Source organism: Calonectris borealis, chromosome Z (assembly GCF_964195595.1).
Source record: "Calonectris borealis chromosome Z, bCalBor7.hap1.2, whole genome shotgun sequence".
Classification (NCBI taxonomy): Eukaryota; Metazoa; Chordata; class Aves; order Procellariiformes; family Procellariidae; genus Calonectris; species Calonectris borealis.
In genome coordinates this window covers 87156089-87279602 of record NC_134352.1, presented here as the reverse complement: position 1 = coordinate 87279602, position 123514 = coordinate 87156089, and the positions used below count along the sequence as shown (strand labels likewise).

Here is a 123514-nt window from a genome sequence, read left to right as displayed (position 1 = left end):
AGGCAGCTTGGCGGTTTTGGCTGCTACCTCTTGTGACAGGCTGCAGTTGGTAACAAGGCTTTTGTTTGCTGCGAAGCAACCTGGTGATAATGCCATCGTTACAAATTTTAATACGAAATTTCCTCCCTTTCTGTCATGGGACAGTGTATTTCACAAGCGTGCAGCATGATTTCTAGAATTTAAAGTTTCGCATGTGAATCGCTTTATTGGATCATATTAATGGCTTTAAATACTTAACACCCATCTCAAGTTTATGCTACAAGCTTGTTTTATTACAGACTGTATAGACGATAACTACATATTCTGGTTGAAATAATCTCTCATAAGCCTGTTGGTAAGGCAGCAAAGTCACAAGGCGTCACTGTTAACGCCGCTCCTCATGGGAGGATGCCCCGCCAGATGCTGTGTTTACAGGTATTGATCGGGCAGGCTCATACCCCGGCGCAGACGGGACTTTACCAGGGGCAAATTCTGACTTGTCCCAATTAACCAAAACAGCAAACTGCTCCGTTGCCAACTGTGGCAATCAGCGAGTCTGACAAGTTTATAGAATTTGAATATAATAATTTGATTTGGTAATTTATATAAAAAATAAATGGATTTGTGTTCTCCACTAGTTTTAATGTTCAAGAAGAGCCATGAAATTCAGCTCGCACAAGCCTAGGGCTCATCCTACAAATGACTTGTAGAGTTAGGCTGTAATATTTATAACACCCTATTTCTTCCCAACTAACTAGTAAACTGATTTCATGAAAAAAGTGAAAACTACAGTCTGTTTTCTTACATTGCATTTCTGTGGTCAGCTTGCATAATAGTATAAAGAAGATGGCAGCTGCTACTACTACTTTTGTATTAATATCTGAAATGTTAATTGATTTCACAGTTTATACATGGCATAAAGGTCCCTGCACATGATGTCTTTCAGACAGATTTACTTGTTTTCCTTCCAGCCAGGTGTCCTTGACATCTCCATGGCAGAAAAAGTTCTGCCACCCTAAGTATTTGACTTTCAAAAAATAAAACGAAGAGAATTTTAAGTATCGTTTACAAGTGGTGCCAGGCTGACATCTCTTCTCCAATGGCTTTTTAGTTCAAACACACAAAATAACAGGCAATTGCAATGCAAGCGTCCCGACAGTGTCACTTCTGCTTTGTGAGGCTTTGGTAGGTTTTTCAGCATGTTGACATTACACCCTAGATCTGAGATTTAGTCCTTACGTCACCTCAAGAGTTGTGACTCTGCACGTAAGCTCTTTCGGTTGGCTGCTGGGGAGGCAACGGGTGGTTTTAGGTTACTCCAGCATTTCCAGAGGTGGGAACTGGAGTCCCTTGCTTTACCCTGTCTCAGCAGCTGGGGCTGTACAGGGACATAACTTATGTAGTCAATTAGGAGAGTTTTGGTTCCCCACAGCTGCTCAATCTTCATCCTTGAAGTTTCCATCTGAAAGTACTTCCGTACCATGTTGCAAACAGCTAGAAGAAGCACCATGCCATGGCTCCTCTCTGTGGGAGAGGACCCTGAGGATGGCTCGGAAGAGGACGGTGGGCTGGAAGAGCCCGTGCCATCAGCAGTGAGGCGCTCTGGCTGCAGTCAGTCGCTGGCAGCACACGGAGTTGACAACCCAGATTAGACAAGGACTTGCTCTTCTGTATCAGATGACGAGTGACCAAAATAGAGGTCCTGTTCGCTCCCTCACAGACACTATGCCATATAATCCTTAGAATCAGTGGCGGAAAAAATTAGTTTTTTAAGATGATTCTGTTTTCTCCATTGCCTCTGCAGTGGCCAGGAGCAAAGCCTCTGACACTGCTGTCCTCGCGGTGGAGAGTCTCGGTCAAGACAAATGAAACCACCAGTGTATTCCTTCCACTTCAACTCCACCACAGCACTAAGACGGGATCGCCTGGTCACCTGCGCTGCCAGAGCAGTGAACTTGGCTATTGGGTCGCACACCATGTATTTAATTCTCCAGGAACTGTGAATCTTTAACCCCACCTTTTCTTTTTCCTGGAGAAAGACCTCCAGTACAGTCTGCTATTACTTCTCAGCCATCAGCAAGGAGTGCTGCCAATTTGAAACGTTTTCCCTTCAATGCTGCAGTGAATGCTGAACTTGTGTGCAATAATAACTTCTTAATTATTTAACTTCTTAAGGATTTTAAGACTCTTGAAATCCAGAACTCTAAAACGTGGTGTATTCATCCCACTCTTTCTGTATAGGCATCGGTTTTAACTGTATCAAATATAGCTAAAACCATAGCTTTTACACACTAAAAATGTGCTGGGGCCAAAGACGATTTTGCAGGTGGATTGACACAATGGAAAATAAGGTCAACTTACATTTAATTTTTTAATGTCAGAATAAATGATGCCTTTTTTGTCCTCTCCCAATTTTGTTTGTTGTTTTTACTCAATAACAAAACATTTCCTTCCTGGCTAGTGAAACATCCTTAGCTTAAGCAAGAAGGGTAAAATACAGATTCCATATTTCCAATCCTAAATTTCTTTTTTAGACTAATAGCTCTACAACTTTTGGCAAAAACTTAATACTATCTGTTATTTCAGTTGTTTTTTTAGGTTTTCACCTTAAAATTTCCTGTATCATATTATCCACAAAAGCAGAGCAGAAGCCTGCATTTCTTGTTTTAGAATACCTACATTTTTCTTTTTATCACTGTTTAGAATGCAATGGTACTTTTCTTTAACCGCTATATTTAAACATTCAGTATTAAAAAAAACAGTTTACAACTAAACTTCCCCTTTTCAGATGCTCCTATTACTATTTTCCAGATATTTTCCCGGTAAAAAGAACCAATTTTCTTTCCTGGTTATTAAAATAAGTCTCCTATTATATTTTGAACTAAAAGCTCTAGGATTGCTTTTAGAAAGACGAGGTTTATTAAAAGAAGGGGATCTCATACGAGTTAAGATGAAGGACTTTGGCAGGGAGAAATCTATAACCAGACTCAAAAAACATCTTAACTACTATTGACGTCAAGTAAAAATTAAAATCTAGTATGATTTTGAATGGAAAATATCTCCCATTCTGGTAAACAGACAAATATATGACAGACACACACAAACTTGCATCCACATCTGTAGACTCTAAATTGTCAATGTCTTCTGTTAAGATAGCTTCTGGCCCAATAGCACATTAAAACCTGAATTTGTCATGCGACACGTTTATCGAAGTGCTGTAGCGTTCTGGCACCTGGCCATCTGGTAGACTCCAGAGCTCTGATTCGTAGCCACGACTCGACCCGCAGGCGGTCGGAGGAGCTAAGATTCACCAAATTCTCACTCTAGATGCCTGGATCTAATCTGCAACTTGCCAAACCCACCAGCTAGCCTTTGGGAGTTGCATTAAGCCCTGTCTCATGCCTAAGCCGTGGCACTGCTCAGAAGTGGCACTGGTCTGCCCCTGGGCCGAAGGGGCCGGTCTGGCTGGCTCTCACGCAGCAGAAGCGACAGCAGCGTCAGAAGAGACCTCGCCATTGCTCAGTAGCTAGGTTATTCCCAGGATTTTGGGGAGTCAGGTTTGCTCCTTGGCAATCTCCAAACCTTCATTTCCTACCTCCTGCAACGTACTCAGCTGGAAGGATACTCTGGTAGATGGTGCTTTGCTTCTGTGCTTGTAATCTGGTGTCAAAGAGAGCAAGGAGAGAAAGAAAACAGACTCCGCCACCAGCAGTGTGAGCAAGGCGTGGGTCTGGGTCCCTCCTGCTGAGTGCTTGAGATCTGCAGTGAAACCACTGTTAATCTAGGCTGGACATCACGAGCGAGTGACCCCCTGTGCTGCAAGGAAAGGTTTGCTGCTCCATGGAGGATGGAGCCTGACCAGTCGTCCAAAAGAAAATAAATAAACTGAGGACTGATGATTTGTTTTTTGGTTTCATTTTTTAAAATCAAATAATTAAAATGTGTGCCAATTCTACTGGACTTTTGAAGCATAGTTTGGTAATCCTTGACGAGAATATTCTGCAGAAGCAATGCAGTTTCCATTTTCCACTGGGATTTGCTCAGAAAAAGAGCATAGAATTGTTGTCAGTAATAGCAAAAATACAGTGATAGAAAATGTGAGCAGATTGCGTACAGATGTATTCTAACTACAGAAGTGTAAGCTATGGTCTGATGAGAGAGGTCTTATTATTTAATAAATATGGTTTACAAGTTGTTTTTTAAATTTGGTGGGTAGTGAAATGACTTTTACTTCTCTCATTGGAGGTTAATGAAGAACAAACTTATGTAAATGTATGAATAGCTGCTTAGTTTAGGAAGCAAGAGGACTTTCAATCTGCAAATTGTCCAACTCCGACATAATTTTGTGGCAATGCCTATGTTGCAACATAAGAATTAGAGCCATTTTTCCATTGGAGAAGATAAATCACTGGATCCATTGTTGGTCTCTTCGAGGGTCTGGTTACACTATGAAAACTACCAACCATGACGGTTCCTAGTTATTGAAAAGCCATCAACTGTTTTTAGGACCAGCAAGCATTGGTCACTGCTGGCTCGGAGCAGAGGGTCGCAGAGGCGAGCAGAAGAGAGGTGCACGGCGTGGGGAGGGTCCCTCCCGCCGCTCCTATCTGCGGGGGACATTTCCCTCCCTCGGTGGTTGCCTCTTTCGAGGGTCCCTGTTGCTGCCTTTACAGGTTGGGCATACACTCCGCAGCTAGCAACCAGCTTTATACCGCCATGGCTTCTGATACAGGCACTTACCGACCAAAATAATCAGCACCTAGCTCAGAACGACGAGAGGTTTGCACACAGTTTAAACGCAAGTGCAGACCACAACAAGCTACTTGCACGGGGCAAGTATAACCCATATATATACATATATATATACCCATGTCTAGCATATACGTATTTAAAGGTGATGCTGAATTAGATTTATGATCAGAAAGTGAGAAATCTATTGAAACCCATTCTTAACTAGAGATTTTTCTTCAATGTTGAGCTGTCTTTTGTCTTGGCCCTCTCTCCCTGTTATAACTGGCTTTGAAGACTGACTGTCTTTCAGAGAAAGAAGAGGAAGAGGTGGAAAAGAAGAGCGCACAAGAAGTAGATACAACCTAAGATAAATGGACGTAGTCTCAGGGCAGGGAAGAATGTAAGAATATAATGTTAGGGCAGTCTCCATGGGGCAGACAGCGTTCAGATCATAACTGCTGTATAATCCACGCTTGTGCCTCCAGCAAACACTACCCACAGCTGTGGAACAACATCACAACAGGCAATTTCCCCCAAATTTAAAGAATGTATTGGACAAAGGCTAATGGCTACACAGAAGTTGATAACTCTTGTTATCCATCTGCAGAAGAGACTCTCTAACTACAAAACGAACATTTGCAATGCCCAAACAGCATGAAGAGTGAGAAATCCTAATAACTCTCAGGATGGTAAATGCTGGAAAAGCCAGAATACAGTGATGTCTTGAACAACAAGACACTCAGATTCTTAATCACCTGAGTAATACAAAGACAGAAGGATATGGCAGGGCTTAATAATCCTTTCTTTCTGACTGTTAACAAGCCAGAGCAAACTAACTATTATCCAGAGAAATAGTGGTTAGTTAGCAAGGATAGCGGGCTTGAAATGGTTCTGTAAGTAGGGGAGTTACAGTCAATACCTCAGCTTTTCCACGTGTGCGAGGCATCTGACAGCGCCGTGCTGGAGAGGTCACGGCTCCTGTGAACGGTGTCCGGGAACGAGCGCGGCCGCAGGCCTGGCAGCCGTGCAGGGCTTCCTGCCCCCGAGCGCGGGCCGTTAAGCCGCCTAACGCCGCGGCTGCCCGGGACAGCGCAGCCCTCGGCCTCGAGGCCTCGGGCGAGGCAGGAGCCGTGGCGGGCGGGCTGGCCGGCAGGCACCGTGCCAGCGGCAGCGGCTCTGTCCCACCGCAGGGAGCCACAGCTCCAGGCCGCAGCCGTCCCGCCGGGGTGGGCGCCGGAGTGGGCACCGGCGTCCCCCGCCTCGGCCCCTGCGCAGACACAGAGCAGCCCTCCCTTTGCATTTGCGGTAATCGAGGGGACTCTGTCGCAGAAAGGCTTCATGGCTACCCTTTATTTCTGCGTCTCAACAAACAGTCTTTTGGGCCCTAAATATCAGCTGGAAAGACGAGCGGAGGAGGCTGCAATGGCGTAACTCGTGCCGGCGCTAGCGACCCCTCCGGGAGAGCCCCCTGCGATGGGGACAGCCACCGCCCCGGGGATCGCCCAGAGCAGGTGGGAGAAGGCCCCTAAGTTGCTCCACCACCAACATCGAATGGCTGATTTTCTGAGCACATCCCTTTTCCTGATGCGCCTTGGTCCAGCCCCGGGTTCAGCCGTACCTGCCGTTCCCAGCAGCAGCTCAGATCCCGTCCCGTTGGGAGCATCCGCTGCAGCAGGGCTGAGCCGCGGCGTGGCGGGAAGGGGCGCGACGGCGTCCTGTCCCCTTCCGCAGGGCTGTGCGGGCACTGCGCTTCCTTAGGACGGCGTGCTTATGGGGGCGTTTAAGGCCCAGCAGCGTCCACTCGGGGGAATGCTCTTTTGCCTGAGTAAGAGTAAAGAGAAGAAACTGAGTATCTGAAAGTGCTGCGCCCTCACAGAGGAAGGGCAGAAAATAAAGGAGACGTATTCCTCATTGGAAAGGTACCTGATGCAGGACACCCAAACCTCCAGATCCAGGCCGTGTCCTTCCAGCAAGGTGGCCTGGGTGGCTGGGTGCCGTACTTGGCAGCACCGGTGCCTTTATGGCGAGCTTTCCACACAGCGCCAGCTTCTTGCCTGCTGCTGAGGTGGAAGCAGCCCCGGGTTATACCAGTGCTGGACACAGACCTCTGGCCAGCAGCGACCTGGTGACGGTCACGTCCTTCTGTTTTCACAAACAGCTTGTGCAGTCCGCTCTCGGGGCCGAAGGGGACGCAGGTTTTGCTCAGATCAGGCAATAGCAGTTCTCCTGCCGGAGGGAGCGCACGTGCACCCCGGGCGCTCTCACACCTGCATAAGCACTATAGGGTTAGGTCCCAAGCATATTCTCAGTCAGAAGAAAAGGGTTTTGCTCAAAATATGCACATATATAGGACTCACTATTTCACACATACAAGACGCGGTACGCAGGCCATATGCCTACACCGCTTTCTGGCTGGTCGTCCTCAAGCTGCCAAGAGGTGGCACTGGTGTTCACGGCAGATGGTTGTACCCTGTGTCTCCGGGAGGACTTGTCACGGGTTTACATCTGTTGGCAAAAGGATACATTTAAACCCAAGCATTTCTGGACGTGAAGTGGGAAGAATGAAGTAGGAAAACTTTACAATGATTGCCAAAACTTGGAGAGACATTTCTTCTGCACCAGAGTACCGTTTTTGGAGAACCTAAGATCAAGATGAATGAAGGGGAGGCACAGCCTCTGCTGGGAGCAGCCCTTGCTCTGCTTCTCTCACACCGCTCCATGGCCCCTTGCCTAAGCCCGTGACGAAGGATGTGACTTTGCTGGCACGCTGGCTTGCATTATCCATGCGTTGTGCACACCTCCAGGCTATAGTTAGAACCGCAGAATCACAGAATGGTTTGGGTCGGAAGGGACCTTCAAAGATCACCTAGGCCAACCCCCCTGCCATGGGCAGGGACATCTTTCACTAGGTCAGGTTGCTCAAAGCCCCATCCAACCTGGCCTTGAACACCTCCAGGGATGGGGCATCCACAACTTCTCTGGGCAACCTGTTCCAGTGTCTCACCACCCTCATCGTGAAACATTTCTTCCTTATGTCCAATCTAAACCTACCTGGTTTAGTTTAAAACTGTTGCCCTTTATCCTGTCGCTACAGGTCTTGGTAAAAAGTCTCTCTCTGACTTTCTTATAAGCCCCCTTTACATATTGAAAGGCTGCATGAAGGTCTCCCTGGAGCCGTGTCTTCTCCAGGCTGAACAACCCCAACTCTCTCGGCCTTTCTCCATAGAAGAGGTGTTCCAGCCCTCTGGCCATTTTCGTGGCCTCCTCTGGACAAAAGGTCCAGGTCTTTCTTGTGCTGGGGACCCCAGAGCTGGACGCAGAGTGGAGTAGAGGGGGAGAATCGCCTCCTTGGACCTGCGGGCCCCGCTGCTGGTGATGCAGCCCAGGACACGGTTGGCTTTCTGGGCTGCAAGTGCACATTGCCGGCTTATATAGTCTTGTCCTGTTCTGCACTAAGATACCCTGAAACAAAGGAAATTACTTGTGGCATCTGTACTAGCCACACAGAGGCCCCGCCAAACAATCATCTGGTTGGTCCGCGTTGCGAACGCACCACACCACGTACTCCAGCAAAACAAGTCGTGTAAGGGTAGACCACTCCAGCGGAAGGTGTGTGGTGTGCGGGCAGGAGCTGCGTGAGGGACAGCACACGCCTGATCAAAGCGATTTGCCAGCAGCACGGAAGAGCGCTGCAGCAGGCAGACCTGGACCTGGGTTTTCCCAGCCATCACCTCACAAACTCAATCCTCCACGTGTGTCACCAGCAAGTTACACAACAGAACCACACGCGTATTGCAAAATGTAAGGCTAATGGATTTTCCCATGAGCACTGTGGTCTTTTCCGCTTACTAACACCTTCCAAATGCTGGGCCAGAAACCCCTCAGTCAGCTTTCTCATCAAGCATTAGCCACCTGCGCGATTAACATCCAGTATAACAAAGCTCATCAGCCTAGGACATTGAAAAATGTCTGTTTTGTTCCCTTAACGTGCCATATGTATGGGTTTTTTTCCTTCCTTCTCCTGATATTTATTCAAGTATACGAGGATTATTTCTGAATTATTCATCATACAATATCTGATTAGACTGTGGCTGTGCTGGCTCCCACTGCTTAATGAATGAGCCATTAGCCTTTTGCAGATGGTGCTATCGACAGCGATTTGAATGCTGTACGTTCACCTGCATTTACACAGCGCTGGGAGCAAAAGGGTAGAGCTGAACCTAAACGCAGGGTTGGGGGATGATTTTTTACTGTAATACCTGTTAGGTATTATGTCATGTATAGTACTCCCTGGGTCCCTCACTCTCAGAGTCCACGGGATGGCCTCATGAGGCACGCCCTATAGGAGCTATAGGTGGAGTTTCCACAGGGCACCTTCTGATGCTGGATGCACCTCCTCTTACGGCTGGAATCCTACAAACGGGACAAGGAGAGGAAGTATTTTTGCAACACTTAGATTTTGGTTTAGACAGTATCTAATACAATTTTCTCAGAATATGAAATCTTTGTAGTTGAGTATATATCCTACCAAACTGCTCATTACATCACTTCAAGCAATGAAGGAAAGTACATAAAAAGAAATTGCTAGCAGTTATGATTATTTACGTATACACTGTCTTTCTACACCAACGTGTCCTACAAGATTTGGTCACTGCTGCCATTTCAGAGCCACGGCTCATCTGCACGAGCACAGGCAGACGCCGTCTGTGTGCTCCAGATACTTCCTTCTCCTAAAGTTAGAAGCTGAGAAGTGAAAGAAGACCCTGTACTGGATAACCCAAGCAGTGGAGTGACAAGAGGCGTGACAGGCACAGGCGCACCCTTGCTTTGGCAAGGTCTTTGGCAGATGTTGGAAGACTTTATTGAACTGGGGAACACTGTGTAGCTCGCTCATGGTGCCAATGGGCTTGCGAAATTCAACCCAGACTACAGAGTGCCCGTATGCACCTGCTTGGCGGGGTTCCTGCTGGTGCCCTTAAGGCCCGCCCGGCAGTCTGGCACCGAAACGGCTGGAGAAGGGGGCACCAGGAGGCGATGCCTCATGGCACGCAGCCACCCGCCGTCACCAGCAGCAAGGTGTGCCGGCCCCTCTGGAGGCGAGGTCAGCCGGGCATTCCGTACCGGCAGCAGCAGTGCCTTTACTTCCGCCTTGCCACAGCTACCCCGTAAAATGGAACGAGCACGTCATAAAATAAGGATAAAGGGGAATCCAAAACATCCAGAGCTGCACTCTGAGCAAGTCATCAGAAGAAGTATGCAAAAGCTGCTAGCAGCCACTTAAGAAACCTTTGCAGCTGGAAGAAGCTCAATTAGGTGCAGCATTGTTTCCAGCAAGAGCGATTTTTGTGCTACTTTTCTTCTGTTTACTTCAGGAAACGCTATCCTGGCGGATGAGGATGTCATCAGCAGCTTAGCCTGTCTGTGGTTGCTGATTTCGAGCTGCCCGTGATGTCTTCCTACAACTGAAGCAAAAATACAGTAGAGGCGGCTTGCTGATCTGCAGCCGGCACAGCCTGGGAGTCTTTCAAGCGATCTCAGTCTCTCAGTGCTGGTACTTGGTATCTGCTGCTGGAGGAAGGACATCTGATTCATCACCACCAAAGGCTATAGAAGATAAGGCAGGATTATACAAATTCCATTTAGTTTGTGCAACACCACTACTTTCTGTATTGAAAACTTCCTTTTCTGCTGCCATGAAGATCTCTACTGAACGAAACCCTAAATATGCAGCAATTAGCAAACCATCACCCAAACTGGGGCTGTTTTTCGGTATTGGTGGGGTCTCGGCTGCGAGGGAGCCGCAGGGCTGCGCAGCCAGCGTGGCGGTGGAGGGGAAGGGGCCAGCAGGAGGGGGCTGATGTTGAGGAAAGCAATCTGAAACGCTAGTGACAGAAAAGCTGCTTGAGAGAGAAGTGTATCAGGTTGTGTGAAAAGCCTTCCAAAAGCAGTAATAGACACCCAAACCCTGTGATGAGCCAAATCAAAAGCAGAAATAACTTTGATCAAAAATTTTGAGAAGGTATGGGAGAAATGCAAGTATAGTTTGCATTTGAGTATTAAACTCTGTATATATTGATTTAAAACCCTGGATTAAATCCAGAATATTTAAAATATTGGCAAGCTCATATTTATGTTAAATAGTTAATAATAAAAAAAATAATCCCCCAAGCCCCTTACAAGCTTTGCTCTTATACACATCATTTTCCGTAGTGATCGTTTTAAGAAAATACGTTTTTACAAATGGCTAAGAGACATCTAAATTCCTCAAAATGCTGTACTGACTGTTGAGAGCTCCACTTAATTCACCGCCTGTGGCACAAGGGGGGAAAGAAAGACAGGTGCCATTATCATCATTTCCATTTCTTTCAAATTGCAAATATTGCTGCCTCTACTGTGATTCTTGCACCTATTGGTATTTAATAACAACTGAGCCAGCTCCTGAGCTAACAGTTGCCCGGGAAATAAGTCAAGAACGAGTGCGAGTCGGCGAGTTTCAGCAATGTCTGCTTTTACCCTGGGAATTATTGACAGCAGGAGATTATAGTGAAAAACTGACAGTCTCTCTATACAGTTGCCACTTATGTCAATGGTGAACTCGCTATTGAAAATAATTCACAGGTGTCTGTGTTACACATTGTTTGGTGGATCTGTCACAGCGTAAGTTGGGAGTTGATGAACGTAACTTCCCAGTTACGAAGTGCCATGGAGCGATGCTACGCCTGGCTTGTGTAACCGAACAGCAAAGCGTGCAAAGCTGAGGTGTGCGCATTTAGCAGCACGGTACAATCGCTTGCTTGGATGATCCCTGGCCAGGGCAGACGAGGTCGGCGTTCCTTGTCGTCAGTGCATCCTCAGAGGGTGCCCGCACTGGAGACCTGCCCTGCTGAGCACCCCGCAGGTGCCCCCAGACCCGGCTGGAGGGAGGACCTTGCCCAGCTCTGCCGAAACCTGCCAGCCCAGACGCGCTGCTGAGCTCACGCAGCCCTCAGCTTCCCCGTGCGCAGAGGACTCCCAGCGCCAGCGAGCGCAGCTCCTCCTGGCAGCTCCCCAGCAGCCACCACGCAGCCAGGCCTGCACCGCCTGGGGTCTGGTGGGTCACCCGCACCCTCGAACGCCGGCAGCAGGGAGCCAAAGCAACCCGTTGCCTCTGCCCTACTCACCGGCTGAAGCAGCACGGCAGGACCCGGTGTTAAGGACACTTAAAACTACAGAGGTGCGTAACCTGTATATATGCACAGATAGGCACACATACACACACCCCCCTTCCTTATGTAGCACGTTTTAGGTTGCATGCTTACAAATAGGAAGTACAGAAACATCTAAAAGCTCAGGTTTGCTAACCCTTACCCGTACCTGGACGTACCCATGGCGGGTTCTCACGCCTTCTCCTGAAGAGTTTGCTGCAACAGGAAGACGGGCCAGGGATCAGCCCTGACCCCACACAGCGACCTGTGGGAGGTTTCGGAAGTCCACGTAAGAGTTAAGCGGACAATTATGAATAAAACAAGGCAAGTCTCTTTTTGTAAATGTTTCTGAGGAAAATGAAATGTCTGCAGCCATCACCCAGAGGGACGTCACGGAAGGTTGCAGGTTTGCAGACTTAAACAACAGGAACCAGTAGCATTAATAGTTTGTTGGCTTCCTTCCACCCCCAACTTGAACCTGAGGTCTACTGCAAACTGCCCGCTGAATCGCCGCTGGGCTTTGGCACTCCCCGCACTGCACACTCTATCCCAGCTAACGTGACACCTATCAGCATGTCGAGAGGGAGGGAAATCGCTCTGCACCGGAAACGCCTGCTCCCTGCCCGGCGAGTGCTCTACTGCCCTACAAGTCTTAAAAATACCCAACAACCTAAACCACCAAAAACGTTTTAAAACACATCCGGGTTAGGGAAACACGTCTGCTTGCATAGCGCATCACCCCGTGGCAGGCCACGCTGCTGGTCGGGTGTGCCCAGCCCTGGGAACACCCCTCTCCCGTTTGACAAAGGGAGGCAGAAGATGCAGGAGGATCAGGGGCGACAGCAGAGGGAGGGGAGGAACCAGGGGAGCATCCGGCCCGAGCCAGAGCCAGCCCCGAGGGTTTCAGTGTTCAGCGGCAGCCCATGCTCACAGTTTTAGCAGCCTTCTTTGAGACAGATTAGCAGTCTCGGGTGGCTTTCCCCTCTTTTGTACAGAAGGGCAGGTGGTGAGGCCCTTTTGGTTTGTTTCACATAAAAGCAGCAGACACAGGATAGTCATCTCGCTGGAAGGGGGCCCCAGGTGACAGAGCATTCCCTGTGGGACGCGGGGCGGGGCGGCAGCACGCCCCCACCCCCAGCTGCTCTGGCCTGCCTACCTCCCCGTAAAATTAGCGCGTTTTTCCTGTGCAGCGTGATGGCTAACCGTTGTCCAGGTAAGACATCCGTCGCTGTCACTGGTGACAATACTTGGGCCTGACTGCACCTGCTGCGGCCCTGATTAGATTGTGTTCAACGGCAGCCTGCTCGGCGAGATTACGGGCACGTCGTGGGCATCGGCTCCTCCAGCATCTGCACACATTGTCTGCGGGGGCTAATCCACCATTCCAGACCTGGGGTATCTCGCCTCTTTGTCCCTTCACCTCTCAGAAGCCTCTGTCTCAGAAATTATGCTCCCACGCACCCGCCGCTCCCTCACCAATGCCTGCCTACACCACAGGTTCAGCATCTGCCTCTCCGTTCCACCCTGGACCTCGCCGAGCTGCCGCCGTCCCTCCGCATTGCCTCCCCGCCCCTGCCAGCACGTCCCGAGGCGGCGGGTGTGCCCGGGGCCGGCAGGGCATGCTGTCGCCCTTGGGGCAGCAACCCCGAGGAAACCCTCGGAGGTCTGGGTTGCACAGAAAGACCTCCTGTTCACACTATTGTGGTGGAATGGAAGTTCTCAAAAACTCCTTACATAGCACGGCCTTAATAACCCAGTACTGGAAGTTCACGTCGACACCCAGGTTCTTGCCAGGAAAAGGAAGTCAGCACCTCGCCGAGGAGAAGGTGCCCGGCGGACGGCGAGGCCGCGGCGCGTCTCTGCAGAAGCACGTTGACACCCGGTGGCTGCTCCGGCGGCGGCCGCAGCCCTGGCCAGGGTTTCCAGCCTTCGCGTCAAAGGAATTTAACAGTGGAACTGAATAACTAGAGAAAGAATTACAGCTTTACTGGCACTAACCGTGTGTTATCCTGTATGTGTCTGTGTCAGAGAGGGGGGTGTGTACACGCTTGGAACCGGAGTTTCTGTTGACGAGCCTGCATGGAGCTGTCCCCAGCCCCAACAGGCACAGCGTGTTCAACAACGTGCATGCACACCGGGCCTCGGTCCTACAAAGCCTCCTCTAGGACTGACTAACCAACCACTGGGGATATTACTGTAGGCTTCCTTTGTGACAAAAAGTATCATTTATTCCTTGTGAGCCACTGTGTGACATTTCCCACGAATGATCTCACCCGTAGTGTTTCTACACCCGTAGCAGAAACAACGCGGGCCACAAACTACATCAGTTAACTGAAGAGGCCAGGGCCACTGCTAGTCCTGAGCCCAGCTGAACAGGCTGGCCATGTTCATACCATTCAATCAGCTTCACTTCCAAAACGGGGTGGCTGCGATGGTCTCTGGGGGGGCAAAACCCACGCTTGGTTAGACAGGATCTTACTAGCACATTAAAAGCAAAGCAAAGAAAGTTAGAGTCGTACGACTCCTTGGGCTTTGTTTGCAGGTATCCATCTGTCTCCACATCCACCTAGGGACAGCAGGAAATTTCAGGGTCCGTTTGTAGAAAAAAATCTCTTACATGAGAAGCGATTTGAACTTGTTTATTATTATTACTTGTACCACGCCCCCCTCCTTCAAAGGCTCCAATGTGAACTTGGCTTGTTTCATCAGCAGGCGCTCCAGATAAAGGCTGGAGGAGAACACAGTGTGGCCAGGATTAGAAGTAGACAAGGTGAAGGGCATTGCTATTATTACTATTAGAGCTTGGAGAATCTGTGTAACTTGGTGGCAAAACGAAAAAAACAACCTGTTTTTTCTCTGGGTTGTTTCAAACCATCTTTTCACTAATGAAGAAATACATCTAAGACAATCTCAAAGCACAGACATTATGCCAACAACAGTCTAAAAGCAAAATATCTTGATTTTATTGGAATGTTTCATGCCTTCTTTTTTTCCTGTCAAAACTATTCCCTAAACATCAGTCACGTTTTTGCATGTTGCTCATTCTCCTCCCCCTCAACTGCATGATGGATGGGAGGAAGGAAAGAATAAATTTCTGACAGCAAAACTGATGCCCGAGTTACAGCAACAGTTATAACAACACTGAGAAACCCAGACCAAGACTGAAGATCTCAGGAACTGGAGATCTGAAGCTCACGCATTAAAAGCAGCCCCACAGGCCACAGCAGAGCAAGAGCTTCCCGGGGTCCCATCACTTAGGTGAGCCCTGCACCTCTGCGTTCCGTTCACACGCGCGCAGGAGCGCCCGCACCAAGCCACAGACCTTTGCTCGCCTCCTCCCAGATCCGGTCCGCGGGGTCTGAGGGAGGAGGAGGTTTCACCACAACGTCCCCGGCGTCAGGGAGAGGGGCAAAGCGGCAGGCAGGAGCTGGCACCAGGCAGGAGCTGGCACCAGGCTACAGCAACCTCTCCAGAGCATCGCGTCGGTCCGTGGCAGAGGTCGGAGCTTCCTCCGGCACAGCCCTCACCTTGGGTCCCGCTCTTGCAGCTGGTGGCACATTGCAATTGCTGTGAGCCTGGCGAATACTTTGAAAGAAGTATAAAGCCAAAAACCCCTCCTGTTGAAATCGTACTGAAAATTAAATAGTTGAATAAAAATTTAAGTTTGATATGAAAGCACACAGTACGAGATGGTCTACTGAGTTCCCACCCTAAAGGTTCAACTGTTTGTTAGGCATCCAGTGTTCACTCTCACAGTAAATCAAGGCTTTAAAAAAATCAGCAGGAGGTTTTAGAGGTCGCTGTCAGGGTGCAGCAGGCTCGGGGCTGGCCACACTGGGGGTCCGAGCCTGAGGGGACCCGTGGGGGACCCCAGCGTGGGCAGTGCCCTCACAGGCACAGTCCCACGTCTGACCCTGGCAGGCAGAGCCGGGGCTGGCAGCAGGGCCCACTTCAGAGCCCCTTATAATTTTGGAAGAGAAAATAACCTCACAGCCTTATTTTTATCATTTTGTCCATTAAAGATGGGTAAAAATTATTCAGTGAGTGAGTTACGGACTTGTGATAACAACGGAATGATAAACAGCAAAACCTGATCTGAACCCTGCTTAGTCTGTCGTACCTACGAGCCAGGTTCAAATGCCATGATACAATCTTTGCAGGCAGAGAAATTGGATTGACCCATTCCGAAAGCCTTTCTCCACCTCCCTTCCGTGGGAAGAATACAAACAATTATACAAGCCCAACACGCAAGAAATGGCTTGGCTTCAGATAAGGCAAAATTTTACATTTGCACTGCATGCATGCAAATAATAATCTAGGTAGCAAAGTCAACTGCTGAGCATCATCTCCCTGCTCACTACATTTTTTTATTACTACTTCTTAGAGCTGTCCAAAAATGTCCGTCTTACGTAATTAAAACCAACTCCAGTTTGTGGTACAAAAGGTATAACTAGAATTTTGATGTATCTTATACATACCATAGTTTGAACACCTTCAGATCTGGCAGGCAGATGGAGTTGAACAGGAAATATTACATCAACAGATGCTACTACCTAGTTATCTTTGCTCAGTCTGGGAATAAATTGAGGGGTAAGGCAAGAACATGTTTTCTTATAGGGCCGCCATCTGCTAATTTGTGAAGCTGTTGTCACTGATGACTCAGTATCACTTGTATACACAAAAATATTACTAACATCATTCTCAAGACAGCTATTGTTATTTATGAACTTTATTATAACAATTGACTAGCACCAAGATGATAGCAATAAGAAAATATTGTAACTAATGAGCCTAACAGGAAAATAACTTTAAATAGAATTAGTTGAGAAAGGGCAGTTATTTCTCTTGGGAACCTTTAGATAACAAACCTGTTTTTTATCCTTCTTTTCTGTCATATTCTGTTAAGAAAGGGAAATGTTCGTTGCTTGACATCAGACAGAGCTTTTCCAGTTGTGGAAACTTATCGTCTTCACAAAAAAAAAAAAAAAAGAAAAAAGAAAAAAAAGGGGGTTGTTTATCAGAGTTTATAAAGAAAATAACCGATTATTGGATTGCCAGCAGCAGAGATGAGGAGTTAGAATTACTTGTTTTATAAGACAAGATGATGGGAGACCACGAGGCGTAAAGGTGTTCCAGCACACACGGGGCACCAGGCGCCTGCTGAGTACGTCGCTCGTCTCATCGGGATTAGAAAAGGAAAAAAGAAGCTGATGGAAAGATGACAACTGAGCAGAGGGTAAAAAACCCTCATTCTTCACAGCCACTAAACAAGTAAAAATGACTCCACAGACCAGGAAGGCTTGCATGATTTGAGTTCTGTAGTGAATATACATATAACCGAACCACAAGTCAACCCCCCATTTTGACCTGGCAGACAGATAACGAATTAGCTTTAAACGACCACTTTTCCTTCCCGTTGCCCAGTGCACTGCACCTCTGCACACCAAGGACATGCACTGGTCTTCCCGTCTTACTGGCTGGATTTGATATTGTTCCCTTGCTCCAGCAAAGAACCAGCAGCCTGGCGCTGCTTTACAACCAAACGGAAAGATAAATTTATGTCCCAGGCAGTTACTACTCCACCATCCACAAGGAACCAGATACGCTCAAACAGCATGCTTGTGCACCCTTCAACTTTCCCAAAGAATACGAATATTTTCATATATGTGAAAATTAGATGCAGCCCTTAGACCCCTCAGAAGTTGTCAGATCAGCCTCTGTGTCAAGCTGCATCGGCCGGTATGACGAGAGACAGCCAAGCCCTCTGCTCTGCAGATCTTCAGTTCCGCCGTTTCTCCCAAGCAGGCTTCCTCTGGCGGGAGCGCCTGCTGCCTCCCCTCGCGCCTCCCGAAGGGGATCGCCGGCGTTCCACGCGGCACGCCTACGGCACTGCTAGGCCCAGCATTTCTTTTTCACCTCTTTTCTATTTTCACCTTTTCTGTTCACCGCCCACTCCATCCCCTCCCTCTGGTGCCCTTCACCCCATTCCCCACATCCTGAACCGCAGCAGGGTCAGCAAGCCCAGCCTGGCTCATAAATGTACCCTATAGAGAAAGGCAGGTTTTGGGAGGGGCCGAGTCCCCTCGCAGCCTGCTAAGGGCAGCGGGTGCTGAAAAATGTGGATTTACCGTCACGGCTGGTGACGGGAAGCCCCTTACAGCGCTGTGCCCGCGGTCGGCAGCTGTACGCTGCCGTTCACCCACTAGAGAGCGTGTGACTGCACAAAACCAACACAGCAACGAATTCAGGCGAATAAAGGATCGCATTTTTCCAGACATACACCACCATGTATTCTATGAAAAGAAAGGGACTGTTACAACCTGACACATCAAAAGCACCTCGTTTTAGAGGGCTCCACCATTACCTGGGACATCTGGTCCTCTCTCGAGCGGGCGCAGGTACCCTGACTCCCAGCCCTGGGCTCTTCCACCAGGACCTTGCTGACGTTCTTGGAGACAGTGACAGACCTCTGCCCGACGACACTTAACACAGCAAAGCTGGAAAGAAAATTCTTGCTTTTGATGTACAAGGACACTATCACAGTAATTTCACAATTGGCTCTATGAGGCAAATTTTATTACACGACTCAATTTTGGGGACCAAAATCTGCAAGTGTAGTCTTGCAATACAGTGAAATGGAGAGTGATATTTTCAGCTAACGTGTAGCAGCATGTACTTTATATACCATGTAGGGTATCTGTATCTGTTTGCATTTCTTTTGTAGACATGTTTAAATGGCAAATACTCTTAAGAATGATGGGCTGTTAAATTATACATTCACAGACACAATATGAAAGAAGTCTTTTTAGAAGCTTATTTAAGAGAAGTGTATCAGGCAAAAGGAAAAACGTTCAGGTTAATTTCTCTGCAGCAGCATTAATTGCCTCGTGCTGGCCACGCTCAATGTTTCCGGCCTCTGACCCCCAGGGTTGAGGGAGCAGGGGCAGATGCTTTTTGATCCTGCCTGCTGGAATGCTGCTTGTAGACTTTGTGCTGCAGGTTGTTGTGCTTTAACCCCAGCCGGCAACTAAACCCCACCCAGCCACTCGCTCACTCCCCCCCCGGTGGCTTGGGGGAGAGAATGGGAAGGGTAAAAGTGAGAAAACTCGTGGGCTGAGGTAAAGACAGTTTAACAGGTAAAGCAAAAGCCGCGCACGCAAGCAAAGCACAACAAGGAATCCATTCACTCCTTCCCATCGGCAGGTGGGTGTTCAGCCATCCCCAGGACAGCAGGGCTCCATCACGCGTAACGGTGACTTGGGAAGACAATGCCATCACGCTGAACGTCCCCCCCTTCCTCCTTCTCCCCCAGCTTTATATGCTGAGCATGACGTCCTATGGTATGGGATATCCCTTGGGTCAGTTGGGTTCAGCTGTCCCAGCCCTGTCCCCTCCCAACTCCTTGTGCCCCCCCAGCCTGCTCGCTGGTGGGGTGAGGAGCAGAAAAGGCCTTGGCTGTGTGTAAGCCCTGCTCAGCAGGAACTAAAACATCCCTGTGTTATCAGCACTGTTTCCAGCACAAATCCAAAACACAGCCCCATACCAGCTCCTATGGAGAAAATTAACTCTGTCCCAGCCAAAACCAGCACACAGGTCAATTAGGATTAACAGTTAGTCACTTCAAATGACTAAGAGCAACATGAACGGGCAACACAGAAGTGAGAAGCTCTCCAAAAAGACACAATTTCCTGGTCTCTGCCATGCAAGCTGTAGAAGAGAGCAGAGCTGTAGGCCACTGCAGACCAGCGTCCAAAAGCTTTCTTTTGTAAAGTGCTGCGGTTTCAAAATTTTTGTTACGATGGGAACAAAGGCATCTTTTTACTTTACATCTCCAGACAGAGAGAAGGACACTACAGAACACGGTATCATTACTTAACATAGCAGTAAGCAAGTCAAACGCCCATGCGAGTCCCTTCTACAGCCCAGGTATCCTGGGCACTGGGCTAAACCCAGCACATGAACTCACTGGCCGGTGCAACCTCAGTGGGCAGCTCCTCAGGCTGCATGAGCCTCCTTGCAGGCAGGAGGTCTTCTCAGAGAACTGGAATCAGATTTTTTGTTCAACCTGAACTATTCTCTCCCCTTCCAGAAATTTGCTTTTGGGTTGAAGATATTAGTGACAATTTTTCATCACAAGCAATATGTTTTTTGGCAGAACATAGCTGTAGGCAGAAACGTCTTCTTGATAGAAAAGCTTCTTGCTAAATGTTTTTTTTATACTAGCTCTTGTCTTCATCATAAATAACTTCAGAATGAGCAAAGTAACCAGCCTCAACCTCAGTAATACAGTCTGAATCTGACCAATTTATTGGTATTGCTTCAGGGAGTGTTTTAATAGTAATAACTTTCTCACATGAGAATTGAAATAAAAACTGCTGCATGCTAAGTAGAATCTGCACTTTAGAAATATCTTTTTGCATCCCAGAGAATGAATGACCTCACAACCAGTTGTCAAGCTGCATGGAAGCCAAAAACCCAAGAAATTCAGCTTAGAAACATCAGTCCAAAGCTAGAGGCCAAGTTTGGAGGACCACCAGTGAATGGAAACTTACAGATCCACACAAATTTCAGAGTTGAATTTATTGTAGATTATCAAGTGCTGAAGATCTGAGCTGAATATGCCCAAATCAAAAGGAATGGACATCTGATTATCTATTACCTTTATGTAAAGCAGTGCTAGAGTTGAGAGAGGATGCCAAAGAATAAGGTGCAGATGAGCTGTGACCTCTTCCATCCATCCACAATCCAAAGTTTAGTGAATATACCTACTTCAGTCAAGTGCTCCCTTTCCACAGGAAGAGGATAAACCAACAAACTTCTTCAGCCAAAGCTTATACAGACAAGTCTTGTGGAAAAAGGAGTGTTCTAAGTGCCATTTATTGTGAAATTAAATGGCAAAGTTTAATATTAACATTAAACACCAGACTAGGAAGTTTTTTAACTATTCATCAACTGCAGAGCAGCGTAGATAAAACAGTGTCCAGGTCAGCCTTAGAACAAGGGGTTGCACTGCCGAACTGTCGCACATCCACCAGAAACAGAGGATGACACGCAAATTCTCAAGCAGGAATTTGGAGGTAGTCCCTGCAATGTGAGCCCAGTGTGCCGGACTCAAAGAGTTACGGCTGGAGAAAGAACGTCAAAAAGAACTTGGAAATTCAGCGGATAAACAGATCACCCAAAGGCGTCCTGGGCTTCTCAAAAGGAATGGTGCTGGTGCTTGCCAAATGAGTGCTCAGGCAGCGGTGACAAACTTAGGTGCACAGATGTGGATTCTGTAAAAGGATATCAATTAAAAACCAGACCACGGTGGAAATGAGAGTTCGGTGGTTGTTTGCAATACACTTCTAATACTCTACACTCATATTACATCTCCCATGCTTTCATTAAGAGAAAATATTGCACTGTGTTAAGGCCCATTTAAAACAATGAAAATCATATATATATATGTGCACATAAGCTTCGTATTTTTAAACAAACACGGTATGCAGTAACTAAGAGTTATAATGCAAAAATATTTCCGTCATTTTTAAATTAAACTTATTAACAATCTACAGAGTTCTTCAAAAAGCATCCTTAGAATTTATGGCTTTAGGTGGTACCAGGAGATTTAATTTATCACTTTGGCTCATCAGGTAAAAGAGTTCATGACTTAATTGGCTCTGTGCACTCGATCGAGTATTTATTTCACTCATGTTTCTCTGTTAATCATGCAATTCTGCATGAATTTTCTCCTGCTGTGTTTGACAAAAGCCAGCTCCCAGCAAGCGGGCGAGTTCTAGCACTTGCAATTTTTGTGCCTCCGAAGTCCTTCACTACACGACAGCAGTTGAGGCGGGACGGTATTAAGCAGCTCTTTCTCCACCGCTCTGGGGGCCGCCCCAGCAAAGGCCAGGAGGGGCGCGGGGAGCTGGCGGTGGCTCGCTGGCCTCAGCCTAGGGCAGAGCAGCTTCCAGCGGAGAGGCCGTGACAGAGAGGCCACGGGGGGCAGCGGCACAGGTCCGAGTCCAGCGCCGGTTTTATGCAGCTGGGTGTTGCCACTCTTTCTGAAGGGCTACAGAAACAGAGTTTTCTCTCTCTTTTCTATACTTCCTACAGTATAGAAACGGAATAGTTTAACGGGGGTTTCGCTGACATTTATGAACTACTTCTGTTGGGCTCACAGTTGTCTCACCTGACCCCCCAGGAATAAGAGACACTCCTCAAAAAAGAAGAGCCAAACAAAATACATTGCACACAGGTAGGAAATGGTTTGCTCCCATACATCCCATCAGAGGAAAGTGTGTTTTAACACATGAGGGAGCTGCTGTGTCATAACCAGGATTATGCCAGGGAAGATAGTATGACAGAAATTAGCGGGGAGTCTCCCACTGTAATTTGTAACAAGTCCTACCTCCGATTTCTGTGCTGCAAAACCCACTCCACCTTCAACCAGCAAATCATTTCAGTGATTGCAATGCAGTGTGCAAGCAGCTGCAGTTCTCTGCCTGCCAGGACAGGTAAATGGCTTGGCACGAAGCACAGCTATTTTCTGATTAAAATGAACCCATTATTTCCACTAAAAGCAGAGCTGATAATCTAATGGGTGTTTCAAATAAAATGTTTTCTTTGCAACTGCAACATTGAAAGAGAGTCTGTGGCAGTTTTCTGCATATCACTAAGACAGGCATAAAGCAAAACCTACAAAACTTTGACAATCAGCAAATCAATATTTTATAGCTACTCTGTACCTTCCTTGAAAGACTGTAATGCTTCTTATAGACAAAGAAAAAAATCAAATTTGGTACATTCTGACAATCTCAAAGCAGTTCTTAAAAATTTCTGGACCAATCCTCAGCTGGTCCTGTGAGGCAGGTATCATGGGTACTACTGGCATTCAACAGAAGGGAAAAGAAAGGAGGAAAGCTGATGGGCATGAAGACGGCAGGATATGAACAGAGAAGAATCCTGGGAACACTTTAAATACCTACCGCACTGAAAACCAGCACATTCAGAGGGGAATTAATTTGAGCAGTTTCAGCTCTGTCGAGGCTAGACAGATAGGCTTCTCCAGGTCTCTAGGCTGCCTGATGGTCATCAATAGGAGAGAGGCACCTCCCTCCACAGGGTAACTTGTGCCGTCCTACCATATATGCCAACACACATCCTCTTACAGGATGTCAGAAAGTAGAGCTGCCTCATCTTTAGAGAGGTGAAATACATCCTAACCACCACGTTAAGTCATAAGAGAGCCCAGGAAACGTCTGAGAGCTGTTTGATCTTATGTGTAGTAAAGTAATTTGCATAACAGGTTGAAGACTTTCCATACTAATGTCAATTGACTTTGAAAAATGAAAGCAGGGTGCTAGCAAATGACAGAAATGATTCTGTCTAAAGAACGGATGGGGAAGTCCTAGCCACTTCCTCCTGCATCCGCTGCAGATGCGGGTGCGGAGGCTGGTCGCTGTGGCCGCACACCCCCACATGGGTCCTGGTCTCACGCTCACCGTGCGTGGCAACAAAAAAGGATGGGAGACGGCATTTTTTCTTATTAGCTCTTAAAATAAGCCTGGTATGACTAAACTGCAGCAGTGGTACTTTAGAAATTAAGTAACTGCTTGATTTCCATAGCATGGAGGTGTTCTTACTCCACTCCTGTACTACCTGTACTATTGTAATTACTAAACTAAAAGGATGATCAAACTTCACAAAAAAAAAATCCAAACGCCCAAAATTCCCAACCCCTTCTCCCACAGCTGATACTCTAAACCTATCTCCAATTCATAGCAAACACCTCAGATCTCAAAATGCCACGCTCCAAAAAGCGAGCAGATCTTCCTCTGTCTGAATTAAAATTCTGTGCAAGGAAGGCGTAATACTGAGATGCATTATACTTACAGTAGTCAGGAATATATGTCAAAGTGAACATAGCCCTGAAGCTTAATGTATGTGAGAGCTGCCAGAGCTATTAATTAGCTGACAGAATGAGGAAAAGTAGTTGATGCATGAACAAAAGCAACAACTAGAGACAGCAAAAGCAGCAGTGAAATCTCTTAGTGAAGATACACAGTGTGGATGGTCTTCTGTAGCCAGAGACAGTTTAAGGACTCTCAAGATAAAAGGTTGTTTCACCGAGGACGTAGCTTGCAGAGCTTTATGTAGATACAGAAGGTAAATTTGCTTATACCATTTCTGTGGAAGATATTTCTCCAATCCGGTATCAACAGTGCTTTGATTGGACTGCAAGAGGAAATGACTTGAGCAAGTCAAAAGATGGAACTATTCAAATACCTCCTGCTGTTCAAATAGTTGCATTTTGAGAGAAATAACAATGTCTCATACTGGGCAAAGAAAACTCGAAAAACTCCATTAGGTCAATGCACTACGTGAACTAAACTGAGGATAAAACTTTACCCATGGTATTTGGCTATTGTCTTCCCACAATCTCAATATTAGGTACAAAGTTCACTGGTTTCCGTGACCTCTGGTGTCAAATGGTGCAATCCAGGAACACCAGCTGATCGTCTCTACCGCAAGAAGGTTTCAGATCCTAGCTGTGCCAAAAATCAGGTCAGAGAATTACTGCAGTTAATATTTCTAGCCAGGGTCAACCTGAGTTCCAAAATGATATTCTGACCACTTGATGCCTTCACGATGTAATAACTGTTCTGACGTTCTCACAGTGTGTGACAAATGGTGAACGGTGCGCTAGGACAGACTTATATGCAGACCTGTAAAATCCTTCCTACTAAACCTACCAACAGCATTATGATTTTAGAGTGCTATTCAAGAAACACCTCAAGAGAGAAATCTTCTGCCCTACAGAACTTGGACAAAGTGGAGAAGACAGAAAACGAAGTGGACTAGCAGAGAAAGATGCTCATATAGGACAACACAAATGTCTTACTGCTTATAACGGTACGGATCTCCTTTGGCGGGTTGCCACGACGCAGAACGACACAAGAGGATGCTTACCCAAAGCCACTGGCAGCTGGTGCCGTGTTAAATCCCAGCACTGACTTCTATAGATCGGCGAAGAGCATGGCCAGCATAGTCAGCAAAAGCCAAGGATGTGAAATTCAAAACGCAGACCAAGGACCAAATGAATCCCAAACCATTAACTTTGGAGAACTCTTTCTTTATAAGCCTCTCACACTCCTCTATTCCTATCGCTCGCTAGAAATAGGATCACTCTCAGAAGTTTAATGCTGCATTAACAGCTTCTTGCGTTTAAATTACTCCACCTTACTGCAGTGTAGGGAGGGAAAATGGAAGAAGTGTATTGGCCTTTCTGAAGCATATGAACTCTTCCTTTGCCAGAGAAGCCTGAGCTTATCTGGATCACCTTAAAACCTTTCTTCCAAACCTATTCAACATCCAAAACCAAATAACAAACACGTAAGTAACTTACCCTAGCAGATACTTCAAGTAAAAAATAAGTATTATCCCCAAACAATTGCACTTCAGGGAAAAAACCCCAAGGCTTCAGTTCAGAAAGGGCATCACAAGCCACAGAGAGCTTTAACAAATGCCTAGGTTTAGTCATGTATTTTAATCCCACTGATTTCACAGGGATTTAAATGTTGGCTTAATTTATGCATGCTGCACTTTTAAAGTGCTTTACTGGATATGGGCCAAAGGAAAGTATGTGTCTTGCAGCTTGTCCTTAAGAACCGGAATATTTCACCCTTAACATCAATGATTAAAACAGTCAAAGCAGCTCCTAAAGGCAGTGATACAGTAAGAAAATGCCTTTCCATCCCCACTCCCTTTCTAAGTAGGACTCAGAACGGCAGTTTTCCTCCACAGGCCCTACTGCCACAGGTAGAGTTTTGTCAGACGATTTGCACAGGTCCCTCTCCAATCTCTACAGTTCTGTGATGTTCTCTTCACCATGTTCAAATATAGCTACAGTGCAAGCATCTTAGGTATAGATCCTCAAAGTTAACCAGTTCCTACCTAGGCTGACAAGGACTGCGTGCCATCGGAGCACGTACTAAACCTGAGAACTAATCGACGCGCGTTGGAGCTCTCTAGTAGCAAGAAGCTCCCCGCGCGCCGACCAGCTGTGCCACCGCCAGGCACCAGCTGACTGCCCGCAGCTGGCTTGAGACCACGCCAGGGACACTACTCGCACATCAGCACTGCTGCTCCTGCAAGCCCTTCCCGTGCCACGAAGGAGCGCGCCTGCAAACAGACAAGCAAATACAGTCAGCGAGCTCCCCGGCCTTTCCCTGGACAACTTTTAAGGTTTAATAATTGGCTTCTTTCTCTATCCACATTTCTCAAGGAAATTGTCCAAATATTACTGCAACTCATTTGGATACCTTTGTGAAGTGATGGAGAAGGATCATTTAGGTTTAGCCAGCAGTACAGTTGGGATATCAGAAGCTAGAAGGCACATAAACTTGCAAAAAAAAATCTTTTAAGGTCATAGTTTGAGAAACCTGTACAGGCCCAGGGGGCAGATATGTTAACTTGAGCTGAAGCTCATGATTCAGATTTCCCCTTCCTTTTTGTTAAGGAAACTCTTTTATTATACGCATTGTTTTAACACAGTTTGAGGGTTTTTAAACTGGGAGGAGTAGAAGAGTATAGCAACTACGTATGCACAGATATATCGTTTTGTGGACAACAGTTTATTACACAGTAAGAAACAGAAAAAGCTTTTATACAAATTAGAAAACTGTGACAAAGTATCAGCTAAATATTACAGTACTAGACCATGTCTCAAACTATAATTTTTCATTTATAAGTCAATTACACAGAATAATTAATGCACAGGTACATCCCATTCATCAATAAATATTTCACTATTTAATACCCTCCAAAGGAGAAAGTCAGAAACTCAAGCTCATTTGCAGATTAGTTTTTATTTGAATGAATATAAATTCATTTGGCCTGGAAAACAACTGAGTAGGGTTTTTTGTTTGTTTGTTTTTTAAAATCACCACAGAAAAGCAACGGCTGGTGTCCAGGAACACCATCCCGGGACCTTTGAAGAACCCCAGAGTTTTCACTCATCTCACCCATTCATTTTTAGCCTTCAGCATGTCTTACTGCCTGACTAACTATACAATTTGCTTGCTAACAATACTTTGCTTGCTATGAACAGGCACTTTTTCCTCACGTTTCCATTTAGTGTTCTTGCAGAACATGAAAAGACAGCTTTCCAGAATCAGATCAGTAAAAGTCCTAAGTGTGTAACATAAGAGAAAGTTTATCATAAGAACAATCCACCACAGTACGAATCTGTGACTTTGCTCCCTCTGATGATTTATAAACTAGTTCTCTTACAAAACCAAAAAACCAACAAAACAAAAAAAAGCGGTAATGTTAGTTTACTAGCTCAGTTCAGGTTTCGTCTTCCTTGCACAGCTCTTCATCCATCTGTCACTTGCTGCCAGACATTGGACAACTGACCATGACAGAGGAGAACACGGGCAAAGCTGATTACTAGCTACATCCAAGGGACTGGAATGTCAGTGACTGATCCTAATACATACAGGAGGAAGGAAAGAAACTGAGGCTTGAAGGAAACATATTCTTAACACTGGAATGTTAAAACACGGTATCTTCACTTCTGTAAAAGCTCCCTCTTTGCCCAGTTCATTTATGTTATGTGTCATTTTATATACTCAATAGGAGGCTGTTACAACATATATAAACACATAAAACCTTATTTTAATGCAGTATGTAAAAAGAAACCCCTGGATATTGAACAACTGAAAGATGGAAGAGAGAAAGGTGTATTTATCATTTTGGGGCTAATGGATTTTTTAAAATCATGTTAAATCATAGAGGACATGGAAATTAATTTTCCTCCTTAATTCTGTCAACATTTTTTCCTCTGACAGCTATACATGTTTATCTTGTTTTTGTATAGGATAAGCAATTCCCCTCTGAAAACATTAGATTTACGAAACATACATTTACAGTAAATCTTACAACTCCAGCTGGTACTGGAGAAGCAGCTGGGAAGATCCAAGGCTTTACTATCTCAAGAGAAACTCTGAAACCACAGCCAGGCTTTTATGCATTCATCCCCTAACAGAGATTGGCAGCTTCCTCGCAGAAATGCATGATTGCCTCTGTTCGTTAGCTGCCTGACTGCCAGAGAATGGAATAGGAAACTCTGAGGAGTTCAGGTTTTTCCCTGAATCAAATGTCAAACGGTAGGAGAAGGAAAAAAAAAAAGCCTTTTTCATTCCTAAATCTATCAGTTCAGTTTTGTCTCTTTGGATCTGAAAAATTTTCATCACAACCTCGTTCCCAGTACCACCTCTAGGTTCTCCAATCCTTTGTCCTGAAGCCCCAAACTCCAGGAGACAGATAAGCAGAGTGGAAGGTTCCTTATTCAAGGATGATACTGTGGTCTATTCTGAACACATCACAGCTACTGCTGTTTAGAGAATCTGAGGTTGTCAGAGAGAAGGAATTCCAGATCAACAGTATCATCAGTGGTTTCTACTGGTACATTACTCTTTTCCACAGGGGGTGAGTAATTCCGTACTTCATGTCTTGAAGCTAATATCCTTGAAGTCCCATTGCAAGAACACGCCTCTGGTTGTCTGATGCTGTCTGAGAAAATACGGTTTGGATGGTAAACACCTGGACAGGAATTTGGCTGGCAATGACTAGGGACGTAGTATTTAGTTGCCACTGGACTTGATTGTATTTGATTATGAAAAGGATTATTAGCCATGCAACAGGTCTGGAGACAGTTGTTATTTTTGAATCCATGATGAAGGCCTAATTTAGCAATAAGGGGCTTCCCAACATTAACTTCCTTTCTTTCATCCATTGTATCTTCTATTCCTGGATACTCATAGTGCAAGCAAACAGTGAAAATCAACTGTTCCTGCAAAAGAGGAAAGAGAGGAGGGCGGGGAAAAAAAAAAAGAAAAAAAATGTTACACTTCTTCCCCAAATAAACTACATAGGAAACACTTAAAGAGGCATAGTCTGCTGGAGAAGGAGACTAACCTTTTTAGGAGCTAAAGACACATATTAGGCAAGACTTGTTTACTGCTCACCTGATAGTCTTTACTTCTAGAAGCACTTATATTACACTAGCTGCCAAAAGCACTGAAGAAGAGATACCAAGTGATGTCCAGCACAAATGTTCATGACACAAAGATACAGAGATAAACTTAACAGTGCCTTCAACTTATGTTGAAGTGAGAACCTTTCAAAAACCGCATGCCCAAGAGCACAGGTTGGACTGGAAGGAGACGATACGTAACTTTTGATGATGATACATAATTTTCACCTCCTACTAACGACTTTGTAAGATGCAGCTCTGCTTCAGGTCATGTTTTTCTTGTACTACAGGGCATAGGAACATCCCCACAGTGTGCAATAGCTGATCTTCACAAAAATAATCATCTTGTCAAAGTTCAGTACGGGCCTAGAAAATACAAAGTGCCTTGCACGATGGTATCAGATTGCATATGCATTGCTTCCCTGGCTTTTATTTTTCAGCTAAGAAACTAAAGTCACTAAATTGTGCTATTGGCCATTTTTTCCCTCCAAGGAGCATGTTGCTTATTAGGCAGACAATATACAGCTACCTCAACAGAACTGCAAAGCAACATGGTTAATCTAAATTATCTGAACAAACTTGTGAGGAATAATATATATTAACCCTTAGTTTTTGCAGTGAACTTAGCCTGGTGTAGAGACAGTGTTTGGGAAGGTCCTTTGATACCAAATAGCTTCCGGTTTCCTCAGGAGTTCCTTTATTGGCCTCTTTAGGATCCACATCCAGGTCCTGTTGCAAGAAAAAAAAGAAAACTTAAATTAAGGTACGGAATTTGTAGATCATAAAATAGTTAGCAGTATTTCTTTTTATAAAGTCAGCATTTTCTTCTTCTTAAAAAGAAGGAAAACATCAATCTTGGATTACTTGCAAAAACTGCTGAAATCACTGTTAGTCACAGGCACAAGGGGTTACATTTGAGTAGGTTACCCTCTCGCTTCAGGGTTGCTCTTTTTTACGTAACTTCTACTATGAAGTACAGTACTACAACACTAATTCTGTGGGCTAAAAATACATGTATTTATTATGCACATTAACTCAAATATTTTATTCATAAAGTATCAGAAGTCTCCTGTTTGTTCTATCTAAGAAGGTTTTCTGCCCCATGTCCTCTTCCACAAACACCAGAAAAGAAGGGTTTTTTGCCTCAAGGAGCTTTCCGTTTTACTCGTATCCTTCACTTACTGTGATCAGCTGAGTAATATCAATGGAACTGGACAGGACCACCCAAGTGCAAAGAACTGTAAAACTAAAGTCTAAGAAACCTTGTCCTGCAAGGCAGATGTGTCCTCAGCTCACATAGGAGCTACTGACATTTAACTTCTTTAATTAAATACAACAAATACTTGATATTAGACATTGAAAAACAAAGGAGACTTTGAAAAAGATGACCCCAAATTAATTTTAATGTATTTTTATATATATTAAAAATATGCATTAAAAAAGAGACACACACATGTAAGCACTTATTTCAACAGTTTAGACCCATTTTATTACAAAAGATGCAGTTCGACATGGACAGACCAGACAGTTTGCAATTTCAGTGGAGGGAGATCACTGAGACATCAACAGGAAGCACTTACGAGTGCAAAGTCTGTAACGTAGGCTCTGCAAACTACTATTTCAGGGGGCTTCTTTACTATTCGCGTGTAGATTATCATGACATTGGAAAACTCGGCTGCAAACCCCAACTGAATCTGAACACCGCATCTGAATTCAAGATACATACTTTCTGGAAGCTCTGCAAATAAATAACACATCATTACATTCTAAATAAAACTTAGCATATGTATTTTCTATTTTTTTATTTTGTTTTTAAATACAAAAGTTTTAAAAGACCTTTTCTTTCTGCCCTCCCGCTGCCTATCACTTGCATATCCACGCTGAAGCAAACCAGCTCAGAAGCTAACCAGGCAGCAACAGTGTTCGCCGGTATCACACGGTAACTGGCAGACACTGCCAGAGCGCGCTGACTCAGCTCCTGCTTCGCAGGTTTCTTTCCAATCTCTGGGCAACTAGCAAGGCAACATTTACTGTAACTCGGATATAGCTTACTGACCCAATAATTGGTTTACGTTTCTGTAATCAAACCAGTAAGGTTAATATGGTATATATCCAATATACAGGAGACACAGCCATAGCATTAGAAGAACTTTTGAATTTGACAGCAGAACAAGTTTCAGGTTAATTTTTTTCCTCTCACAGCCTATGCACATATTCACAAAGCCTAGCCCGCAGCATTTTTCTTCTTTATGTTTTGGATCTTTCTCAATCCATAGGAATGTACCTGAAAGTGCTCAAGGGTCAATGACATCACTCTGTGTCTATATGCTTTGTATGGATTTTTCTACTCCCACTGGAGGTGGATTATTTAACATTATCATAGACATACCTTTATACAAATATAAAGGTTATTCTCTTCCCAAATTCCAAACACATTCTCTTCTATACATGGCTTAAAACAAATAAACCATAAGATAACATTATATCTTTACAACTTTTGTTTTGCATGTCAATCATTTAACAACCAAGAATTAAGGGCTTGATTCCACAAATAAAAATTTACACGTGTGAAAGAGTCTGCCTACATGACTAGTTGTCTTAAAAATGCCACCCCTGACCCTCTGCCCAATCTCTCAAAGAAATTTTAAAATGTTCTCCAACATATTTAGGTGAAAAAGATAGAAAGGTCTTAAACCCCACTGCCCTTCTTAAAAGAAGTCTAGAAAGCCTGGAACTGATCTCACCCTTATTTTAGTTTTCTTAGTTGTATACATTAAAAACTCCTTTTCATCATGCGCTTTTACCATACAGTTCACCCGGCTATTTTAGGTGACGACTTTAGAATGAGATTAATGATGTCTTAAAAGTGTCATTGTTAGACACAAACAGATTACTGGGAGATTATCCCAGGAGGTAGACATCATACAAGTCTCCCCTACAGTTTTTGAGTGGTCTTAAAATATACTTACTCAGGATGAGTTCTGCATGTCACCTTGTTCATTATAATCTCATGTAGAGGTAAACCCCAACACAAAAACTTCCAAGATCTGAACATACCAATGAAAATTCAGCTATGAACTTGAATTTCTTCCATTTCCGTTCAATATCACAACCCACAGACTAGAGATTATTAAGGAAGGACATCCCCTTATTTTTCCCATCGTGCCAGTAGGATCTTCTAAAAGTAGACTGTACTATACCATGAGCTTTGGCCCACTGTAGGTTCCGTGCCAGAGACTCTGCAGAAGATATGGTTTGTTGAATGGGATCAGTTAATGCCCTTTTCTCAGACAAACTGCTGCGGATCTCCAAAGCTTGCTTGCCTTTGGTAAGGTGACACTTGCCCATATCTAAAAACAAGATGCATATAGTTTCTTTCAAAATCAATGCTGCTGAAATTCGAACTGAATTAGGTACATCGCTGCAATGTGGTCTGGTTGCTATGGTTATGCCAGTATCAGCACTTCCATAAAAACCTGTCGTTTCAGAAGTATTCATTGCTCAGCTATTCATTCACTTAAGGCTAAAACAGCATGCCAGATGCCTGCAGAGAATCCCGAGGGTTTTGCGTGTGTCCTGGTCAACATGCTTACAGGTTTTTCAAAACCAGTTCAAGCAATATCACAGCTCTGATTCAGTAAGTCCTAATTAAAGTGACTAATTTGAAGAATGTGAATAAAACCATTGGAGGGGATTTCTAAAGAATTGGAGGCAAGTGGAGTATTTTAGGGGTCGATAAAGGGGCCAATACTGTTTATTTAACACCATCGCTAATGACCTGGATGACAGGAATAGCGTTTCCAGCAGGCCAAGGGAGGTGATCCTTCCTCTCTGGTCAGCACTGGTGAGGCCACATCTGGAGTGCTGGGTCCAGTGCTGGGCTCACCAGTACAAGAATGACATGTACCTACTGGAGAGTGCAGTGAAGGGTCACAGAGATGAGGGGCCTGGAACACCTCTCATATGAGAGAAGTATGAGAGAACTGGAGCATCTTTTGTATGAGAAGATGCTGAGAGAGCTGAGACTGTTTAGACTGGAGAGAACATGGCTCAGGGGACTTCTTATCAGTATGTATAAATACTTGACGAGGAAAAGTAAAATAGACAGAGCCAGGCTCTTCTCAGTCAAGACCGGTGACAGTACAAGAGGAAGCAGATGCAAACTGGAATAGAGAAAATTCCACTTAACCATAAGAAACAACTTTTTACTCTAAGGGTGATCAAACACTGAGACAGGTCGTGCAGGGAGAGTGTGGAGTCTCCATCCTTGGAGACATTCAAAACTCACATGGACAAGGTCCTAAGCAACCGGCTCTAGTTTACTCTGCTTTGAGCAACAGGGTTGGACTTGACAATCTCCACAGGTCCTCTCCGACTTTAACCAGCCTGCGATTCAAATTTACTCCAATTTATTAGGGTCTCCCTATGTTTAGTTCAATTACATTTAAAGGTGACATTTTCAGATAGTTTTGCTGCATGCAGAAAGTCAAAACCTATGGCCTCAAAGTGAATTAAAAAAAATCCTGGAAAATTTCCATTTACGAGTTCATAAAAAAACGAAGGCTATTTACATGGAACACTTTTAACGTGAACACTCCTTTGGAACATCTTCAAGTGTCACAAGTGCACCAATGTCCTCACTAACACCCAATATCTGGTAATGCTGACAACAATGGTTCTCATGTTGCCTGACAAATCAATCTTTCTCTCCATTCTGAGTTCAAGAATGAGATAAGTAACAGGTCACACATCAGAACATCTACAACATGTGACATTTACCTGGCAGTACAGACGAAGCAGTAAGAGTCGGTCATATTTTACGGGACATTTGGGGAACTGTAGGGAAAATGGGTGCTGGCAGAATTGTGACGTGTTCTTATGGGGAACCACGAAGGTGGGGGGAAGAGGAGAGTGACATCTCAGAGAATACTAACCCACTTAACACCCAAAAGCAATGACAAAAAGGATGAGGGGAGGAAGAGGGTGAGAATATTTTTGGGTGTTTGTTCATTATAAAATTTGTAAACTCATGCAAGTTGAAAGATTGATTGAAGTTGAAAGACCATTGCAGCATACAAGCGGGTGTCTGTTCTACTCCTACTCCTGCCTTGAACAGGCTGACAATGGGAGAATGCGGGATAAAAACTAAAGACGTAGTATATACATATACTACAGATACAGTATTGATGCTAGGATAAGTGGATTACAGGGTTCTCTTTTCACAAAACAGTAAGTCAGAACGTCCCAGAAGGCAAGAAAGATGAAGGAAAGGGAAGATATTGGGGCCTGCTTCAAAACAGAGTTTCAGGAATGATGGCTTAATGAATTTGGGCCTAAATAGAGCAGCTGGTGAGCATCCAGCAGGAGGAACTTTATCAGAGCTTCTGCCAGGCTTTCAGGAAACACAGCTACAGCTAGCTGCAAATGAGAGGACAGCAAGTCCTCAAATTCCTCCTTTGTATTTAGATAATGGCAAAATTGGGTAGTACCATAAGCAAATAAAAAATACAAATCTTAATGCAAAAAGCACTTTGCTTGACTGCACCTGGCAACATCGCCCCATGGAGGGGGTGTTGGGAAATCAACTTCAGCCGTAGGCTTTGGAATAATCATTTTAGTTTTACCATCTACAGATCCTATTTCTTCAGGATAATTCTGAGATGTTCTGAAATTTTGTTTAACTTTTCACAGAAACTTCATGGAAAGTTTAACAGATAAGACTGAAAATACAGAATGGTAAGTTTGTTTTATGGGATCTAGTCAAGCAGCACACCAACTATAAGCAAAAAGACAGAGAATATATGTGAGAATATATACCAGACAAACAAGCAAATGGTAACGAAGAACCATCACATTTCAATTTACATCCTGGGGGTATGCTGGATTCCTATTGCTATCAATTTGACATAAATTCCATGCTCATATTTCAGCTAGCCAATCAATGATCTCTTCCCTTTCCTCAGTAGAGCACTGACAGAAGCTCTGTCGGTTTAATCTTTGCATTTCATTTTCAACAGTCTGACCTGTTGACAGCAGAACTTTACCATGCATTCACGATCCTCTTGGATTTTTTTTCTGCTTTTTTGGATCCTTGTCAAAGGACAGACTGAGCACAATTCTGACACCTGCAGTTGCACCAAGTACACTGGAAACCACAGCAGAACTTTGCTGATTACGTACATTACCTACAAATAACAGAATCTTATACAGACAGCTCTTTGTTAATGGCCATATCTGTTCTTCTATGTTTTCAGCAGATGTTTGCACAGAAGCAATACATTTTCCCTCAGCAGTTTTCACTTTAGCACTTTTCCCATCAATTATAAAAGACAATTACTGAACCAGGATATTAAAACAGTGGATTGCCCTTTATAGTGCACTTATACCCTTTGATAGAGAGCAAATAATTATCATCACTCTAGCACTCTTTGAGGTAGGTAGGAGGCAGTTAATTGTTTAAACGAACGGGGAAATGACTGGACTACCACTAGCAGCTGACGCCACAAGACAGAAGAGTAATTTCTGTGGATGGACAATTCAAAGCTCCGTGCAGAAAGACACTCAACACAAATAAGGTTCACTAAAAAGGAGAGTATAAAATTGATCGCTATTAAAGAAGCTCAAATCCCTTCATAGTATCACGATCTTTGTTAATGTGCTGCCCAGTAGCACCTGCTTCTTGATAAAAGCTGCTATTTTAACAAAATGCAACAAGAAAGAGCTTAAAGTAGTGTAACACATTCACCACGAGAAGAACGACATTTAAGCAAAGAAGTTTCTAATAATGCAGGCTGAGAAGACTGTTAGTGCAGTAAGCTGGAGTTTACCTTCTGCAACCTCATCAAGCAGTACAGTAATCTTCTTGTCTTCTAACAAACGGTCCTTCAAGAACTTCATGAAGATTCCATTGGCCAGCCCCGACTGCTGAATTTCAAAAGCTTCTGCTCCTTGGCACCTATGAGATCACCAATATCAGATAAGATAAAAACACTGAAACATCTGCATGATTAAGATCAACATGAGGACAAAAGGAGTAAAGGTATATTGGGAATGGGGGAAAGAAAACCTACAATTTGAAAACCAGGCGTCAAAGGCCAACCTGCTCTTCATGTTCTTTTGCAAGCAACTCATTCTGGGAAGATTTCACTTACAATCAAGCCACAGACCAGAGCTGATGTCAAACTGTTTATATGAGGAGCTTAAATTTCTCATAGACGACTTCATTAAAGCTTTTGACTACTTCTATTCAACAGCTTTTGCACTTGATTTGAAAACCGATAGAGAGAAGTTATTTAGCTTTCTGCTTAAGTAACCTCTTCCAATAGTTTCAGTTGCAGTTGTAACTTTATTCTTTACACCTAGAATAAGAAGCACAGGGGCCAATCTATATGCTACTCCTCCAATAATTCATCCATTTATATTTTTAACACATTTTTTTCTAGAAATTTAACTTGCATTAACAGAGGACACACATGACCAAAGAGGGTACAGCACGTAGGTTATAGTTCATCAACTGTTCCACAGTACTTGACCTTCTGTACAAGCTCACAGTGCAGTAAGTATCGTTAGGAACACAGAGGACCTAACTCCCCCTTCCCCATCAGCACAAAGAGGGGTCTGAGGGCAAAATTTGCTTTTTTCTTCTCTGCATTTTTTTCATCTCTAATAAATAATACTTAGAGGAGTAGAGCACTCCCACAAGTAACCATTAGAAAAAGATCAGGAACACTGTCCAGCAGTTTCTGGTTGCTGAATGCAGTTCTCTCACTGGAGTTACCCTGTATCTGAATGGGAATGTTAAATACTGGGAATCATTATGCATCTCCACAGTCAGACTATGGAACGATTCAAAGAACGACGTAAAAAAGATAGTATAAGGACACAGATATGGATATAAATTACTGGTCCTTTAATGCCACAGTTAGTATTTTTCAGGAAAGATTAGCTATACAATCTCAGTGGTCACTTCTGGCTTCAAAACCTCTATGGCATAGCAGGAGAAAAATTTCCTTACGTTGCATATCCAAAAACAATGTTGGCCGTAACCTTCAGAGCATCTAAGATAAGAATTGTGTCATCATATTCATTTCTGCAATAAATGGAAACACAAAAAAGTAAAATAATAATTTGAGAACTAATAATGGTAACAAACTCTACAGTTGTTCAAAATACCAAAACAGCATAGTTCAGAAACAGTAATTTTTTTCTCTCCTACAATTCTAGAACGAATCCTGACTGCTAAAAGACAAAAATCAGCATAGTCAACATTGAAGTCAATGTATTGAAGACAATGTAAAGACACAGTCAGATATCACGCACTACCCAGATGAGAGCATGCTATATTAACCAGTACAGAGTTTGGCAACAATCTCTTCAAAAATGATTTCTGATAACTAGTCATTTTAGGTTATAACAAAAAACTGTATGGATTTTTTTTTTTTTTCTTCTTCAAAACATGGTTTCTGCATAGTTAACATGAGGCTTATGTAGCAGTATTTCCTATTTGGACAGCAGATTGTGAAGCTGAATTGGGTCACTGGCATTTCATTAGCAGTGAAGTTTAGAGGCTCTACAAACACTACAGCACTAGCAATTTTCTATTATGAAACATTCCTTAGAGACCAATTTTCAGAAGTGCTGACTGAAGAGCTGATTTCAAGTGCAAGTTTAATCAGGCATAGTCGTCTCTTAACACTGAAAGAAAAGAGTACTTTGTTCAGAAAAATCCGACAAACCAGTTGATTTTTAAGCTCTAAATAAAGATACAACATCCCTAGCATAAAAACGTCCACAAAATCCATGCCTCTGAAGAGTTCTAAAATAAGCACTTCACTTCGCCCTTCTGTCAAATTAACATGCCTTTGATCATACGGATTCTCTTTCCTCCCTGTAATGATGATGGTTAATGATGCAAGGGGAAAGGGTAATTTTTCTTCTTTAAGATGCCTAATTTCACTTTTATCTAATAAGACTGACGCTTTATAATTTTTAAACAACAACAAAAAAAGAAGAAATGAATGTCATTCAAATCAAGAGGCAAGTATCTGCCCATGGAAACAGAAAGTCTAATCACCAGCTTCACATTTCCATCCAAGGCCAAGGGCAAAATAAGTCTATGAATGAATCCCATTGACTTTAAAAGCACTCAGATGCAGGCTGTGAATTCTCAGAACCATGAACTTTCAAGTACAGTGAATTCTCAGCCTAGACTAAAGATGTCTCTCAGTGTGAAGTCCAGCTTTCTCTCAAGATCCCTTCCTATTCTCTCAAAGTGGCTGTTCAGTTTTATTTGTTCATTTTTAAAATAGGCTCAGTTTTAATCTGTTGCTTCAGTGAATAAACTGAACTTCACAGTTGGTTCCCAAAACTACAGTAATTATACCCTCTCCCTCTATCATGAAGTAAAAACATCCCTCAAACATCTAATGTCAGTTCTCACTATTCATGAATGATGAGATTATACCTTTTCCGACACATATCCAGTAGGAATACATTAAGTCCTGTCTCTTTTTCCTGCATTAGTTTGAGGATATTCTGCACACACAGACAGTTTGCAGATCGGTAGGGATTTGGAGCATCAACAGGAACCATGAAACTGTTTCCATAGTTTTCGTAGCCATGGCCAGCATAGTATAACAAACCTAAGAGTTCAAAATACATGTGACTGAAAACACAGCTCAAGAGTACATTGGAACATTTCCATAAATTTTAGCATGGTCAAAACCTTCATGCACTATGTTCACACTACGTGTCTGTGGGAGCTTAAGATGATTCAAGCTACTCCAAGCAGTTTTTTTAATATCGATATGCCTTTGTTAATACAGGAAGGAAGGGGAGGCGGGGCAGGGTGAACTATGTTAACATCAGCTGCACAATACACAGACAACAAATTAAAAAAAAAAATCACTCATGCAATAGAAACAATTAGGTATTTGCATCAAACACACAAAGTTAAATACTCTTAAAACGCTTTAAGTAGAATTATGACCTCTAACAGAAATAATCTGTTATGTATGACATATAACTCACAGATATGAACAAGGAAATGTGCCAACTATAAAACATCTTCTCCACATGTGCAATTACAAAGCTTTGAGTAGCACGGGTCAGTGCAGATCTTATAGATAGAAAAAAAGTAGCACTGAAGAGTTTGAATGGATTTTTTTTTTTTTTACTTACCATTAGTCATTGGCAATTCTTAAAAGTACTTTAACTAGAAAAAAAATCAGAGAAAAACCTTGCTTGCACTATGAGAACATTTTGCAAGTTTTTAGTTTTGCTGTTTCCTCTGTACAGTCAGTTTCTCCATTTGTTTTTGTCTTTTTTATAGGGAGGGATAAGAAATATTTTTACATTTTTGGGGGGGCGAAGGGGGGAAGATTATTCCGTGATCATGTTTGGTAGGACTCCAGAGCACACTCCCATTACCAAACTACCAATAACTCATTTTTAGTTGATTGCATTTACATCTCTTTACAGATTCATGACTCTTGTGGGTCTACTAAACAAACAAATTCTTTGCATGCTTACCTAGACACAAAAGATTATCCTACAATCATCTCCCTCGTGTCAATACACAACAATATTTTGTCTACAATATTTTAAGATTTAAAATCTTCAATAAAACATGCAATAGTTTTGCATAAAGAAAACTTACAATGGAATGAAAAAAAGCTTTTCTTAACCCTGAAAAAGGGAACTGCAACCTAGGGCTTAGATTTTACTTATACGAATAAAAATGTCAAATATTAAAGTCATATCAATCTGCAGTAAGATGAGATGATTTTAGCATTAATAATCTCCACTGCCATAAAATGCAGTAACCAGAAGCTTGTATGATTGAATGGAATTTTCCTATTGTCTGTTCCCAGTTCTGGTTTTGCTTATCTATGGCAAGTTCCATCTTCCAAAAAGAATTTTTATTTATCTATACAAAGCAGGCTATGGGTCAGATCTTCACTTAGTACATAGTGCTGCAGCTGAGTAAAAGTCAACAGAGATATGACACTTTACGCTAACTGGAGATATGGTCATCTTATGTCATTATTCTTACTAAAAATAGCTGTGAAATTTATGTCACTACAAAATTTGAATATTCAGAAAAAACAAAACAAGCCTTACCCTAACATACTAAAATGACCCACATTTAAATCAGCTTGCGTAGGTAGGTATGCTAGATATTTTTACCTTTTCATTACAAATAGCTACAACAAATGAAAATACTTCTCTCACACAGCCCTGCACTTTTTGTAAAGGAATACCAAGATACAACTATAGCCCTTCAAACTAAGCCTTCAGTGCTCTTTTACTTGCAAGCTCTCAAGTCATTAACAACTATGCCAAGACCTTGCAAACTGCTCCATTCAATCAACAGTGCTCAATTTCTTTTTATGGGAAACATGCACAGCCAAGATAAGCAGCCAGCAAGTGCATACAAGGTAAACTCTAGGATGCAAGGCTTCACCTCAACAAAGAGCCTAATGGTTATTCATCTGTCAGAGTCTTGGAAAATGACAACAGCTTTATTCAGTTAAAGGTTAGATTTCTAAAGGGCACAGAATTTAAAGTGTATGATTAAAAACCTAAACAAATAAAGGTACTATTGGGCTATTTATAAGATTCCAATAGTTACCTGAGACCGGGTAGTTTCAAGAGAGTTAAAAACGAAGTTAAGCGCCAAGTGCATGACTCCGTGTCAGGTCCTAAGTTAAAAGAAAACTGTTAAATTTGATTTCCACAGAGTTTGGATCTGGACCTGGATGAAGGTTATATTTGAGATTATATATATCTGACCGTATGTTAGATATGTAATTGGACTGACTGAAGGAAACAAGTCTCTTTAATGTAAAGCATGATTTATCAGAGTATTTCCTCAATGAATAGAAATATTTCAGAAATAACAACTACATTTCTTTTATAACCTTGGCATATGACTGTGCTATGCTGTACCTGCAACAGTTAATATGTTGAGCTCAAGATCAGAAATAAATCTCTGCATACCCAGAGTAAGTAAACATGTTTGGAGGGCCTCATTAGACACTTTGACACAACAATTTTAAGTAGGCTCAAGTTCCTCATAGACGTCAGCATTTAAGTGATATCTGCCCCTCTCTCTCTCCCTCTTTTTTTTTTTTAAAAAGAAAGCAGCCTAACTATTTTTAGCCTTTAAAACATATGGGTCTATGCTTTTACCCTTTGTGGAATACCATATTAATTGCAGCCTCCATTTAGAACAACATAAACCAAGACATTAGAGGAGACAATCATCATCACTTTGTATACTACTCCTGCTCTTAAAGAACACCATCTGAAATGCCACTTTCCTGGCAGTAAGCAAGAATTACACAATGTCGTATTAGGCATCATGAATATGTGTAACAAGGACTAAACAGAAGTAGCCACGATGCCTCTTCTATTTGGAGCTATGCCCACTAAAAATGCAATAAATCATTATCTATTTGTGCACTAACAGCATCTTTTATATGCTTTAAGCCATTAATAGCCACTATCGAGAAAGAACAAAGTAACCATTTAAATTGAAGTAGCTATTGCCAAACACTACTGAAAGAATGTTCCGCTTACCTTTCAGAAATATCAACTGGAAAAATACAACTGCAAAAATGTGCCTATGAGAGCTTTCATATGGTGCTGGCGAGAAACTCACTACAGCCTTTCAGTGTTTTATTTTCTAAATTCATGCCAACAATTACAGAAAAAAAATTGAGAAGGTGCAAGAATCTAAAAGCTCACTCAAATGTATAAGCACATCTATTTCCCAGGGAACAAAAAAAGAAAACTGCTATCACAAAGTCTACTAAACTTTACTGCCATAATTAGTCTTCATGTCATGCAAGTTTTGGCTCTGACATAAATGCCCAAATGTCAGATCAGCCAGTTCTGCACAGACAGAGCATCAGGTAACACACCATTAAAAAAGTCATACTAAGAAATAATGTGACCTTGTGTTCCAAAAAAGAATCAAATAATGTTTTCTTGGGTAGGCGTTACTACAGGAATTCTGCTATTTAAGTAGGACAACTGGCAGAACTTTTTGGTTTCTGTTCTAAATCATTTCTGGAGTCGTTTATGCAATCTTAGCTTTTAGAAAAATGACAAAAATAGTGGCAATCAGCAGCAAACTCCTCAAAGCCCACAGAAGAACTTTTCTTACGCTCCAAGCCAGGTCATTCTAGGCCTTTTCCATGCAAGACATGAAGGTTTTTGTTCTGTGCATCAATCCCACCGTGCCCTCCCCCAGCTAGCACAGCCACCAGTTCTGTCTTGTGCTTTGTCCCTCAGAATCAAGTTTATGCAAGACAAGGAATCCCAATATATGAGTAATCATCTAAGAGTCAATGCATATCAGTAGTAGCAATAATAACAAGTAGCAAGTAATAACAAAGAGTCAGTAAATAAGATTACAATGCCTGTTCTCCATCTGTACAGTAATTTTATTTTAGATTATAAATCTAAACCAGACCCAATTGGTTAGTCATTATCCCAGCAGAAGGCACCTCACGTGCAGTATGTGGAGGAGAGCTTAAAATTCTTATTAATACTCTATTACAGGTATCTTATAAATGGATGTGTGACTCAAATAACAAAAACTTCCAGAAAAAAAGAGAAATGTGTTGAACACATCTTCCGGTATGCATACTTTGCTTAATTTGTCCTCTTATAACTTAAACCAATATTGATGAGATGCTGCAGTACAATCATTAAAGTGATGCTGCAATTTAGAGGTGAGAGTCTTGGATTTTTATGGGGTGTTATTTTTAAGTCTCAAGAGTTTAAGAAAAAGGAAAAAAAAAAAAAGAGGGCTGCTGCCTGCTTAAGCAGCATACCCACTATTAAGCTTTCCATCTAACGTGCAAAGACACATAGAAAGAATAAATTTTATACTTTATATTCAGACTTTCCACAGAGCTGTGAAACAATAGTTGTACGTGAGTTGTGCCCAAACAGGAATCTTAGTATTCAACTCAGTAAAAAGTCCTTTATTATTAACTGCAGAAAGTCAGAACCTGAAGTCAATAGCTCACTGAGTTCTCGGTTAATGCCTTTCCTTATGCAAAGTATATTCTGCAAAGAACAATGTGAATTCTTCTCTGTTTTATTTTACTTCTTTAAAGTGCATAGACATAACTTAAGAGAACTACATTTTCATTTTACATAAACAAACATCTTTTCCATTTGCTTTTTGAAGGAGAAATCCAGGTTTGCACAACTCTCACTCCCTGTCAAGGACATTATGAAAAACTCTGTGCTTGCCAGGCCAGTATCACAATAACTGAAAGGAACCAGCAATTCAAAATCAGGATTTCTACTTAACCTGAAAACTTGGCAAAAAAGAAGAGGGCAAAAAAGATTGCATCCAATCCGTTAAGTGTTACCCCCTAACTCTAAAGCACGATGTTTTTCTCTTATTTCTGTACTGCATATTTTAGTCTGTAACATCTTCATGAGAGAGATGCTTTGCTACCAAGTCCCACTCTCCTGCCCTCCCCACCCAACACACCTGGTATCAGAGTGCAGCTCACTGTCAAGGCAAAGACAAGCACCCCTCTTCCTCTGTTCTTTACAGAGCTGGCGAGCGAGGACTGAGAGAGCAGAGCAGCCCCTCCCAACGAGCGCCAGAAGGACGGAAATCCAGAAGGAAAGAGCATTCTGCAGACATCCAGTAGAAAGACAGGGGATGAATGGAAGGGTCCCACCAGCAAGCCCAGAACATATTCCATGCTTACTTAGGGCTGTTCCCCACCTCCCCACAGAAATGTAACCTAGCAGTCTAAGTATGCCAAGGGATTGGCCAGCCCTAACCAAATCATTAACTTGCAGGCACGGGGAAGGGAGGAGGACAGCAGAATAGAAGTTTACGAAGAAGGTGTTTAAGAGGTCTCCTAAAAGCAGCGAGGACTGCTGCCCAAGACTACGTGTATACTGCAGTTACAGTTTTCAAGTAGTCTCGTACTCTCGTTTCCATTAATACACTAATACAGGTGACACAACAGACTATTCTTGCTCTTGCTAAAAGACTACTACAAACTAGTACTAATGACTTCTTAGTACAAATGTGCATCTTCTGCAGAGCATGTTGTCAAAGATGCTATACAGATGCAGCAGCTTTTAGCAGACAAACACATCAGTGCTATCAAACAAAAAAGTGCATTGCAGTTTGAGGTGCGGTTAAAGAAAAAAGTTCAAACATTTTATCCGTTCTAAGAATAAAGAAACAACAACATTTTAACCAAAGTCAAAGGATATGCTGGTGGGTGTTTTTAACTTACTTTTCCCATTCTACCTACATGCTATTTACCATAAAGTTTGTTTTGCTATCACATATATAGTGAGCTGGCAGAGGTACATACCAGATGTTTGTGTACTTGAAACATCATAAAATTGACCTACTTCAGAAGGGGTATCACATGTTCTTACCATATACTCCTTTGTCCAGGAGAAGTAAAAATTCATCCACTGCATTTCGCATCTCGGACTCAGTAAGATCCAGCAAAGAAACAACTTTGAAATCCAGCTGTCTTAGCAAATTGGTCAATTCATAGACATCTACCATCGGAGCCTTGAGCTGGGGGTGATTCCAGTAGCTCATATTTCCTATTAACAGAGCTACCTTGTCTGTTGCTGCAAAGACAAAGGAAAAACAAAACCACAGCATGCTTATATATTCCATGGGTTCAATACCTTTAAATTTAATTTCTTCTAAAGTGAAAATAGTATCCAATCTCACTTCAGGCACAATATTTTATATGATTTTAGAAGTCATCCTACGTCAACAATACAGCTCAACTCTCTTCTCATCCAAAAAAACCAAAAAAACCATTTCAGCATGATCTGACAGTCAACATATCTGAACTGTGATGCATCTCAGACTGGATAATCTGTCAAGAAGTGAGTCACTAGGGCTATCTCCCATTTCTTTCATTTTTCTGAAAGCACAGACTACTACTGAATTCCTCCATGCAAGAAGAAATTTAATAAACATGGAAATTCTTATGTCAAGTTGCGAAAGCTACGGCCAGTATGCTTTCCCAAAAAACTCAAATTTTCTTATCCTTCTTAAAAAACAAACAAAAAGCCACCACACACAAAAGACCATTTTCACATCTTCATCTCCCATGTCCCGTCTCTCTAAAACACAGTACATTTAGGTGGAAACTCTTAGAGGTCAGAAGTAAAAAAGTTTGTTAACATTTCTTTTCACTGTTGCTCTGGTTAAAAACAATTATACAGAGATACTAGAAATTTACAAAATTCGGAGGGAAGTCTACTGATATACTTTGAGATACATTCACATTGATTTTAATACAGTCAGAAGTAATTCTGTCATAAGTAAACAAAGCAGCAATGAAAAGGGAAAAAAGTCACATTGACAGAAATGCTTTAGAGACCACTAGCCTGATTTTTATCCAAAAATTGCACACTACAGAAAGGCACTTATTCAAAGCAAGGCATTTCCTCTCTGGTTTGTTACTTCTCCTCTCCAATAGGAATTATTGTCCCACAGCTCCGGTGGCAAATGAGATCGCATCTATGCCCCAAACCTGCTTCAGAGTCAGTACGCCCACACAGCTAGATCCAGAAGAGAATCTCTGTCCGTAGCCTCAACGTCTGACATTTCACCTCCTTCAAACAAGATGTTTTTAACATTTTTGCAGCTGGAAAACCTCCAAGGTCTTGAACAGTGTAAACTATTTTAAACAGCAGAGACTGAGTGACAGTGGCATACCGTCATTGAAAAACATTTTTAAAAGTACAAGCCTTCTAATTAACTTAGAAAAGGTGAATCAGGACTGGGGAGCACTTACACTCCCTCTCACACTGATGAACCTGAAAGAGCGGTAAAATTTTGGGAGAGGCCAGCAGCCTTTCCACCTCGTTTAGCATCGACAAGACAACATGCCTGACCACAGTCAAGTCTACCACGCAAATTTAAGAATGTGATTGAAAAACCCCAGCAACTATTCGTCATAACACAACACACATATGCTATCCATCTATCTTTATGAGCCTCAGCTCAGGATCAAAGCACCTACACACTGTGCATAGGAAGAGCTGAGCTCGCCGGGCAGCATACCCTTAGCAGACAGAGTACCAAGCTTTTTTATCACATCATCCTAATACCACTATCTCCAACTGTTGAAGTATTCAAAGTAATGGAGTAACACACTGGCTAAGGTCGTGGCCACAGGAATTTGAAACAGTAAACTGAAACAGATGAGAAGTTGTAGACGCCCCACCGAGTCACTAAAAATACTGGTGCCCTCACCACAGTTTACTACTGAAAGGGCATGCAGGCATTATAAAGGACTATAAAAATACACAGAAGTCTCCCTCCCTGCAGCTATTTACACGCACTACAGTTATTTCACTAGCAGTGGCAGAAGAAGCAATATTCAGAAGTAAAATCCATTTCCTAGATATGAAATACATACATTCATCACAGCTACAAAACTACTTACCAACAGGTCTGTGATTCGATTGTTCTTGTAGGTCTGCTTGAAATAAATTAAAAGAGCAGATTGTCAGTAACTACAGTCATAGTTGCCAATGTCAGAAAATGAACCCCATGTTCCATACAGCCAGTCTATTGGTACTGCTTTGCCTAGTAAGTTACTAGTTTAAGACAAAAAAAGTACTCTTTTTTTTTGTTTTGGTGGGGTTTCGGGGTGTTGTGTTGTTGTTGTTTACCTGATTTCCTCCACCCTCTTCCAGCAAACATAGCCTAATAGGATATGAATAGCTAGTTCTACAAATTAAGAAATAATAGATGCTTACAGTATAATTTTGAATCTCACAAACGGCACATCAGCATTTTCAGTAACACCCGAAACAGTTCATCCTCTCCAAATGAAATGCAGACATGCAAGAGAGGGGATGCTTAGCAGGAATGACCATCTGTGAAAATTCATTTATTTTGTACTTCACAGAGGGATGGTAGAGCCAATGCTCTGCCAAGAGGAACAGGTAAGCGATATGCCAAAGGGGTACACTTTGGATAATATGTTCTGTATCATGACAGCACCACTTCAGTGACTAAAACTAAGTCTTGGCAAAAGTAAACATATCTTTGTTGTCTAACCCAGGAAATTATATGACTTGTGATTTGAGATTTTGGGAACACTGTATCAGGGATAATCCATTATAGAGTACTATTCCATAGTAACAAACATCAAACAGGCTTCAAATCACATTAGCTCACTCCAACATGAATTTAAGAAATATACCAATTCAACATATCATGCGTGACAGCCCGACACCCCACATCTTTTTCTCCTTAATCATCTGAAAAAGCAGCAACATACTAAAACTTAGAGTCCAAAGAAGCCACAGACATGAAAGCAAAAGATAATTCCTTCTGTATTTGTATAAGTATAATGCAGTGTAAAAGAGCAGTTTTGTGTGATTTTACAAAGATAACAGCAACCCTATAATTCACTATATTCTTCAAGTTAATTTATTGGAACCAGATGGTTGTGCTGCTCTTAACGTGAGATCCGCCCCTATTAAATCCCCAGTTATAAATGCATCCAAATAATGTAAACTATATACTGTAACCCAGCTGGGCTTCAGTGATTTGTAACATAAAATGAAGATGCGAAATTAAAGTTTTTCAAAACTTATCACTTACCTGGTTTTTGAAGATCACTTAGATCTTCTGTGAAGAAGTACACCAATAAAATCATAGTTTAAACAAGAAGCAAAAAGTACATTTTTTATTAAGAAAAATATAATAAGTGTCATGCCATTATTAATAGAAGCCGAATGTTAGAAAACAAACCACCTTTCTAAAAGGTTGCATTTCTGTATATCTAACCTTTCATATGTTTATTCCACACACAGAGAAGAGAAAATCCTACATCAATATACTAAGCTATGATAGACACAGCATTAAAATATAGTAGATCTCAAAACAAAGGGAGAAACACGTACCATGCCTCAATCCCACAAGCATGCAAGCAGTTTGAATGAATAAGGAGCAAGATGTCAGAATCAGAAAAATAGATGTTTGAAGGGCTGCTGAATAAGCAACATCCTGAGCAAGAAATCTTACTTTGTAAAGCCATGTGTATTCAGAAAGATTTCAGATACAATTTTCAAACATTCTAAGCTACCACAGGTTTCACCTGATTATTCTGAGAACACTGGAAACTATGGAAAAGAAAAATAATTTATCTGAAGCAGCAGAGGTCTCTTAGAGCAGGCTTCCTCCATGCAGTGGAGCCCCAGGCAGATCTCTTAAGCCACAAAAGCAGGCTCATATATCCACGTGGGAGACTGTAGCGACCTGAGGTGATACCACTGTAGGTGTTAACGTGGCTTAGTAGCAGAATGATGTTGCATCCAAGCAAACTGTAGTTTGGGTATAGACCCCCACAGATAATACAGTGGTTATCTTCTGCTTCAAAGGGTAGTTGAATTACAGGTAAGTAGGAGGCTTCTGCATAGCACTCCGTCAGGTAATGCAGACACCTCCAAGCCAGAAAAGATGTGAAGGCTCAAAGAGATGATCAGTCTCGGAAGCTATGCCATGGACGTAGCTGACACCAGAATGTGTGTCACTTGTATGTTCCAGCGAGTGACAATACACAATCCCCTCACAATGTTAAACCTTTAACAAAAGGGCTAAAAGGGAACATCAGCGCTGGTTAAACAAGAAATGCTGCAGAGCAGTTTAATTCCAAGATAATTCTATGATTCTATGAAAAAACAGGGTAGAGAGCCATTTATTGTAGTTTGCAAATACATTTGTTTTTTTCATTGTTGGTAGGTAAGCTGGGCAGTGGCTGCTGTAAGCAGCCCTACATCTTTATATATGATCCCCTATGACGTAGAGATTACAGCCTTTGAGATGCTCAGTAATCAAGGAATGGTATCAACATTAAAGGTCACAATACGCTTCTTCCTCCCCATTGCAGCAATGCAGAGGAGAACAGAAATCATGCTAATAAGGTTGCTGGAAACCCCTCTTGCATACACAGAGCTGAAAGTGGAACTAGCTCTATCCAGCTCTCCAAGGTCACCCAGGTTCCCGAACATCTTCAGCTTTTCTTGCAAGGATGTTACCTCCTGAGCCCAGTCAAAGAAATCTCAAGATCTTTACATTTCACTAGAAACTGTAAGTGCAGGACACAAAACCAATGCAAAAATCCAACAACTTTGAATACTACAGAAGAAAGTAGCTTGGTTTTTCTCCTGTGTGCTCTAGATCACGGTATCAAGGCAAAGAAGAGAGAAGCGTGTGCAGAAGGAACGGTGCATCACACATCAGTGCTTTAAAGTAGACTGAAGCTCTTAACTCACACATGCTTTTCAGCAACACACTCAACAATCTGTCATCCCCATCATTAATTTTTAAAAATTGATTCACAACTAAAGATTTACTTTACCTTCTGTGCACTCCACTGCCGTAGCTTTCTTTCCTTGTGCTTTAAGGGTGGGGGGGGAATTGGAAGACAATTGCTCTCAGTTATGAGAGTTGGCACACAAAGTGGAAGACAAAGGTCACTTCCAAGCTTCTCTGCAATCTGGCTCATTTTACAGCAGTATAAATCAGCACTGACCACAACACTGTATAGTAATTATTACTAAAACTCAGGAGTACTAAACTAGAATATTTCTTAGGATAGGAAAGAACTTTTCATACAAATTACACAATAGTATTCCCAGATAGGTCTGGAGGCTATTCAAACAGATCTTCTCCTCTTTAGTTTACTCCAAATACATGCACACACACTAAACCGTGTCATATTCATTTATTCTGCTTGCTATGAATAATCTAACTGAAGGACTCAATGTAACATAGTTCATATCACCAACAAGGGTTAAACTGTTTTTAGTTGTCAAAAAACATGAAGAAATGAGCTTGCAATCTGCTGACAAGCCATGTACATGCTAGTAATGCCAAAAAATGGTAGCATTTCTATGCTGGTTACCATAAAACCCCAAAGCACTTTATAACTGATAAAGCTCTAAAATTCCATTTGCTGCAAGCAAGCACAGCTATTTTAACAAATGGATAACTAAAAATACAGAAGGCATGTGCCTGGCTTAATACTACAAGCTTCAAAAATAAATTCTAATGATAGGGAAGAAATTGATAAATCAGCTGACCTATATCAAACAGAAAAACTTCTTACCTATAACGACTTCTATCTTCTTGCTGTCTTGATCTTCCCGGTCATTGAATACGTGACACCAATATGTCCCTTGATGTTCCACATCCACATAAGTTACCTATGCAAGCATCATCACAGTCATCCAGCCAGACCCCAAAAGAATACTGGTATCAGTTTCATTTAAGCCCACATGCAAGAAAGAGTGAAAACTAAAAGCAAAGCCTAATCAAATCCAAAAGCTGCCGATACCCTCATTCATGGACAACATGCATGTTCTAGAAATGCTTTCAAGAATTGAAGAAAGAATGCAAATCTACCTCACAGGCTTGAGATGCGTTAAGCACTGAATGCAACAGCTCGTACAAATCAGATGCTTTCAAGTGCAAGATAGAAAGAGAAGCTTTCACTTTTACTGATACTTAATCTTTGTTATGTCAATGTGTCACACTGATCCAAAATACACTATAGCCTTACATCCCATGACTACGACTTGAAACATGTTCAGGGTTAAAATTATGCACCCAAGAGCCTCAGAACAGTACGGGCCAGTTACACAACAGGAGAAAAACTTATAGCGAGTACTTCCATAAGAGGTTATCAAGGCTATGAAGAAGTTATTTTCTTCAAGGAAGCTTTATGTGGTAAGTTAAAGGTGGTTACACATTACTCCCCCTAAGGCTGGCACTTCACAGTAACTTACCATGTAGACATTTTTGCTCCCATTTGCCAAGGGAAATCCATTTCTGAACCATTGGTAACGAGGAATTGGGTTTCCAACAGCTCCACATTCTAGTACCAAAGCATCCCCCACTGTCAGGTTTTGTGACTGAGGCTGAATACAAATGCGCAACTTGTTTTCAGGCAAACCAATTAAGCTCCCTTAAAAAAAAAAAAAAGGAAGAAAAAAGAAAAGAAAGGGTGAGACAATCTAACCGCATGTAGACTAACAAGAATTGACAACATATGGCCACATCTTCCTGTAACTACAACAGACTGTTTTAATAGCAATGAAATTAAGTTACTTGTCCTTTAAGAGTAGCAATGGCTTTCCAGTTCTTCAGTTGAAAAATAAAAAGGAATGCACATTAAATATACCCCAGAAGTAAAAAAAAAATAAAAGCCCTCTTTGCATTATTTATTCCTGCCTGTAGGATTACAAAGGCTCTACAGAAAGGTGCCAAGTACAAAGAAGAGTGGCTACTAAAGGATGGACTGAGGATCCATCTTGTGTGCAAGTGTGGACACAGGAGTAAGAATTTAAAACTGAAAATCAGTTAGTTTTAGCATATCCCTATTCTTCTCATTCTAAACTGAGCATCAAACCTTATGGTAAATATTTTAAAAAAGCCCAAAGCTAAAAACACTTAACAAACATCAGCCACTGACATGTGCCCATATAGAAATGTCTGTTTTTCTCAGATTTTTTTTTTTTAAAGTAGTCATTACAAGCTTATTCATCTCAGCTTCCTGGTGTAATCTTTAGAAAGATCTAAAACTGCAGGTTTCTAACTGAATAGAACCTGAAGTAGGAGCAAAGGAAAAGCAGAAGAAATGATCGCTTAGATAAGGGACTGAGAATATGTTCAAGATTAAGATGTAAAAAGGTCACCTCAAATGACATTGCAATAGCTTTTGATCTTTTACTGGAAGATCAGTTCTCTCCATCTCTTTTCCTGACACGAATAATTTTTATACATGGGATGCAAGTGGAAAACACCTTTGACTCATGACATAAGACAAAATAAATACTCTTCACAGTCTGAAAACAGTGCAGTTGATTTCTATCTCACTCATCTTTAGGCCAATAGCAAGCAAGTCCAGTCTATTTAGTTAGAAAGTTTATAAAGGGTAGACTTAGTGCATAAGTCAATGCCTAGTTAATGCAACTGACTATTCTGTTAAAAAAAAAAAAAACCAAAACACAAAAAAAACAACCCCAGAAAAACCTACCCACACCAGAAACCAAAAAGACACCACTCCAGCAACCTCAGAAACTAGAAATAAATGCGCAGTATTAATATACTAGATCCAAGAAATTTCCAAGATTTTCTTTATGCTCTACGAACAAATTCCAGTACTAGCTGGATACTGTTGAGTAGACAGTTATTTAATCTTATTTGCTTTCTGCTATTTTTCCATTCTCCTCACGCTTCTTCCACTTCCATATTTCGTCACGTATGCTGCAGATAGGAGATTAACCCATCACTGAAGCAGAGGTATCTTCAAGCCAGTGCCATAAATTCATACGGACTTACATTGGTACAGGTGAATTACTATGGGTTTTATTATGCAGGTAACACACATTTGACTGTTAGCTGACCACTTACAAAACCCATGAAGACGCAATTCACACCAAAAAGACTCAGTTTAACTCATGTGTTTCTTCCTCTCATAGTTTATTTCAGTAAATTGTTGGCATGTCTTCACTATTTTCTGGGTTGGTTATATGAAGTTGAAAAGACTGCATTAGCAGACATACATTCTGCAACAGACATATCCACGGAGCCCCAGCCTCTCTCTCGTTTCCCCAGGTGTTCTGGCAAAGAAAGAATGTGCTGGCCTTTGACCAATTTATCTTTCCTGGCTGGTACATGTCTAAGATTGTGATAGCCTATTATGATCTGAAAAAGTGACTGGAAGGGAGATCTGTCACTTTGCTACCTGCCAAACCTTATTCCAGACCTCAGTCCTGTTTCCTCAGAGTGCAGCTAACACTCTTTCCATTCCACGGTATCTAGGTTTTCTAAAGCGTCCAGGCCTCCAGCATGCATGTGCTCTTCTGTAGTTTACTGTTCTGACCTTCCAGGTAAGGCAGAGGACCTTCTTCCTAGGAAGGCAGAGAATCTCATTAGATTCTCCTTTACCCAAGTACCTTTCTTCTCAGACTGGCAGCACACAGATGAAGAGGGAACAAACAGTCCTGACTATTAGGCCAGAGCCCCTGCGGCAGACATTCAGAATAGACTGTGTGTGTCCAGTCACTAGCGAGTTACAAGAAGAGGTACACAGGTAAACAACAAGAGAGTTAAAGAATTGCTTTTCTGGTCCAAGGATCCTCTAAGAATTAAAAGGATCTGAGACGTGTATGTTTTCCATCTATCTATTCTTACCCACCGCTGTGGAACTTCATTTCTCTTCTGCTTTTGTGACCAGCACAAGAGCCCAATAATCAGATACCGCATTTTTAATCAGCCCTCTTTCACATCTGTGCAAGGCAGCAACAGGGACCCAAGTTCCTCTAACAAGTGGAAAGACAGACTTTCAGAGGACCATGTTTTTGCCACTCACCATGAGATGTACCCTGGAGATCACAAACTTCAAGTCGTGCCCACCGACTGAACACAAAGGAAGATTCACTGTTCACTCGACAGATGTAAAAGCCAGAATCGTTTACATTCACTGGATTCAAAACCAGCTCTGGAGAATTACCATGGGGAACCTGAATTACAGATGAACCAAGAAGTATTTAAATTTAGATTGATTTAATCTAAGCCAGGATCTAACATTAGAATATTTATTTCAATGTCCATAACACCAGCCTCAACCCCTTCATTTACTTGAAACTTCTGGATGAGAAAGTCTTGTTCTATGTATTTAGTAGCTCAGAGACAGACTTTCTTCCAAGAATAATTCATATGCCTCTATTTAAGACAATTCTGAGCTTTTAAGCCAGTTGAAAAGCTCTTCCTGAAATTAATAATTTTTACCTTTCTCCACAAATAACTCAGAATAATTTCTTAAGCACTACTCCAATGCACATGTGTGTTACATTCAGCTCTAATCTTAAGATATATTCAACTATGACCACGAAACCGTAACATTTGTTCACAGAAAAATAATTTTTTACTACATCTATATTTTAACTGTAATGAGCAGGAAATGACTGTAATCATATTTTTTAAGCCATATTTTGGATGATCTAGATAAACTTTTAGAAAGGTGTAGAAAATGAGTTAAAAATTTCAGTCCTAACAGCAATTTAAAATAACATAAACTTACTGCATTTTAAAAAATAGTACTTACAATACAATAACATTAAGAAAAAAAAGTGCATTCATCTTCTAGAAAGATAACCTGGACCAGAAATATGGGCATAAGTGCTGCCATTCAAATTCCAGAGACACCAGCTCACATGCATGCCAGTATTTTGTTGAAGAAGTCTGTGGCACCACTGAATTCAGGCCTTCAACTGTTCATTCTTAGGAAACCAGTTTCGATCTGCCCAAGACCATCAGTGATTAGCATTTGTTCCAGTGTGGCAGTTTCTCAGTAGCCCACGTTAAACTTCTTGGTAGGCCAAGAGACAACTAAACTTAGAGCTTCCTTACTGTCACATTCCAAGATTAGCCTCCAAGGATGAAGTGGTCTGAATATAAGGAACCACTTTATTATTTTAGCACATTGGTAGGGTAATTATGCAGCATTTCTTAAACTTCTGTTTTTATTAGTATATATACCAATCTTCTCTCCTTGTAAATAACAGTAACAGTCTTTTAAAAAAGAAAAAATATCAGCCAAAATCATTACCTATTATTTTCACCACTTAAAAAGCCCTATATTCTGTATCAACTATTACCTCTTTTTCCTGTTTGAACCACTGGTAATGCACAAATGGGTGTCCTGTTGCCCAACAACACAGCTTGACGACCTGACCAGAGAGCACTGCTTGAGAGTCTGGCTGTACAACAATCTTTATACCTTTAAAAAAGAATTTACACTTAGGAAAGTTATTAAGAAATACAATTCCACAATTTAAATTAGCATTTAAATTGTCCTTTGAGCAAAGAAAGTTTCTGTCATTAAATATACTTGAAAATAATTTTTGTACTGTATATACATGCAGTTCCAATTAGTTATATGACTTTAAAACATTCAAAATTGTCTTCCATTACACAAAATCCATGCTTAAATTGATCAGTACTCTACAGAGTTTATTGAAGATTTAAAGTAGATAATTCAGAGATTTTAATTTTAGGATACTTCAATCCCTCTTGCTCTCTACTCACTAAAGCAAATACTACTTCCAATGGCATCACAGATCCCTCTGGGAAAGGTATTCTCAGTTTTACAAGTTTCTTACTCCCAACAACTTCTTTGAGTTGTTAATCTTCAGATTAAGATTAAGCACAGCCTGAGGGATGGATCAAAACAGTAAGAGTTAGTTTAACTACAACAGAGTGCGTTTTTCTACTATTCCTCATGCAACCTTATCAGCTGAAACATTGGTTTCAGCTTTATGCCTTTGACTCCTGTAGAACACAGGGCTGGGGTTTTCTTTTGCCAGTCTGCAAGGTAAAATTTTCCACTTCAAATTTTAACTGCCAGGAAATAGCATAAGTGAAATTCTGACACCGGTCTGATATGATCCAGTTGTTTTCTTAACCTAGACCATTCCAGGGATCTAGTTACAGCATGACCCCAAACACAGATCCACTGGTATAACCAAGGTCATCGGGGGGGGCAGGTCAACTGCAGAACAGAAAGTTTAACCTCACATTGCTGTCAAAAAACACATGGACCTATGACCAAGGTGTTCAGCAACACTGAGCTGATAAGCCACCAAAAGTCATTAGTTTAAAGCATTATTTGCTATGGATGGTAAAATGCATTTAACAACCCCAGTGGGACCACAAGCAATGCTACACATTAATGACTAGCTGCTGCAATACTAGTGCTGTGGGTTAACCCCGTGGGCAGATAAGCACCACACAGTCCCCCACCGCCAGTGGGATGGGGGAAGAGGGAAAGGAAGAATAAAACCAAGAAAACTTGGAGGTCAAAATAAAATGAACAAACAAACAAAAATTGTTTAATAAGTAAAGGATGAGTGGAAGAATAGGGAAGAAAACAAAACAAGTGATGCAAAGGCAACAGCTCACCACCTCCCGTGGGTAGACCGATGCCCAGCCAGTTCCCAAGCAAAAGATGGCTAGCTTCTCCAAGACTCTGTCTTTTCCCTTTTATTGCTGAGCGTGATGTTATATGGTATGGAGTATCTCTTTGTTTAGTTTGGGTCGTGTACCCGATCGTGTCCCCTCCCAGCCTATTGCACACCCCCAATCTATTCACTGGGGGGGCAGAGGGAGAAACAGAGAAGGCTTTGATGCTGTGCAAACACTGTTCAGCAAAAGTTAGAACATTGGTATTATCAGTACTGATTTGGTCAAAAATTTAAAACACAGCACCATATGAGCTGCTATGAAGAAAATTAACTCAATCCTAGCTAGGCCCCGTACAACTAGTTACAGCAAAAGCACAGAAACAGTGAATGGTACAGGGCCACTTCATCACCATTTCATTACTCGCAGAAATGAACAATCAGATACAAAATAGGTATACATACTAAAAATTTCATTTTTTTTAGCGTCAGTCTTATTTCCCTGTTTTGGGAGAAAGTAGTTCCTTCTTTATAGTTTAATGAAAACACATTGCAGCTGGACGTCATCTACCAGGACTTGTGCAAAGCATTTGACACTGTCCCGCACGACATCCTTGTCTCTAAATCGGAGAGACATGGATTTGACAGATGGACCACACGGTGGATAAGGAATTGGCTGGATGGTCGCACTCAAAGAGTTGTGGTCAACGGCTCGATGTCCAAGTGGAGACCAGTGACGAGTGGCGTTCCTCAGGGATCGATATTGGGACTAGCACTGTTTAACATCTTTGTCGGTGACACGGACAATGGGATTGAGTGCACCCTCAGCAAGTTTGCCGACAACACCAAGCTGTGTAGTGCGGTCGACACGCTGGAGGGAAGGGAAGCCATCCAGAGGGATCTTGACAGGCTTGAGAGGTGGGCCCATGCGAACCTCTAAGTTCAACAAGGCCAAGTGCAAGGTCCTGCACATGGGTCGGGGCAATCCCAAGCACAAATACGGGCTGGGCAGAGAATGGATTGAGAGCAGGCCTGAGGAGAAGGACTTGGGGGTATCGGTTGATGTGCGCTTGCAGCCCAGGAAGCCAACGATATCCTGGGCTGTGTCAAAAGAAGCGTGGCCAGCAGGTCGAGGGAGGTGATTCTCCCCCTCTACTCTGCTCTCGTGACATCCCACCTGGAGTACTGCATCCAGCTCTGGGGCCCCCAACATAAGAAGGGCATGGACCTGTTGGAGCGAGTCCAGAGGAGGGCCACAAAGACGATCAGATGGCTGGAGCACCTCTCCTATGAAGACAGGCTGAGAGAGTTGGGGTTGTTCAGCCTGGAAGAGAGACAGCTCCGGGGAGACCTTAGAGCAGCCTTCCAGTACCTGAAGGGGGCCTACAAGAAAGCTGGAGAGGGACTTTCTACAAGGGCATGTAGCAACAGGACAAGGGGTAATGGCTTTAAACTGAAAGAGGGTAGATTTAGATTAGATATAAGGAAGAAATTCTTCATGATGAGGGTGGTGAGGCACTGGAACAGGTTGCCCAGAGAAGTTGTGGATGCCCCACAACTGGAAGTGTTCAAGGCCAGGTTGGACGGGGCTTCGAGCAATGTGGTCTACTGGAAGGTGTCCCTGCCCATGGCAGGGGGGTTGGAATTAGCTGATCTTTAAGATCCCTTCCAACAGAAACCATTCTATGATTCTAGGAAAGTGCAGTACAGAAGCAGTATTCCAGATTGCTAGGAGAATAACCTTATATAATAGTATAGGGCAAACCAGAAGCTGTGTAAAAAAAAAAAAAAAAGCTGCAAAGAGATCGCAAATATCCTGGTACAAGACTCAAGATTATAATTTCCTCCAAGCCTTCTTATTACACTCTGTCAGGAGCTTTCTTTTTGTCTGCTTTTTTTCCCCTCATGTGTTTAACGGCTTAGCCGCACATCAGAACTTTTTCCTAACAGAGAATGTTTGAGGAAAGAAACCATAATAATTTGATCAACAGGCTGAAACCTGAGCAGAAACCCATGTGGTCAACAGACTGAAACAGAGATTATACCACATTTGGAAATCATATAATCTTTGCCTAGCAGGGAAGTGGGTTATATTAACTTCCTCCACACACAGTCTTATTCTGCTAGCTGATCACACAGGCAGCTACTCCAAAGTAGCTGCAGGACTTGAAAATTCCCTGCCTTTCTTTCTCTAAAATAACTTGCCTCTATATCCTAGCCCTGAAGATCGCTACCTCAGTTCCTCATTTAACACTTCCTCCGCTGTTTTTCACAGTTAAAGGGAGTGTGTTAAGTACAATTTTTAAGCATCACAATCACGTAACATTAACCAAGACAAAGAGGAATTATATTTTTTTCAATTTAAAGGACAGAAAAATTAAGACAACTTGCTCTTTCCAAAGACTTTGACTTTTTTGTTTAAATCTCTCCTGATTTGCATCACTAACATCTCTTAAGAAAGCAGTTGAGAAAAACAAATTCTCTGAAAGATTAGTGTTTTGCAATACTAAAGTATTTTCCTTGGAAGTATTACAAACAAGTTCTAAGAAATCTGATTCATAATTTCTTCACAGTTTCATTTATTTTCCTGCAATTCATTCAGCACTATACAGCTACTTCCCGCAAGCATCACAGAATTTAATGGGTCAAAAAGAAAACCTTTTGGCTCAATTTTCTGAATTATTACAAAGATACACAAATACTTCTTTGATTTTCCTTGGAAAATTGAGGATGGCAAACTGACATTTATGTTTACCAGACTTTGAAACATGCAGTGCGAATTAAGTACTCATGATCTTAATTATAACCTACTGTTACATCCTTAACTTACACACTGGTAAAGATTTTCAGTCACTTCTGGAAACTTGGCCTCAATTACTCACATTCAGATTGAAGTGCCTAAACTGCTGCAGTAAGAGACCTGCCAGCAGAGGGAAAACACCTCTTTGCTCTTGGTTCAATCACCACAACTCAATGAGGTTGCACAAGGACTAGACTGTCACAAATTGAGTTTTAAGCCTTCTTTCCTCCTTAGCCTGGAAGAAAGTTCTTCGCATTCCATTCATTTCCAACAAGTTCACAACATGACAAGATTAAAAAAGGGAAGAAAAGGGACAGAGAAGTGACCCAAGGAACAAGATGCCTAGGCTTTCTCACTACCAAAAAGAAGCAGCTTTAAAGTTATTATCACTACTATTTTGTGTCTTTATGGGACGAAGATTTTCTATGGACTTAATGCAATGTGACAGGCAAGTCTCTAAGCTCTGAGAAACAAGTTCTGGAACTTGGTTTTGGGAGTCTATGATTCTCCAAGAGATCCTTTATATTGCTGCAAACAAAGCGATGTCCCAGCTGGTAACAATACATCTCTGTTGTAAAGGTACTGAGGTAGTATCACTGCCAAAACAGACCACTATGCAGCATCAAAATTGTATACTCATTTACCAGTACGCTCATAGGCTCACAAAGGTTTGTGTCTTTTTAACTGCATCAACTAAGCTGGTAGAAAACAGTTTAACAAACCAGTATGACAGCTATAGAGGTCTTACATTAAACAATCCCATTCCTAAAGGAACTTGAGCAACACTTAAACTCTTTTTGGTGTATTAGAAGAAATGGGCAGTTACGAATTTGTGCTTTGACTTCAGGCATCAACCACCTCAGAACATTTAAATAAACTCACCGCAAATATCAAGGCCTACCACTTCTTTTTAAATAGTTTAAAATTCTTTTTGACCTAAACTTTCTTCAAATACCCTTTGCTTTGGTTTATCTTCGTTCCAGTTTCTCAGTCTCTACAAAGCTACCCAGTCCTTCTTAGAGGAGGCTGAATCCATTCTGTCACAGATCATACTGTTCTGCAAGAGATTCATTTATAACAAGACCATCTCTGCACTTCCAAGGGGTCTTGACAAAAGTCTACTTATTGGCTTGTTCTCCTCAATACAAGGATATCTTAGCTGTCTATGCAGTTCCCTAATTGATACCACTATCTCACAATTCTGCTATGTAGCAAGTTTCTGTTTTACCCAGGATTTAGTCTTTATTACGTATTTCAAAATGTAACTTGACTTGACAGCCACACAAAAATCCTCAATTCAACAGTGGTGATACTTGAGATGATCACAGATGAAGGAAGCACAACATTTTGGCTCCGTGCAGGCAGTCTGCAGTACAAATATGAATCAGGACCATTCTTGTTTCCAGTACTCCCCCAGTAACCACCATATGGAGTACAATAAAAAGGAGCAAACTTTCATAGTGCAGGACAGCATACTACCGTCTATGCCTCCACCTCAACTCTTGCCCCTATGAGCACAACCCACTCACACTGATATAACACCAATTCCCATCTCTCTGCCAAGCCTACAGTGGCATACTTCCTCTAGACTAAGCTATCATGTAACTCAATCACACCTCATTCAACACACCACGGTCCTAGTACAGTAAGCAGCCGCCTTAACTAGATGAAACGACTGCAAAGCATTACTATAATTTACTTGAAAAATTCCAAGGTTGTCTTAACAATGGTTCTCAGCCCCATTCTTTTCTCACACTGTCCAAAGAACAGGACAGCTATCACTATGGCAAGGAGCTTGCTAGTCTCATTTCCACTCCCTGCTCTGAAGAGAAGCTTTTGCAACTTCCTAGTAGGTTGAATTTCACCACCTCCTGAAGGAGGAGGACATGAAAAAGGGCCCTGGTTTTGTACTGTAGCAAGAAGCATTTGGTCTACATGGTCTTACCGGTGCATTCCCTTGCGTTGCCCCACTTCCTAGACTTTTTGTGAAGAAGCAAGCTGAATGTGTTAGCAGAAAATAATCTAGTTCTATCCTAAGTTAGTCTTGTTTTTCTGTCCAGTTAGCAAGTTGGGCTGGATCCAATATGCACCAAAACTGGCAGTAATTGGACCCTTCCCCTTCAATTTGGATAAGCTATGAAATGCAGTTAACGAAACCTGTAGCCCGACCAGAGGGCTGGCAACACTACTTGTCTTTCTAACTCAGCCATTTCAGTTCCATAAGCATCTCTGAAGGGCATAGTTTGATACAGAACCCAAGTCAGCAGAGGGAATGACAGCACCTGTCATATCCATGCAGCCAAGTCCAATCTACAACAATACTGCATTAAGCCTGCTTATCTACTTGGCTTACTTTTCATCTCAGAACCATATGAGCCAACTACTATGGTAATCATATGAATACCAATTACTAGAATTCAAACACTAAAGATGTTTTTACTTACTGTAGAAAACAATTACTTCAGTGTTTCCAGTGTAAAAACAAGAAACACTTGTTGCCGTGAAAGCACAAACCAGAACTGACCTGAACGGCTGAGACACTGGAGAGCCTCTGTATGCTCCAGGGCCTGCAAGAACTCCACAAGCTCCACCACAGTGCAACCCCGATCTCCCAGTAGTTTCAGGAGGCTCCAGCTGGGACTTCCTTCTGGCTCCAGCACTTTGAGGGAACACTGCTCTAAATCCAGAGGACTACAAAGTAATATGAGAAAGTCAGGGCATAGACCTTCTTACTACTTTTTCCTCAGAAAGGAGCAGAGTTAAAAATCACTTTTAGACAAAAAAAAAGATTAAAAAAAAAAAAAAAGATGGGAAATTCCTAGCTGATTTGGACATATTTACAGTATTTCCTTCAAGTTTCAGGAGTTCAGAGGTTATACAGTGACACCTCCACAGACAGAAAGTGGTATTAGTGAGCTGCATACAAAACAAGAGATGCTTGTACCTAACAATTCTGACCAAATGCATTAAGAAATCTTCTAATTTTCACTTTTTAAAGTCTCAGCAGAAAAACAAGTACAGCACCTTTCATCTTCATGTGCCTAATTCAGAAGCGGTAAAGAGTGAGTCAGAATCTAACTTGAAAGTCCAGGAAGACTTTGATTTTCAGAGTAGTTGTTAGAACAAGTGACTGCTGCAGCTTAACTGATGCACACATCTACTGCTGCAGTGCAGTTAATTGCTCCAACGAATTCATCTCCAGGTATACACCTGAATTGTTTTAAATTCTAGTGTTAAGTCTTCATGCACTTCACAGCAGATTAAAATAACCCAGATAATAAGAAAATGAATACAGCTATGGAAAGGGAATGCAAGTTTATGTATTCTCACTAAAAAGACTCATCGATGTTTCTTTCATTAAATCAGAGCCATGCAAACCTGGAGCTGAGATATTTTCACTTACCAAATAGACTTTATAGTATTTTACTGGATAATACAGAGAAACAAACTTAGCCACAGGCCCTACAGAGGGGTCATATTGTAGTCCTTGGATCCTATTTCCCTATATTAATAAATATAGTCATAATAGAGAAAGGACACGTCTTCATAATGTACATTCAGTACTGCGCTTGAAATGCCTCATATTTTTTTGAGATACTACCCTCTAAACAAAATCTTAAAAGCCACAGGAAGTAAAACGATCAGGAAGCAATCTACAGAACGTGACCTAGGAAGAAAGAGTTGAAGAAAATGAGTATTTACGCTAATACAGGCAAGAGGAGCTACAGGGAACAGTCAACAAACATTCTCCATGTTCCCTGTCTAGGGCAAGCAGTTGGCCGCCTTCGCGCTGAGGAAGGTCAGGTGAGGCACAAGGGGATGCTTTCCAGCTACAAAGGTGGCAAAGCAAGAAACCACACTGCTTGCGCGCTGTTACTTCTCCACTGGAAGCCCTCACGTGGGACGAAGCAAACACCTCCAAGAGGTGGGCTACGAGTCCTCGATGCTATCTGCCCCAGCACAGGGCTTCGGTCAGGGGAGCGCCCTTCCTTTCACAATGACGTCACGCTCCCGTGTGCTTTCAGCAACGGGTGAGCTCGAGCGCGGCCTCGGGAAGGCTCCGGGAGGGACCCTGGCGACGGCGCGTCCCCCACCCTCCACCCCGCGGTGGCACCGCGGCCTCAGCCTTCGCTCCGCCACGACGCCCGGCCCCTCCGCCGGGGGCTGCGCCACCTGAGCCCCGCGGCTTCCCCGCCGCAGGAGCCCGCCCCCGCCGGCCGGCCGGCCGCCCCGCCGAGGCCCCTCCCGTCCCCCGCGCAGCCGAGGGCCGCGGGCCAGCCCGCCGCCTCCGCCGCCGGCTGCCGCGCTCCCCGCCCGCTCCCACAGGCCGCCCTCACCTCAGCCGGACCCTGCCGCGGCTCCCCGCTCGCTGCGCCAGGTCCCGCCAGCCCTTGCCTGGCGCTGCCCGGTCCAGCAGCTCGCTGAGCCTCCGGAGCAGCGGCTCCGCCAGGCGGCTGAGGGGCAGGGACCCCGGCGCGCTGCGCACCGGCTCCGACATCGCCCCGCTCCTGCCTCCCCAGCGGCTGCGAGCCACGGCCCACCTGGGGCGGTGCTCCCGCCCGGAAGAACGCGCCGGGCGCAGCCGCATGGTGCGGCGCGCCTCGGGCACGGCGCGGCTGCGGCCCCGCGCGCGGCGCGGCTTCCCGCCTCGCCTGGGAGGACCCTCGCCATGTCCGTGCTGGGGAGGCCTGTGGCCCTTTCGCAGCGGAAAGTCTTCCCTCGGCCCAGGAGTGCGCGCTCCGGCGCTGCTGACAGCGTGAGGGAGCCGGTCAGGGTTTGGTTTTACCCGTTTTGAAATGGGCGAGTTAAGTGTCTGACTTTGAGGCCGAGACCTGCTGCCAGCGCGGGCAGCTGGCGCTGAGAAGGCCACACAGGGCTGGAGAGCCAGGAGCAGCTCTCCTGTGAGAGGGAGAGGAGTCGGGCGGGGGGATAAACCAGGCAAAAAATCATACAACACTGGGGGCAGGGGTCTTGCTTTGAGGAGAAACAGCTGTATCTAACCGCAGCCAACACAGCCACGGACTCTTCTCCATGACACACACTCTCCCTCCAGTGTGCGCTGTCAGTTCCCAGACAAGGGGTCAGGTGCTTAAGTGTCTTTTAGTGAGGGAGAGGAGGTATTGCTCGGGAAGAGTCTTCCAAGGAGAGATGTTTCCATGACTGCTCTCCATCACTGCTAATGGGCAGATGAGTGTGGCTATGATCTAAGGGGAATTCTTATCTCTCTGGAATTACAACTTGCTCAAAGTGGACTGAAGGTGCCTTAAAAAGTAATTTTACTAACATTTTTAATCAGCGCTCAAGCATTCAAAGGTGGCTGCCTGTCTTTCTGCAGTATTTTTTCATGTGACTGCAAGCCTCCCTTGCCTTCCCAGCGAGCAAGCTGGAAGTCAAGTGGCTGCGGTAGCACAGCGTTGAGACCAAACTAATGAGCATTGCTGTTCAGTAGAGTCTGTTGTCTCATGGGATGCATTGCACTAGTCAAAACAGGCTTACATCTGCTTGGAGATACACATCTGCCTGCAGAGCAGATGACAGTATAGCATCTCTCCTTACTTCTGTGGGGTCCAGAGTCTCTGAAAAACAAGCCACTTAATTAGGCTTAACTTGAAGAATTTGCGTTGAGTGCCTTTTTCCTACATCATTAACCACTAGTTTATTTCTCCTAATTTAGGTGCAAAGCCAATCTACATGGCAAAATGGATACAGGTAAGACGGTGAAATTGACTTCCTGATGATATGTAGTTATCCACAGCTGTGTATGACTTAGCTACTGGAAGATCAGGCAGGTGCCTATCACCCACCTCAGCCTATGGTCTGTGCTTGTTGGGTGTCTTCCTACAATGTCAAACTGTTAAATTACCTCAGGTTGAATATGGTGTTGAATCCTGGTCTTTCATTTCTTTGGGGATTATTTTGACTATTAGGCTATTATATAAAACATAGATATCCCTGCTGCTATTCCTGAATGAGGGTGGTTGTAGGTGCTATATTTATTGCTGAACACACCAGTTTCCTATCTGGGTCTAGATAACACTGGGAGCAAGAAATGTTTAGCAGCGTAGTATCTCATAACCAGTTTTAGCTGCACTTTCAGCAAAATGCTTAAGAAAAAACTTGGCACAAAACTTGCTTTTCAGCCTTTTCTAGATCCCTTGAACTCAGAGCAGTTTGCGTGCAATTCATTCAAGTTCCTCCTGTGTGAGACTTGGCTTCTTGGGTAACAGGAGTGGGAATACTTTCTTACTGCAGGGTTCACTTGTTTGCCTTTGAGGAATGTGAATTGTTAGGTGAATTTTTATGTAGTGATTGTTAGAAGTTCACTATCCACCTTTGGTTCCTCAATCTACTTGTTAGGGATTGCAGATTTTCTCATGTTCAGCAGAACTTTTTTGTGCTTAACTTCGAGCGAGTAAGAAATTCCCAACGTGCCTAGTAAAGCAATTAAGCACACTTAAGCAGATGCTTTAAAAAACAACCCACTGCTTTATTATGAAAAGCTAAGGCCAACACTTCCTCTCTCTCAAGGCCATGAGGAAATTCCTGTGGACTTCTATGGAAGTAGGATGTACCCTGTCATCACTGCCAACTCTCTCTCTCGCTCTGTCTGGCTGAGGTTTTCCCAGGAAGAGCCATCTGCTCATGTAATGAAATAGTCTCTCTTAAAAGTCAAACTGTTCTGTGATCAGACTCACTATACTAAGGTCACACTAGCAAAGCAACACTGAAGCTTTCAGCTAGCTTCTCAGCTCTGAAACAACATGCATAAATTAAATGTCTTTTGTCTTGTAACACAGAGTTGTACCACAGGCCTGGCCCACTTCTAGAACTTAAAGAAGGAGCACTCAAGGGTAAGTGCACATTTATGGTTTGAGAGGTCAAAATTGTTTATACTTTTAAAATTACCTGTCTACTTTTTTCTCCTGTGTGCAAATAGAATGCGTATCATAAAAGATAAATAAATGAAGAAGAGCAAGTTATTTTATTCTTAATGCACTACATGAATATGGTGATTTATACTGTTATTGAACAGGAAATATGATTTGTTATTTGCTTCTGCTAAGGTGTAGTAATTTTTGCTAATTTTGATAGATTTTTTTTTTTTAAAAACATGTTGCATTTAGAATTCTGCTAAATGTTTCTGAAATTACATTCTGGTACTTTTTCCACTGAGTTTCAGCAAGACAAAATTACAAAAATCGTACAAAAGCAAGCTTCCTTCTTTAAAGAATGTGTAAGTGATACTAGCTATCCTGAAATGTGCATTTTATTCTTTCTAAATATATATTGCATGGCCTGATACTCATTAGGTAAAAATTTCCTCCATTCCTGAGAAAAAATCTGGTCACTTGGTAGCATTTAGATGATTATCAGGTTAGATGCAAGAATTGCTTGTGCTGACAGTGCCAGATGCTTGACAAATGTTAAAAATAGATTAAGACAGATCAGTGTTAAGAGTTGTGCTGTGATTGCTTACTTTAATTACTCTATATTAAGGTCTTTGTTAGAGAGATCTAGAGCCAGTCATTTATTCTTCTTACTTTTAGCTAACGAATTATAGCTGTGGTGTTTTCTTTATACTGTGGTGCTGCTTACAATGGGTAGTACGTTAATATAAAAGTTGTCAAAAAGCCTTGGATGTTGGAAGTTGAAGAAAGACAACATATCACAGTATATTTGGCAAGGACGTGTTTTCCAGACATCTGCTTTTTGAACAGCCAAAACTTCACTGATGTTTTTCTTATCCAAACCTTGTTAATACAATAGATATACGATAATTGGTTTAGATAATACAGTATTTTGCTAGTTTGATTTCTGACATTACATGCTCTTTGACAAGTATGCTGCTTTAAATGTTTGATCTGATTGCAGTGTCTTGAAAGATTTATAGAATAATAATAATACGGGTTTAGTTATTGTTTGTGTTCCGGCATTAGGGATTGCAGACAGAACTGAGTCAGGCAGAACTACCGTGAGATACAGAAACAAATAGAAAATGCAGTCATTGTAAATCCTTGCGTGCATGGGTTCTCACTACTCTTACCTCATCAAATGTTAGACTCTATAGTAAGCAAACTGCTGTATAAATACTTACTACAACCCGATTGTGAATAGAGTTCACAAAGTTATAATTGAATTCTAGAATTCCAGTTTCTGTTGTCTTGGAGGTTTTAACTTTTACAAGGTAACAACATTTAAGAATGTAGGCACGATCACAACACTTTTGGAAAATGTCTTTATGGCTGTCCAGCGCAATCACTTTGGAAAGCTTGTATAGACTAGGAGTGGAGGAAAGCGGGTCAGAAATTTCATGTGGAATTTGATTCCATCAGTACTGATGGATGCACGAAAGAAAAACCACAGAAACATGCCAACGTTGATGAAACTTTTAAAGGAAAACTTTCAGTAAAAGCTTTGATTTCTGTTAAAGGAAAAGTTTAAAAAGAGAACATGAAAATAAGCATTTAAATATGGCAAAACATGCATGGCAACCTTTTTGGAAAAAAAAAGTTGTACGTTTCCAATCGTAAATATAAATATATTGTATGTATTTCCATACAGAGAATATAATACCTCATTTAAGAAATCTAAATTGGTGTGTAATGTCTGTGTTTATTGTGTAACAGGAAAGGTCTATGTTTTGTTTTGTTTTGGAAGAAGAAAAATGCTAAACTTATGGAATTTGCTACAAAATAAAAAATCTCTGTTGAGAGATGCCCTGGATGAGGAAGTGAAAAAATGCGTGTATTCCCAAATGCAAAACAGTTGGCAGGCTGGGAATGGGGAGCAGATGGAATTATGGCTATTATTTTCTTAGAGGAACATTGCAGCTATACAAACCATATGCAAACTCTCTGCAAGAAAGTTAAGACATATTTGAGAAATGTTTCCAGGGAGAATGGAAGGGGAATTAGCATTAACCTTGGAACATAACTGCATTTAAGCAGGACACTAAGATTTCACAGATGACTGGATGACAGGATGTGTATTATACATATGGTGTCATAGTTGGTCATTCTGGAAAGCATTTGTAAGGTTATTTGAGTGATTAGGCCTATGACGTCTTTGTATCTCTGCAAACCAAGAGTCAGAGTCATAAAAACGCAAGCAGCCCAAGAGCGAGGGTCATAAAAACACAAGCTTTGTTAGCAGTAATATTTCATTTTAAGCTACATTTGCTATTTCAAGTTACTTGCTATGCAAGCTATTGCAGTAAATGTTACTCTTTCAGTTCTCATATACATATGCTAGGAATCGCTATGACTTTCTGTCTGTGGTATGTGGCTTTTCATGCCTAATCTTAAACAGTACAGTCATATTTATTGACAGAAAAGCATATAAAGTCCTGTTTCCCTGAGCACCGTAGAAATCAGTAATTACATATAGAAGCCTTTTTGTGGCCAGCACTTCATCCCAAACTTTCCTGTTTATATCTAGACTAAATCACCTTGCGTTCCTCAGTACTGCCTCAGTACTTGATCATGCAGAGTGAGAACCTGGCTAGGCTGTGGCAGGACTCCGTTATATTCCACGTGCTTGTGTTTTCTGTATGTGCCAAATATAGGGTAAGGGAAGAACACTGTGTATGCAGTGCTTATTCCAACATGATGCCAGCGTGAGGCAGGGGCATGGATACAGACCCAGGCGGTGGAAGTTCCGCCTAGTCCCACTTTTTAGACACTGCCCCTTTTAGAGTTTTCTTGGGATCATGTGGTTAGTGGAGATTCCTTTCTGGTTTTTTTTGTTGTTTCTGTTCTGCTTTTGCTGCTTTCTCTCCCTTTAATCAATATAATATTTATATCCTGCTGTCCGTACCAGCTAGCTTTCTGGTTGGATCTGCATAGTATGTGACCATTTCTGCTCATCATAAAGAAAAGTTTTGTGGTTATTAGCATTTTGGTTTGGAGATTTTTCATGTTTATCTTAACTGAAGTCTAATTATATCCACCATCTCTCTTCGTGGTTAAGCTACTTGCCAATATAACATCTCTAAAAAGGGATGTATGAAAATGTATATAATATGCCCAGGCAAATGGAGAAGGAGCTATTGATAAATCCAAATTTAGTAGGATAGTTTAGAGGGTAATAATTGTTTTTCAAAGGGACAAATCCAGATCCCAAAGTTTGGCCTATGGAGTGGAGGCGATAGTAGGAAACTCTGCTGGCATTTGGGGAATTTGTTGTCTCAGACCAAGTATCTCAGAATAAACAGTGAAGCACATAAGCAAATACTCCACTGACTTTCTACAAGATCAGTCTGATAGAGAAGTGTTAAAAGTGTGGGTGAGCAGACTATTATGCATGCATCCACATCCTCCTCATATACACATATGTATACAGGAGAAAGATTGTGCTTTCTGTATGCTCAAGTCTTCCTCCAAGCTCATTTAAAGTAGTGTAGTTCTATTTTCTTATCACAGTGATGACATTCAGCACAGCTCTCTCTTTCCCACCAAAAAAAGCCAGCCAGACAAAACCAAAAATCAGTGATGACAAAGAAATAAAGAACTTTGTAAGAAAGAGCTTGATCCTGATATAGGAGAAGTTCCCTCTGCCCCATTGAAACAGTTTCTCATTCATAACTATTTCCCACATCTTTTGTCAGTCCTGGTTTTAAAACATACTTCTTTTACCAGGTCAATCAGATTTAAAATAGTCTTTGCAATATGGTCTTTAAAGGTCCCTTCCAACCCAGAGCATTCTATGATTTTATATTAAGAGAAATAAGAACATCCAACAGGTCTATAGGGGCTAATCTGCTCAAATTCCCATGCTTTGCAGGATAGTTTTTAATCCAGAACCTATACTGTAACTGACTTTACCATGAAGGACTTTTACCTATTTCTGTAAAATGTGCAAATCTGAATGGCTTCTTTGAAGCCAGGAGAATTCCACACAGGGGTTAAAACACCTGCCTTAGGACCTGGCCCTAAAACCAGGTTACTCGGAAGAGAGACTTTGGATCAAACTGGTGCTGTACTGTCATGTGCTGGGGTTTTTTTGTTTGTTTTGTTTTGGGTTTTGTTTTTGGTTTTTTTTTCCATAAAAAACTGCTGATGTTTATACTAGCAATTGGCATCTAGTCTGTTATTAGAAAAATAACTGCAATTCTTGGCGTTTAATTAAGTAAATATACAAAAAAGGCAGCAAACACTTTGAACCAAGTAATATGATTGCCATCAAGAGGAAACCTGTTTACTCCAGTTTGTAAGTTGAACTTTTGACCCAGAGATAGAGTGTGTGATAAGTCATATATTTTTATTTGATATAATTATAAATGTAGTTATCTAAATATAATGTAATTACACTCAGCTATACCCAAATAAATATAATTGTCTAAATAATACTTTTTCCTAGGTAATATGAGATAAATTATTGAGACGTTATTCACATGCGTAATTTTAATTAGTACGTGTTCAGTGATACTAAAAGAATAATTTATTTGAAATATTACAGAGCTAAGGTTGGACTCTGCAACAGTTTTGTGTACAACTTAAATACTTTTTCATGGCATACAATATAAAAGCACCTTGCCTGTGACATTTTATTTAATGTTCACGTTACTTAATTTTGCATTCACGTTCATTTCATAAAATTTCAGTAGAAGCTGTATGAAATGAATTTTTCTGCAAATTGTGACATTCACCAATTTTTTGTCTATACTGTGTATCCTCAAGAGGATGAGAGATTTATTGAGAAGCTATGTAGAAGTCCTCCTTTGAAAGCTGCACAGGAAGTCTCTAAGCACAAATCTGCTCTGAACTGCAGTGCTTGAATTGTTGAATTGCTGGACTAATACTCATGTGTCTGAGAGAGCTACCACTTCACCTGTCATCAAGCAGTGTTCAAAAAACACATCAGGACTCAAGAAATTAATGAGCTTTGGCTTGAAAATCATGAAGCTTAAAGAATACAAATAGATATGCCTCTTTCTGTTTTTCTTTTTATTTTAGGAAATTTATTTTTCATGTTTTCAAGGTTTCTTCTTTGTTGTAGTGGCTGGTGGTTTGGAGATTTAATTTTCTGGAAACTGAAAATGGAGATTTTCATATTCTTACCTGATGCACAGAACCTTCAAAAATACATCCTTGGATTTTTGATTAACACAGAGAATTAATGGGGAGTAGACTATCGGTTATAATCCTTTTGCAGAAACAACAGCAGGAAATACTCAATGATTTAACCACAAACTTTACATTATTCATAGGAATGGACTATAAAAAGCTGTATCTGCATTGCAGATGGACTTACACATTTGTAGGTTTGTGTGTAGAAGTTCAGTGAAAGTTAATCCTTGACCAGTTAAGCAAAAGGGATCTGCCAGATTTTGTGTGGCCCCGCAAGTGTGGACAATGGCAGATAAGTTACTGAAGACATGGTCTGTGTGATCTAAGGCTATTACAGACACACATTATTTATGTAGCTATCCATTTTTCTTGTGTTTTCAGGTATCCCAGATCCAGTGTCAACTTGGTATAAAGAGACCAAAATATTAGTTGGTGGAAGGATATTTCTTAATATGAAACATAGGAGGATTATCAGTTTCATTCCTCCTGTGTGTTTGGCTAAGATAACCGTTTGTGTGGGCTAACGCAGGTTCTTCTTTCCCACTCCTTTGCGCTCACGTGGGTGTGACATGGGGCATTTGCAGAACACATACAGCCATACAGGGGTATTTATGGATTGATGTGGCGCTTTTAACATACCTAGACAATGCTTTGGTTGTCAAAGCACGTTTACATACATTAATTGTACTACAGTACTAAACAAGGTTTAGGCATAGATCAGGTGCCCATTGTACCAGGCAGCATGTGAATACACAGAATGGTCCCTGACCCAAAAAGCTGGTGCTGTAATGATAAGGAGAGAGACAATACATGGGTATAGACTGACAGGTCCTGTGAAAGAGGGGGAGGAGCAAGTGCATCTGAAAGATAGGAATAAATCCTATTGAATAACGGTGTGGGCTGAGCAGGACTGTACAGAGAACAGAGATTACATGGTGAATAGATAGTAAATAAGAGAAAAAAACTTCAGAGAGGTAGAAAAGGTAATTTTTTCCACTGACTCTAGGTGAAATGAACCCAACAGAAAGACACAAATTCCCCCCTGGACTTGTAAAATTCATAAGCTTTCTGTAGAAATAACTTCTGTGAATGTAAAATTGCTTACAAAGGAAGATTTCCATTTTGGTTATAACTAAATAAAGTAGGAAAAAAAAATGTGATGCAAGAGAGGGAAATTATTGGCCACTTTTTAAGTTTAATCAAATTTGTATATTTTTGTCAGTTAAAAATTTTTTTGCTGACATTAGGGTTAAGCCCACAGTTTCTTCTGAAACCATTAGAAGCGACTTTGGGTCCAAAACAACTTGCAAAATGTCTATTACTAAAAATTAAACTCATTTAAACATTGTTCCTTCCATGTTAAAGTGTAATTTTTAAAAATGTTTTGGTCTCAGTTGGAATAAATAATCAAGTATTGAACATTTTTTATTTTAAAAGTATGTTTCAAATTGGGAAAAATGTTGGCTTTTTAATGAAAATAAGTTTGAACAATCAAAATTTTTATTTAGAATTGGAAGTTCAGACAATTTTTTCACTACGAGTAAGTTTTTCAAAACCAATATGGAATTACGGCAAAGTATGAATTTTAAATAAAAAAGCATTTTTTTTCTGAAAATTTACTTGAATTTGGTTTATTATATATTTTCCTTAGAGAAATGTTGAGTGATTATTTTAGCCATTTTGATGCTTTTTCTAGCCATTCTTTTGCATAATAATATTTGAAACTGATTGTTTTTCACACTGATTATTTCCTGCCATAAAAGGATTTTGGTGAAGCATCTACAAACGTCTTTATTGCCTGTTGCTGCCTTGTTAATCTGACCATTCCAGGTTTTCATCGATTCTATATCTCTCCTAAATCCATAGCCAAGCACAGTTCTCAGGTTACCGTTTTCATGCTGCTGCCAGCTTTGTTTTCCCTTATCCTTAGTTCCTAGGGCATGAAGCTTAGGGAATATCAGACCCTGGTGATACGCGTGCGGTTTTCTTCGTGGGAGTGAAGACAGACCTGAGAGATGGGTGAGGAAGGGGAAAGGGGAAGCTGACGTATACAGGGATAGTGAAGGGGAACTTCAAATTGTACTGCTCAGCAGTGGTAATTTGTGACTGAGGGATGATCTGTCATGGAGGGCAAGAAAGCCCAACTGCAGGAGGGGGTAAGCTGGCTGGAAGCAGGGATGCCAGAGACGGAACTACTCCCAGTAAGGGAGTGAGATTTCCCTTGGTGATGAGATAAGAAACAGCCACAGTATTGTCTTGTAGCCATCCTGCAACGTGAGCCCTCAGGGGCCACCTTCGAGCAGCAGAGCTGGGCTGGGGGATGGACCCACGGCCGGGCTGAGGCGGCCATGCAACCGCTGAGGGATTGGTGCTGGTGCCAGTGTATGTAAGGAATGGGCTCCTGGCGATCTTTGCAGACACCTTGTAGAACCGCTTATGGCGGTAGGACTCTGCCCAGTGCGTTGTTCATTAAATATGTTTTTATTTTATTTAAGCACAAATGCATGTTTAATTCGCCTCAAGGTGTACCATAGAAATTCCCCAACAATCACCACTGTTCTGATCGGTAAGAGATGGAAAATATGTTTACAGTTCATTAGAAAACCAAAATAGGCATCTTTCTTACCATTGCTTGCTCAAACCTGGTGGTGTTAAGCTCTCCTCCATGGCTTTGCTTCACTGTCCTCCTGTCATTGGCTAGTACCTGGTTCAGCAGCTAGCATCATTGGTTTCCAGAGCAAGACTTGAGCCAAGCAGCCAGAACACTCTTTTACATTTAAATGTTCTCTTGTCTTCTTTTCACCAAATGTTCAAAACTCAGTTTATTAGGAATTGAGCTTATTTTCAGGTTACTAGTCAATAGCTGATGGTCACTTGTGATCTCCCATTCACCTTTCCTCGGTGAATTTCATTGTGCATCTTCTATCACAAGTTTTCTTGAGGAGCTGGGAGGGTATTATACTAACTGTTCTTTTTCCAGTTTCTGTCTAAATTCAATAATTGAAATTATGGTTTAATCTAATATCTTGTATTTTCTCCCCAGATTTAAAAAAAAAATGTCTCTTTATCTTGGGTGGAAAACCAGCATTTATTGCCATTTTCCTCATGGAACATTATTTTGCTTTAATTTCCATTGTTGGATCTGACAAAATGCACAGCAATCTAATCTAATTTTCATATCGAGAAATCTGACAGCTCTTTTCCGCTCGATGTCAAAATGCAGCTGAACTAAGATAATGATAACTGTGTAGTACAATTGCTTTATAAGGAGTATTCATGAGTCAATCTGCATTAAAAAAAAAGTGTTCCCAAGGCTCTTTTCAGCTGGGAAAATTACCATGCTTTTAAAATAACTTATACCCTCCAAAAAAGAGGGAAGAGGCATCTGGTCTTATGAAAGCAAAGATGAAAGCAGATTTGAAAGAATGCAGCAGGGAACATTAGGCAAATACATATTTAAGAGGAGATGGGTGAATGCTGGGTTGTAATTCCATGGCACTGTAATAAAATGGATGAGGAAAAGATTAATCTCTACTGCTCCATTTTTTTTCCTGTTAAATATTTATATTTTTCAGAGTTGAAATGGAAAGCAAAATGTGATCAGAGATCTGAAAGGCTGAACATAATGGGATCCGATGCCTTTTTTCTCCAGGCTCCCGTTGGATGCATGGTCTAGATTGTAGTTCAAAGGCCTCCATGAAGCAAGTGTAGAGTATTGGCCCAGGGCCAGTTGACAGGTGTCTGGATTATTTAAAAACACTACAATATGCACTAATATCCTCTCAATATCCTCTTCTTGTCATCTTCAGCAGGGAAGCCCATATTACGAGGGATTTTGAACAAATTGCTTCTCAGGCTCAAAGGTGGTAGTCTGAGGAAGCCTGCATACCAGCTTCCTGCCCTGTATCTCCGGTGTGGATAACCTGAAACCTTCTGTATGTCAGCAACACAGTGTACAGCAGTGCATATTTCCCCCTCTTAGTTTCATGCTGCAAAGCATCTCTAGCCAAGCCTCAATGGGAGAAGCAGAGGGAAGGAAAAGGAGAATGAATAGAGGTGTCTTTAAATTGCTTCATCAGATTAGCAGGATGGCAGGAAAGTTTTTCCTGCTGTTCTTCATGTCATACCAGTTCTGTGAATAAAAATAGGTCACTGTTTTTCAAAGCTTTTAGTCTGGCATCCTTCATGAGTTCAAATTTACTTGAAACTCAGTTCTGCTACACTGCTTTCCCTGATGAGTGGATCCCTGATCATGGAAGAGTCCTGCTGTAATTAGCATGGGTACCCTGTGGTGAAGATTGACCCAGAGTGCCTCTAGTAGTATACAAAAACATCTCAAGTATCTAAAATCCCAAGATCTGGGAATGCTTAGGAGAAAAGGGTTTTTTACGAGAAGAGGGAGATGATTCCATAGTTCTTTGGATTCAGCTAATGGAAGCCTTTTGGTATATTTCACTTTGTTTTTATGTAAATCCTGCATTGCCACACCATTTTGCTACTGCACAGCTGTTTGAAAGTAAGACTCAATGTGAACAGGAAATTGAAGCTAACCAGCCTCATTTCATTGTTCTCTCACCACAGAAATTACAAATATCAAGCCAAAATACAATAGAATTGCTTTAAACAGAAATAGCCCTATAAAATCCAAACAGACTGATTGTTCCAGTATTTCTACAAACAGATTTTGGAATTTATGTCCCTATGATGCCAATTCAAAGAATAGCCTACTGTTGTGTCAATGTGACTACCAAAATAGCAGCTACTTGGTACCTGTAGAAATCATGCACATGTGAAAATTTACATTGTCTGCAGATTACTATTTGCATTTAGCAATGTCTAAACAACATGTGCTAAAGCCTATTTTGTGCTGCTATGTGTATCTGCATGCTCAATAATTTGTTTTCCTAGCAGAAATCGCTCCAGACAGTTAACCATGTGTTTCCATCAAGTGTCATTGCATAGATAGCTGGGTTATAGTTACTGATAGCTGGGTTATAGTTACTACTTATAGTTAATGTTTGATCTTGATTTTAAAATAATGATTTCTCTTTTTTGAAAATGCTTGCAACTATGTGTCAATTGACCACCTTTTAGAAAATATGTATACCCATTTTAGAAGTAGTTTTAAACTTCAGGTTTCTTTTATTTGCAGGTGCACAGAGCAGGACCTGCACTTTATTGAACAGTACCTGGAAGCAGTTTGACAGCTAGAATGACCTGCTGTTCAACTTTTGTTGAACTGAAATCAGATACAAAACCCAAAACTTCCCCAGAATTTGTTGTTGACCTAAATGACAATGCGGGAGACTTCAGGGTAAAATGAGCAGAATGAGAAACATTTTGCACAACACAAGAGTTACCCCTATGAGGGTGAGCCCATGTTAATTTCACCAGATTCTAACTCTTCAATTCAAATCAGTGGTTTACTGCTTGAGAAGCTCAGAAAAGCAGAATTATTGTCCCCATTTGAGAAATCCCACAGACACTTGCCTAACCGGGAAGACAACATGGATGTAAAAAATTCATTTAAAACTCAGGAAAATATTTCCTGCCTGAGGGATTTTTCAGAAAATGGTGATGACCTAATTCATTTTAACAGTATGGTCAGTGCCACTGCTGGAAAAGCAGAGCAATACTGCAGCAGACAGGTGCATTCCCGCCCTTCAAATGTAATCACTTATCACACAGACAACTGCTGCCTTAACACGGAAGACTCTGTCTCTGGTCAGTCTCTGGCAGATGTCCAGGCATGTAAAAAGACTGGGCTTGGTAGACCTCTAAACATGAATACCCTGTGCAGTGAGCAGGCAGATACTCCCACAGTAAGTCACAATTATTGTGTAAAAGATGATTCTGAAAATTCTGCCACTATTCTGGAGATTTATGCAGAGAAAATTCCAAGTGTGAGTGCTGACTTTTCTGATGATGATCTGGAGTATTTCGAATGTTCGGATGTGCTGACAGTGCATGAAAATGAAATCTGGAAAAAGAAATTACAGTTTTTATTAGAAAGTGATGATGAAGATGATTTAAAACTGGGTAAGGATTGTGATGGGTGTGCTTACTTCCTCAGTGAAATGCCTTGTCTGTTCCAAGTGTCAGATAACACTACGCCTATGGATACCACCATTGGCTTCTGTGGTCATCACTCAAAATTCAAAGGAGTAAATGTAAGGAGAGACCCCTCTATGTACAGCCAGTCAACTTTGCAGACAGAGATGACTCTCACTGTTGGACACCACCGAGATAAAAGTACCAGTTTGAAAGACAAAGAAAAGTATAAAGTGCCTGTTGCATCTGCAGGCATTGAAAATGACCATCCCAGAACTGAAGAAGAAAATAATGGAAGTGGCCACTCAGCTGCAGATTTCTCAACTGACAAATCAAAGAACAAGGATAATGTACGTGCCAAGGCGGACTCCTCTACTAGTGGCATAGGTGCTTCTTCGACAAATCAGGCTTCCGAGACAATGACAGAAAACATTACGGACAAGGACTTGCTGGGCGAAAGCTCATTGCTGCTAGAGGAGGGGGGAAGAAATTTGCCGGAGGAAAATGCAAGGCATGCTGTCTGTACCTTAACAGAAAGTTTACGAAGAAACCTTTTAAAGTTGTTAAACCCTAAAGAGCTTTGCAGATACGTAAGTAATTTAGGACAATCTTTCCAGACTGCAGCAGAGGTTAGGGAATCTAGCGCTCTGTTTCCCAGTCAGGAAGGTGTCATTTCAACACAAATCCCCGAGGAGCCGGAAAGCTTGCAAATGCAGGCTGGTTTGTGTCGTACAGAAGAGGCAGATAAAGACTGTCATTGGGAAAGGAAAAGGGCTTGGGGCCTGTCTGAGCAAAATCAGATGCCAAATGAAAACACCTCACCCAAGGTAAGCAAAGTGTTTATCATTTAACAGAAAGAGCTGCTGTACTGATTTGAATGCATTTGATTCTTGTTTGTCGCAAAATAATGTAAAATCTAAATTACTTTGAAAGATACTATTCATGTACTTCTGAATGACAGCTACGCCTGGGAAGGAAATCTGGTTTTGAAAAAGGCCCAAATAAACCATAAGCTGTTCTAATTATAGGGTGAGACTGATAATAGTAAGAGGCACTAATGGGACTCTGGACAGCTGGATAGGGAAATCCGATATGTAGGCTATTGCACAGGTCTTATCAAAGTAATGTTTCTTTCAAGCCAGACAGTTTCTCAAATACCTCTTGTGAGCAGAGAATGTTTTGATTTACTTTCTTTTCAGTTTATACTCAAAGAACAAAATTGTCATCCATTTGTGGTGCTGGAAATCTAAAACAAATCAACAGGGTTTGGTCTGAATTTATAACAAGGAGGGGAATTTAATCCAGAGAGTTCATGTTACGGAGGTGAATGGAGCTTTGCTTTTTAAAAATAAAACAATGAAAGAGTCAGATATTCCAGTTGAAATGTAAAAAATAGCTAAAAATAAAAAACCCAAAGTGGTACTCTCTGTGTACCTGCATATTTTATGTCTGTTGGTAGGAAATCAACTAGGGAAATCAGTATAGTTGTGCACACTGATATGATGCTCCACCAGTTTTCATAAGTGGGAGAATTGGATCATGCTTTTTATTTTACATAGTAAAGACTGATGATATATAAATATATATATGAGAGTATTAAATCATGAATAATCTTATTATCACTAACTTTACTTATTTGAAGGTGCATAGCTAATTGCACAGAAAAAAAAATTTATGATAAATAAAGACAAGCTTTTTCCAGTTCCACATGCTTTTCTTCATCTATATTATTTAAGCAAAAATGTCTCCCAGTTCTGGGTAGTAGACTGACTTTAATCTCACCACTGGGGTGTCTTAAGCAGTCAAAAATCACTGAACTTCTGCTTGAAAAACATCCATAGGTTTCTCTGTTTTTATAGTACATAAAATTCCTATCACATTTTAGCAGCACATAATGTTCCTATTATGGGGAATACCCCCCTATTGAAATTAACCTACCGAGAATTTCTTGACAGTATGGTATTACCATGGTTTGCAAGAGGTATTGTTTCTTTCTTTTCCAAGTGCAGTACAATAATTTAAATCTCAGAACCCTCTTAGCAAAGAGCAGCTGTTACGTTACTGGAAGTGCCAAGGCCAAATTTCAGATTGGCTAGTTAGACTCTTGCTACCTGCAGTCAGTATGTATTTCTTCTGTTTGTGTGTCCATGACCAAAATTTTACATTAGATAAAAATTAAGTAGGAAAGAAGTATCAGTGTACACAAAAGGGCTAGATATGAGCACAAACCAAACCCCTGGTTTTAAACATGCATGAATGAAGATGAAATTTAGTTGTAGGTTCAAAATTATGTGGTCTTGAAAATGAGCCAAACAAAAGCATCCCATCTGGAAACTACTCTTTATAGCAAAAGGAAAATGTGGACAGCTGCTCACAGCTCCCATATAGTAAGCCAGAAACTCTTCAGCAATCTGCTTGTGTAACCTAAGAAAGGCAAGAAAGAATCAACCTCCTATTGCTGCACACAGGTTTGTGTAAAAGTACAGTGTGGTATTAGCTAGAGCCCGGCGTTTGAGACAGCTCTGCTAGGAGCAAAGTGAGGGACTCGTAGCAAAAAACGCAGCTGACCGCTTCTGAAGAGTGTTGTATTTTCCCTCTCCATGTGGTGAATCAGGTCTGCTGAGAGGTACATAGCAGCCAGAGAACCACAGCACTAATTACCCAAGGATTTACACTTCCCCTTAGTGCCAAGTTGCCTCTAACTGGAACAACCTTTGCAGTCTGTCTTGTGCAGCAACTGCTGTTCTGGGTGACTTCTCCTTCCATTAGGTAGTCAAGGTGGGAAGCTCTTGACTCCTCTCATGACCTCATGGTCTAGCCCCAGGTGAAATTCTTTATTTATCTAATGCTTCAAAGCAGCTTAATTAATAGTAGGTCCCAAAAGCCAACTGTGCCAGCTGTATGATATTACATACTGTGCAGAGAGCCAGGAGGCTTCATATTTGCAGTGTGTCATTCAAGAGCTGGTCTCTGTTTAGTATTCAGCCAGCACCCTCAGCACAAGGTACTGATGTCACTCCTGAATTACAGAGCCCATGTCTATGGCCTGCTGTATGCCAGCGACATTGGTGAAGTCCTGCTGGAACTGACAGGTTCAGAGGGATTCCAGGGCATAAGCAAAATACTTAATGTTTACCCTGATGCCCCAGGAAGAATGGCATGTGGTGTTTGTATATTTCTAGAGCATTTTTTTTTTCTGCTGATTAGATCTACTGTTCATCCTGCCGTTTTTTTATTTTCGCTCATGTCAGAGCAGCCTGTTCTCAAAAAATTTGAGAGATACTTGGTTTGATCTTCCTGACATGAATTTATGTCACTTCTAGATAATTTTAAATTTTATTGTACAAAAGGGAGAGAAGCAGAACTGACCCAGAACTTCCAAGTAATCGGATAATCTGGTAGTGCACAAAAGGTATTTTGTCTAGCGTGTCATAACTCTGCTTTGTTAGGTTCCAGGGTAGCCAAAATTGCCAGGACTGCATAGGCCAATGAGGCTGTTCATCTGTTGGGCTACTGGCCCTGTTCAATATGTTAAGATGGCTAGCTATCTGCTGTTGTGTGTGATGTCCTAGAAGCTGCCATGTGTAATGGAGAACTGTGATTTAGAGTGTTTCATTGCTGGGACACTCTTAAGTTTAGAGCTCCCTGCTCTGCAGTTAGTACAGAAATGCAGGTGCTGGTCATGTGCACTCACTCCAACACTGTCATGAAGGAGAGGGTGTGTGCTGGGAGCAACATGAGAAAGATGTGGGAAAAGGGTGGAAAGGTGAGAGGAGAGGAAGGAGTTGGGTTACACAACAAAGGAAGAGCAAAAGGAAACCGTTTGAAAGGGTGTCAGAGCAGTTATGATGGGTTAACTCTGCCCATGAGGAGTTAGATTGAAACCCAGCAAATGGTTTCAGCCAATAAGCAGCTGTTGGATGGGAACTGGTTTAATGGCTGGCTTTGAATACAAAATGGGTGAGGACTTCTGTTCCAAAACAGTAAGGAGTAAGAATTACTGTGCATGCCCAACACATCATTTTCAATCAGCTTATAGTTGTTTCATTTTTCATTCAAATGTTTTTAAAGTACATCTCTGCCTCTTGTCTCATTTGAGTGAATAGTTGCTGGAAAAAATGAAGGCTTTTTGGTTATCTGAGTTCAAAACCTCGTCAGTTATAATTTTTGAGACACGTATTCTTGCTCCCTCTTGGTGCAACTTGCCCCACTCACAGATCTTTTGCTGGAATTTTGAAAAAACAGTTTGCCTAAATCTGTTTCCTATGACAGAGGAAGCTGGGATCCAAATTGCCTCCAACGTTGAATTTTAGCAGAAATTAGGTCTCTCATGTCTCAAAGTTTTTCACTTCATTGGAAAGTTTTGCACTCTGTATAAAATACTTCAGTAGTCTTTGGGTGCACAGTAACTCTCCGTCAAGTGGTTAGCATGCTTTGTTTCTGAATATTACATTCATACTATGTGCCACAGATCCAAAAAGAGAGTTCGAGAGGCTACACCTCATCCTTTCTGATAGGCTAGAGTGGTTGGTACATTTGCTTGAAAAGGTGGTCTTGTCTCAGACTTTTGCTCTGAGTCTGGCTGAGACGGGAGCTGAATGTTCCCAGGGAACGGTCTGAGCCTGCGCAGTGTGCTAAGGGGCAGGAGCTCTGCATCAGAGCAGAGGAATCCTAGTCTGAGTAACTAGATCTCATGCAGGCTGTGATGCCAACCCTGCTCGTTCAATAGGATCCATCCTAGGGCTGGCAGATAACATCCCATTTTGTCACCTGTGTTATAGCTGGTTCCAGTCTTTCCTGGGAGACACACAAAAAAACCCATCCATTGGAAAATCCTCACCACTTCAGAGCATGGACCCATGACAGCTGTGCATGGTCAGCCTATTGCTCTATGTTGTTGTCAAAGGCAGAGAACTCGCTTTCTGTTCTTTGAAATACTGCAGTTCTTAGTTAACTTCCTCTTTTTCTGCCTCTTCAGCAGGAACAGCAGGATGCTAGCAGGATGTGCCTGTCAGTAAGCATCTGCAGGATAAAATACACCTCATGTTTTTTGTTTCACCTGTCTAAAGCAGTTGAAATAACTACAGGTATTGAGTTATTTAAGCTAATCCAAGGCAGGTGTGCCATTTAAAGCGGAGTGTTATTTTAGGAAAGAGGAATTTGAGTGGCATTGCATGAAATGGGGAAATAGAAAGAGCCACTAAGCTTCTGCTGGAGAACAGTGTAAACCAAAAGCAGTTCCAAACATGGTGGATTTGAGGGAGCTCTCATCCAGAGGCAGTGATATGCTTATTGTCTATATTCTAGGGATGATTTGTTAAAAGTCCATTTGTATAAACAGAGCGATATAAATGTAACATGGAGACTTTATTTACAGTGAAGAATTACCTTGCTAAACTATTTCCTCTTAAAAACCAGTGAGAAATCATGAGGTAAAATTAATCATCTCATTTCAGAGATGAACCTCTTGCTTTCATTAACAGAAATGGTTCAGCTCATCAGGTAAGAGACTGATGTATAAATTATCCCTACATTTTGTAGGGGAAAGAGGACCAGAATAGCCTTAACAGATGCCTACTGAGTTTATTTGCACGTGAATGTGACAATTTGTCACTCAGTCCAGACACAAATTTTGTCACATTGGGTGAAGATGTTCCATTTCTCAGGTATGGCAAAGGGAGCAGAGAACAGCAGCAAACTCAGATTATACTGCGAAGACTCTTGTGGTGCTCTGAGGTGCCTTTAAAAAAATCATGTGGAAAAGGGTCATTTTAACTCCAACTTTATTCATACCTTTTTATCACACAGCAGTAAGGTGATTTAGTGGCCTTTCTGTTTGTTGCTTTATCACAATCTAATGTATTTGTCTTTCTTTAGTGTTCTGTCATATTCTGAACATCCCAGCTTTATATATTTATTTAGGAGACAATTATGATCTACCTGTCAATTTTGTTGTCAGGAAATACTGATAAGTAAAGATAGTGCCAATATTACTATTGACTCTAGCTAACAACAGAGTTTCTGCAGAGCAGAAGTATATTTTTTTAATTTTGCCTTAATTCCAAAGCAAAGCACTTGTACTGATGTTTCTGTTTAACCTTCACTCTATCAAAATATTTTGTCTGGAATTATATGATTTATTCTTTTAATAAGTCTCTGAACATTATTTGTTGTGACATGTGAGACACCAAGAGAGGAAATTGTAGCTCTGCTCCTGTATCATACTACAACATCTATTGACCTTATTATTACCTGCCATATTTAATTTTTTCCCTCTATTATCTATATGCCTTGGTCAGCAGTGTAGTTTACCCCTGATATCTTTCCCCTTGCCATGTAGGTATGGTATTCCCAAGTGCATTACTTTGCTTTTTTCTAAATCTAATTTTGTTTTATTTCCTGCTCAGATTCATGATTTTTTGGGTTTGTCTGTATATGAGGTATGTGTGGATCACCTGTTGAGATGCAATGGCTCCTCTGGCTTCCTTCTTTGAATGGAAACCAGGGTGAAAAAAGGACCGGCAAGAGCGCAGACCTTCTCTTGAAATGGGACTGGAATGTGGCTGCAGGGCACACTGGGTCCCAGGAACTGGGAGCACTCCCAGGCCACTGGGGTCTGTGTAGTCTTTGAGTTCCTTTATGCTGTTCCAGAAGCTAGCACTTGCTGTTTTCAAAGTGTGCTGACTCTTTCTTCTTCCAGATCAGTAACGAAATTAAATAACACAGCTTGCTCATGTGCTATATTCCCATTGCCTAGTACATTAAAAACTCTCCTTAAGAATAAAGTATTTATTTAATGAAACCCTCCCAGATATGGTACTAATTGTATTTTGTTCAAGTTCTTGAAATGCCCCAGTCTCCTTAGTATCTGATATCATTTGGCCTCTCTGCAGATGGTTTTATTAGAAGGTCTGAACAATGATTGGTGGAGGTAATTACCTAAACTTCCCTCTGAACACCAACAATAATCCTTCCCAGTCAGGCTTCCTGTGCTGTTTTTCCTGTTGGTAATTGTGGATCTCAGAGTATCAATTCATCAACTTCCACAGGCTGAATTATTTTATCTTAAAAATCATAAAACAAGCTAAAAATTAAAAACAACCACACTACAGGCTGCACCAGATTGAAGTTTACTTTTATGTAACAATTAACTGCTGTCTTTGAGTTTGGGTCAGTTTCAACCCAGGCACAAGTCTGGAACCAGAGTACCTGTAGGATAGCATCCCGTTGATGCAGTTATATATGTTGAAGCACAGCCAATCTATACAACATTTCTTAGAATGCCCCGCAAGTATTTGCTATTGCTTGTTAATTCAGTGTTATTTAAAGCCAATCACTGAAGAGCACACAGCCTGCCAAGCTTAAGAGCCAGTCAGATCCAGAAGGGATCTCTTTTAACTTCAGGGAAGCTGTCATTCCCACCAATATGGGATCCACTGCAACTCATAAAAACAAGAGTGAATATGGGATACTGAGTGCAAATACCAAAACAAGATGTAGGGTGCAAGGCAACTAGACAACATAAATGGATCTCTCTTTATTGCCACATTTTCAGAGCCAGAACTTTGTTTTCAGAAAATGCTTTTTGATCCAGTCCTGATTTAAACTTATGCATAGCTTGCGTATAACTTAGCAGTCTACAAACATAGTATGGCAGTAAAAGCATTAAAAGAAGGGTAAAAAATGTAATGTGTAGACCACTAAGTTGGATGATACAGTGGATTGAATAGAAGATCTCCAGATATGAAAATGAACCAACCCAGCTTGAGCTGAAGGGACAGATCAGTTTTACTGATTTACTGTTTGAGGCCACAGATTGGGTGCTGTTCCTCTGTTCCTGGTGACTTGAAACATTCAAGGGATGTTTCAAGAGGTGACTTGAAACATTCTGGGAGGAGGTCTGTAGGTCATCAGTTTGGTCATCCATGTCTTCTAGATCTCCACAGAGACTGTCAGATGAAAATGTTCCTGATACCAGATTGCCATGAAGAAGTAGAATCCTTTTAAATTTCTTCTTCTTTTCTTTATGTTCTCCTCTATTTCCTTCCATAACTCAGAGGTGACCTAAGTGCTCACTTACTCCCTATGGTCCTTCTTTGCTTTTCATTTAATTGTTCCTGTCAGGCTTTGGAACACAATGCGTCTTCTTAGCAGAGCAAAAAAATGAAGGAAGGGTCCTCCTTACATTGTGATTTTACAATAGATTAAAAAGAAAGCTCTCGTTTTGAAGTGGCTGTTTCCGTTTTCCTTTTACGTAGCTATTATGTAACTGACTTACCTGTTTATCCCTCCTTTATTCAAAGTAACAATGGCTTTATAATGAAGGTACATGGACTGTATATTTCATGTATGAGTTTAAATACAGAACTGTGATTCCATCTTTCTGTCCTCACGCACCAGACAGTTTGTTACACACGCACAAATTAAAATTGCTTGTTTTACTGCATTCACATAATAAAATTTTCTAGTTGTTACCATTCTTTTGTCACCCCTGGAGTCAAGCAGACTGTCCAGTAATTGAAGCAATTGTTAAAATGTATGGCATTAAACCCTAGAAATCTTCTCTGAGAACAGGGAACAAAAAACCAAATCAAAATGAATAGTTCTAGAACTGTGTTAGCTGAAATAAATCTAATCTAAGAAAATACCAAAGTTAAAGCCAGCAAGGTTTCCTAAAACATGTATAAAGGATTTGGATATAAGTACTTTCAAATGAAAGTAACGTGGAGCTGATTACCACGTACTCTAGGAGCACATATCCCTGTTAAATATCAATTAAAAAATTAATAAATGTGCCACTATGAGATTTCAAATTGCATTCTGCTTTCAGACCTACTTTTGTCAAGTGCAAGGCAAGGCATTCCATTACAAGCCCTCTTTTGTCATTGTATTTGTTTTCCAGCCATCAAAACATGTGTCTAGACTCTACAGTGCTGCATGTCTATAAATGCTTGAGACAGACAGACTGTCCAAACATGGACAGTCACACAGATCAGATAAATAAAAGGGTTCTTGGGATAATAAGCCCACTTTTCAGTGGGCATGAGAGAGCTGTCTATTTTCAGTTTCATACCAACAGCAGGTAGGGACTGACTGATCATATGTCTAACGTATTAACAAGAATTCCACAGGTTTTAGTAAAAGCTGTGGTTGAGGCTGCTGTGGCTGTAAGGAACAGAAAAATAAACTCTGCTTTCCAGAGGTTTGCAGGGGAAGTGGAAATGGCAGAAGGAGCACTAGGCTCAGACCAAATGCTCAGAACTGACTGAGAAGAGAACTGGAACTGGCTGTAGAGACACGTCCAGGCCCACATTCCCCTTGACTTAAGAGAAGGTGTGCATCTAAGCTCAAACAGCTAGAGACAGGCATCTTCTCCTGCAGAGCAGACTTGAGCAGGAGACTAAGGCATTGGGAATCAGAGGGGATTGCACTTCTGGAGCTGAGGTTCCTAGGCTCAGGGTTTCTAGGTAAGTATGCACTGGCCAAGGAGTTTTGAAGACAGTGTGATGGCAACTGCATGGTGCTTGGGGTGGGAACAGCAGTTAAAGTAATTGACAAAAATTTTCTATATCTCTTCCTTCCCAATTGTCCACAGCATGTAGTCAGCTCCACATCCTACTCAAGCTGAATGGAGAAACAGAAAGGATGAAAGGAATTGCAGCTGAAGTGGGTGGCTTTTGCAGCAAAGGAAAGCAATATTTACTACAGCCGGTAATCCTTTTACCATGAACTTATGGAAACTAAGAACCTAGTGTCTGAGCAGCCCCTGCCTCTACCTGAGCACACAGCAACTCATGGGGAATCCTTCATTACATATCCTTCACTAAGAGCAACACTTGCTTCTTTTCAGAACCGCTTCTCTGAATTATGTGTCTGCCAGCACTCATTACACATTTACAGCTTTGCTGTAGCCAGAGGACTCACCCATTATATATTACAATTGTTCATTTCATTACAACTATGGATGGAACTGGGACTCATGAGCAAAAAAGTAACCCAAAACAGTTATGAAGTTGAGTTTGTGGCTGGATAAAAGCTAAAAAATGTAAAATGTCTACAAATACTGGTGTTTTTTAAACTCAATCTGATGGTTTTTAGCGTTTCTTAATTTCTGCTGGGAGTAGGTGCAAAGCTTCGGGCAACCACTAGAAAGATATGTGGTCAAATGTACAAACTAATTCATGAGGTATATGTTGTTATAGCCTGTTAATGGCTACTTGAAAGTAAATTTTTTTTTCAAAGGTTCAACTGCTAAATTGCTCTCTACTTTTACAGATTGTTCTGGCAAATGAATGGTAACCAAAAGCATAAAGCATAATCTCTTTAGGAAACAATGCATTTTTGTCTAGGAAAAAATTATAGGCTTCTCCGTCTATGATTTGCTATGGGTGAAACATGCTCACCACCTCCATGGAATTGATTTAGAGCTGAAGAGAACTAGAGAAAATCATGGAGAACAAAAGCTTGGCAGGGACTCTGGAACAAGAATTTAAGAGTGAAAGCTCAGTTCTGTGGGGAATGGTGAACAGTTTTAACAGATTTTGTATGCCAGGCAGATGGCAGCACTTTCTTCATCCCGTGCAAGCCCAAACATCAGCCAGTTGTTCTCTTTGATAAGGTCTGCACTCCTTGCATAAATTAAGTTCAGTTTGGCTTAGTTTAATTGAGGAATGGATTGTTTCTACATAAAGTGACAATTTGGAATATTTTGATATAGAAGAATGAAGGAGATGCAGGAGGAATATGGATTTTTATTTCCTGCCCCAGTTTCCCCAGCAGTGCTCCTAAGGTTGCAATGCACGTCTCATTGCTAGTGGAGGGCTGAATGTGCCTTTTATTGAGCAATTCATTACCACTTGAACAGAGGCAAGATCTGGAATGATCTCTGGCACTCCCTTTTGAAGCGGGACTTGTCACCTCAAGGGGTCAGAGGTGACCAAAGACAAATTTCGAAGACGGCTTAAAACTGACCCAGAGATGTTCATTTCTTGGTAGGAGTCTCGTTCTGAAGTGCATAGCATGGCAGACGTGGGGTGCATTCTCTGAAACTTTTCAAGACTGATATATATTAAGAAAGCATCTTTGTGAAACTTAAGATGACAATGCCCGTGATGGAAGCAAAGGGGAAGGCAAGCTCCCAAAAAACTAGTCTGGGTAGTTCCAGAAACTCATCAGTCTGGATTATGTAATAATTACATAAGTGTGGTGGGACACTCCGACTGTTAGCAAAAGGCATAGACATGACTATTTTATTTTATTTTGTCCGTTTTTAACTAGCTGGACTATATCAGCCATTGATCTTCATCTTGATCAAATTTTATATTTCTTAGCATTTGGATCCAGATCTGAAACTTACCAGGGTTCAAGGCTGCTAAGAGCCAGGAGTTTGATTTCAATCCATTAGGTTGATAGCTACAAGTCAGAAACTTGACTATTGACAAATATTTAAAAAAAAAAAAAAATTAGGGGCGTTTCAAGCCAGGACTCTAGTTCAGGCCTGTGTCAAGCAGCAATTCTAATTTTTAATTGCATTTCTGTTTTTTTCTTCTTTGTAGAATCAAGGTGCTAATCTTAAAATCTTTACCCAGAATTGTGAGAGACTATGTATGGAGCCTGAAATAGAAAAGAAAGGCATCTTCATGTCTTGTGAGAGTGCAGGAACCATCCATCCAGCTTCAGAAATGCTCTGTACTGAAAAGACATTACAAGCAAAAAATGCAAATTTACAAACCTATTCTCAACACCACGCTCCTTGTGATAAGAGAGAAAGTTGTCACCAACAAGTCTTTTGTGAACAAGGAATTAATATTATTAGTAATGGCAACAAACCAAAGAATGATATTTCACCTTTTCCTTTATGGGATACAGACTCCGTTCCTGATAAACAAGAATGTTTATGTGCTGTTCTCTCTTCTGCAAAGCTATGTGATGAGCCAAGGAAGGGAGAGCAGAGGTATAGTTTTGACTCACATGATAGCAATGACACAGATATTCTCTGCAGTCTGTCATGTGATGAACCTCTGTTTGAAGCTAATCCCAAGTCAGTCTTGGAATCTGGAGAACCTGAGTGTAAAGGAGATGATGATATATCTGCAGTGCATGACAAGCTGTGGAAACTTCTTCGTGAAGATGACTCAGACTATCAAATCCCGTTTGAAAACTGGGGGATCACAAGTTTAGAAATTAGGCCGACAGATACCAAAGTCACAGAATCGAACGTTGTACAGGAGACTTGTTCTGATCATCCTTTGCCAATAAATTTAATAGAAGAGCAGGAACCTAGTACACAGCCAGCTAGTAGACCAAGAACAGAGAAAGAAGACTGCAATGTTTCTAATATCCTACTTAAAACAGATGAAGCATGTAACAGTGCATCCATAGGAAACATTTGTCTTGCACAAGTGGTAGAAACAGATGGTATATGTCTAGATTCTAGCACTGGAAATAAAATGGAAGCACCATCCATCTGTGTTTCAGGAAATAGTATCGTCTTAAATACAGGGGAGTGCTTGGAGCAGAAGCCAAATCAAATGTTAACTGACAGTAATGGATCCATTCAAATGACTGTTGCTTGGGAAGGAAAGCTTACCATTAATAATGCTTCCCAAACATGTGATGCAGATTCTCCTCAAAGACTGAAAAATGCTCAGAGTAGTAATTTAGCATATGACAAAGAAAACCCAGCTTACATGTCAGATAAGTCGCATGGGACAATTGGACAATTACTTCATACTGAGTACAACATATCCTTGGTAAATGAGTCTGTAGCTGGTAAAGGGTGTCATTTTAGACACTGTTATCCAGCAAGAAAAGAACTGCCTTATTTCCCTGAAGAGAAAGACATTTTCCCCAGTCAGTTTACACACGAAGAACACCCTTCTGTTAACACCATACACAAAAGTTACGAAGAGAATTTACAAGAAAAATGGAATCAATCAGACTTGAATGCACAAAATGACACTAATTCTGACAGTTATCATCTTTCAAAAAATGGTGACTGTCAAGATTTTCAAGTTGTTTCTAATGCACAGAAATACAATTACCTAATGCAATTGCGTAATTTAATTAAGACTCCTGAAACCATAACACATAAGAAGCTACACCAAAATGTAGACCAACTGAGAGAAATAGAAAAACAAGAAGTGGCATTCACTCCCTCTTCTGAGGATCCATTTTTAAGAGATTTTTATGTAGAAGTGCCCAGATATGAACCATGTGAAACAGGGGAAGATCAGAGAGAGATTTGCATAGGTGGTGAACAAAGGGCTGAAACTTCCTGTGACTCAGGAGTTAGTCATGTTTCAGAGAGTCAGACTGCAGTTTCCCCTCATAATACATCAGAACAACATGTATTTTTTGTTGACAGCACCTTTAAGTCTGATGAAGAGTTAAAAACATATTCTTCAAAAAATCACACATATGCAGCTGAAAGTGTAACATCAGTTAGAACCCCACTGCCTAGAAAGGCTCAAAATGAATGCCACAGCACAGCAAATGAGGATTACAGAGATACCAGTAATCAGTTAGATATCCAACAACTGACTGTGAGAGAAACATTGCCATTCTTCACACCTGTAAGCCAGTCAGAGGGCCTTCTTACCAGAATATCAGCAATGGGGTGTCCTGGCACAGGAAGTCAAGGAAAAACTGAATCCACACAAACTGCAGTCAAAGTAGATGAAAATTGGAGTACACTGGAAACTTTCTGCAAAGCGTTGCAGGATCAGTTCCATAGGGTACCTGAAGAAAACAAGGAGGAAGCAGTCTTGTGTGAAAATAAACAAGAGATTCCAAGGGCTATTGAATATAACCCGGATGAAGCTGAAACGAAGTCTCCTTTGCACACTTTAATTGGCTCCAAGGCTCAGAGACAGATTATGAATATTAGCAGTAAGCAGTCCTGTCCTGACTTGATCTCTTCCAGCAAGCTAACTGAAGTTGATAATTCAGTTAAGTCTACTGAGTATGATAAAGATGAAGAAGTCATGACATCAGAGAGCAGAGTAAATGGTTTAGTTAATTTGCCACCGGTTGATTCAGGGAGCAGCCAGTATTTTCAAGAGCAGCCACCCTATTTTACTCAGCCATTCTCCATAGCGTTGACCACATATGATCCGTTCCCAGTCAATGTGGAAAGGCTAAGAAATCAAGAAAGGTCAAAATCCTACCAGACATCACCAGCTGTTGCTGAGCTTGAGCCCACCAAATGTAAACAAGACACAGCAAAGAGTGGGCATTTAGCTACTGGCGCTAAGAAGAAATTACCACCAGCAACACTGTCAAAAAAACCCCGACTGGAGGAGAGAGGAAATGTCAGCAAGGATCCTAGCTGTGTTAAAAGGTCTGTGAAGAGTGAGGCAGGCATGGTTTATAAAGAAGATAGAAAAGAGCAAAGGAAACTGATTTTGAAAAAGGATAGCAAAGGTAAGAGAAAACTGATTTTCGTTTCTGTCCTTTCCCATCGTTCTGGCTACAGTATGAAATTAAAATTCGTTAAACACACTGCAAGCCTCCTTCAGTCTAAATCATACCAGCTAAAGGTGTCCTGCCCTCACTGATGTTAATTTCCAGTTCTGTGAACTTAGTAACTAGTCTGGCTGTCCCCATGCCACAGAGCTGAACCCTCCATAACATCCTTTTCCTAGCTGGCAAATATATTAAATTTATGAACTTTTTAACCTGTTTGAAATAGTTACTTCTTCATTTGTTTCTTCGAGTAACTTTTCAGGGATGTATAGTGTAATGGTACCACATAACCACATACAATATAGCAACTGCAAACCCAGTACTTGCATGTTGTTATGTTCCTGCTGTGGCTCCCAAATGCAATTACCCTCTCTTGGTTACCAAATGGTTTTATTACTAGCAAAGTATTATTTTTATTAGTAGGGTACCACTGATAAACATTTTGCAGTCCTGTCTGATGACTGATGGCTGATTCTGCATTCCTTTTCACCACTGTTGGTCATAAATGACACTAATGAAATTAGCAGTATTAAACTGGCATGGAAAACATATAACTGAAATGAGAATCAGGTTGCTTGAAAGAGTCTCTGGGAGGGTGCTAACAGGTAAAACAAAATGGAGACAGGAGTAGCAACAGTGTAACAGCTAGAGAGTTGAGGTATTTGTGATTTCTGTGGGTGCTTTGCAAGGACCAAGGTCTTATTTTTACCTTTTGACATTACGTTTCATGTTCACCTCATAAAATAATTTAATAGATCAGAGCAAGACTGAACAATGACTAAAGGTAAGCTACAAAACTGTGAAGCTCTTCAGAGATTCTAATTACGGTGCGATCTGGTGAGAGTTCTACTTTTCCAATCACATTTAAAAAAACCCCAACCTTTTCTCTGTTTGAAGAGACAGAGACCCAAATGTGTGGGAGGAGAGACACATTCCTTCAAAGCAGAGCAAGCAAACTGCAATTACTGAGAAATGCCTGATGTTTTTCCATGTACCTGAGGCTATGCTTGAAAAATGTTTTAAACTTTCAGGCTTGCATCAGATAAGACTGAATTTTCTTAACCTGCTTCTGATCTGTTTCAGTCTAGATTGAAATGAATGTGTGTTTGTACTTTAGAGAATTGTGTGGAGCTTTGCCCAGCATTATGGGAAGGTTGGTATGGTTAGTCTGGTATATACTCAGTGTTCTCTTTTGTATTATTTTCAGCTGCAGGAGGGACGACTTTGTGATTAGGGCAGGGAATCTGGAGCTGTTAGTTCTATTTACAGTTCTGTCACATACTGTCTGCGTCATTTTAGCCCTGATTCAGCAAGATTCTTGGGCCTAAGGACTTAAGTGACTGCAAGTTAAACATAGCAGTGAATTCCAGGTGCCTGACCCTTTGAGATGGATCCAGCATTCCTTCGGCATTAGACGGGGAAAGTTAGACTGCTGGAATGGGATCCCCGAGGGAGATGTGTCATACCAGCTCATTCAGAGTATAGCAGCTCAGAATTAACACAGTAGGAAACATAACATCTTGCATTTTACATCCTTTACATCTAGCAGGGGTGTCTCACTTGAGCGCAGGGATGTGTCAGATCCCAAAGTATATGTTGATTCCCTTTCTTTCCATCCTCCTGCTCACACCATGCCCACGTGCACAAGACACTGGAGCGTTCTGAGTGCCAGAAAACAAGTCTTAGCAGAGAACCAGGTTATCAGGACCTTCCCCAGACTGGGCAGATTGCTCTCTTTCTGTAACCTGAGTGATTCTTGGATTTGTTCTCCACGGTGGTCAATATTTAGCAAAAGAACCGTGCCCTGTGGCTGGAAAGATAGGGACTTTCTTTAGAGGTGGGAAATTAATCCTTTGAAACTGAAGAGGGAAGCAAAGGCCACTGCCATTAGCAAATGCAAATATCTAACCACTAAGTGTGGGTTCCTCCCTCCAGCTGTGTTTTAAAGGAGATGGTGCCATCACTGCATCTTGCAAAAAGTCTCAACCTGGCAGTGTGCATTAGGTATGTTCCAAGAACACCTTGGAGACTGAGCATCTCCTGGGACTTGAAGTCTTTTCTCTCAAAGGCTGTGATCGGTTAAAAAAATCTACTAGTTACAAGTATTCAGTTAATATGAATTCTTACTATGTAACCATATGGTATTCTGTACCTTTGTGGTGTCTTTTTTTACTGATAAAACCAGCTGGTCCTTTAATCAGAGAGAATGTGTTTTGATTAAGAAATTATTTTATGTCAATGCCTTTTCAGGCTGGAACTTCCCTTGGGTCCTATTCCATAAATTCAAAATGTCTTTGCATTGAAAACATTTCCATTGACCGTGTTGGGGCACTGACTCAGTCTTTTAAAACCTCCGTATTTTAAAGCCTTGGTTTCTGCATCATAAGAAATCATAATTATTTACCAGTGTTGTCAGATTCATATTCTTAACATCTGCAAATCATTCTAGGATTCGTTTAAAATGCCAAAACAATATTATTATCTTCTAATCCTAAACTGTGGCTCTTCTGTTTCAAGCTCCCAAGCTGATGAAGAAGATCCAAGCAGAGTTGTTCCCTGACTGCTCTGGAAATATTAAGCTATGCTGTCAATTTGGTGACATTCATGGTGACTCCACCATTACATGGACTAAAGATTCCAAGTTATTAGCACGACTGCAGAGAAGGTGAGTGAATGTTTCTGAAGGACTGGTAGTCCATCACAATCAAAATCCAACTAATTGTTTTGTGTGTACCCAAGCACTGTTTCTTCTTTTGGAAATATACATCAATCTACAGAAATACATAATCTGGACTGTTTGGTACATCTTAGCTTTTACTTTCAATAGGGGGCATTTACAGGAAATTAGGCAACAAATCTTTAGATTTTTATTACCTGTCAACACATGGAAACGTGTATTGAAAAATACGCATTGCTAGTAATATTAATACATGCTAAGTAATTTAATTTAAAAACTATTGTTGGATAAATATGTTCTCCAGTGTGCCAAAATACCATGAAACTTCATGCTGCCAGCAAAACTGTGCATACCTTCAATAATTCACTTCACAAAAGCTTTAAAGCACAATAGCCAGGTCTCCATAATCCCTGCATAGATTATCCCGTTTGCTGATAAATACTTCCATGGACATCCACTGTGGTACATGTGAAAACCTTCATGGTCTAAGAGGACTTTTCACTCAGGTATAGCATGTTTCAGTGTGGTTTTATTGCTGCCAGAGCCATCTTGGGTCTGCAAGTACTGTAACTGCATTCACATGTCATTGCACCCCTGCTAATATCCGTGTTGATCCATTTGTGAAATTGCATACACAGACATCAGAGAGTAAATCTCTAGCTTGAAAAAAGCAAAGGAACAGAGGAAGTTGAGTGAGGAGTCAATATTGAGGAACAGCATACAACATTTTGGGCTTTTATATGTTCATACTTTATATATTTCGCCATGATATTCATAGGAATATTAGAATGCCTTTTGGTCTGATTAAATTATTTTTAGATTTGATTGAGGTACTTTTCTCTCAGAACGTAGTAGGATCATCTATTGTGAAACACATAATACACTGAATGCTTCTAAGTAGGGTGAAATAAAATATTTTATCTACTTGCATCATATTTGAATCAGTGAGGGACAGAAATTCCAGGGACAGGAGGAGAGATACATGGAATAATCAAGAAAGATCTTTTTAAAATATTAATGTGGAAAATTAACATATTCTGTTCCAGTGCCCAGGATGACTCTCCCGTTTCTTTGGCAATAGCTAAAGTCGGTAACAAAGACCAGGGAATGTATTATTGCTGCTTGAATAATGTGTATGGAAAGGTGACTGCTGAGTTTAATCTGACTTCTGAAGGTAAATCCCAGTTTATAATTTTGATTAATAATAACGACAATGGCAGTTTCCATTCAAATTTTTTTTTGCTACAAAATCTGTTTCTTTGTTTCCTTGTAGTATTGGAACATCTCTCAAGTTTTCAGAATTGTGAAGGTAAGTACACACATCTGCTTGAATGTGTGCTCAAATCTTTGTTCCTTCTGATTTCCAAATAAAACGAAGGATGGAAAAATATAACCAGACTGAGACATTTTGACAGTTATCCCATGGGAAGCTATGGGAATCCCTTGAAGCCATTGAATCAGTATTGTGTTTTTTCTAGCTGTCTTTCCCTTTTTGCACTCACCTTTGCTGTACCATCAAAGATAAAATTCGCTTTAATTCATGGGAGTTTTGTAGGTGAAATACCCTCTTGTAGGATGCAATGGTTTGTGCAGAGTGATGTAGTACCCACTGTGACAAACTATTGATTTGAACTTGACTCTGTAACTTCTTGTTAGCTTGATGCGCTAGCACTTCACATACAGTAAACAGTGAAAAAGCATTGCATCGCATCATACACAGAGAGCCCCAGACACACACAGAGTAATGAAAGCTCTTTTGGCAGAAAAACTTGCCAGTGGTGTTTGAACACATGGTCTTTGCAAGTCACCTGCTATGTAACTTTACTCCAAGAGAAAGATGGGCATGAAGATTTGGAGTGCTTTCCCCATATGTTAACTTGTGTTTAATCACACTCGGCATATGTCTTGCTGTGCTGCAGCTAAAGATAGACAGTGCATTGCAAATTGGTTTATTGTTTCTGAACACACTGTACTAATCAAGTACTTCATTTGGCCAATTGATTCTTCTTTCTTCTAAATTAAACATTTAGTTCCTTGTTAAAATGAAGACGACTTTTCATGTAAGAGCACTGTATAACTTTTGATCAACAGAGAATTTTAGGTGGAGTTAAGGAGCCTTCCAATTCTAGCTTTATATGTGCACTATTTCCTCTGTGCTTCAAAGAGAGGCAATAGTGTACAAAGTCTAAACCAGAGATAACTACAAAGGGGAGCTGGAAGGACTTCATTGCTGCATAGTGTACACCTTTTGTTCTCCTATTTATCTTTTCCACTGATGTTCCTTGAAATGTTGTGATTAGAGAGACTTGAAGTGCAGTTAGAATTTTTTAATTTCTCTCAGTGCTTAACATTAACCACTACTTTTTCCCCCTATATTTTTTTTTCCATTTGTATTCCAGTGATCATTTAAAAGGGTGAAATCCATAATCCTGCTTGATTTCAGCTGTAACAAACTTAGGCACACATTCTTGTGCTACTGGTACCTTCAAAATCCACAGGTGGGGGCATAAGAGAAATATTATTGTACCAATTTCTCCTGGGTATAAAGATCACTGAAATTGATATATTTGCTTTTTGATTGAAACAAACATGGTCATTTATAGAAATGTGGCTCTTATTCAAAATGAATAAAAAAATTCAAAAAACTTATGAAATGAAAATCTTGTTATTTTCTTCTGCCTTTGCTAATGAACCTGTTTTTAAGCTGGTGCTTGCCAGATTGAAAAGAAATAAACACTTTAACATGCCAGTCTGCACCACTGGAGCTGATGTAGTGAATGTGGTTGGTACTAGGAAAGGCATGTTTCCATCATGGTCGTATTGGATAAGGACTGAGACCTCTTTCAGCTGACTGCCTCTACAAACACGTTGGTAGAATCTTTCCCTGAAAAGATTCGAAGCTGAAAGCTAAAACAAGCTCTGGTTGTACCAGTAACTTCTGGCTTTTCTGAAAAGACAGGCTAGCTTCAGAAGAATGTGCTCTGAGCACATTGGGCACAGAACTGTGTTAAATTCATATCTACATACACTGCTGCACATTAGCTTTGTTACTGTCTCTGTCTTCCCAAAAAAGCAGAGTTGGCAGGATCTCTGCATTCCCTCAATGCCTCTTTAGTTCTCAGTCAGCTTGACTTACTTCACATTTATTTGAAGCTCCAGTTTACAATTCCCCCAATAGTTTTAAAAACAGCTTTTGTGGTCTTTACCTCTCTTTTTTGTTTGCTACACTCTGTATTCTCTCCTTTTGAACCTGAACTGCCACCTTTCTCCATGCTGGCTTTAGATGGTACCGGCAACAAGCTACATTTAGAGGAGCAGGGTCCCAACTCCATATTAACACAAGTGAGGCTATGTATTCTGTGTCCATTGAGCATCTTCTTTAATACTCTATGGAGAGATGCATTTGGTCTCCCATGTCCACCTCTTCCCATGTGACTGCGGAAGGATGTCATGCAGAACAAAGTGGCATTTTGTTTTAGGTGTGGAAGAAATTGAATTCATGCAGCTCATGTTCAGAGAAGATTTCATCAGTGACAGCTACTTTGGTGGTAACCTGCATGGAATAATAGCTACAGAAGAGCTTCACTTTGGTGAAGGCATGCACCGGAAAGCCTTCCGAAGTAAAGTGATGCAAGGCCTCGTGCCAGTGTTCAGTCCTGGCCACCCCTGTGTTCTAAAAGTGCACAATGCTATCACATATGGGACCAAGAGTAAGGATGATCTAGTTCAAAAGAACTACAAACTAGCACTGCAGGTAAGCTTCCCCTGTCCTTTGTAAGCAAGAATTGTGGGGAAAAGCTGTCTTGCAAATATTCAAACAGATGATCTGTTAAATGTTTTGAGTAATAGTCCATAGGCATATCTGTTTGTAATATAGGAATGCTATGTCCAAAATACTGCAAGAGAGTATGCGAAGATATATGCAGCTGAAGCTGAACCCTTGGAAGGCTTTGGGGAGGTACCAGAGTGAGTATATATATATTTTTATATACATATATATGTATGTGTATATATATTGTCCTGTACCACAGCTGCCCACTGACTGCTAGGAGTAATTACTAAAGAAGGAGAAAGAGGAATCCTGACAACAGTGTTACAGCTGGAATCATGACCTAAATAATACTGAGTATCAAGGTGATGAGAGAGATTCCATTCCCGTTAGAGAAGGATAACAAGGAGCAAAGACAGTAAATAGCAGGTAAAAGGCATGATTTTGACATAAATTTAGAGGAAATTATTCATGTTAGTGAAGTAACACCAATAGGTGATGCTATTAGTATCATCTACTAACAGCAGTAGGGGATAAGTCAGGGGATAATTCCAACTTTCCGTTAAAAATGAAATCTTGAGAGAAATTACGATCATTCTGAAGCTTTTATGAAGTCACTCCTTAGACAAGTTTTCTATGTAAAGAGAGGCTTAAGCCGGAAAGCTCAACTCTGATGCTAGGTTTTCCCAAAGACTGGTTTATTTCATATCAGTTTCCCATTTCGCGAATATGTGTACATCAGACCAATAGCTCAATACAGGTTCACCTCTGCCTCTGAGGCTGGGAAGTGGCACCCTGAGGATTTGGTAATAGATCTTTTTCAAAGGATTTGCTGTTCCAGTGTCAGGCTACTGTGTAGAGTTGAATTTGCAATGGATGGTTGAAATTCCATCTGCCTTGCTTCAAGGATAAGCCCTACATGCTTGACAGCAGGCTAAATCTCCATCTCCATTTAGATGACACAAGATCTGCTCAGCTGCACTAATTCCCTGAAAAAAAGGACCATGTAAAACGCAGCCTCTGGAATGATTCCTTAAAGCAACCTTTTCAGGATTAGAAATAGTGATGGAGATGGCAGTGAAATCTTTTATGGAAAACATTTGTGCAAGTCAGCTTCTTTTCTGGAAATATATTACTCTTGGTAAAATTCAATGTTTGAGAGATTTCTCCAGGCACAGGATATAACCTCTAGTTTTGATATGAGAGAGAGAGCATGTACCCTATGAAAACTAGAAATCTGGTGCAAATAACAGGCACATGGAAGGTTCAGATCTGGTGCTTTGTTCTAAACAATTGGCTGGAAGACAGCTAGGACCAAAAAGAGACGATGTGCATATGCTTTTGGTTTGCTTTTTAATTTCAAAATTTTAAGGCTAGATTCCTTTCTTCTAGCCAGCCCTTGTCAGATCAAACTTGTATTTAAAAGAGGATATATTCCTTGCAACATTTTATAAGAGGAATAGAGCAAGAGAAAAGTCATTCATGTTCTCCACAGTTAGCTTTAAAGCTACAGCCTTAGCCTATCTGTGCACATTTGACTGTAAGAGAAACCTGGGGAAAGGAAAAAGAAAGCACTGCCCTATAATAGTCAGTGGCCTGGCAGCTAGACATTTATAAAAGGGCAGGAGGGGGAGAGAGAGAGAGAGATTCTGTGGTCTTGAGGTTACTTACGATACTTTCACAACGGAGTAGTACTAACATTTCTATTAAGCAGTGATCCATTTATTTTCTTTCGGTGTGCAGTAATACAAAACCATATGGAGCCTTATATACTAATAAAAGTTGTTCACTTTAATGATACTGGTAGAGTTAAGCTGATATCATGCCTTGAATGAGCAGGTTAGAACTAGACAAGTGCCTACAGTTACAGCGATTGTTCCTTAGAAAGATAATAACTACTGGTATAAAGGCCATTTGTACCAGTTTAACTGCATGTGCTATAACAATAAGAGTAAAATATTACAACAAATAAATTAATGGTGTCAGTAAAGCTTGATTGTGGACTAGGACTGGAAGACTTACACGGAAGTGCTGTGGTTATATGTGGTTCTCTGTCCCATGACTAATTCTTCTAGACCTTCTTTCAGTGTATATAGAGCACATACATTCACAATTCTGCCATTTCCAGAATCCAGTACAATTATGTCTGGAAGCGACTATACTACCCCTTTGGCAGTGTTGCTCTAAGAGATAAGACTGTTTGTAAGAAAGCAAGTAACTAGAAACCTGTTTTGTGGTGACAGTCATTTCCCCCGTGTGTTCTGAGATACTGCTAGGAGCTGTTGTGAGCTAGCTGATAAAAGACAGTTATGTTCTGTTTCCAGCTCCAGCTGAACAGCTTTCCAAAATGACCTTATCTCAGAGCAGTATTAAATTCCACTGTAATATACACTGATGTCACTTTTTTCCTTACTCTAAGGTTTTAATTTTGGAGATTTATACTGTAGTATCAGAGTGCTGCCTAACAAGAATGCTGAGTTTTTTCAGTGTAAGTACAAACAGAAGATGACTATCCATGAGGTAAAACACTGCTTTCCAGACAGCAGGAACTTTGGTAACCAAGAAGTTCATGTTGCCAGTGAGACAGATACTTCCTTCCAGGCTATTGTCATTATCACTCCACATTCAATCTTTCTCTCTGGGAAGACGGTGAAACCCCAAGCAAAATTTTATTTGATATTGGATGTGAGTTTTTGGCATGGTGTATCTTTAGACATAAATGGACCTAGCCTGTATGCCTACAAAACTTTATAAGTCTTTCTGGCTAAAGTAGCTCAATTTCTAAATGAATAAAATGAGACAAATTTTGTCAGGTTTGCAATTTCCTGAAAACTTCATACAGAACTAGCTGAAGTTTTCTGACCTGGATCCAAACTTTGCCAAAGCCCAAGAATCTTTAGATTCTAGATTTTCACTTAGGCCAACTTGTTTTGAGAATCCGATGATCTTTTCAGAGACTTTCTTGTTTCCTCTTACTTTTTGGTAAAGTAGTTGCTTTGTATTTTCATTATCAAAAGTGTTTGCTAATTTTGGATGTGTCAGATTTTAGAAGTCTAGTCTGAGAAATCGTCCACTGACACTGGACTTGGGCAAAGCACTTTCTGGAGTGGCTTTGCAGGTGCTTAACACCTCAGAAAGACTGAATCATATATCAGGCAGACTGAGCAGCTAAAGCAGCGATACCCCAAAATAAGCAAGCACCCTTTATTGTGCAGAGTTTAGGTTTTGGGATGTAGTAGGACAACATTAGAAAGTACGCTTTGAAAAAATTTACATCTGAGTAAATAATACAAAGAAATAAGCACATAGAGGATAATGCGATTGTGTTCTAGAGCTACCTAGAAATCTGAATCTTATCCAGATGTCTCCTGGCTTGGATTAGACTTGGTAGCTGTTCATTCACTCTCTGAGATCACTAGCCACTTTGTCTGTTTCTTACCCCTTCATTGACAGAACTCTCTGGATTTTATTAGTTTTTATCCCTTGATTTCAGGATCATTCCTATTTTTCTTGTTCATCGCCCTGCTAATAACATCCCCTATGCGACAGTGGAGGAGGAGCTGGTTGGGGAATTTGTGAAATACTCTGTCAGGGATGGCAAGGAAGTAAATTTCCTGAGAAGAGACTCAGAGGCTGGCCAGAAGTGTTGCACCTTCCAGCACTGGGTGTATGAGAAGACCAATGGGAGCTTGCTTGTCACTGACCTGCAAGGTGAGTTGCCTGAGTGGGGGCAATAAAATGGCTTTCCCATGATACAGGCTGGTGACCGCTCACAGTCAATCCCCGTAACTGCAGAACTTCCAGAGACTTATTTCTGAGCAATGTTATTATTCACTTTCTGTGTCCTATTGGTAATGCTGAATGTGCTCCTTCCATAACCTTGTAATGGGCAGAGTCTTCTGCAGATGCGGACAGTACCCTGGCCCTGTGCCTGTTTTATACAGCATCTCATGCAGATCAGAATAAAAGAGAGGAGAGAGAGTTAGGATATTTTGTTTTCCAGCCTCTTTCAGGTGCACTATGTTTATTTGTGTGTGTGTACCCTAGGGAACAGAAGACCCTGATGTTTATCTAATCAACAGAGAAAGGGAATTTTTACCTATCTTATGTTCTTGTAAGAAGACAGTTTGGAAAAGAAAAAACAAATCTTGCACTCTTAACAGGAGAGTTGTTCTTCCACATGTCCCCTTAGTAAATCAGGGTACTCAATATGAGTCAAGTCTGGCTTACTGTCTCACCTCCCAGAGCTTAATGAAATGCCTTGTGAATTAAAGAGTTCAGTTGTTAATAACATCCTAGTCCTTATTTTTTCTTATATTTAAATACTTACCAACAATCTCTGAACAGTGGAATTTTCCACATTCAGGTCCTGGCTAGGTTTGAAGAAACATGTTCCTTCAAAAAAAGAATGGTGAAGAAATGCCCTCCTTGCATTTACTAAATGAGCCCTTATGCTCCTGTGCGTGTGACTCCTCCTAACTGCTGAAATGCTGGGCCTGTACCCATCACAGTATACGTAGATGTATTTGAAAAAGAGAAAGAAAGAAAACCAAAGAAAGGTGGAATCTTAGACAATATCCCATATTCTTTAACAAGAGAAGGCAGGAAAATTAGCAACAAGACATCTCAGCAAGACCCCTGAAGTAATTTAAAGGGAGAAGAAAGAACAAAATCCTAGCCTGAGGGAAGCAGAACAGCAGAAATGGTATCCAAGCCTCTATAATGATTGCTGCCACAAAGGGCAATATACCTGCTGCTGTTGAAGAGAAACATCTTCCTCTCTGATAATCTTCTCATTTGAGTATCTAGGCTGCATTTTTCAGGCATACCAGTTGAGATTTCTGAGGGTGTTCTCCAAGGAAAATGGTCTTGAGACCGTCACTTTCCTGTGCAGAAGAAATTGCACACTACAGGACTGGATTTTGCCTATAAACAAGTCAACAAAGGGACAAGTTAAAAAAACCAAGATTTTGGAAATACTGAGTAAGAAAGGGATTTTGGATCTCTCACCCAAAAAGTAAAAATAAGGTTGACTGACCTATTGATGTTTGATTAGCAAAGCAAATACGCAATTCCTACTGATAAACATTTTAGTCCAAGTTTGCAAAGCATCAAAACCCATAAATAAATAGACACATCTCAGGGCAGGTGCATAAGCGAAGATTTTGCATGTTTCCTAAAATGCAGACATCAAAGTGTAACTCCTCCTTCCCCCCACTGACTGTCTAGCACGGGAAACAAGTTATGCTCTGTCACCTTGCTGTCTGTAAACTACTGGTATCAGACTGACTTCTAGAAATTGCTAGTGATGCAGAGCATAAACATCCTATTTTTAATTGGGGTACTTTAAAACATTTTGAAAAAATGGTGACAAATAATTAAAATTAAAAACATTAATAAATAATATTTAATGCCTCTATGTATGGTGCTCTTGAATCTGAAGATATTCCTAGAAATTCTAGTGTAACATAAGCTCTATGTTTCCTTGATGCCTTGTAGGTGTAGGAATGAAGTTAACTGACGTTGGCATAGCAACATTGGCCAAAGGGTGAGTGAAAAATTATTTCTCAACAGCATGGTTTTGCTTTACACATCAGTTTCTTCACAGTGTAAATATGTTGGGGGAGGGTGCACTGGAAATTCATTCTTGCTCTAACTCTGGAAGAAAACAATCCTCATCTGACTCTTTTAACTTCTTTTTTTTCATATTTATGGGAACCCGCCTATAAGGGAAGCACATTTATTTTGTTCTAAAAGGATGGGGCTATAATGTAGATTGGGCTTTGCTTTTCTGTCATGCCTCCCTTAAAATAGGCTTATTCAAAGGGCATTTCAAGAGTGAAATCAAGGTCTCTGGTGACTTACAAGCAAGTAAGGCGCTTTACTTGGTGGTACATCAGCTGGAGGAAGGTAGGGCTGAAAATGCAGAGCCAACACTGCTTCCAGCCTGGGATACAATGAAAGATCTAATGTTTGTGCTTCTGACCATGGAGGAAATGTATCAAACCCCTGCATGCTGTTGGAGCCAGAGCTCCAGCTGGGCTTGCACTCGTTAGCACTTCCCCAGCAAATGCAAATACAAGCGCTTATACCTCTCCAGCCCTATTACTAGATCCTGCTGGCAGTAGCCAAAGTGACCCTTCTCCCCTCCTACCCTTCCACTGGAAGAAGAGATGCTATCTACCACAGTACTGTGGGAACTAGGGAAGGAGATGCCCTGAAAGGGGCCAAAATTTGTATTGCCCTTTTTGCAAGGAATTTGCAGGGACTGCATGAGAGAACACAGCTGAAATCCCTCTTGCAGCCAGCAAAAGTGCCAAAGCTTTAGAATATGTATTTATGACACAAGCTTTTATAAAGACTTTTCTCAGTTTAGAACTCTGAGTTAGTTTGTCTTCCTATAGCAGGCAGTGACCCGTAAGCTTTTCCTGAGCCTGTGTTCTTGTCAGCTGCCTGGGGGAGGGAAAATGTCTGTTTAGCTTTCTATAGGCCACTTATGTGATGAAAAAGGAAATGTGTTACGGGATTTGATGGTATCTCTTTCCCTTCTCTCTCATAAGCAGTAATTCTGAGCTATAACAAAAGATCTGTGCATCAGAGAGGCCTGTTTCCTAGTAGTTTTGCAATGGCTTCAGGTCTTTTTGGGAGACTTAAGCATGTGTGTAAAGATACAGGCCTTTAATGTCGTAACTTTCTTCCACTTCTCTTAAGTTTCTGTTAATTAAAGTGTCTAGTTATACCACAGGCCAAAAGAGCCATTGATAGAAATAGGCAGTGTAGGCAGTCATTCAAATCAGCTGGCTGCTGGAAAGGGAAAGGGATGGCGGTAAATGCCTGTGACCAATGCTTTAAATTCATATTCTTTTTTGAGAAACTGATAGAAAAATGCAGATCCAAATACATGTATTCAGTCTTTATACTAAATTGGAGCTTGTCTATATGCCTGTGGTACAGGAAAAAACCTCACAATATATTTTAAATTATTAAAAATTTGACCCCAGAGTATTCTGGGAAAATCCTTAACATTTGCAGGCTGGCATCCATTCAAAACTTACATTGATTTACTCTTTTAGCTGTGGATCCAAAGTGAAATCAGTTGAAATGAAGTTGCATCATCCTGTTATAAAACAAAGAAGTCATAAAAATTTTATTGAGGCAACACTGTTCTCTGGAATCAAAAGATTTATAGAAATGCTTTAATGGGTGTTCTTGCCAGCTCACTATGGGAAATTACTCCTATAAAAACACACGTTGGACTAGGGAAGAGGAAGGTGAAGTGAGAAAATGAATGTGCAATGCAAGCTGTAGTAAGGATCACCTCAGTCATATATAAGGGAATATAATTTCCCTTCATGAACAACCTCTTAAAAATGTTGAGTATCATTTGATTTGTCATTTAGCTAATGATATTGCTACAAGACAACAGATTTTTCCTGGTCCTGTATTTTTCTTTCATGCTCCTTTCCCAGAAAGGATACTTCTGCATTAATATCTGCAGTTTGATTTTTAATTCCACGAGCATGGATGCGACAAACAAACAAGTACACAGAATTCATCTGTATTACTGGCTACTGCTGCTTTTGGCCGTGTGCAGCCATGCCAATGAGAGATTGTTTATCTCTGTCACATGTTGGGGAGAACATACATAGTGCTACTTAACTAAAAAATACAGTATGATACTGTTATGATTTTAACTGTATTATTAGAGAAGATACAAAGCTGATTTTTTTGTGTAATTGCCTATAGAAATTCCCATAGTTTCCTCAACCACTCTTTGCAGAGGTAATGACCTTACTGATCACAGACAGGTCCTCTGCCTCCAATTCTTCTAAGCCTGGGCCAAACACATCAAGGCAAACCAAAAATATCCTTGGGAAATGCTTCTGTGATCCTTGATAAATGGAAAAACATTCATATTGTTCCTGGTTGGAATATAAATTAAATACAATTCTAATTTCACTCTAAGATTAAACTTGCGATCAGGGGAAAAAAAACCTGAAAAAAGAATCCATCTCCCCCACCCCACCCCTGCCATGCTCATAGTATAATCAAGCTTTCAAATAATCTAATGTCATAGTACAAACTGTTAGTGATGAATTTGCAAAAGCCAATATGGCAACTGTCATGAATTATTCATGGCCATTATTTATCCCCCAGTGTTTCTTGTAAACCAAGCACAATAAATAGCATATATTAGAATTTTGTGCCTGCATTCAGCATTGCTCATTGCTGTTAATGATTTTTTTGGGGGTCCAGACTCATATTCCAAGTCTGAACAAACATTTCTGGATGAGCATTTATGTATCCTTTGTCTTTATCTTTCCCCTCCCTCCTATAGAGGCTGTGGAGAGATTGATGTTTTCAGCAATTAACACTCTTCAAAGTAATTCTGATCTTTGGTCCTTTCTATGTCTGTTTTACCAGTGAATTGGAAACCAAGCGAACCCAAACCAATGCGTTGAAGTAGCTGCAATACAGTTTCTGTCAGTAGAGGGCGAAGCCTAACTAGAAACGAAAAGCCTGGGAAGTATTTCTAATGTAGCCACTGGGGCGCACCAGAGTCAGGCAATCCACCCTCTGAATAAGCTCCCTAGTAGATTCGTTGGCGAACGTAAACAAAAATAATACAACACAGTGATTGGCTTCTAAGTGCAGACAGTGAGCCAGTTTAGAAGCTGTGCAGAAGTGCCCAGGTATTTATCCAAGAATGGTAAACACAAAGACGAAGGAATCCGGAACACAGTGACCCACAGTCATGATGATTAACGGGAGTGCTGTTTGCCAGATGTGGATCTGAAAGTCTGTCTGGTTTCAGGGCATTGACAAATTTAGTTTTACTCAACGTGGCAACAAGAGGCATTGGGGAGTTTAAGCCTGGGGACAAATCCAGCATTCCCCCTTCAGATTTAAGGAAGATTTGATTTGGGCCAACGCTCAACTGTCAAGTTTGAGAAATGGAATTCTGTCCAGGTTTTATTTATCATCTAGTCAGTGAATTAGTAGTGCATGCTGTGCAAAATAACAGCTTCATATTTTTCAAGGCTTGGAATGGTCAATAGATCGGTATTATTGAACACAAAACATATGAGCGCAATACGGACTGTACAATTTAGAAGCCGTTCACTAATGGAGGCCTTCCCCCGATTACACATACCGCAAACTATAACAACACAGAATGGTTTGAATTAAGCTCACAAGTCCTGCCAGATTACAACAGAGCTATGGTCATTAGGTCTGTCCAGAACAAATGATGCAGTCTGGAAGCACACAAGGGGGGCTCTGTGAAAGCAATGACTAACAAACAGCAAACAGCTGGGAGAACTTAGATGCAAAAATTTGGTCTCACATCTGTAGATTAGTTTTTCTGTGGCCCGCTATAAGACCTGGGGCTGTCTGCGCACTGCAGAGCCAAACTAGGCTCATTCATGCCTCTCAACTTCCAAAATGGACAAGGAATGTTACCTAGGCCACATCTGTAGCCACAAGATCGAATGCAAACCTGTTATTTTAAGAGAAGGGAAATGAGGATGGCTTGATTTAGGCGCAAAGCTAGTAAAATAAAAATAATCATGTGTTTTTAATATAAATGTTCTGTCTCTTGTTCACAAGATATTTATGCTCTTACTTTTACTGCAAATATTTCTGGCATTTGTTGAATTCTAAAACTAAAGTTAGTTAGCAGAGCACTCAGTTTTTCATTTAAAGTGTCTGTTACTCATAGCATCGTCTGAGCAAATGCTGCTGGTTTTGCTCTTTGTTTAGATGTTCCTTCAAAAACATACAGGAAGTGACAAATACCAAATACAGATAGGAAAGCCATTTAGACAGGCTTCTATTTACTTCAAGAGAAAAGTGGATTTTTTTAGATCAACTTTTTCTTTCCAAGATTATTCCCACAAAGAAATGAGTATTATCAGAATCTTATAGCATGACAAAAACACGTGAAAAAATTTTCTTTAGCTGCAACAAAATGGCTACCTAGGAAAAAAAAGAAAGCGAGAGCAAGAGAAAGAGTGCGCGGTCATTTTGCAGCCACAAATTAAAATAGCCAGCATTCAGTGCAGTGAAACTTCTCACCTAATTGATAGCTCTGGAAGTCACGCCTACACAGAGTGCAGGAGAAATGAAACCTCTCAATCAGTCTTGCAGCAGAAATGGAGAATTTCAAATACCAGAGTAGGCAGATGCCACCCAAAGGCTGTCTGCACAGAGCCTCATTATGTCCTCAGACATTAGCAGCTGCATCTCTGTTACACACAGTGCTGCAGCATCCAGCAGTGACACTCCATGACAGTGGAAGGTGCTGTAACAGCTGTTGTTGCCACTGGCAGTCACTGGAAAGGCCCAATGGTTAATTGAATATTCACAATAAATTAATCAAAATATTTTGGTCTAAGTTATTACTCTTCGCTGGCAGTATATTGCTCTGCTTTAACTAGTTTCTGGAGTCAGGATCAATGCTTGTTATATAGAGATTTTCTTGCTGAGCACAGGCACGTTTGCCTGTGGACCTTATGTTCCGCTGATGTGTCTGGAGCATACACCTGATGGCTCTAGTAAAGGAGCTCAAGTATAAAGTCTCAAGTCTATTATTTCTCCAAAGGAGTGAGAGAACAGTTCATTCTCTTGCTGAGCTCCAGGATACAGTCCTGAAGTAACAATGGCACTCATCTTAAACTTCCTTTGGGTAAACAAGCACATAACTTACTTGGAGAGGAGAGGAAAAAAAATTCTTAACCCTTTGAGGGTTAACCCTTTTCCCTCCTCTGTCACTATTTATTGCCTGGTTTCCTTCACCTCCCAGTGACTCAGTTTGATTTTCTGTGACAGTTAGTGCTTCTCAAAACAGCATGGGTGGAAGAGACTTGCTTAATGTTTTCAAGTTGCTTATGAATCAACAGTCATACTCTGCCTCCCTGTGCTGAAAATGAATCTTGAAATCCCATTTGGCTTTTTTTTCTTTGTTGCTACAGATACAAAGGTTTTAAAGGCAACTGCTCGATTTCCTTCATTGAGCAGTTCAGAGCCCTCCACCAGTGCAATAAGTACTGTGAGATGCTGGGGCTGAAATCTCTCCGAACCACTCATCAAAAACAGAGGAAAGCAACATCCATGAAAAGCAAAAATCTACCAAACTCATCAACTATAAAGAACACAGTGCCCAAGAAAGCAAGAGAACCTAGAGACTTCATTTCTTCAGAGCACTGAGTTGCACTGTCTCATCTTGTGAAAACTCCTCTAGAGGATATGTAGTAGTGATAGGCACCAGTGACCTTGTGGGGGCATAATTTTAGTCTTTTGCCTTATGACATTATTTTGAAGTCATCCTGATGCTGATGCCAGCAACAAAGAAAGGAGCTGATTCTATGATCTTGGTACCTGAGATTTAACACTGGGGCAAGGTTTTGAAGACAAACTAAGCCATCTGCCTGGATTATCTTACAACCCTTCTATGTATTGGTATCTGCGTATTTTGAGTCTTGGACATTGAGTGCACCACAGGTCACTGGAGAACATCTTCCCTTCTATGTGTCTGTGCCTGTGACCCTGTAGGTTCATCTGCCACCTAAAGATCAGTATATTTAAGATGCCACTTAGTAAAAGTTTTGTACAGTATTGTTGCTCAGGCTGCTATAGAAAAATTGTTTGCTTTCCCAGATTTTTGCATGTTGTAATCCTGCTATAATCCTATTCTTGTAGTGGGTTTTTTTGGTCTTCTAATACAAGACAAAGCCATTCATGATTGGACATTGCCCCCCACAAAATTAGCTAGCATCTTTAAGGTCCTCACAAAGTGATGTCATCAGCTTAAAGATGAGTGCCTTGGGTGATTCTCCCTAGAATTCCTTGCTTTCCATGCAAGCTTCCTTGAATCTACGGTGAACCCTATGGCACAGTACTGTTGTACGTGCACCGATCCTATTGTCGGATGCAGGGTTGGAGTCTGCATGTTGCCAAACAGCTACCGTCTGAAATAAACCATTACATATGGAGGGTGTTTCAGTACCTTGCAGCACTTTCAACTAGAATAAGTACAATGACTTTTCTGTGTAGCATAGAGTTGTTTTTTGAAGGAACATGACAACTGCCCTGGGCCAGTACCTGTCTGCTGAAGAGTCGTGATTTATCCAAAATGCCTAGGCAGGGCCAGAACTGAAAAAAGATACTGTGCTCCATTAAACTTAAGTGTAGCTTTTGTGGAGATTTGCAGCCAGAGGAGGGAACTATGCATGTCAGAGCACTGCAACAAGTTTACTGGAGGTGGCAGTTGAAAACCCAACCTGCAGTGCCTAACACAGAATACAAACACTGAACATTGTCAGACTTCTTATCCCTGTGTGATTACTAAATAACAGGTCATGCCAGAAAACCAATACCTGTGTGTAGAAGTCCCATCAGTACTGAGGAAGATAAAAGGATTTCAGACTAGGTTCTGCTTTGTATTGATAAGCAGTGGGTGCCAAGTAAGAGATTAACTGTTGGGGACTAGCTGACGCTAGGGACAGAAACTCATTCTGACTGCAATGTCGATGTAACATCTAGGCTTGTCATCCTGGGCTCCCTTTACGGTTAATGGAGAGGTCTTCTCAATGGAATTTAGAGCAAAGTGCAGGTCATCTGAAAAGCAAACACTTGGAATAGGTTAGATTAACTGTGCCAAAAAAGTGCCTGTGTCTCTCCATTGAGGGAAAAAGAAGCAAAGTGTCAGACAGACATCTGCATTTTAAATTCCTACTGTTACGCGGGATGAAGTTCTCCAGAATTGCTCTGAAGCATTTGAGTTTTTAATAGTTTTCTGCTAACTTAGGTGCAGGAGACCAACTACAAAATGGTATTGCAGAAATGAGGATGGTATTATAGTCCACATAAAATTAAATGTATGAAAGACTATTTGAAAGATGAGTTTTTAAATAGAAAATGCCAAAGGAAGGTGAAAACTTTGACTGTGACTGAAAGCTGGGTCAAAACATTGAGAATGAAACCTTGACAAAACAATTACAGTGTACTGAGGATGGGAAGCCATTCATTTCAAAATAAAGGCGAATGACAATGCTGTGCTACTGCAGAGAATCTGAAGTATCACAAGAGAACGGAGGTAGAAAAGTATACAGAGCAGAAGTTTTGAAGGAGTTATCAAACACAGCAGACAGAGGGAGATGTGACACAGATGAGGCAGATGGTCCTATTGATAGCGGCTGTGCTGTAGGGAAGAGGTTTTCCCAGGGAAGTCCCACTGTTCTGGTGTCTCAGTTCTTCAAACCAGGAACCAGTCTGAGTTTGCCACGTATCTTTCTCAACCTAAAGGAAGTCGGTGCGTGTGAGAGAACGAGACACCGCGCAGGGCCAGACAGCGCACCTCGCGATGGGGATGGCAGCAAGCCGCTTCCTGCTGCCACCTGGCAATCAGCAGTGCATCATTTATTTGAACCTGGAATTCTGTACTCTGTGATGCTTATTGCTGCTTGCGGTTCTGGCTAGGTTTGGTGGGGAAGAGAAGATGTTGGGAATGGGGCATACGGGGCGCTCTGTCATGTTGCAGCTGGAACCGTTGGGTCAGTCAGGGGCAAGAATGTCAGTGCCAGGCAGTTAGCGTGAAGCTGGCCAGCCAGCCTGGGGACCATGCTGTTAGACCAACACCGTGTGTTGTGTGTGTCCGTGGGCCCAGCTGAGTAGCTGAGTAGCCCTTTCCCCTTCTGTGGTGATCGGAGAGGGTCTCAGCCACCTCCTGACAGCTTTCCATCAATGGAGAATGCCAATATGGGAAGGAGAGTTTACCACAGGTCTTTCCAGTTCTTCTGTAGCCATGCTGGACGATGTAACACAGTTATGAGGCTGCTTGCTCATCAACGCCAAGGGACATTTTAAGAAGCCTGCATAAAAAAAGTGAGGCCTGGTATAGCCATTGAACTTGAACTCGCTCATGCGCTGCTGTAACTAGAGAAGGCTCACTCGGGGGTTATTGCCTGATCCAGATGCTGCATGTGTGCACGTGTGTATGTTTGCAGCCACCCTTACTTTACCTAAGGTACTCTTGTCTGTCTGTCATGTAGGAGCTGAAAAATGGTTCCCTAGGTTTCTAAAGCAGACAGTTTCTGGTCGTTCAAGAAACACCAAGTATGATAGTGGCATGAAGCATCTTTGGGAAGGAAGTTTGCCCCTGTTTCCCCTCTTAAGTGTTCAGCTTCCTGATATTTCTGATCTCTAAGAGACAGGGTATTGGGAAAACAACACTCTCCCACCCCCACCACTTCAGAGAATTAGTTTCATTGATATTTCATGCCTGTGTAAAAATATCACCTTACTGCATTTACCTGGTGTGTTCAATACTGATGACAGCACAGAGACAATGAATATTATCCTTGTCTGGAAAGGTGGAGGTCTTGATCCTGCAAGGGACTAAGCTCAGATGGATTCTTGGAGCACCCATCTGTGACCATAGTTCCATCCCTGCAGTTGTTTGCAGGACTGAGTCATAACTTTCTTCCCTATTCATTAATCAAAAACTTGGAGAAAATGTTGTTTACACCTGTTGGCCAAAATAAGCATGGCAGAAATCATAGACGTGAATGAGGATGTTTATGCTCCACATGTCCATGGAACACAATACAATGAAAGGCGCTGTGCTCTGTGTTGCCTTCTAAAGAAAAGATGATGACATTCTTGTCCCTTGAAAGTGAGGACACATGAATCTTTTAGAATGTTTTCCTCTGTGGGGAACTGTCCTCCAAGCCCACTGATGGAGCATTAATTAAGGACTCAGGCCACATTCTGGATGTATTTCTCTTTTGATGGATTTGATGTTTTTCATTCATCTTTCAACTAGACTTGACATCTCTACTCAAAAGCTGATTTTAATTTTCTTATTATTGATCTTGCAGAGTAAATGTGTACATGGAGCATTATATAATAACAAGCCATCATATTTGGATTAAATAGACATACACCCAGCTAAAATGGATGCTTTTCCACTGCTCAGGAGTTTATTGAATGTATTTTGTTTGTAAATAGACATATTACATTGCTGATGTATTACAACACTGTGTGAGTCATAATTCCTGAATTTCTGTCAGTGGAAAGTCTAACTGATTATAATAGGAAAACCTGGCAATACCCTGGTTTAAAGCAGTAATTTTTCTGTAACAGAACAAAAGCTTCATTTATAATAATGTCACATGATCCTGTTAAAATTCAGTCATTGCCCTTGAGTTCAGCTATATGCAATTTCATTGAAATAATTATACATTAATAGCTACCAAAAGTAGAAAATGCTTGACTGATTACCTCAGGTTAAAGCCATCTTGACAAGTTTTAAAACCTTGCTCTGTCATGATACTCAGATGATTGCTGTTTGGCATATCTAAGGGAAGTAGAGGATTGAGTCCTTGCCTTTTATTTGTTTCCTTGTTGCCCCATCCTCTTTCACATTTGCTGAGCTGTCTGTTCTGCCCTCCTGTCTGTCTTGTTTGACAGGTAGGAACTCTGTGGCAGGAATACCTTGTCTATGCAGGCGCCTCTCAAAAACACCCTCAGTTCCTTACTGACGTTTCTGGGTCATGATATAAAGAGTTTAAAATTTAGATAATCTGACAGTGACACAGAGAGAGCTCCAGTGTGCATGTCAAAAACTGATGGGAAATGATGATGATTAACAGACTGTTTGTCTGCCCATGTCTTAATTTTCATGCCAGATTTTTTTTAAAATTACTTTGCTAATAATTGTTGTTCTTTGTAGACTGATAACTAGCCACTCTACCCACCTTAGCCTTGCTGTTACAGAAAATACATATATACCCTGTATCAGGAAGTATTTCCTCGCTATCTGAAAAAGAATGAAAGCTCAGTGCATCTAAACTCAACTTCATACAAAGGTCTAGACCAAGAAATCAGACCGCGAAAAGGAAGTTTGGTCCTATTTATGTCGGTTTACTTCAATGGCAGAAGAAAGATTCACCTAGTAGAACCATGGTTTTACCTTGGTGTACCTGTGTTACCAATGTGCATCAGGTGGATGTCTGCAAAATCATAAGCAGTGAAATAATAATAATCAGTAGGGTAAACAGTATTCTCATTGGTCTCTAGATTTAATGGCCCATTGAGATGAATGGGAGAAACAGCTACCTATTTTACAGACTGTTTTAATCTGAGCCAAAGTTTGCTTTTTGCCTTTTACATAAGGGAACCAAAGCATGGGTTTTGTGAGCAAGTCAAATAAATACGTATTCTAATCTCAGCAGAGACATCAGCAAAGCAGAAACTGGAACCCATTTTTTTAAAGGAGCACTTAGAAGTTAATTCTTGCTGCTAGCAGTTGTATTATTATGTTAATAAATATTCTTAAGCACACACAGAATGAATGAATTGCACTGTCCTGATAGCAATTTTAAAATGTTATGCTTTTCATAGGGCACCACTGTAGTTTAGGCTGAAGCACTAATGCTTTGTGATTTAAATTCTATTATACAGACTATGATAAAACACTCAAGAACGGAGTCAATAAAGCTTCTACAGGATGTTTCTTCTTTTTCAAAAGTAGTTAATCACATGAATGGCCTATAGGTACTGAATTTTTAGATGTATGTGTCCCTATAGATAAACTGATATTTCTACCTGTTCTTTCGCAGTTTTTAAGTGCTTTAAAAAACATCTGAGCTCCAGTGGTAATGTTTTTCAAAAACACCTAAGGGATTTCAGTGTATAGGTCCATATCCACAAAATATGAGGCACATAACTCTTAAGTTGATCTGTTTTCCAAAAAGTGTCTGTGATCCTTAAAACTTTATTGCTCAGTGGAAACTGGCCTCCTCAGTCCCTTTTGAAATAGAACCTTGAGTACATTTGAAAATGTCACCTGAATGTTCAGAAGTGTTCAATGGTAGCAATGAATGAATTCTGATTCAGTACATCAGTCCTCCACAGCTTCAAGATGACAGCTTGCACTTTTGAAGAGCAGTGCACAGTTGCTGGGAATCAGCTGCAGACTCTGGTTCCAGCTTTAGATCTTAAATAATGATCTCACCCACAAGGAGAAAGTCAGTGGGTATAGAAAACAGTCAGCCTCATCCTGAAATATGGGGAGATATGTCTGGGGTGCCGAAGAATTTTCTCTAAAATTGGAAAATTGAGAAACTTTTAACCAAAATGTCTGCAGCATTTTTTAACCTGTGCGGGAAGATAGATCCTTGCCATAGAAGTTAGATTATTCTTCATTTCAAGTTTCCAAATGAAAAAAGCCAGAATCTATGACTGACTAGTCTTGGATGAATAGATCATTGCAGCGCTGCGATACGTATTCCCAGTCCTTACGCATACACCTGCTTTATAAATTGCTTGGCCCCAGGTCTCCAGAGGATGCAACTTCAGAAGGCAGCTGATGTATTTCGAATGCTGTGCCTTGAATATTTATCCACTTCAAGGAGATGTAAGATGGAGGACCCGATTAGAAAACAGGCAGTATGTTTCCCATATTCCCTATACCACATAGCAGGAGAAATTTGTATGCAATTCTTATTGGAGGAACTTTTCAGTATAACTCCTGCAGCTTAACCTCATGTAACCTATCAGTGAACTGCAGGGATGCAGCTCCTTATGCGTTAATTACTTTTTTTTCCTTCAAAAAACTTCAGTGTATCTAATACTTGTGTGGGTGTTGTAAAGATCGTGTTGCTCTACAATAAAAGCCTCCATAAATAAGTTCATTTTTGAGTTTTAAGAGCACAGCAGTAAGAAAGTAATAGGGAGAGAGAATTAATCTACACTGCTATCCTGCCACAGAGCACCAGGGGAAGGTTAGGAACTGTTTGCCCACATGGATGTTTGAATATTTTAAATGGGTTTTCTTTAATAACATTACAAGTAGAAGCTGGCGAGCCCGTACTGCCATTCCACCACTGGAGGACCAGCAGTGGTGATTCATGTTTTGCATCTCCAAAAGAATGAATGACGTGGAATAAGCTGTGACGACATTGCAAATCGTGGAGCTAGTTCAAAATGACAGACCTAATCGCCAGCTCTTTCTGGTGACATGATAGGGATATTGTGCTCAGGCAAGCAGCACATGATGCTTACTGAGTGGGAGGAGAGAAACAGCGTAAGATGTTCTTCAAATAGGAAAAATTGCAGTGCCAGTAATCAGGAGAAGGGCAAGCAAGACTGTTCAGGCTCCCTAGAAAGCACTGCAGGTGTGGTGAGGAAAGGAAGGGACTTTCTCCATTTCTCTCTCAATCAAAGGTTGAGAAGAAAAGTAGCTGCTGCAAAAACATTATACAGCGGGCCTTGCAGACAAGGTCACTTTTGCTTTCCTCCTGCAAAGCCAGAGAAAAGGGAAAGGAGTTCCAGCTCTCTTGCCCACCCCAGCCCCCCAACTTACCTCCACAAAGATTCCCTCAGCTAGAAGCTCCTTCTCAGCAAAGACCTTTTGAAAAATAAGCCATAATTATCTGCAGCTCTGCTGATTTCACTGTGAGTCTGCCATAAGATATTGTGGCTGTGAAATTACTGTGATTTACTGAGTCTTGGACAGCAGGAGAATACGGGCTTTGGGAGCCTTTCTGTTGCTGCTGGATTCTGGCTGTGTTTATGGATAACTGAGGTTGCTTGTTCTGCAGCGGTGGCAGAACAACGTCCCTTGTTAGTATTAATGCTTAGTGGTTTTATAGATGCCCAGTCTGTGCCAGATGTTTTGGATCTGGCCCACGACATCAGTCTTTCCAATTCATTATCTGCTCCTTTCAGACAAAAGATAGGACCCAGCCTTATGTTATGGGGCAGCCCAGCCCTCACCTTTCCCTTTCTACCCTTTTCACAGAGGACCTGCAGCCTTTTTCTTTTTATACAACTAAAAGCTCACTTACCACATGAACCATGTTCATGTTGCCCCAAATATACAGTAGATACGCATTTGGTCTTGTGATAGGGGTGCACAGGGGATCAGGTGATGAGAGCTGCTTGTTTGCTGTGGCTAGATTTGTGCCATGTACATGGCAGCACAGTGTATCACCGCTGCAGTGATGTGACAGGTCCATACCAAGTGACATAACAGGGATGGACTTGTCATCAGGACCCAGCAGAAAGCCTTCGTGGCACACACCAAAAGGCTGGTACTGCTGCTACAGAAATGTGTTTGAATGAGCTTCCTGTGTAATGTAGGAAACGTCAGAAGGGAGGAATAACATCAGGATATTTCTGTCCATCCATTCATGCTTTATCTGGTAGTAAAGATTAAGATTCATTGTTCCTGAGAGAAAATCTGGACCAGGGAAGAGAAGGCCAACGGGTGCAATATATACTGGAAGGATGACGTCAGGGAAGTGGGACAGCAGCGGATAAGCATCTGGCACAAGTCTCTCAAAAGAGACTTTATGTCCCTCAGAGCGGTGTTAAAGGGATCAGGAGCACAGGTGGTGTTCTCCTCTATCCTCCCGGTTGGAGAAGGGGGTTCGAGGAAAAGGAGGCCAATTGAATAGATGAATGACTGGCTGCGTAGCTGGTGCCATGCTTAAGGTCTCGGCTTCCCATACCACTTGCTTTGTCCCTGTGCTCACATGTCCACTGTTGCTCTCCCATCTCTCCTCCCACCTCCTCTACCATTGCCTCTGCTCCTTCCCCTTCCCTGTCACTGTGCCTCATGTTTATTTCGGACAGCAGGGTTGGAAGAGGAAAAAAAGCACCAAAAAGTCTTTCTTCTTCATGTAGGTAGTAAGCTTTATCTTCTTCCTTTTGCAAGAGCTGTTCTGCACTGATTTATCAGGAGGCTACTGGATTACTCTCCATTCAGTCACCTTTTATTGCTGTATCAGATACCTGCACAGAGGTATCTGATACAGCAGGTTTTCAGAACAGATGGTCACAAAAGAAAATTGTGAATGCAAAGAGTGATTAGGATACATATAAGGTTTAGGAAAACTATTCTGGGTTCCTCTGTGAAGATCTGTTGTATTATTATAACTTGAAGTGCTGAGAATTCTTTTAAAAATATCTAGACTGGAACTTAATTTTAATATACAACATTGTGGTTCTTCCATAAATTTTCAGCAGTACGCATTGCTAATGACTGTTCCATGGCAATAACTCATGGAAGAAAACAAGGTTTAGGGAATAAAATTAAGTAACTCATTGAAGATGTTCTGTTGGGAAACACTGTGTAATAAAATTGGTTGCAAATGGAAACAGAGTATAATCTATAAATGATAAATTTCACATATCCATCTATGCTTTCTTCCAGCAGCACTCTACACATCACAGCCATAGGGACGTCCTATTCATTATGCATGCCTGGTTACTTAGCACTAGAAGTCAGAGGAAAGGTGGAGTTTGGGACATGCTGATGAATATTAAGGTTACCACTCTCATTGCAAATCAGAGTGCAACATTCTGTGAGCCTAAATCTTGGATTATTCAGTGGGATTTAAACTTCTCAGTGCAGTGTTGGTGCCTGGCTTTCATTAAGCCCTTTGGAAGTTCCTACAGATGATTCCTATTCTTTAAAATAGCTTTCAGAAGAATTTCTCTGAGGAAACTGTGACTCTTTCCAAAACAGTAGGTTTAGAATATAAGACAATGGACTTGTGAGTGGTGCTGAAATCATACATACAGTTGTGACATGGAAGGGAACAAAGCTGAAAGCATTTGAAACCTGAATAAATGATGTTTCAAATTAGAGGTAGTAGCTTTTTATCAGAATTTTGGAAAGTGTTCTGTCTGAAAAATGTCATGAGCATCTCAGTCAATTAATGTTCCAAACGTATGTTTTAATTTGGTGCCAAAATAAGAGCCAGAGTTTGACTACATCAGCTAATTGGCTTCAGTATTCTATTGTCATGGTCAATCCAACAGGAAAAAGAAAATCCCAAGCTGGCCTTGTTTTTCAGAGGTAATCACAACCCCATTGATTCCAATGAAATCCACATTCCTAATGATGACATTATAATGATGATTCCTTAAGATGACTTGTGTGCTTTACAATGGGAATCTGGAAGTGCATGTAGCAGAGTAGAGATGGATTTCCCACATATTCTGGTGGGTTTGCTTATAAAAGAAAGAGCAGTGTCATCCTGACATAGATGTAAAAGGTTACTTATTCCTCAGCACGGTGGGAAAATGTATTGCTACAGTTCACGTACCTTTCTGAATTGATGTCTTGTCTACCAGTAGCTATTTAGTGTGATAATGGCGTTTGATAGACTGGACACAAACACCATTGTCACACTCCACAGCTCTGGTAGTAGTAGATCATTAGTTCATGGAAGAAGTAATATGCACGCATTGCAGACTTCAGCCTGGGGGCTTCAAAGATCTGCAAAACACAGAGAAAAGACCATGTTTATGCTTATTTATACGTGGTACATCGGGATTCTCACCAAGGAAGTGGGAGACAGGATTTAGAATTTCTTTGAGGTGAATATTTTTTCTCAGCTAGCTGTAGTCATCTAAAAGCTAAGTAGCTTTAAGTGTGCCTTTACAGGCAAAGGAGATGGACAGGCATCTTGAGAAAGTAATTGGTCCTGTCCTAAGAGACAAATTTAAGAAGGGAGGGATGAATCATTCTCTGCAAGGACCTGTGTCTTCCTCTTATTGATGGAGACAGCTCAGAATAAGCACCTGACTTTTATAGAGCTATGTTAAATCTGAGGAATCACGATGCTAAAGATTATATTTGTTTTCCATATACTTGCTTTTACCAGCATTTTAGAGCTAGCCCACTTACAAGACAGCAAGTTGGTCTGTACTCCTAGTCTCACTTCACCTGTTTTATTCAATGCAAGTTCTTATATGACACGTCAACACCTATGCAACAGTGAATTAAGCAATGTAACTAACATACACGTGACTGTGGTGTTTCATTTCTTCCCAGGACAGGTTTTTTGGTTTAATAGGACAGAGTGTGTTTCTGTGTTTGTTTAGCCTGCAAGTCTAATAACATTTCTGCACATCCTCAGTGAGTATAAAAAAACCTGTAAAAGATCCTGTTAGTCAGGAGTGGACTAAGAGCACACAAACGGTAACCGAGGGTCACATGATGCACAGTGATTTGTAAAGCCATGGAAATTCAGTTATGTGTCATCATCACATCTGAATCCTGCAGAGAAGTAGAGAAAACAGAGAAGGGAGCACAGGGAAGGGAGGAGATTAGAAACCAGAGCTTGGGTGAATAGTAGTAGCCTTTGTATCTTACTCTTCCATGTATCCGCTTTTTCCTCAGTCTATAAAGACTGTCAACTAGTGTGATCATCTATGCAAGATCATATTGGATATTAACTGGAAGAAACACTGACCTGTGCAGATAGAATGTAGTTTTGTGAAAGTGTAAGCCAGCTAGTGAATGTTCATTAATAGGAATAACAAAATAATACTAGTAACTAATCGACAACTGTAATAAAATCTGCTAACTTAAAGAAAGGAAAAAAAAAGAAAAAAGAAGAGACAGACCACAGAGTGGAATTCCTTTATTCCCCTGGAATTGGTAAAAATCTTCCAAGGAGAGCAGAGTACATTAAATATTAATGTTCCATTTTGCGTAAATTTGGGTAGATTTTGTATGTGCTGCGTACCGAAATGTTTTTTGTAGCTACTGAAAACTTGAACTTTCTGACTCAGAAAAGAATTCTGTATGGACTGGTTAGAAGCACCGTGGGAGGGGATGGAGTTGTCTCTTTGTGCCAAGAGATGAGGACAGAATGTCTTGCTATAATGGTTTTAAACTATCCGTCTCATGTTTTTTTAAGCTCAGTAAATGCATTCCCATTTTTACATATTCGGGAGCATTTGCTACCCATATGTAATAAAACTAGACTCTCCAATAGTCTTCTGGATCTGGCTGCATTTTAGCAAAAGACTGTTAAGCAAGTTAGAGCATTCAAAAGGCAGACTCTCAGATCCCCAGAGAGCTCCTCCTACGGGCTTAGCCTTCCTGTCAATCTCATTTTTTATCTTTCCTAATTCACTCCTACACATCAATAGCCTTAATGCCTCTGCTTTATTCTCAGTCTGCTGTCTGCACTCCCATCGTGCGTCCCAGCTGAGAAACGAGAGAGAGAGGCACAAGTCTCTATCATCAGCTGTTTGTAAAATCTAAACGTTTGAGGTATGTATGCTGACTGTGGTACAGCTGCGGAGGAAAATCACATTTCTGTACCTGTTGAGACCAAGTGGTCGCCATTTTAAATACCAGCTTTTGTAAGGAGGAGAGGCAGTCCCTAGCTTGAATCAGGGCATGCTGCAATTTGTGAGAAGTGCAGCTCTGCGTGCCCCAAAATAAGATTGTGTATGGGCAACAACCGCTAGGTCAGCTGAAGCACTGGAGCTTGCGGGGAGTAGAACAAGGCTCTCTGAAGGAAATGATCCAGAAAAGAATCTGCTCTCCAGAGGAGATGCAGGTTGAGGGCTACTGCAGAAACAGCAGCCCTGGTTTGCGACAGTGGAAGGAGCTGTAACAGGAGATGATTAAGGATAAGGGCACAGGGCTCCCAGATACAGGTGTTTATATGCAGATCATCAGGTAGGGAAATTTAGCTCACTCGTAGTATTCTACAGCGTTAAAAGTTGAAGTGCCAGCAGAGAGGAGACACTAACACACACAAACTAGCTGGCTGCCTGCATGTACTGAATACACCTGAACCACCAGCACACTGTGTTATTTCCTCTGCAATCCTTAGCTTTTGATCCAACGTTGAGTCTTTTCTGGATCTTTTTCTTAAATGTAATCTAGCTCAACCAGTGTTGATCGGTCAATGCAGACTCATTGGGGTTCTGGACCAGTTTAACTACTGATTTGCAAGTACATATCATCAAACTTCAGTGAAAGCATGAACCGGCAGTATGAGCTGAGTTTGAATGGCCCTTGGCTGGTAAATAGCAGAGAAATGAACCTTCACTGGCTGGTTACCAGGTTTTGTTTTTCAAACGTGATTATTACAACTGCTCTGTCATTCCCATCCTTGTCAAGGAAGCAAGGCTATAAATGCTTGGGTAGGGCTGAAAATTTTCCAAGTGCTTTTCATTTTTCATTGATTTTGTGTGTGTTTTGAGTCTGTACATGCTGTAGTGGGAAAGAGTTGTGCATCTGAACGAATACACAGAACTGTCAGGCAGATTTGCAGATCCACAGGTCAGGCCACTGTGCAATCACAGCTACAAAGGAGGCATCTCTAAAAGAAGGAAAGGAGCTGTAGCACACCCTGGGCATCAAAACAGCACTGAGTTTTTTGAATTAATGATGGCAAATACACGGTCACACCCAGAACATACTCTGTCTAGTCAGGATGCGGCTTGCAGTTGTAGACCTGAGGTCCACGAGGCTATTTTTAATAAATGTGCCTATGCTCTAGCTGGTGATAATGAGAAACGAATGCCAAAGAAACATAAGTACTGTACATTGCTTTCTAATTCATCACAATATTAGTGTTTTTTCCCCTTACCTTTCCTCATACACATTTGACTCAGCTTTCTCTCTGCAGCTGAGAAGAAAGGTCAGGCAAAATCCTACTCTAATTAAGCTCTCTGAGGAAAAGGCTGACAATCGCTGGCAGATACAGCGCAAAGAGCAGCAGAGCCCTGGCAGAAGTGCCTCTAGGCTTTACTGTGAAATGTGTATGATAGTAGATAGCCAGGCAAATGACGCAGCTGTAAGCAGGCAGTTTTATAGTTCCACAACTACATGGAAGCTTCCAGCAATTCAACAGGAATATTTCCAAGACAAAAGGTATGAAAGAAAGAGAAATGGCCACTAGTTTTTAATACTGCAATGGAGCAAAAAACCCTGAAACAATGGGAAAGTTACTGGATAGTACAGGGCAAAAGCAAAGTATAAACATCGGAGAAAAAAAAATCCACTTTTTGCTTCTCTTTTGCTAGACATTTGTATAAAGAATATTATTAGAATGTTCCAGTTGAGACGATCATTGTGAAGAACAAGAGGGTTTTTCAAGAAATATGGATCATAGAACCTCCACTTTTTGCATATCCGGACTTGGAAGCATTCCTGGTGAAGTCTAACCATGCTTACTGTCAACTTCCCCGCCACCCCCTTTTTTTTAAAAAATAAACATTTAGGGTGGCTTGCTGACCGACATGAATAAAAGCCTAATCTCTTTAAAAGTGCAGGCAGAGATCACTATGTAAAAGACATTAAATCCTGTTAAATTTCACAGACAGGCCACAGGCATTTGTGGATACTTTGGTATGCTGAAGTGCTTAGTATTCAAAAATCACTTGCACTATTTTATTTTTGTTAGTGCATTTTAGCATTTCCTTTTCGTCACATGAATCAAGCACAGGAAGGCACTTACCATCTGACACAACTGCCAAATGATCCTCTGGTGTGTCGTTAGGGCTTGTCAGATTCTCGTGCATGACATTTTGCTGAGTATCACTGTATTCGGATCTTTGGACGTCTTCGTGTTCTTTTCTGAGTTCCCAGCCGTGGTCAGCTATTGAAAGCCTCTGTTTCCAATGGACACCTTTCTCTCGCCCTTTATGGGATCCTGAGGTTTTAAAGTAAACAATTCATTCTCTTTCTGATAAGTCATATTAAAATATTGATCTGGGGGAGGGAGATGGCCCTCACTGCACAGAGCCAGAGTCACCTTTAGTCAAACAGACTAAGGAACGGAAAAAAAGCTCTGAAATCTCAATTTTCTCTGTCCCTTCAGAGAGAGCATATGTGGGTAGGGAAAAATGCAAAATATAGGGTTTTTTCAGCTGCCTGTTTTGCTTAACCCTGAGATGAAGAGTGTTTACTCTGCCTTCATATTAATTGC

At 41.3% G+C, this 123514-nt stretch overlaps 2 protein-coding genes and 1 long non-coding RNA gene across 19 annotated transcripts; 1 reads left to right on the top strand and 2 right to left on the bottom strand.

Moving 5' to 3' along the window:
• Positions 1–27607: 27607 nt before the first annotated feature.
• Positions 27608–63236, bottom strand: LOC142076066 (mucosa-associated lymphoid tissue lymphoma translocation protein 1-like). 3 transcript variants are annotated; one of them, XM_075138436.1, is made up of 17 exons: positions 63067–63236; positions 61254–61420; positions 54628–54749; positions 53340–53490; positions 50752–50930; positions 50073–50169; positions 49323–49361; positions 47564–47590; positions 46395–46430; positions 44353–44556; positions 38381–38558; positions 36932–37006; positions 35745–35872; positions 32118–32267; positions 30498–30655; positions 29584–29646; positions 27608–28734 (listed from the first exon to the last, which is right to left on the bottom strand). In XM_075138436.1, the coding sequence occupies exons 1-17, from the start codon at positions 63225–63227 to the stop codon at positions 28270–28272; spliced, it is 2400 nt and encodes a 799-aa protein (XP_074994537.1). In that variant the 5' UTR covers positions 63228–63236; the 3' UTR covers positions 27608–28269. The 3 variants fall into 3 exon arrangements, with proteins under 3 accessions (XP_074994537.1, XP_074994536.1, XP_074994538.1); XM_075138435.1 differs by lacking the exon at positions 49323–49361 and having other exon boundaries at positions 29521–29646; positions 46395–46427; XM_075138437.1 differs by lacking the exons at positions 47564–47590; positions 49323–49361 and having other exon boundaries at positions 29521–29646; positions 46395–46427.
• A 12659-nt stretch (positions 63237–75895) lies between these two features.
• On the top strand, positions 75896–109671 carry LOC142076061 (alpha-protein kinase 2-like). The gene is made up of 10 exons (XM_075138429.1): positions 75896–77675; positions 88404–91272; positions 93832–93979; positions 95038–95165; positions 95265–95300; positions 97471–97745; positions 97869–97957; positions 101254–101471; positions 103260–103308; positions 108734–109671. Exons 1-10 carry the CDS (start codon positions 76176–76178, stop codon positions 108966–108968), a joined length of 5547 nt encoding a protein of 1848 aa, XP_074994530.1. The 5' UTR covers positions 75896–76175; the 3' UTR covers positions 108969–109671.
• Positions 90553–123203, bottom strand: LOC142076062 (uncharacterized). Of its 15 annotated transcripts, none has more exons than XR_012671094.1 (5): positions 123044–123203; positions 118880–119052; positions 104816–104877; positions 102511–102686; positions 94104–94651 (listed from the first exon to the last, which is right to left on the bottom strand). It is a non-coding gene; the product is annotated as an uncharacterized LOC142076062 (long non-coding RNA). The 15 variants fall into 15 exon arrangements; XR_012671092.1 differs by lacking the exons at positions 118880–119052; positions 123044–123203 and adding exons at positions 105551–105651; positions 110138–111033; XR_012671103.1 differs by lacking the exon at positions 118880–119052 and having other exon boundaries at positions 123044–123168.
• Positions 123204–123514: the final 311 nt, after the last annotated feature.

What these genes read in the sequence shown, in the direction of transcription:
- LOC142076066 (XM_075138435.1), bottom strand. Translation starts at nt 63,227, where the DNA reads ATGTCGGAGCCGGTGCGCAGCGCGCCGGGGTCCCTGCCCCTCAGCCGC. An exon ending in GAAGATAGAAGTCGTTATAG is followed by an intron (nt 47,591 to 50,072) that starts GTAAGAAGTTTT and finishes ACTTCTTCACAG; the next exon opens with AAGATCTAAGTGATCTTCAA. An exon ending in ACGTTACAGACTTTGCACTC is followed by an intron (nt 29,647 to 30,497) that starts GTAAGTGCTTCC and finishes TTCTTGCAACAG; the next exon opens with GACCTGGATGTGGATCCTAA.
- LOC142076061 (XM_075138429.1), top strand. Translation starts at nt 76,176, where the DNA reads ATGTTAATTTCACCAGATTCTAACTCTTCAATTCAAATCAGTGGTTTA. An exon ending in GTTTAATCTGACTTCTGAAG is followed by an intron (nt 95,166 to 95,264) that starts GTAAATCCCAGT and finishes GTTTCCTTGTAG; the next exon opens with TATTGGAACATCTCTCAAGT. An exon ending in ATAGCAACATTGGCCAAAGG is followed by an intron (nt 103,309 to 108,733) that starts GTGAGTGAAAAA and finishes TTGTTGCTACAG; the next exon opens with ATACAAAGGTTTTAAAGGCA.